General features: G+C 44.7%; 1 pseudogene; it reads left to right on the plus strand.

The window, feature by feature from the left end:
• The first annotated feature begins 15,353 nt into the window (after positions 1-15,353).
• LOC137383267 (cytochrome P450 3A30-like) lies at positions 15,354-80,218 on the plus strand (annotated as a pseudogene).
• Positions 80,219-144,179: the final 63,961 nt, after the last annotated feature.

A 144,179-nucleotide genomic window follows, 5' to 3' on the forward strand; every position in this document is an offset into this window, starting at 1 on the left:
CACCACTGTTCACTTAAAAGTGCCTAATTAGCAAATAATGTGGCAGGCCTTCCCCAGAGGAAGCAACACGGGGCTCTCATCAGTCCAACAGCCAGTGGCGGAGATCCCTGGTACCCACATAAAATCCCCCCCACTAAGTTTGACACCAAGCCATTTAAGGAGCTGTCACAGCAGGTGAGCAAAGGTTTGGTCGAAGTGATATGTTTTAATGAGCTTTTTAAAGGAAGAGAAAGAGACAGAGAGGCAAAGAGTTTTAGGGTTGGATTTCCAGAGCTCAGGATCCAGACAGCTGAAGACACTCTCATTTTCAGGAGCTTTGTCAACAAAGACAAATAAACAGTTGGATTTTCCTCCCTTGGTTGCTCATTGTTGGACATATTCCAGGCACACAATGGAGGAAAATGTCCCAGAAACATCCTGACAAATTTTCGTTAGACGCCACTGAGGGTGAGGGGAGGGGGAGTCAGAGATCTTCAGCTGCTGCATCCTCACCTCACCATATGCCAGTTGCATTGGGTGGTCTCCAAGACATGTCTCCAAGACATGTTGGGATCTACTTGTGGACGTCCTGAGGAACTCAAACCCACAGGCCACTGGAATCCAGTAAATATGTTTTTCTAGTGGTCTACATTTTTAATTATTTTAAGTACCTGAATTTTTTTTTAAATTACTAAAGCTTCTTTAAATTTTTGAACAATATAAAGTAGATTTAAGAGTTTTGAAATTATTTGACAGTATTGTTAAAGGCTTTTTGTTTATATTTTTTGAAGATTTAAGGTTTTAGACAGGATCTTCAGGAATCAAGGGGTTTTCTGTTTGCACCACCACTCCCCTCACCCTCTACACCCGTTCCTCAGTTACCACTGACTCTCTGTTCCTCAGTTAGCCTCAGTTCCTCTGTCAGCACCAACCCCGTTCTTCTGCTTTGAGGAGAAAAATCAGAAGAACCACCACAGAGATACCAGGGTGCAGAGACACCATAGTCAACCTCTAGTCCCTGTCTGCTGCTACCCAGGCCATGCCATCTGCAGATCGAGGTGAGATGGTTCGCCCCAGCACCGTGGTGTCACTTGCGAAGATTGTGCAGCCTCCGGCAACTATTCACTGATGAGGTAAATCCAGCCCTCTGTTTCTGTCAGAAACAGCTGAGGCACTTTTACATTCAAGGAGTGCAGCCAACAGGAAATGTCTCATTCCTCCTTTGTTCCGACTCCACTAAGGAACCTGATCTGTAAGGAACGATGCCACACATCGAATGTTGGATTAATACCTCCTGTTGAGGCAATTTAAACAAGGAAACTGCTCTGGCACATTTGCACTGTGTAGGGTAGATCTTGACTTTTTGCGATAGTATAAAACAAGCAGTTCACACATCTCCTGATTTCCTCTGGAAACAAGAATCGGGATAAAGAAAGATTTGACAAACTTACATTTATATAGCGCCTTTCAACATCTCAGGATGTCCCTAAAGCACTTTATTGCCAGTGAAATACTTTTGGAGTTTAGTTCCTGTTGTAATGTAGGAAATGCAGCAGGCAATTTGTGCACGGCAAGCTCCCACAAACAACAGTGTGAAACTGACCAGGTGATCTGTTTTTTAGTGATGTTGATTGAGGGATAAATATTGGCCAAAACACTGGGGAGAACTCCCCTGCTCTTCTTCAAAACAGTGCCATGAGATATTTTACATTCATCTGAGAGGGCAGACAGAGCCTTGGTTTAATGTCTCATCCGAAAAAACAGGAGCCGACGGCCAATCCAAGATCACACATTCTACACGATCAATCACCAAGAGTTAAAATTACCCTGCCATTGTGGAACTGTCTAGGTGAGCAAGAGGCCCCACCTTTTGTAAAAAGAATGGTGGAAAGTTAAGAAAAAAGGAGAGGAAAAGTTTCAAATACAGCTCTGGAATTTAAGTTAAAGCGCTGGAAAATGGAGAATATAGCCAAGGTTTTAAGTTACCAAAGGGCAGCAGAGTGCCCAGGAGATCCTGCTCCTGACACCTACACTGAGCTTGATCAGAACAATGTGTAAAGTCAAAGGTGGAGAGATCAGAGCAGGACTGGGAGGACCAGTTAAGCTGGTGCACCACAGGGAGCAGATTGTCACACTTGCAAATTCCTAATTTATGTTCAGTCTCCCACTGTAGAGGAGGCCACAATGTGAACAGTGAATACAGTACAATGGACCAGAGGAAGTAAACATAATTTGCCGTCTCACATGGAAGGAGGGTTTGTGGCCTTGGACAATGGTGCAGAAGGAGGTGAAAGAGCAGGTGTGGGGAGAGTGGAACGAGGCCCAGTTTCTTCATCAACACAAACACAAGAAATGCTGGAATCACTCAGCAGGTCTGGCAGCATCTGTGGAAAGAGAAGCAGGGGTAACGTTTCGGGTCAGTGACCCTTCTTCGGAACTGACAAATATTAGAAAAGTCACAGATTATAAGCAAGTGAGGTGGGGGTGGGGCAAGAGATAACAAAGGAGAAGGTGCAGATTGGACCAGGCCACATAGCTGACCAAAAGGTCACGGAGCAAAGGCAAACGATATGTTAATGGTGTGTTGAAAGACAAAGCATTAGTACAGATTAGGTGTGAATACACTGAATATTGAACAGCAGCAAGTGCAAACCTGTAAAAAAAACTTTAAAAAACAGTGGGTAAGCAAACTGAACAAACTAAGATGAAATGAAATAAATGCAAAAAAAGGATTGTAAAAAATGTAAAAAAGAATGTAAAAAAAAGGAAGAAAAAATAACTAAAAATGAAAGTAAAATGGGGGGCTGTCATGCTCTGAAATTATTGAACTCAATGTTCAGTCCGGCAGGCTGTAGTGTGCCTAATCGGTAGATGAGATGCTGTTCCTCGAGCTTGCGTTGATGTTCACTGGAACACTGCAGCAATCCCAGGACAGAGATGTGAGCATGAGAGCAGGGGGGAGTGTTGAAATGGCAAGCAAGCGGAAGCTCAGGGTCCTGCTTGCGGACTGAGCGGAGATGTTCCGCAAAGCGGTCACCCAGTCTGCGCTTGGTCTCCCCAGTGTAGAGGAGACCACACTGTGAGCAGCGAATACAGTATACTACATTGAAAGAAGTACAAGTAAATCGCTGCTTCACCTGAAAGGAGTGTTTGCGGCTTGGAATAGTGAGGAGAGAGGAGGTAAATGGGCAGGTATTACACCTCCTGCGATTGCTGGGGAAGGTGCCCTGGGACGGGGACGAGGTGGTGGGGGTAATGGAGGAGTGGACCAGGGTGTCGCAGAGGGAACGATCCCTTCGGAATGCTGACAGGGGAAGGGAGGGGAAGATGCGACTGGTAGTGGCATCACGCTGGAGGTGGCGAAAATGGCGGAGGATGATCCTTTGGATATGGAGGCTGGTGGGATGAAAAGTGAGGACAAGGGGAACCCTGTCACGGTTCTGGGAGGGAGGGGAAGGGGTGAGGGTAGAGGTGCGGGGAATGGGTCGGACACGGTTGAGGGCCCTGTCAACCACAGTGGGGGGAAATCCTCGGTTGAGGAAAAAGGAGGTCATATCAGAAGCACCGTCATGGAAGGTAGCATCATCAGAGCAGATGCGTCGGAGACGGAGAAACTGGGAGAATGGAATGGAGTCCTTACAGGAGGTAGGGTGTGAAGAAGTGTAGTCGAGGTAGCTGTGGGAGTCGGTGGGCTTATAATGGATATTGGTAGACAACCTATCCCCAGAGATGGAGACAGAGAAGTCGAGGAAGGGAAGGGAAGTGTCAGAGATGGACCATGTAAAGGTGAGAGAAGGGTGGAAATTGGAAGCAAAGTTGATAAAGTTTTTTAGTTCAGGGCGGGAGCAGGAAACGGCACCGATACAGTCATCAATGTACCGGAAAAAGAGTTGAGGGAGGGGGCCTGAGTAGGACTGGAACAAAGAATGCTCGACATATCCCACAAAAAGACAGGCATAACTAGGACCCATGCGGGTACCCAGAGCGACACCTTTTACTTGAAGGAAGTGCGTGGAGTTGAAGGAGAAGTTGTTCAATGTGAGAACAAGTTCAGCCAGGCGGAGGAGGGTGGTGGTGGATGGGGACTGGTTGGGTCTCTGTTCCAGGAAGGAGCGGAGAGCCCTCAAACCATCCTGGTGGGGGATGGAGGTGTAGAGCGATTGGACGTCCATAGTGAAGAGGAGGCGGTTGGGACCAGGAAACTGGAAATTGTCAAAATGACGTAGGGCGTCAGAAGAGTCACAGATGTAGGTGGGAAGAGACTGGACCAGCGGAGAAAAGATAGAGTCCAGATAGAAAGAAATAAGTTCAGTGGGGCAGGAGCAGGCTGACACAATGGGTCTGCCGGGACAGTCCCGTTTGTGGATTTTGGGAAGGAGGTAGAAGCGGGCTGTCCGGTGTTGCGGGACTATGAGGGTGGAAGCTGTAGAGGGAAGATCTCCAGAGGAGATGAGGTCAGTGACAGTCCTTTGGACGGTGGCTTGATGTTCGGTGGTGGGGTCATGGTCCAGAGGGAGGTAGGAAGAGGTGTCTGTGAGTTGGCGTTGAGCTTCTGCAAGGTAGAGGTCGGTACGCCATACAACAACAGCACCACCCTTGTCTGCAGGTTTGACGACCATGTCGGGGTTAGACCTGAGAGAAGGGTCACTGACCCGAAACATTAACTCTGCTTCTCTTTCCACAGATGCTGCCAGACCTGCTGAGTGATTCCAGCATTTCTTGTTTTTGTTTCAGATTTCCAGCATCCGCAGTATTTTGCTTTTATTTTAGTGTTTAATTCACTGCCACTTCTCTTCCAGGAATGCCTACCTTGAAGAAGTTCTGCTCTTCTCTCCGACGGGATTTTCGTTTGTCTCTTTTACCTTGTTCACCTTCATTGCTTTCTATTTCCCTCCTGGTGTTTGATAAGGTATCCACCAAAACTCGTTTTCACAGCCACATCTCCTTCCTCAGTGACTGTCTCCGGCTCCAACTTATCCCATGTGGATTCCAACTGCAGTTTCACCCATCATGCTTTGACACCACCCAGGATCACAGGTATCTCCGAGAAATACAACGTTCCTCGGACTGCTACTCTCGCCGCATCCTGAGATCCACACTCAGTGCTATGCGCCGCCACATGCACACACTGGACCTCTCTCTCCAGCAGCACCGCCTCACCTTATCTCAAAGCTGTTCTACTCCGCAGTTTCATCTCATCTTACGTCTCATCCGACGCATTAACAAGAAACTTTTTTTCTTCCTTTCAGGTGTTAAGGAACGCAAGCTCCAGCAGCTGATGGGGACTAATGCCCCTCCAGATCCTCCTTCCGCTTCACTTCCCTCTGACCCCACCCCTTCTGATCTGACCCCTTGCCGTGTATTCACTATACCCTCTGACCTCCCCCTCTCTGATGCTGAGCGTTCTGTACTCAGCAAAGGTCTCAGTTTTATCCCCTTACGCCCCCACCTCAATGAATTTCGCGCTCGGCATGACGTTGAGCTCTTCTTCCGTCGCCTCCGCCTCCGAGCTCACTTCTTCGACCAGGAGTCCTCCCCCCGACCAGCAGACCCATTCACCCGCCTCCAGCATTCTCCCTCTACCTGGACCCCTCCCCTTGGCCTCTTACCCGCTCTTGATCTCTTCATTGAAAACTGTCGGCGAGACATTGGTCGTCTCGATTTCTCTGCCCCCCTCACTCACTCTAACCTGTCCCCCTCTGAACATGAGGCACTCCGTTCTCTCAGGTCTAACCCCGACATGGTCATCAAACCTGCAGACAAGGGTGGTGCTGTTGTTGTATGGCGTACCGACCTCTACCTTGCAGAAGCTCAACGCCAACTCACGGACACCTCTTCCTACCTCCCTCTGGACCATGACCCCACCACCGAACATCAAGCCACTGCATCATACTGCAGAACAGATTGAAATGCATCAATGAGAGACAAGCATGCAAAGTTTAAAAAAATCATCTTTTAGGTTTTTTTAAGCAAGATGTAAATTTAACTCCAAAAAGCTGAGATTCTTTAATTCCTCAGTTTCATTCTGGAAAGTTATATAGCACAGCTCCTAGAAATGGGTTTTCAGCACAGTCCATCTTGTTACGATCAGGTGAGTAGGGGTCGAAGGGCTCCCCTCTTGTCTTTCTCCTTGTTTGGTCACAATAGGTTTATTTCTTTTTGAAGTAGATATGCTTGCTACGATCATAAAAAGAACCAATCAGACAGGTTTTCTTGAATTTAACAAAGAAGTTAGTTTTATTCTGCTTCAACCGATCTAAGGGAAATATTAAAACTATACTCCAACTTTCGCACACACACACACACACACACACACAAATAGGTTACAAAGGGGGAGGATAGAATCATAGCAATCATAAAAAGTTTAAGGCACAGAAAGAGGCCACTTGGCCCATTGTGTCTGTGCCGGATAGATTGGTCAAATTAGAGTCCGGAGCAATAAATATGGTATGCAGTCTGTGGAGGTTGGTGACTCAGCTGGCTTTTGGCTGAATTTGGTGGTCCTGAGGCTTCCGGTTTGCGATGTGGACAGCTGGATTCAGTGGTTCCCCTTGAAACAGTGATGCAGATAATTACCTTCACGGGGTCTCTGTCGACAGCAATGATAGGCCTAGGTGGTTACAGCCAGCCAGCAGGGTTCAAAACTTGCAAGGTGGACTGGAGAGAGAGAGAAAGAGTGAGAGGACCCCACTTGAGTCAGTGTCTAGTTGCTTGTCCCGTCTTCAGACAGAAAAAACAGCTTAAACACACAGATGGTGGGCATGTCACATGACCGTCAGCCAGTGATTCAACAAGACATTGACCAGTGTGTATTCTCTCTTGCAACTTATTCAGCTCCTGGCTAGGAATTTTTTTCTCTCAACCAGGGTCCCATTGTTCAAGTGATTAGGTTTGAGTGGTTCATCTCCACCAGTTTAGTGTCCCAAGTGATTGCCTTAATGTCCGGTTAATAGGAGCAGGACAGGTAGTTCATTCAAAATTCCCAGGTCATTGTTTTTGCTGGGGACTGAGCAGACAACACGTCTCCACCTGGATGCATTGGAATGTAAGGTATAGTGATGCCAATTGTGGTAGCCATCATAGCTGCTAGCAGTCTCCTTTTATCTGTTCCTTTTTTCCTTTTTAAAAATTTAATTCAGGTTTCCAACCTTTGGATTAAAACATCACCATTCGGTGTAGCACGCTTTTGTGATACCTCCACACCAGGAAGAATGAAATGTGACGACAGGAGCATTTCATTATAACGTTGTAAATAATAAAAGAAACATTCATCCTCAAACACTCAGTTTTTAATCTCACCCTGCCATAGCTATGCTGTGGTTTAGTTTACATCTGGGATGACTCAGTGTTGAGTTAAACTCTGGATAAAGCATCTGTTATCACATGGTTCTTTCCTGCAATGTGGATAATGTTTAGGTGATAAGGTTTCAAAAGCGGGCTCCATCGAAAAAGGCTTGCATTCTGCGTTTTGAATTTTTCCACAAATGTCAAAGGATTGTGGTCGGTATAGACTATGGTCTCTCTATATCCATTTTGGACAAATATCTCAAAGTGCTTGAGAGCCAGCAACAGTCCCAGAGATCACTTTTCCACAGTAGAGAATCTCTTTTGATGTCTGTTTAATTTTTTGGAAAAGTACCAAACTGGTCTGTCAATGCCTGACTCATCATCTTGGAGCAGGACAGCATCTACCCCTAGGTCATGAGCATCAACTGCCACTCTCAATGGTTTATTAATGTTTGGAGCTGCTCGCACAGGTTCATTGGTTAAGATGGTTTTCAGCCTCTTGAAAGCTGTTTGACACTTCCCTGACCACACTACATTTGCTCTTTTCAGTATTAAGTCTGTCAGTGGGGTGGGTATGGTGCTGAAGTTTGGGACAAACTTGCGTTAAAAATGGCATTATTTCCCATTTGGTCATGGGGATGGGGAAATCCATCAGCGCCTGTATCTTTGCTGCTCTGGGCAGCACTCACGCTTGACCCACAACATGCTCTCGATAGGTTACCTGAGCTTTAGTGAACTCACTCTTTGCAAGATTTACCACTTGATCAGCTGACTGTAACCTTTTGGAAGAGGGCTTCTAACTGGTCTAGGTGGTCCCCCCAAGTATCACTGTAAAATAACAGATCATCCAGATACACCGCACAGTTGGGCAGGCCAGCCTCTACCTGGTTCACCAGACTTTGGAAGGTGACTGGGGCATTTTTTAATCCAAAGAGCATCACCCGGCACTGGAATAGGCATCTGGGGTGACGAAAGCCAAGATCTCTTTCGCTCGGATGGTTAAGGGAACCTGCCAGTACCCTTTTAATACATCTATCTTGGTTATGTTTGCTGGCGTTTCCTAGTCTATCTGTACAGTCTTACAGGTGGGGAATTGGGTAGGGTCAGCTCTGGTCACTGCATTAACGTTCCTGTAATCAATGCAGAGCCATGTTGAGCCATCAGGCTTGGGCATAGGCACAACTGGGGAACTCCAGCTGCTCTGACTGGGCTCAATCAGCTTGTGCTCCAGCATATATTGAAATTTCTCCCGAACCTGGGTCAGTTTCCCATGGCCTCAGCGATAGGGGTTTTGTTTTATGGGAGCAGTCTCTCCTATATCCGCATTGTGTAGGGTTATGGTTGTGCACCCTGCTTTGTCCTTGCAGATCTCTTTAAATGCTGTGAGCAGCCTTGTTAGATCTCCTCTTTGTTCTACGTTTAAATAGGGCAATACGGTGTCTAATTTCTCTAATACTTTGGTGTTAGCTAACCAGACACTAGGGGGTTCGAATTGGGAATCCTTCAGGCTGCCCTCCAACTCATCCTCACTGTCCCTTTTGCCCTCCCCTTTCCTGATTGGCTGACAGACCTGTGCTTTTTTGTCCCCTTCTCGACTGTGATACTGCTTTAACGTATTGATGTGGCACAGCCTTTGCTTTTTCCTGCGGTCTGGTGTGTCAATTAAATACTGCTCTTTATTACTCTGTATGGGCCACTGAACCGGGATTTCAGGTGTTCACCCTGTATTGATACTTGTACTAACATATGGTCTCCAGGCTGAAATGCTCTGGCCTTGGCATGTTTATCTGCCTGTCTTTTCATGGCTGTCTGGGAGGTCTTTAGATGTTCCTGAGCCACCACACAGGCTCTTGTGAGCCGTTCCCAGACATGGAGATGTAGTCTAACATGGAAGGGTCAATCCTGTGTCCCAAAAACCTCCCTTTGATTAGTTTAAGAGGACCTTTCACCTCACGTCCATGAACTAATTCAAAGAGACTAAAGCCAGTGGACTCATTGGGCTGAATGTTACGGCACCCACCTGGCCCCCCCACTCCCCGACGTCGGGGGTTGTGGCTGGCAGGCCCGGAAAATGCCTCCAGGAGAGGCCCGCCATGGGCCTTGAAACCGGGAAGGCCTGGCCCCATATTGCCGGCGGTGGCGAGGCTTCGTGTCAGCCCCCAGCCGCTCGGCGGCAGCATTAAAATTTAAATATGTAAATGTATTTAAAGTAATTAATTGAATACTTACCCGCTCCCGCTGTCGGTCCCCATGCCACATTGCTGGCGGCGGCCGTCACTCCCACGCATTCCGATTTCCGTTGGGACATACGTGGAGGAACACAGGTGGGGAGGGAGGAACAGGTAAGTTTTCAGGGTTGGGGGGGAGCAGGGTCAAACGTTCTTGCTTGGTCTCGGGGTGGTGGGAAGGGGTAAAGTTCATAGTTTATGAAATTTGCAGGGGGAGGGTCAGGAGCACAAGGTGGGATTTTTGGGGGTAGTGGGCAAGTAATAAATGTGATGATTATGGGGGGCAGTGGGAGAGGGGCGGGTTAACTGTATTGAGTTATTTACACTCATGTTTCTTTAAAAATTTTAATTAAATTGAAGGGCAGGAAGCCCTTTAAAAATGGCATTGGCGCCGGTGCAGTGATTGGCGCCGGTGCAGTGACGCCTGGCGCCATTACTGGGGACGGAACGCCCACCCCCCTCCACGTCATCGGGGGTTGGTGGGGTGGTCCGCCCAGACATTGAAATGATCTGCCACACTGAACATCGTGGCGGCTCCATGACGTCTGGTCCACTTGGGCAGACTGCCATCTTTGGATCTTGCCGCTGATCTTGGTGGCGAGCTTGTAAAATGCAGCCCATTGGGTGAGTCCCTGGTAGCAAACAGAAGAAATTCCAGCCATTTGTCCCAGTCATGGAGGTACTCATAGCAGTATACCCTGATCATTGTCTTTAGGGTCTGGTATTACTGCTCCAAAGCCCCCTGTGAATGTGGATGGTAGGCTAAGGATTTTAGCTGGCTTATGCCCATATTACCTTTTTGAAAAATGTTGGACATGAAATTCGTGCCCTGCTCCAACTGGAAGGTTATCAGGGGTAGGTGGGAATGTGGAGTAATCAGTTCAACCATGAACTTATTGAATGGTGGAGCAGGCTCGAGGGGTCCAGTGGCCTACTCCTGCTCCTAATTCCTATGCTCATATGGATCTCAGCAGGCTGCCCGATCTGGTATAGAATTGGGTTAGCCCCTCCACCACTACATTGACAGACATAGCTCTTGGGAGAATGGCCTCTGGAAATCCATAATGGTGACAGTCTTAACATCTCATTCGAAAGACAACACCTCCAACAGTGTAGCACTCCCTCAGCACTACACTGAAGAGTCAGCTGAGATTTTTCTGTTCAAGTCTCTGGAGTGGGAGCTGAATGCACATTCATTTGACTCAGAGGCAGGATTGCTACCAACTGAACCATGGCTGACACTGGACTTTTACAAATTGTTCCACCAGATGCTGCAGCCTGAATTCATTTCCCCTTTAAGAGGGGCAGACTGCCTTTAAGAAATACGGGCTAGCTGTAACTCGTGTGCTAGTCACACGCACACACCTGAGAACCCGCTGACCATGCAGCCAGTCAGCAGCGGGTTTAGTGCTGAGTTGCACGCTGCAATCATGAACAGGAAAAACAAAGTCTGCATTCTGCCTGCATCATATCAACTGGGTATTTGCACATCACAAACTCTGTGCATGCTAATGAGTTTAAGCACGGTCTGTTATGTGCTGCTAATTAGAACTGCCAGTATAAATAAACATGTTGGGATAGACATGGTTGGAGATCAATATGACTGCACTGATTCTGTGGTAATGATCTGTGCATAAACAAAAGACCTTTGAGATCATCCTTGAAAGGTCCTCTCTCCAACATGCAGATTAGATGCAGAATTTGTTCTGAGGATTAAATGAAGAGGGTATCTATCAACTTCTGAAATGCCTGGGTTATAAAGTGGTGAATTTTCACCATTCTACCCGGGTTTATTCTGCACTGCCTCCATGTAATGGATACAAGAAAGGTGACGGACTTGAATTTCGTTGACAAGGTCTGTGCAGGTTTCTGTGGAGCAGAGTACATTACTGCAGTGGTTCTCAGACTGGGATTTGTAGAGACTTTCCAGGGGGTCTGTGAAATAATGTAAATGGGATCCGTTGCTGTGATGGTGTGGGTTGGGTGTGCATTGTTGGCCATTATTTTGATTTCCTTCATCCACTCGAGCAGTATTGCTGAGAGATCATGCACCGGGGAGTTTGATGTCAGGCCTGGGCCTGGTGCACTCGCACAGATACAGCGATCACGGGGCTGGCACTGGGGCTGAGGTAGCTCTGGAAATGGACATGTAACAAGAAGCAGGTGTTCACCTGTGGGCTAATCTGTGAAGCCAACGCTGACTTCAGTCCATGGTCCTGGAGGTAGATCAGACATTGTGAGAGGATAATGAAGATTTGACATTGTAATTGCTTGACTTGGCAACATTGATTGATTTTGTGCTCTACCGTGCAGTCAATTACTGGGAACCATACCTTTTCTGATGCGGTTGTAAAGGTGAGTTCATTTTGTTTCCAGATGCTTTCTCAATCACGTTTTCCAGTTTTCTGGTTCCACAGCCTTCGTACATAATGGCAAAGCTTCATCTTGTTTTGTTTCTGCTTTGATATCAGCTAGTTTCAGCAACTTTGGCACTGCATTTATTCCTATGTAGTTGAGAAGTTGTTGAGCAATCTTTTCCTCACAACTAGTCGAACCAACTGTTGGCAACAGATGTCACAAAGGATAGTCTGCTGGATTGAGCTTGCCTGGCTGGTACTCTACATGGAGCTCGTACTCTTGTAGTTTGAGTATTCAGAGTTCTATTCGAGTGGGTGATTTTCTCTGTGGATTGTCGAACAAGTTCACTGGTGGTCTATGATTGGTTATTACTTTAAAATGCCTGCCCAGGCCCCTGAGCTTGTCCTGAGTTCGGGAGCCACTGTTCCTGCTCCGGGCACCTGTCAGCTGTGAAGCTGAAACTGACGGCTGTGAATTTAAAAAAAAAAAACTGACCAATCACAAAGCAGCTTCACTGTCAAAATCCTGGAACTCTCTTCCTAACAACACTGTGAGTATACCTACCCCAAATGGACTGCAGCGGTTCAAGAGGGCAGCTCACCACCACCTTCTCAAGGGCAATTAGGGAAGGGCAATAAATGCTTGCCTGGCCAACATTGTCCACATCCCATGAATGAATAAAAAAAAAAGAATTTTCAGCAGTTTGTCACAGTTGTAAGGAAATTTTTTTGTATTCCCTGGTTTGCAGAGAATGGGGAAATCCTGAAGTTTGTTGAACATTTTGTGTCTCACGACATCGACAGATGCTATGTCTATGAGAGCATCTACGTCTGAGCAGCCAATGGTCACTGTCACACGTGGCTCTTTGCTGTGCCTGAGACAGAACTCAGAAGTATGTTTAGGTGCATCTGCCTCTACGTTAGCTACATTCTTTCGCTTTTTTGCTGTGTTACGCATATGTGGTGCCCTTCTCTTGGTATTGGTCTTAGTAGTTGATTTTACTGATGACTGACAAACATGAGCAAGTGGTTGGGTTTTCCACAGGCTTACACTGTTTACCAGTAGCAGAACACTCTGTCGAGTATGGTAAGCATCGCCACAGTGGAAACATTCTTTGGATAAGTTGCAACTCTGTTTATGAGCTGGCTGTTGTTGCTTTGTAGGTGGTTTCCTGGCACATGAGCAATGAACAGTGTCCACAGGAGTTGAACATGTAGTGTGGCAGTTACTGTTAGCAGACTCAACTTCAGTAGCTCTGGACTTTGAGAGTGATGGTGATCTTGCTAACTCCAGCAGCTCGGACAGCTTTCTATCTTTCTCGAGAGCTTTTTTGTGTAGTTGACTGAAGAGACAGCCATTGAATATTTGTGTTTTGATTTTCTGTTTGACATGTTCAACATCACTGAAGTCACATCTGACTGCTAGTTGCCTCAATCACATGCAATAGTGGTCAATTGTCTCATTTGCTTCTTGCTTACTATGTCGGAAGACAATAGTTCGATATATTGGTATATAGTTGGTAATTATATAGCTTGGAGTGGCGCAGTGGTTAGCACCACAGCCTCACAGCTCCAGCGACCCAGGTTCAGTTCTGGGTACTGCCTGTGCGGAGTTTGCAAGTTCTCTCTGTGACCGTGTGGGTTTCTGCCAGGTGCTCTGGTTTCCTCCCACAGCCAAAGACTTGCAGGATGATAGGTAGATTGGCCATTGTAAATTGCCCCTAGTGCAGGTAGGTGGTAGGAGAATGGTGGGGATGTGGTAGGGAATATGGGGTTAATGTAGGATTACTATAAATGGGTGGTTGTTGGTTGGCACAGATTCGGTGGGCCGAAGGGCCTGTTTCAGTGCTGTATTTCTAAATAAATAAAATATTCTATTTTTAGTCATTTGGTAGTGCAGAACTTGAGTATTGCTGAAAAGGGAGACATGTTTTCAAAGCTTTTCATCTTGTACTCATCAGGACAATCCGCAAGAATACCAATATAAGGGAAAACAACAACTTTATACTGTATGAGAAGAGAGTGCTGATTGGCTGGGAAGTGAACTCTGATTGGTAGAGGTGTTGCCCTGAGAATGCACCAGTTTACGGTGACTGACAGTTAACTGCCAAGCTTTGTTTGAAATTTAAACCAGGCAGCTTGACTCTGGTCAAGGTGTTACCCTGAGGAATGAACCAGCGAATGGCTGTCACTTATTTTGTTTAGCTGAAACAGGCGCAATGTTTGAACATATTCTTTCTGTTTGCAAAGAACAGGGCCCTGTGTATTAATAGTTGTAGCTTTCAGTACGCGCAAATATGCCACACTGTGAGCCCTACTGACAATCTTAAATTGGTCGTCAGTGTAATTCTTAGCACACTGAGGATTATTTAGAAAATGTTGTCCAATTGCGGAATCGCATCTAATGTTGTCACTGTGTTTTGAGTTTTGCAAGCACGGGTTGGTTATTGTATTTTTCTTTGATGTATCGCAGGTTGTCAACGTATGTTTTGCTGAGTCAGTCATTTTGCTCAGGTGTCAGAGTCTCAATGATCTGAGATTATAATTGCTTTGATTGGATGGTTATTTTGGAGAGATCAGTTTGTGTGTATATACTGTACATGCTCCCTGTGTGTCACTTCAACACAGTCTCCGGCTTAAAATGCTGTCTGTAAAAGTGGACATGGCCAATGGGGAACTCTGTCCGCCTGCCTCTCTTCTGTAGTGTTGTCCGGGCCCAGGTAACCCTGGAGAAGGAACAAGCAGTGTCCACTAGTACGTTTGAGGCCTTCTGTGGTAAAATGTATAAAAAGTGAGATTATACAAGCATGTGACAAAGACCCAGTGGTTTTAATGAGTGATTTTAAATTGAATATAGATTAGGATAAGCAGACTAGCTCATGTCAGAAAGTTAGTGATTTTTAAAAATGTAATCAGGATAGTTTTTTTTCTGGCACATATGTCATAAAACCAACAAGGGGGCAGGCCATATTAAAGTTACTAGTGAGAAATGAACCAGGTTTAGTTAACAACCTAATGGTGCAAAAGCATCTATCTCATAGTGAACATAATGTGATTGAGTTCAATGTTGTGTTTGGAGGGGAGAAACAAAAATCACTAAGATTCTAGATTTAGGTAAGGCTGACTGCAATTAAATTGAGACAGAGACTATCCACAGTAAACTGGACAAATCTGCTTGTGGATGAAACAAAAGAAAATCCGTGGGAGGTGTTCAAAAAAGAATTTAATATGATCCAGAAGTACTGGACAGTGCAGTCAACACTGGGAATAATATTATTTACATTTTTTATGTTTCCTTTTATATAATTTCGGTTTAATTAGTTGTGCATTTCTTGAAAGGGAAAACTTTTTTTAATTTGATAAAAGTGGGGCACAGACGAGTAAATTAAAAAGACCTTGTTCACACACAATGTTTCAATATCTCATTACAAAACGCAGATACCAGGGTTTTATGTAAGAAGTGAACATCCCGCTCTCTCTCTCCCTGCTTTGTGACTGACACTCCCTTTAAATACACCAAAGGCCCAGGTTAGGCTCCCAGTCGCTCTCTGACTTCTCTCAGGATGACTGTCCTTTTCCCAGAGAGTCTGGGGCTGATCCGGGGCGCTCTGTCCGACCAGACCTGGATCCTTCTCCTCACTTTCCTGCTCCTGCTGGCTTGGTAAGTGTCTGATTGATTTCTTTAATCACTGTCCTGTTTCCAACCATGTGAGAAATAGTCACAAAGTTTAACTGCATTCACTGTTTGAATGAGGAAGGTTGACAGCATTTGTCACTAGTTTCTGTTTGTTTCTAAGTGTGTGTGTGTGGGGTGGAGGCTCCTCAGTCTCCCCCCTCCCCCAATGCCCACAGAGTGGGTGTGGGCTGAGCCGCGGACGGTGCTGGAGAATCGGTGCTGATTCCGGGGCATTTCCCCCTCCTCCTGCTCATTGCCCGCGGCTCACAGCACATCAGCCTTTTGGGGCTGGACCTCCGAGTTAATGCAAGTGATGCCAGGGTGGAGGTGGCATGGAAGCTGATCCCAGTGGGATTTTATGGGGGCGGGGGTGGGGTGGGGGGGGGGAGAGGCTGATTTTAATAGGATTTTGCGGGACAGACAGTGTTTGGGGTGGGCGGGGTCTTCAATGATATCAGTGAGTGTCTGTCCCGGAAATCCATGGAAATCTGCAGCGCCGGGAGAAGCAATTTCACCCCCTTTATTATTTTTATTGGATGGAAGCTGATCCTGGTGGGATTTTATTTTGGGGGAGGAGGATATCGATTTACATGGGATTTAAATGTAGGTGGGAATTGGTCGCATTTTACTTGTTTTTCCAGTTTCCACTTCAGGACAAAATGAACCTCAGGACTGGTGAGATTGAAATCCTGCTGCTTTATTGCTATTTACACCAAGCTGGGAAATCTTGTAATCTCAAGTCTGCTCTGTATAAAAGGGATATATTTCACTTCTGTACAAACAGGGACAATCATAATAAGAAACACTTCTACTCTGCAGGGATTTATAATACAAGACACTGTGTAAAGTGTGTCAGGACTGTTCTCTTACCTGGGTTCAAAATTACATAATACACGAGCAGGAGGTAGGTTGAATGTGACAGAGACTGATTGAGGTGAAGCTGTTTTTTTTAAAATGAAACCATTGTGCAGTACATGGTGAGAATACATAGAGGAAGTGTTAGCTGTTATGAAATGTTATCATTTGGCCTTTCGCAGTGGGTTAGATCATAGTCACAGAATTGCTACAGCACAGAATGAGGCCATTCGGCCCATTGTGTCTGTGCTGGCTCTACAAAAGAGCAGTGCATTTACCTAGTGCCACTCCCTGCCTTCTCCCTGTAGACCTGCACATTCTTCCTGTCATGCAAGGCCCCCACCTGCCAAGAATGAGGCACATCAATTTTGTCACAGACATTGATTTTTAACTGTTGCTGGAGCGAGGAAATGAGTTGCTAAACAGATCAGCCGTGGCTGGGGAAAAAAAATTACGTACTAACAGACATTAAAGGTGAGGAAATGCCTGCTCAGGAGGATACAATCCATGACGGCAAGGACTGGTTAGACCAGCTGGTCACATGACTGACTGGCTGTTTCTCTTTTGAACTGGCCACAGTGCGTTTGAAGGCAGAGTGTCTGTTTGCTCCTGAACTGAGAAGATCACTCCTGTTTGCTCCCATCTCTTTCTCACAAGCCACTGAATCCACTGAAGACACATGAACCTCAAGAGAGAAAAGTCTGCTACAGTCAATAAGGTTTCAGGAGAATACTGGGCCCAACAAAAAGCAATCAAGGACCCTACAGTGAGCCCAAAGAACCGTAACAACAACTCTTCAGATATTGCCTCAAACATTTCCACTTTATTTTTCTTCTCTTTACTGTCTCTATTTGCATGTGGGTATCGCGTATGCATGTTAGTGTGGGTGTGTTGTGTATCTGTATGCGTCAACCAAATTAGAATTTAAGTTTAATAAATTCCAACTTTTCTGCTTTAAACCTGTTTGTAAAGGTTTCTTTGCCTTATAGTTGGAAAGTGGTGAACAGGGGATTCACCAAGGGGAGCTAAAACACTGTGTCTAAAATTAAACCCTGTTACAGTAAGACAAGGTGAAGGCTGAAAGGGAACCCTCAACCTCTTTCTTATCTGGTCATAATACTTCCATTTCAGATAACAAGCCAATTCTCTTTTGAATGCCTTGATTGAATCTGCCTCTACCACACTCTTAGGCAATGCTTTCCAGATCCTAACTACTCACTGCATGAAAAAGTTTTTCCTCATGTCACTATTGCTGCTTTTACTAATTGCCTTAAATCCGTGTCCTCTTGTTCCTGATCTTTCTACCAATGGAAACAGTTTTTTTCCCTATCTACTCTGTCCAAACCCCTCTTGATTTTGGATACCTCTATCAAATCTCCTCTCAACCTTCTCTTCAGTCCCATCCTCTCCTGTTTATCTGTGTAACTGAAGTTCCTCATCCATGAACCATTCTCATGAACTTTTTCTGCATTCTTTCCAATACTTTCACATTTTTCCTCAAGTGTGGCTCCCAGAACTGGACACAATATTCCATTTGAAGCTGAATCAGTGTTCTATACAAGTTTAACATAACTTCTTGGCTTTTGTACTCTATGCCCCTATTAATGAAGCCTAGGATGCTGTATGCTCTATTAACCATGCTGTCAACCTGTCCTGTCACCTTCAATGATTTATACACATTTACACCCAGGTCCCTCTGCTCCTGCACCCCCTTTAGAATTGCACACTTTATTCTATATTGTCTCTGCATGTTCTTTCTACAAAATGAATCACTTGACATGTCTCTGCATTAAATTTGATCTGTCACTTGTCCTCCATTCCACCAATCTGTCTATGTCCTTTTGAAGTTCTACACTATCCTCACAGTTCACAATGTTTGCAAGTTTTGTACCATTCACAAATTTTGAAATTGTGTCCTGTACGCCAAGGTCTCCGTCATGAGTATATATCAGGAAAAGCAAGGGTCCCAACCCTGACTCCTGGGGAACTTCACTACAAACCTTCCTCCAGCCTGAAAAACGTTAATTAACTTTGTTTCCTGTCCCTCAGCCAATTTTGTATCTACATTGCTACTGTCCCTTTTATTCCATGAGCTATAACTTTGGTCTCAAGTCTGTTATGTGACACTTTATCAAATGCTTTTTGGAAATCCATGTACATCACATCAATAGCATTGCCCTGATCAACCTTCTCTGTTATCTCATCAAAAAACTTCAGCAATTAGTTAAACACGATATGTCCTTCACAAATCCTTGCTAGCTTTCTCTTATTAATCTGCATTTGCTGACATGAATATTAATTTTGTCCTGAATTATGATTTCTATAAGCTTCCCCATTACTGAAATTAAACTGACTGGCCTGTAGTTGCTGGGCTTATCTTTATACCCTTTTTTGAACAAGGGTGTAACATTTGCCACGCTCCAGTCCTCTGGTACCATCCCTGAATCTAAGGAAGACTGGAAAATTATGGCCAGTGCCTTTGCAATTTCCACTCCAGGTCATGACAGTGTAGTGGTGTATGGTGCATTGGAGGGAATGATCTCGATAGGCTGAATGGCCTTTTCTCAGTCCACGGTTTCGTCATGTTCATGTGAAACTTTGTCTCAATATAATAAATGTAATCTGATAAAATCTATAATTAACTGTTTTTGAGGGTGATTAACTGTAAGTGCTAAAGAACCTCCAAGGTGGCCAAAATGAGGTCTTTAAACGGAAACATTAGTTTAGTGAATGTTAGCATAAGACGCCATCTTGGTAAAGGAGTTGAAGCTTGTGACAGGAACATTCTCCTGGAGGATCACTATTGGGCCATTTGCAATTTTAACTTGCTTGCTGGTGCTCATTAAGGAAGCAGAACAGCATTTTGGTGGATAGTGCCTGACCTAACGACCTCTCCTAACAGCAACCAGCTGACTGGGAGAAAATCATTGCAGAGGATTTAGAGTGGCACTTAAAGGCTTTAATTACCTTTTTACTGTTCACTCTCTGCTGAATATTTGAAGAGGACTTTTGAAACACACCAAGAACCTTTCTGGGACACTTTGTCAACACATCCCCAACACTCTATCTATATTTATTCTGGAAATGTTTTGAGCAATTCACCAGGACTTCCCTCTTCCTCTGGACCTCCTGCACCAAGACTGCCTGGTTTTTATTATTCATTCTTGGGATGTGGGCATCACTGCTGAGACCAGCATTTATTACTCATCCCTAATTACTCTTAAGGTGGTTGTGAGCCATCTTCTTGACCCGCTGCAGTTCCTATGGTGCAGGTACACCCACAATGCTGTTAGATAGTGAGTTCCAGGATTTTGACCGTGACAAAGCAACGGTGACTATATTTCCAAGTCGGGATGGTGTGTGACTTGGAACTTGCAGGTGGCGGTGTTCCCATGCGTCTGTGTCCTTCCAATTGGTAGAGGTCGCAGGTTTGGAAGGTGCTGTCGAAGGAGCCTTGGGGCGTTGCTGCAGTGCATCTTGTATATGGTGCGCATTGCTGCCATGGTGCACCTATGGTGGAGGGAGTGAAGGTTTAAGGTGGTGGATGGGGTGCCAATCAAGCAGGCTGCTTTGTCCTGGAATGTGTCGAGCTTCTTGAGTTTTGTTGGAGCTGCACTTATCCAGGCAAATGGAGAATATTCCATCACACTCCTGACTTTTGCCCTGTAGATGGTGGACAGGCACTGGGGAGACAAGAGGTGAGATACTCACCGCAGAATTCCTAACCTCTGACCTGCTCTTGTAGCCACAGTATTTATATGGCTAGTGCAGTTAAGTTTCTGGTCAATAATAACCCCCAGAATGTTGATGTGTGTGCGTGTGACCTAATTTAGAGAAACTGGTATTTGATAAAGTACCGCATAAAAGACTTGTTAGCAAAATTGAAGCCCATGTGATTTAAAAGTGCAGTAGCTGCGCGGATACAAAATTGGCTAAAGAAAGCACCTTTCATGGCCACCGCATGTCTCAGTGTTTTAAGGCCAATGAAGTACTTTTTGAAGTGCAGTCTCCATTGTAATGCAGGAAAAGCAAAGATCAGAAAGCAGACGGTAGTAGTGAACAGCTGTTTTCCAGATAGGAGGGAAGTATAGTGCTGTTTCCCCCCCGCTTTCCCCCCCCGCCCTCGTCTGATCGGGTGGGTGGTGGGAAATGAACGGGTGGCTGAGGGAAGGCAGCGGGGAGCGAGCAGACGGGCGAGTTCGGGAATGGTGAAGAGAAGTGCGATGGCAGGAGGGAGCAGAGTATTGGTGAGGGTGGAATGGAGGCAGCAATTGAGGGGATTTGGGTTTAATTTGTTTTTGTGATAAATTCGGTAGTGCCATCTTTATTACTGGCAGCTGCCTGAGACGATGTCAGACAGTTGCGTTTCAGTGGATGAGGCTGCATTTGCATATATGCCAGTACGGTGCCACCTAGTGGTTGTGTTGTCAGCAAATGCAGCCTTTTGATATATAATAATTTGGACTTGGGTACACAGAGCATAATATCATAGTCTGTAGATGATACGAAACTTGGAAATGTAGAAAACAATGAGGAGGATAGTAATAGACGTCAGGAGGATGTAAAGCGGTGAAATGGAAAGGCACATGGGAGATGAAATTTAATGCAGAGAAGTATGAAATGATTCATTTTGGTAGCCAGAATGGGGAAAGGATTCCAACTGCAGTTTCACCCATCATGCTTTGAATCCACCCAGGATCACAGGCATCTCCGAGAAATACAACGTTCCTCAGACTGTTACTCTCCCCGTATCCTGAGATCCACACTCAGTGCTATGCGCTGCCACATGCACACACTGGACCTCTCTCTCCAGCAGCACCGCCTCACCTTATCTCAAAGCTGTTCTACTCCACAGTTTCATTTCATCTTTCGTCTCATCCGACGCATTAACAAAAAACTTTTTTTTCTCTTCCTTTTTCAGGTGTTAAGGAACGCAAGCTCCAGCAGCTGATGGGGACGAATGCTCCTCCAGATCCTCCTTCCGCTTCACTTCCCTCTGACCCCACCCCTTCTGATCTGACCTCTTGCCGTGTATTCACTATACCCTCTGACCTCCCCCTCTCTGATGCTGAATGTTCTGGACTCAGCAAAGGTCTCAGTTTTATCCCTTACGCCCCCACCTCAATGAATTTCGCGCTCGGCATGACGTTGAGCTCTTCTTCCGTCGCCTCCACCTCCGGGCTCACTTCTTCGACCAGGAGTCCTCCCCCCGACCAGCGGACCCATTCACCCGCCTCCAGCATTCTCCCTCTACCTGGACCCCTCCCCCTGGCCTCTTACCCGCTCTTGATCTCTTCATTGAAAACTGTCGGCGAGACATTGGTCATCTCAATTTCTCTGCCCTCCTCACTCACTCTAACCTGTCCCCCTCTGAACTTGAGGCACTCCGTTCTCTCAGGTCTAACCCCGACATGGTCATCAAACCTGCAGACAAGGGTGGTGCTGTTGTTGCATGGCGTACCGACCTCTACCTTGCAGAAGCTCAACGCCAACTCACGGACACTTCTTCCTACCTCCCTCTGGACCATGACCCCACCACCGAACATCAAGCCACCGTCCAAAGGACTGTCACTGACCTCATCTCCTCTGGAGATCTTCCCTCTACAGCTTCCAACCTCATAGTCCCGCAACCCCGGACAGCCCGCTTCCATCTCCTTCCCAAAATCCACAAACAGGACTGTCCCGGCAGACCCATTGTGTCAGCCTGCTCCTGCCCCACAACTTATTTCTTTCTATCTTGACTCTATCTATTCTCCGCTGTCCAGTCTCTTCCCACCTATATCCATGACTCTTCTGACGCCCTACACCATTTTGATAATTTCCAGTTTCCTGATCCCAACCGCCTCCTCTTCAATATGGACGTCCAATCGCTCTACACCTCCATGCCCCACCAGGATGGTTTGAGGGCTCTCCGCTTCTTCCTTGAACAGAGGCCCAACCAGTCCCTATCCACCACCACCCTCCTCAACCTGGCTGAACTTGTTCTCACATTGAACAACTTCTCCTTCAACTCCACGCACTTCCTTCAAGTAAAAGGTGTCGCTCTGGGTACCCGCATGGGTAGTTATGCCTGTCTTTTTGTGGGATATGTCGAGCATTCTTTGTTCCAGTCCTACTCAGGCCCCCTCCCCCAACTCTTTTTCCGGTACATTGATGACCGTATTGGTGCCGTTTCCTGCTCCCACCCCGAACTGGAAAACTTTATCAACTTTGCTTCCAATTTCCACCCTTCTCTCACCTTTTACATGGTCCATCTCTGACACTTCCCTTCCCTTCCCTTCCTCGACTTCTCTGTCTCCATCTCTGGGCATATGTTGTCTACTAATATCCATTATAAGCCCACCGACTCCCACAGCTACCTCGACGACACTTCTTCACACCCTACCTCCTGTAAGGGCTCCATTCCAATCTCCCAGTTTCTCCGTCTCCGACGCATCTGCTCTGATGATGCTACCTTCCATGACGGGTGCTTCTGATATGACCTCCTTTTTCCTCAACCGAGGATTCCCCCCCACTGTTGCTGACAGGGCCCTCAACCGTGTCTGCCCCATTTCCCACACCTCTGCCCTCAACCCTTCCCCTCCCTCCCTCCCAGAACCGTGACAGGGTTCCCCTTGTCCTCACTTTCCACCCCATCAGCCTCCATATCCAAAGAATCATTTTCCGCCATCTCCAGTGTGATGCCACGATCAAACGCATCTTCCCCTGTCAGCATTCCGAAGGGATCATTCCCTCTGCGACACCCTGGTCCACTCCTCCATTACCCCTACCACCTCCACCTCGTCCCCATCCCATGGCACCTTCCCCTGCAATTGCAGGAGGTGTAATACCTGCTCATTTACCTCCTCTCTCTTCACTATCCAAGGCCCCAAACACTCCTTTCAGGTGAAGCAGCGATTTGCTTGTACTTCTTTCAATGTAGTATACTGTATTCGCTGCTCACAATGTGGTCTCCTCTACATTGGGGAGACCAAGTGCAGACTGGGTGACCGCTTTGCGGAACGCCTCCTCTCAGTCCGCAAGCAGGACCCTGAGCTTCCGGTTGCTTGCCATTTCAACACTTCTCCCTGCTCTCATGCTCACATCTCTGTCCTGGGATTGCTGCAATGTTCCAGTGAACATCAACGCAAGCTCAAGGAACAGCATCTCATCTACCGATTAGGCACACTACAGCTTTCTGGACTGAACATTGAGTTCAGTAATTTCAGAGCATGACACCCCCCCATTTTACTTTCATTTCTAGTTATCCTTTTTTTCTTTTTTATATTTTTTACAATCTTTTTTTTTTGCATTTATTTCATTTCATCTTAGTTTGTTCAGTTTGCTTACCCACTTTTTTTTTCATGTTTGCACTTGCTGCTGTACAATATTCAGTCCGTTAACACCTTATCTGTACTAATGCTTTGTCTTTCAACACACCATTAACATATTGTTTGCCTTTGCTCCATGACCTTTTGGTCAGCTACGTGGCCTTGACCAATCCTCACCTTCTCCTTTGTTATCTCTTGCCCCACCCCCACCTCACTTGCTTATAAGCTGTGACATTTCTAATATTTGTCAGTTCCGAAGAAGGGTCACTGACCCGAAACGTTAACTCTGCTTCTCTTTCCACAGATGCTGCCAGACGTGCTGAGTTGTTCCAGCATTTCTTGTTTTTACTCCAATCTGTAGGATCTGTTCCAGAGTCTATAGAATCTTGGAAAATGACCACCAATGCATCCACTATTTCTAGGGCCACTTCCTTAAGTACTCTGGGATGCATACCATCAAGCCCTGGGGATTTATCGGCCTTCAATCCCATCATTTTCCCCTACATTTATGTCCAAATCATGAATCTATATCACAACAAGCAGGCCACCCAGTACTGAGCCCTCCAGAACACTGCTGGAAACAGCCCTCCAGTCGCAAAAACACCTGTCAACAATTACCCTTTATTTCCTGCCACTGAGCAAATTTTGTATCCACCTTGCTGTATTTCCCTGGATCCCATAGGATTTTATTTTTAACCAGTCTGCTATGTGTGACCTTGTCAAAAGCCTTGCTAAAATCCATTTAGACCCCATCAACTGCACTACCGTCCTCTGTCTTCTTTGTTACTTCCTCAAAAAACTTGATCAGGTTAGTCAAACAAGATCTTCCCTTAACAAATCCATGCTGGCTGTCCTTGATTAATCCATTGCCTTTCTAAGTGACAGTTTATCCTGTCTCTCAGAATAGATTCCAATAATTTGCCCACTACTGAGGTTAGACTGATTGGCCTGTAATTATTCAGTCTTATCCTTCACTCCCTTTTTAAACAGAGGTACAACATTAGCAGTCCTCCAATCCTCCGGCACCACACCTGTATCCAGTGAGGACTGGAAAATTATGGTCAGATCTTCTGCTATTTCCTCTCTTGCTGCTTTTAACAGCCTGCGTACATTTCTTCCGGCCCTGGTGATTTATCAACTTTCAAGGATGCTAATCCCATTAATATTTCCTCTCTCCCTATCATTCTTTGGCCTGGATTTTGTGGCAAAGCAAGGGTGCTCACTGCTGAACTCGAAGAAAACTGCAACAACTAGTTGCGGTTATTGACTTTTTTACTCGAACTAAAAGCTCATTTTCAATTCTCTGGATATTGACAATGTTTAATTGCAATTCTAAAAAGTGCCAAAAACATTCCAAAAGACAAAAGCAGCGAACATCACTTTCTAATTGCATCTGATGTGTCAGTTTATCGAGGAATGTGTTTCTTTCATTTTCTTTGCCTGTATAATTTAATTCTTGCTGATATTATTACTTAGCATTTTTTTTTTAGATGTAAATTTATAGTAGACTTTAGTTTGGTGCCTTATGGAGTCTCTCAGAAACTTCTTGTTGTAATTTTGAATTTGATGTGAGAAAGTGTGTGGAGATAATCTTCAGAGTGCCTTAGTGTGCACTAAGTATGGCGAATAAGAAATCATCTTGAATAAACACATAAATCACATGGCTGCCTGCTCTCCCATGCCATTATTTTTCAGTCTTGAGTGCCAGTGACGTAATGCACCAAATTTGTCATCAGCATTCATTTTAAGGGGTGGGCAAGGCTTTGATAATTAGTTGTTATAGTTTTGTGGTGAGGGTCCCTGGGGCATTGCAGAAAGTCCCAGCAAATCATGACTTGGCATAAGTTACTCCTGCCATAATGTGCTGGAATTCCTTTTACTGCAATAAAAGCGTACACTGTAAATAAGCCATTACCATGGTGAAAGCTTTCATCAACTTCAAGGCAGGGAGCGGAAAGCCAGTACCTGGATACATCTCCTATAGTTGGATTGGGTTTCAGACTGGCACAATGTATTCTTTATCGAACTTGCATTGTAATTGATGTTGCCCTTGGAGAGGCCAGCAACCATCAGCTTTAGTAACATTCACTGTCTGTGGTTCCACTGCACAAGGGTTTTGAGTTTATTGTCATGCTGCTGCCACCAAATTTACAATCTCCATGGGTTCCTATATGATTCTATAGCTGACTTGAATGTTGCTGGGTTTCTGCTGAAGCAGTTACTAAAGCAATGCACAATCCTGTCCTGAAGTCTCCGAAATCCTGAACCTTGTTTTTTTTTAGATTGCAATATTATTTATATTTTTAAATGGAGGTTATCTGTTAGACAAGAGATTAGTGTTTGAATAAGGACATAAGAAATAGGAGCAGGAGTAGACCATACAGCCCCACGAGCCTGATCTGCTATTCAATATGATCATGACTGATCTTCTGCATCAACTCGACTTTCCCGCCCACTCCCCCTATCCCTTGAATCCCTTAGAGACCAAAAATCTGTCAATCGCAGCCTTAAATATACTCAATGATGGAGCATCCGCAACCCTTTGGGGTAGAGAATTGCAAAGATTCACAAGCCTTTGAAGAAGTTTCTCCTCATTTCAGTCCTGATTGTTCGACCCCTTATCTTGAGACTGTGCCCCCCCCCCCCCCCCCTGCATGTTCTAGATTTCCCTAGCCAGGGGAAACAACCTCTCTGTATCTACCCTCTCGAGCCCCTTCAGAATCTTGTATGTTTCATTGAGATCACCTCTTATTCTTCTAAACTCCAGTGAATATGGGCAGAATTTACTCAGCCTCTCATCATGGAACAACCCTCTCATCCCAGCAACACCAATCTAGTGAACCTTCCCTGTACTGCCTCCTGTGCAAGTATATCCTTTTTTAAATATGGAGCCCAAAACTGCACACAATACTCCAGGTACAATTGGAGCAAGACTTCCTTTACTTGTGTCCTCCAGTCGCCTTGCAGTAAAGGTCAGCATGCCTTCCTAATTGCTTGTTGTACCTGCATGCTGACTTTGTGTTCCTGGTTCCAAGTCTCTCTGAACATCAACATTTCGTGAAAGCATTCTACAAATCCATCTTCCAGACTGCTGTTTGCCAATTTGATTTGTCTAGTCTACATGAAAATTGAAGTCCGCCACAATTATTTTCCTTTGTTACAAGCTCCAGTTATTTCTTAATGCTCTGTCCAGCGGCATAACTACTGTTAGGGGGCCAGTAAACCCTCCCACCAGCATTTCCTGGCCCTATTCTTTTATTGCAAACCTCTGCCCATACTGATTCAACTTCCTGATCTTCTGAACGATGATCCTTTTTCACTACTGTCCTTATGTCATCCTTTACTATCGGAGCTAATCCTCCTTTTCCACTCTGTCTGCCTTTGCGAAATGTTGTGTACCCAGGAATATTTATTTCCTCACCTTTATAACCATGTCTCTAATGGCAATTGGATCCAAACCAGTTATCCCTATTTGTGCCCCTCGTTCATCTATCTTCTTGTGAATGCTTTGTGCATTCAGATAAAGAGCCTTTAATTTTTTATTTTTTAATACTGTTCTTTGCGTGGACCGAACTGCATCAATGAATATCGCCATTAAACTCTCTGTTCCTTCCTGTCCCACTCTGCTTGTCTTTACCCAAATTGCTACACTACTCTGTTGCCTCAACCTTTGTTTTTAGATTTCTAAATCACCCTTCAACTGATCCCTTCTGTCAGCCTGCTTTTAGTTTAAAGCCCCATCCACAGCCCCAGTTATTCAATTCACCAGGACACTGATCCCAGCCCAGTTTAAGTGGAGCCCATCCCAACAGAACAGCTTTTCCCCAGTACTGGTGCCAATGCCCCATGAACCGAAACCCCTTCTTCCCACAGCACTGTTTGAGCCACGTGTTTAATTCTGTAATCTGCTTGACCCTATGCTAATTGGCATGTGGCTCAAGTAACAATCCAGAGATGATTACATTTTGAGGTTTTAATTTGGACCCTAACAGTCTCAGCAGAACATCATTCCTAATTCTACCCATGACGTTGGTTCCTATGTGCACCACGAAAACTCAATCCTCTTCCTCCCACTCCCACGTTTGTCTCCAGCTGCGAGGTGATGTCTTTAACCCTAGCACCGGACAGGCAACACATCCTTCGGAACTCTTTGTGTCGGCTGCAGAGAACAGTATCTATCCCCCTGACTATACTGTTCCCAAGCACTACCACATTCCTTTTCACTCCCTCCACTTGAATGGCATCCTGCACCATGGTGCTATGGTCAATTTGCTCATCCACCCTGCACTCCTTGTTCTCTTCCACACAGTTAGCAACTACGTCCTACCTGTTTGTCAAAGTCAAGGGCTGAGGCTCCTTTATCACTACATCCTGAATCCCCTATATCTGCCTGACTCACAGTCACAACCTCCTGTCCCTGACCATTGACCAACTCTAACGTTCTACTTAACCAAGCGGTGTGAGTACCTCCTGGAATAAAGTGTCCAGGTAATTCTCCTCCACCCTGATGCCCCACAACGTCTGCAGTTCAGACTGCAGCTGAGCAACACTGAGCCCAAGTTACTCAAGCTGCATACACTTATTACAGATATGGTTGTCCATGATTGTAATAAGGATTGTAATCAGTTAAATTCAATTTGCAGGTAGTGTTTCACCATATGGGTTATTTAAACGGATTGGAGTTCCAGGGCCAAGGCCACTGCCGTTCATTGGAACATTTCTACATTACAGAAAGGTATGTTTTATTTCCCTCTCTTGACCATGTCAATAACTCCAGTTAGAACTTCACTGGTTATGAAACTATTCTACCATCGCACTGCTTCTTCCTTTTAACTGAGAGCTGAGAGAGATGTCTTGAAAGCTTCTGCTTACAGTTTTCTCTGTTTGGGTGAGAGGAGACTCCATGCAGAGCAGGGGTGGTGTTAACTGAATGACTGACTCTGTCTCTCTTGATGCTGCAGTGTAAGTGTTTCATTTAATGAACCAGCTAAAATTGGAGAAGTTCTGCTGAAGGACAATCTCACTGAGTGTCTATAAAGTCTGGTTTGAACTCGTGTCCCTGTGATTGGCAATGCCAGTGTTTCATCCCTGGACTGACTGCAGTGGTACAAAAGAATTCATTTAACAGTTTGGCTAATGAATGCATTGATTGATTTAAAGAGGCAAATACACGAATTAATGGCAATCAATGTATTGGATGGAACACAATGGGCCAGAAATAGGTGAGGACCTCGATGGGGCAGCATACAGGAGAACACTGAGATGCTGGGTGCATTGGCTGGCCTGTCAACCTCCTGTGACCGTCAAGGATCATGGAGGATTCCAGCTCCAGGTTAGCAGAGGGTATCGCACAGTACTTGTCCTCTCTGCAGCCTTTGCTCCATTTCCCTGTCGTGCTGCAGACCCAGAGCCACTGTCACTGCTACCTCCCTATCTGTTGTTGCCTTTGTGTGCACAGGTACCAACTCCTCTGCCTTCCTTTTCAGGATGCAGCAACAGTCCCTGCTGAATCCAGGAACTCAACACAAGACCTCCAGAACACTTTCCAAAGTTAAAAAAATTGTCATCAACTATTTTGCCTGCAATTTGGGTGCCTGGTCTTCAAGCATGTTACAACCTGGTGCCTGGTCTTTGCAGAGTGCTGGAAGAATACATTGCCAGTACTGGTGCTGTCCAAATTCAGGATCCTGGCGTCGCATCAGCTGGTTAGTCTGTGGGACGTCAGGATAGTGCTGCTTCACAGGCTTCCTGTGCATGCTGAGGACACCTGCATGGGCGCCATTTTGAGTAGGCCTTGCCTTGCCACCAGCTGCTGCTTCCGGAAAGCTCCAGCATCACTATGCAACTGAATTATGCCTCCAGTATTTTCTCAATGTCCTATAATTGTTCAAGTTTTTATTAAGAAAGTGTTTTTTTTTTTCAAATGGTGACAAGAATACATTTTAATTTCCTTTCTCCTCAGCCCAAGTGGATTAGCAGGTGACCTACTTCCAGGCTTCTGACTATTTCTTGGACTGGTTGCTAGGAGGTTTGAGAGAGATCTTTTTTGTGCTGGTTCAAGATTCCATTTACCTTGCTCAGGCCTCACTCCCAAAATTGGCCACGCCCCCCCAGGCCAAAATGGCAGCATTTTGCTGATTGTGCTGGTTTGGGAAGGCTCTTCAAACTGTGCTCCATTATCTTGGGTGCACAGGCACTAGTTGACATGTTTTAAAATTTTTCAGATCAAAAATTTAATTTACTAAGAAATTGATTAATGTGCACCAATGAAGCTATTAAATGATTCAGTATCGTTTTAAGTCATTAAAAAATAATCATGTTGCTCACAGACTGGACGCCTTTATTAAAACTACTTATTCTTGCTGATAAAACCATCCTCCCCTGTATTAATAAAACGGCACCAGGTTATCACCCTACAATGCATCAACACTTTTTAATGAAGGGAAAAATAAAGAAACTATCTTGTCAGTTTCTGGAAGATTTTATGTTTGTAATTGTGCAAATACATTTAGCGGAAACTTGAACTGTAATGTAACCAGTTCAATTTTGAGAGAATTTTCCCGATTTATGGCCAAAGCTGAAACTCTACCCGGTGATGTTTGTTAATGAAAAGTAAAACAGGCAGTGTGGATCTTGATATAAGAGGACTGTCTGCTAAACACTGCAGGCTAAATGGCTTCTCTGTGGGAGGGAATGGAGAGAAATGATTCTTTGGTACTTCTAGCAGGCAGCTGAGATCCAGCCACTCAATGCCCAGTTATCCACAGCTGATGAATCACCAGTTAGACCAGGGTGAAGGGAAGGAGCAGGAGGTTTAGCTCGAGTCTGCCCTGCCTCATGCCACCTGCTGCTGAAACCTCATCCATACCTTCCGCACCTCCTGACCTGTCTATTCCAATGATCTCCTGGCTGCCTCCCAACTTCCACCATCCTTAAATTGAAGCTCATCAAAAATTCAACTATGACTTGTGTTCTAATTCATACTAAGTCCCATTCACCCATCACCCCTGTCCTCACCAACCGACAGTGACTCCTGGCCCTTGAACACCTCACTTGTTTGAAAACTCTCATCCTCATGTTTAAGTCCCTCCATGGCCTCACCCTTCCCTATCTGTGAAATCTCTAAACTCTCTGAGAACTCTGCGTTCCTCGATCCTTGGGCTCCTTTGCATCCAGCACTTCTTTCACCTCACCATTGGCAGCAGCGTCACCAACCATTTAGACCCTAATCTCTGGAAATACCCCTAAACCTCTCGCTTAGACCTTTTATGATCCCCTCCCCCCCTCACCCCCCTCATGTCTCTCTCTGGACCAAGCTTTTGATCCTAATGTTTCCTTCAGCTCGGTGTCAATTTCTTTTGTCTGATTTATGTTGCTGATGAATGTCGGCATTGAACGATGTTAATGGAGTGGCCTTAAAGAAAGATCTTGCATTTATATAGCGCCTTTCACAATTTCAGGATATCACAAAACACTTTACAGCCATTGAAGCACTTTTGAAGTGTAATCGCTGTTGATTGTGGGAAATGTGGCAGCCAATTTGCAAACAGCAAACTGCAATAATATAATGACCAGAGAATCTGTTTTGGTGATGTTGGTTTGAGGGATAAATCTTGTCCAGGACAGCAGGGAGAGCTCCCCTGCTCTTCAAGTTAGTGCTGTGGGATATTTTACCTCCACCCGAGAGGGCAGACAGGGCCTCGATGCAGCGTCTCATCCAAAAGACACGATTTACTCAGTCAGGCCACATCACCCTCCGATCACCTGTAATGATATATGGGATGGGGGTCCTGCATCTCCATGTCCTTATCTCACCTGCTGGCTGGGCGAGCAGCGCTCTTTCGTAGACGGACAAGGATGCATACCTGTGATCTTGTCCACATCGTGTGTGTGGGGGATGAGGGTCGGGAAGGTAGCAGGGTGGCACAGGGAGTGTAGTGGGAGCAGTTGTGGGTTTACAGTGCCTTCCATTCTCTGCTGGTTGAGTTGTTTCCATTTGCCACTGCAGAATCCAGTGGGAGAATTATACATCTAACAGCAGCTGCCCTCCTCCAGCGTGTGGGATGCACTACCACAAGGAGTGGTTGAGGCGAAACGCATTAATGTATTTAAGGGAAAGTGAGATAAACACACAAAGGAGAAAGGAGCAGAAAGTCCTGCTGATAGGATGGGAGGAGGCTCGTGTGGAGCATAAACACTGGCATTGACCAGTTGGCCAAATGGCCTGTTTCCATCTTTGAAACTGTTTTCAAACTGTCTCCTGTGATTGGTTCTTTTGAAATCACATGAATGTACACATGTAAGATTTGAGAGTGAAATGGAGGTGAAAAGATGCATTCCTTGTTCTAGACGTTTCTTGTGAAAAGAACATTTGTAAGAAATCCAACATAGGTCATTGACCTGAAACATTAACTCTCTTTCTTTCTCCACTGTTGCTGCCTGACTTGCTGTGTATTTCCAGCATTTTCTGTTTTTTATTTCAAACTTCCAGCAACCACAGTATTTTGCTTTTGTAATTTGTGTATGTCCTTTATCATCAAAACAATACAAGCAAATATATTTTCCCTCCCAGGATCCCCACACTCAGATTAAGTAATTATTGTTCCACTTTTTGTATTATGTGAATATCTTTGCTGATGATTTTGTTTTCTTCCTGGTCAGGGTATGTTTCAGTTTGATACAGAATGCTACAAGAAGTATGGAAAGATGTGGGGGTGAGTTCATTTCATCAGCCATAATGTATATGAAGATATGGACTTTTATCCTTTTCAAAAATGATTTTTACTCCAGTAATGTAAAATGTAGTCCAAGAAGTGTTGTTCAGGTCATAAACACAGTTTAAAGGCACAGATCATTCCAAGTAGTCTTGACACTGATGCATTCAATTATTCCACTTCAAAGCATGCTATATTTAGATGTACACTGTTGGCAGGACTACCTTACATTTCATCGTTGCACTGAAGGATGTTACATTTATATTGAATTGTGCAGTTTTCAGCAGTGGGGTGGGGGGTGGGGGGGGGTGGAGGGGTTGTTAAACCTTAATAGATTTGGTTCTTTTGCAAACATTCAAACATTCGCCACACTACCAGAAGGACGTGGAGGCTTTGGAGGGGTACAGAGGAGGTTTACCAGGATGTTGCCTGGTCTGGAGGGCATTAGCTATGAGGAGAGGTTGGAAAAACTCGGATTGTTTTCACTGGAACGACGGAGGTGGAGGGGCGACATGATAGAGGTTTACAAAGCTATGAGCGGCATGGACAGAGTGGATAGTCAGAAGCTTTTTCCCAGGGTGGAAGAGTCAGTTACTAGGGGACATAGGTTTAAGGTGCGAGGGGCAAAGTATAGAGGGGATGTGCGAGGCAAGTTTTTTACAGAGGGTGGTGAGTGCCTGGAGAGGGGAGGTGGTGGAAGCAGATACGATAGCGACGTTTAAGAGGCATCTTGACAAATACATGAATAGGAAGGGAATAGAGGGATACGGACCCCGGAAGTGCAGAAGGTGTTAGTTTAGGCAGGCATCAAGATCGGCGCAGGCTTGGAGGGCTGAATGGCCTGTTCCTGTGCTGTACTGTTCTTTGTTCTTTGAAGAAATGTCTCCAATGGTGCATTTACACTGAGTCTGAAATTCACTCTGTTTGGGTTTAGACACAGGTGGGGCACTTCTCCCTTCAAGGAACTGGAAAGATGGGGGTGAAGTCCCACTCTGCTGGGAATTGGCCCATTTCCTCTGTTGCCAGAAATTCTGGCAGTGGGTGGGAGGGTTGCCTGAATCTTCTGTCCGTGTTCCCTACAGCAAGGGAGCGTATCTGGGAGATCTTCCCAGGCTACCCCAGGAATTCCATCCATTGAAAACTGACAAGAATTCAGAGGAGGCCCCAGGAAATGTCCCAACATTCTCTCAAAGTTAATTGATCCTGGAGGTCATTTTTGTTAGGTTGGGAACTTTAAATTTCCCTTTGTCTTTGACCCAGGATGGACTGTGGGGGTGGGGGGGCAACAAATCCACTCTTTGGAGGGGCGGGTCATGTGGTAAAAGCTTTTTATGGAGGCTGCATGCCTCTATTTATTTTGCTTGTTTTTTATTTATAACCCATTTTGACTGGGTATCCTGGGCATCAACTATTCCAATGCTCTCGTAACAGTCTCTTTCCCCTCTCCCTCCCCAGGTTATCACTGTAGTATAAGGGTCTGAAACGGTTAACCTTGAGACCGTGTAAAGAATACCTCCTACCACGATGATGTAAGAGATCACATGAGAGAGAGACTTGAAGATAGATGCAGCGTGGCTTTGGAGGTGTAACACAGACCAGTGTGAAGCCGTACATAGTTACAATGTAATAAAGATAAATGTTCTACTTACTCCAGACTAAAGAATCTCTCTAAGATAGACTCAGTAATGTGGTGATCAGCGGTTGAGAACAATGGGGGTTCTTGCCATGCTAGAAGAAGAATTTGAAGTAATTATTTGTCAAGGGCTGACCTGGGAAAAAGCGCCAAATCTGCAGGACCTGAGAAGAGGCTATAGAATGTCTCTAGAGCTCCAGACACTGAGAGTCTGGGAATCAGCGGTAGAAATCTGGTTCGGCGAGCGCAGGCTTTGAGTCGGAGAACCAAGCAACATTTGAGGATCTGGTGAGCAACCCTGAAAGAGGGTAAATAATCTGTTCCTAGCGGTGCTAAGGACGCAGTACTGGGAAAGTCCTTGGCGAGGGCTGATCTGAGGTTGGTGCCATTACACGTGGCGTCTGGAGCAAGGAGAAAAATAAAGCAAGCAACGAGGCTGCAAATACTTGATCCTCGACAAGAAGGCAGTTAAAGGAGTATAGCAGTAATGCTATAAAACTGAATTTAATACAAGGAGGAAAGTCACCCTTTGTCTAGCAGCGAGATTCTAAAAGCAGAAACGTTGGCCATAATGGGAATCAGCACGAAGCTGAAAGAGGGAAAAGCTCAAAAGTGAAAGTAAAACAAATTGAAGCAATGGAGCTTAAATTCACAATTCCAGGGAGGCTTGGAAACATGGAAGGAACAAATCAAACCCAAAATTGGACACTCTGGCAAAAAAAAAAAGGTTTATCAGATACAGAATTGCTTCCAAATTAGAAAGCCAGTCTGATGCTAAGCAAGTTAACACATTGTTCTATTTTACTGGGGCTATAGCAGATGATATTGCAAGACAAGGTATTTGAGACATCTGCCAAATTCCATGAAGTTTTAAAGGCTTTTGATGCTCATTTCAACTTGCAGAGCAATAATATTTTAGAAAGAGCAAGATTCAACAGACGTGTTCAGAAACTGGGCAAAACAGTTGATGCTTTTATCAATGCATTACACAGACTAGCTGAAAGATGTGAATATGGAGACCTTAAAACAGAATTAATAAGAGATCGCATTATAGTAGATACTGCTGATAAAACCCCATCAGATTTATTGCAGTCTAAAGAAGACCTCGCCCTGGACAAAGCTATTAAGCTGGTGAGACAAGCGGAGGTCCGGAAGAACAACCTCTTTCAGAAGAGCAATTGAACCACTTTCTTGGTGAGATCAATGATCCTAATTGGGCATTTTGGACTGCAGATATATATGTCAACGGGCATATCACTAATTTTAAACTTGACACTGGAACAAGTGTGATGGTCTTATCAGACAAAGGTCCATGGTTTTTCTGCAACCTACTCCTGCTCCTACTTCATATGTTGTATGATAAGCAAGGGAGCGCAAGGTTATCAGGGGTAGGTGGAAATGTGGAGTAATCAGTTCAGCCATAAACTTATTGAATGGCGGAGCAGGCTCGACGGGCCGAGTGGCCTACTCCTGCTCCTAGTTCGTATGAAACAGGAACTCAGTTAGATGGCCCAGGAGGGGTTGAACTTGAAGTAAAGGGGACGACACTACAGGCAACAGTATAAGGAACAGCAAATATTCGAGACGTTGTATGTTCGAAGGTATCAGGAATTCTCAAGTGAAGGAGCTTGCATTGACCTTCATCTTATAAAGAAACTAGAAGAAGTTGAGCAACAAGAATCCGACAGTCACTTCCATGAGGAATTCCCAAAATTGTTTACTGGTCTAGGAAGACTGAAGACCGAATATAATATTACTTTGTGAAAAAATGCTAAACCAGTATGTCTTTTCACGCCTAGAAAGATTCCACACCCACAAATGAAGCAAGTACAACATCAACCAGAAGACATGACCAGAATGGGAGTCATTTCTTCTGTTACTGAACCTACAGAGTGGTGTTTGGGAATGGTTCCAGTTCTTAAAACTAACGGTGATCTTCACATTTATGTAAACTTAACTCAATAAGGCTGTGGCATGATGAGCCCATCCGATGTCCTCAGTGGACGAAAGCTTGGCAAAGTTATCCAAAAGTACCAACTTCTTGAAGCTTGACGCGAATAGTGGCTTTTGGCAAGTTCCATTGGATAAGAAGTCAAGGTTATTGACAATCTTCATTGTTCCATTTAGAAGATTTTTGTTTTAACCGTCAACCACTCGGTATCATGTCAGCACCGGAAATATTCCAGAAAACTATGTTGAATATTCTACAGGGCCTTGAAGGTGTAATATGCCATGTGGACAACATCTTGGTTCACAGAGAGTCCATTGAAGAACATAACTGAAGGGTTAGAGCAGTTTTGAATCATCTGCAGGACGAAGGCCAAACACTCAATGAGAAGTAAGAGTTTTCAAAAACGTCCATTTGTTTTTTAGGATGTCAGTAGTGGTGGCATAATGGCAGACCCGCAAAAGATGAAAGCCATTGGCGAATTTCTGCTTCCTTTTTCTGTCCAACAAATTTCAGGTGCAGGTGCAAGATGAAGAATGTATCTATGTCCACCATATTGCAAGGAAGGTCTGCTGCAATACAGTCCCAAGGGTAAGCGGTTGAATACCATCTTCGAACACAGAAGATAATTTACCATAGTGGATGATTTGCTGGTATATAAGGAGAGACTGGTGATTCCAGAGTCACTTCAGGTAGATATCTTGGAGAAAATACACCAGGGTCTTATGGGCATAACTAAATGAAGAGCGCGGGCTCAGGGGTCTGTGTAGTTGCCAAGAATATCGAAGGATATAGAAGAAATTATTTCAAATTGCCAAGTATGTGCAGTTCACAGGATCCGAGAGAACCTCTTATCTCGACCCAGTTCCCGACCAGATCATGGGAACGTTTGGCGATGGATCTATTAATCTTTTCTGGAAAATCCTATCTAATGATCTAGTTGATGCCTTTACTTTTTAAGGTGGATTGAGGTTAAATGTATGTACACAACAACAACTGAAGCAGTCATTCAAGTGTTACAAAAAATCTTCGCAATACATTATATACCTGACCAGATAATGTCTGATAATGGACCACAATTTGCAAATGATTACTTCACGCACTTTGTGGAAAACAGTGGATTTGTACATCTAACAAGTTCCCCTGGGTATCCACAATCTAATGGAGAAGCTGAGCGAGTAGTCAGAACGATTAAAGCACTGTCAAAGAAAAATCAAGAATTCCAAACAGCACATCTACTCCATTGTTCTGCAGATTAGCACCATCCAAAATGTTAATGGGAGGAAAAGCTAAGATGCAACTTCCAATTTTACCAAGAAATTACTTCCAGGGCTACAAACCCAGGATTATCAGAGTTCAAGACAGAGAAAAGTCTTGCCAAAAGAAACAAACCCATAATTATAACAGGAAATACTATAGCAGGAATCTACCAAAGTTGTCAGAAGGGCAAAAGGTATGGTCACAAGACCAAAGCAGAGAAAGAGTAATTCTCCAGAGAGAGGAGAATCAACAGTGATCTTATTTAGTAAGAACTTCAGAAGATATTATACAAAGAAACAGAAGGAACCTTATTCCTTTACATCAAAAACATCAATCACTCATACATTTGGACAAATCTGATGTTGAACCTGAAATTCAGAAAGCACCGGATACTACAAATCTCAATGAAGGCCATTCAAGTCAAGCAAGAGTTCAGAGAACGACAACCAATCTTCCGCATCTGACGACAACAAGATCAGGGAAAGTTGTGAAGCCTCCTGACAGACTGAATCTATGTAGTCAGAGACTTGGGGGTGGGGGCTGGGGTTGGAGATGAGGTCGTATGTAAAATATAAAGTGAATAAAGACATAGGGGGAGATGTAGTACAATGATCTGAAAGGGTTAATCTTGAGGGAGTGTGAAGAATACCTCCTACCATGATGTAAGAGATCACATGTGAAAGCGACTTGAAGATAGATGCAGCATGGCTTTGCAAGAGTCACACTAGCTCACTAGTGTGAAGCTGTACATAGTTATAATGTAATAAAGGGTAATGCTCTATTTACTCCAGACTAAAGAATCTCTCTCGAAGCTAGCCTAATTAAAGTGGCAGCATGCCAAACATACAACAATCGCCTTTTTTCCCTACCTGCTGTCTGCTCCCTGGCTGCGGCCTGGTACTGCAGGTGTACCCTCCTGGACAGTTAGGCAGCCTGTCAATCAGCTATGCTGGAAAACAGGTGACAGAAGTTTGAAATACATTCTGCAGTTAAATTCTGCAGGAAGTCTGTGAAATCTGTGTTTCCATGTTTTTCTAGAACTCCTCCTCCCCTTAGGTATTGCTGCTGGGGTTTCTCTGGCCTGTTCATGAGTGAATTGTGTGGTTGCTGTTGAAAAACTGTTGGCTTGCCCCAGCTATACTACTACCCTGTGCCTGCAATTTTGGACAGGATCTGCAGCTCTGGCAAGTAGTAGAGTTGCAGTTTAGACCATCATACCACCAGGGCAGGCCAATTGGAATTCAAGCTCTCCAAATTCAACCAATGCAGTTTATGGCTTTGCACTTACAGGAAACCTGTGGATTGTAAATTGGTTGTCAGGGTCTGAACTGAAGCAGAGCGAGGTTGCTCATCTTCATTCTGGTGTCAGTTGGAGTCTAACTCCTGACTCGGGCTGCACTTGTGCTGCAGCTGCAATACCAATGTGAAACAAGACTGCTTCCCATTGATCTGGTTGTAGTGTAACTGCAGCCTGGATTAAATACTGAAATTTGAGACATTGGCCACTATTATAGGAAGGACGAATCCACAAATGGCCATGTGATATCATTATAGTGATGGAGACCTGGCTGTCAAGAGCTCTCAAAGTTGTTGCAGTAAGTCTGGATTAGTGGGGTTTGCCCAGACCACTACCCCAGTCAGACAATACACTTTCTCCAATGCCCAGATTCACTTTGTCACACTTCTGCCTTTTCCTTTGAGGATTTATGATGGGCGGCAGCCCATCCTGTCCATCATGGATACAGACCTGATTAAAACCGTCTTCATAAAAGAGTTTTACACTTTGTTTACCAACAAATGGGTAAGTATTCACCTGCACTGAGGGATATTTGCTCTTTACTGCTTTTTCTCATGATTACAATAAGCCCTTGTTTTCTTTATCTATTTAGACTTACTTTGGTGGTTAAGCTACAATGTAACTTGGTTCCCATGTTTTCCTCATCTGATGTTCCGATCTCATGACATGCAGGGTAAAGGTCAAGCTTATCAAACAAAAAGCTGCATGTGTTGTGGTGTGGTGGGAGTGGGAGAAGAGTATGTTTAATAGGGGAGACCTAATGGGCTGATGCTGTGAGTTAGTGTCCTACCTCTACCTCTATCTTTGGGTTCAATCAACTTCTTAGTGATTCCCTGTTCAAGTTTGACCTTTGGAAGTTTGGACTGAACCATATAATTGAGGTAGAGTAGAAGGTGTATCTCACCCAAGCTTTATCTGACTTGTTGCTTGTAACTTGCACCCCTCACCTTGGGGAGTGGATTGCGTAATTGTCTTGAATTCTGACACAAGTTTCACAGCTTGATTTGTGTTACACAGGAGAGGGATTTATTAACAGCAAAAACAGGTACAATATCCTGCATGGTCTGTGAAGAATCCTAATCATAATTTTATGGAGCCCTGGGGCTAGACTTTTCTTCTTTTGGTGGTGGGGGAGGTAAAGCAGAGTGAAATGCCCATTTATAATTTACAACGCACTGAGTGTTGTGGGAATGTTTGGGTTTGAAATGTGTAATTTCATTAATTGTTAGTAGAAAAAATAGCACCAGTAGGAAGTGATAAATCCTATGATGTGAAACAACTTGATGCATATGGAAACACGACAGTTGATTGATTTTTAATGTGGAGATTGGAGGGATGTGTGCAACTCATGATATAGAGCATACTTATAATCATGATTTATATTTGTACTCTGTATATGGTGCATACAATGGCAATAATCTATTGAAATGGAATACTTCAGTTTGTGAATATCTAATGTCACATCTGCTCTTTGAAAGCAAAGATAACCCAATGAACTACAAGTCTTAGCAAGAGTTGAGTAGCTGTGTGTGTTGTACAACTGCCCACTCTTCATTGTACTAATTCTCCTCCTCTTCTTCCCGTGTCTTCTCTCATCCTCTTCCTACTTGTTCCTCCTCGTACTTCTGTTTCATTGATGTAGACAATTTGAGGCAAGCAGTTTTGTGTTAATTATATCTCCCAAATGAAATATTCCAGGTTTTCTGTGTGCTATCCCAATTGTAGCATGGATCTTTTTCTTATCAAAGGGAAAAATGAGATTGAAATAATTCTGTGGAAGGTGGGATTATTTGATGTGAAGTTGTGCCCTAGAATCCTCGGTGCCAAAGGGGAATAATTCACACTGTGAGGAGCAGCTGCAGAATGATCACATTTCTGGCTATTCATTAAGCTGACTGTTTAGAGGAGCATTCACTTTGTTACAGTTGACTAGAGCAGAGTAATCAGTAAACTTACAGCTTTGCAAATAATATATAAAATATGTAATGACATTCAACAGTGTTCTACATTTTGTGCAGCCACTGTCCAGAGAAACTGTGATAAGGTGTGGGAGGGGAAAGGAAGAGGAAATTGAGCATTAAGATGAAAACTGTGCATTTAACAGGTATTTATTTAGGAACAGTTGATTTGTACAGCATCCTGATGGACGAAACACACCAACCTTGAACCCCACAGTGGGAGGATATGAACATCTAACCTCACTACACAGTCAGTGACACACTCTGGCAACCCTTTGTAGAATGGTACTGAGACACAAGGGGTATAAATTGGTTTAGGAGCAAGGTAGGCCATTCAGTTCTCTGAACCTGCTTCACCATTCAATCACATCATGGCTTATCTGTCCCTCAACTCCATTTACCTGCCTTTGCTCCATAATCCCTTGATACCTTTACTTAGTTATCAATCTCCGTCTTGTAACTGTCCCAGAATCCACAGTTCCCCAAAATTCTAAGTGAAAAAGTTCCTCCCTGTCTCCTTTTTAAATCTTTTTGCAAGATTTTGATTCCATAACCTCTAGTTATTGACTCAATTTCCAGAGAATATTTTTCCATATTTACTCTTATCAAAACTTGTCTTCATCTTGAAAAGCTCTATTAGGTCACCTCTTATCCTGCTCTGTTCCAAGGAGAACAGACCTACCTTTTCCAACCTCACCTCAAACTGAAGTAGACCAGAGGTTCATCCCAAGTTGGACCTCGAGCTTCACTGGAATAATTCCAGTGAGCAGCCGTGCCAGTTTGCCGAATACCAATATGGATTGTCTGTGACTCCAGGACTGACCCTTGTGTAGTTCTGTGTGGTGAAGCAGGTGAACAGGAGGAAGGTGGACTGGCAGTGTAGCTGTGGAGCCAGAAACTTCACTCCTGCTCCTCTTGTCTCCACGTTAATGTTAAGTTGCCACAAAAAAAGTAACTTTTTAGTTGCTAGTTTCCCAACAGTCCACTTGGGGATTTCTGGTCAGTCCACATAAGAAACCAAAGAACTGAGATAAAGTACATGTGAATCAATACAGGCAAATTCCCAGAATTAGATCAGAAATGGGGATAAGGCCCCTGCTAATGTATGCACCGCCTGTTTTAGATGAACACCACCAGGGAGGCCTGAGGATAGCCTTGCCCAACAGGCATTGGACGCATTTCAGTGGCCCTTGGGGTGTGGGAATCAACACTGAGATTTTACCACATTTTGCCCTTGCCCTGTTCCCCAAATTAGGCACAGTGGGATCCAATTGCGCTCTCCCCTTCCCCACACACATTATCCCTCCCCATATAGCCAGAGCGCATTGTGCAGTTTTAGCTGAAATCAGTTTATGAATTAAGATGTCATTGTTTTTTAAAATTGCACATCGGGTTCAAAGATGTTAAGTCTTCCTTCATTTCCTATAGAACTTTGGTCTGAATGGGCCATTGGAAGAGTCTATCCTGGTCGTGGAGGGTGACCATTGGAAGAGAATCCGAAGTGTGCTTTCACCAAACTTCACCAGTGGGAGACTGAAAGAGGTAAAGACCCCCAATCCCACTCCCCAATAGATCAAATACTTTTTCTGTGCTTCTACTTGTGATGTGCAAGATTAGATATTTAGACAAGTGAGTTAGATGCAAACTCATGCAATAATAATTGACTTCTTATGATGCTGAAGAGTAGATGCTGATACACTCAGAGGAACGATAATATAAGAAGTTAAAATAGAAAGTGATTAAGATGTTGACATACAACCTGTTCACATGTACTGGAGTCGAAGGTGATCAGATTCTGTCTTACCTTTACTTGAGCATGCCCAGTTCCATTTCAAGAACATTCTGCTAATCTAGGTTTTACGTTTGCAACAGAAGTTTCTTTATGTTGAGATGCTTGGAATTCAGATTGTTGACAATCTCAAAACAGTTTTATTAAACAGCTAATTAAGATATACAATACGGAGCTAACTATTACACAACTTGCCTCTTGGTGTTCGAGCGAGACTGGTGAGCAGTCACATGACCATGTCCTGGTGCTCCGCTTATTGGAATACTAAGATCTTAAAGGTACATTACTCTTAAAGACAATCACACAACATCCCCCTTCTTTCCAAAGATAAGTCTCATATGCTAAAAGCAAAAACATATAAAATTAGATCATAAAATTATTTACACATGGGCAGAAATTATGAACTTTACAAATATAGAGGCTCAACAGTCCATATATTGTCTCGGTGTTTTGACAACTCTTGCTTGGGGACTTTGCATCTCATCTGTTGCTGTTCTTTCTGAAGTTTCTCCCTCTATGTACTCCATTTCTGTTGTTCTGCCTTCAGCCTGCTAACATACTCTGTTCCTTTTCTCAAGTTGACAACTTTTTGGGCCTTGTCATTCTTGGACAGTTCCTGCACCTCATCTCAGAGCCAATAGACAATGCTTCAACTCATTCCTCCTCTGCCTCTCCAGGGCATTGCGTGTTCTTTGCCTCTCCTCATCCTCCATGTCTGAAGGCTTGGGGCTTAATGTCGAGGACTTGTTGGGGGATGAGGACTTGGTCTCATGGAGATACCTGTCTCTTCTGGCTTGTTGTTGTGCTGGTGGTTCTCTGGATAGCAGAAGTGAAGGTGCAGCATAGTTGTAGTGTTGCTGGGTTTCCAGACTGCACCATTTAATATTGGTCAGAGTCTGCGAGTGAGTTCCAGTCCTTGGAGATTTCCCCTTGGCAATGCTTTCATGGATGGCGATGATGTTGAGGCCCTTACACGCTGGTAGTCCTGCCACTGCTGGTCCACTCGTGTCTACTAGGTAGAATGTTTGTGGTTTCCACGCCGACTTGGCATATCTGCACTGCATTTTAAATGTGCCACTGCAAGGGATGGGTGACCCCTTGTCTGCAGATAGTTTGGCATTGTCAGTTGTATCATCAATCTCCAATGACTCCGGTACATATCTTTTGAGGATTCGGACTGGTAGGGTATTTGCACTAGAGCCGGTGTCAATCTTGACCTTGCGTGTGTATTTGCCAGCTTTCTTTGGGCACGTGATGTTGATGGCGGTGAAAGTTTCCAGTTGCTGAACTTCATCAAGGTGATGTGTTGGGTTCACAATGTGGAATGCTTGCTCGTCTTCTGACTGAGTCTTGCTTCTCTCTGGGCTTGTCTCAGGTCTATTTTGCTGTGGACCTCATGTATCGGCTTGTGATTATGCAGATCTCTGGAGTTTTCCTTGATGCTGTTGCTGAATTGCTGCATCTGTCTTCTGTTGGCTTGTGTCCTGCAGTAGCTTCTGGCTGCATATTCAGAGCCAAAACTCCTGCATAGGCGAGCCTAGTGCAGATCTCTAAATGCAGGACAACTTTGCTGTGAGTGGGCCCAACCACATTTACCACACAGCTTGCTTGCCCTTTTCAACCTGGTTATGGTGCTGATATTGTTGGTTGCACCTTGTGCTTGTAGGTGCTTTTGTCCAGCTACATTGGCTTCGTACTTCCTGCCATCTTCCAGCTGTGCATCGATGCTGTGACCTTTCTTATTTCCCAAGAGGTTTTTCTGAAATGCTTCAATGGGTGTTGATAAAATCAATAGCCCCATTATTAGGTCTGACAGTTCAGCTTCTGAAAAATTGCATTCATTGCCCTTACTTTGGCATTTACTGACAAACAGGTCTGTTGAATCCTGTGGCTGTTGCCTGTAGGATATCAATTCTAGGCAGTGAATTGTGAAATTCACTCTTAATCTGAGCTGATCTTCCAGCACTTTCCATATCTTCGTGGGATCTTTCTGGTCCTCTTCAGATGTGCCTGAGGTATTGATTCTGTGCAATCTCTCATTTCCTATTGCTATCAGAATTTTTACAGCTTGTTTTTCTGGTTCTGTAATTACTTGGTCTGTAAAGCATAATTGCATTCTTTGTTGGAACAGTTTGAACGTGGATAGGATACCCAAGGCTTTCCAGTTCATGCTGGTAATATTGGTATCCATGTTCCTGCTGTTCTTTTGCTTTACTACTTGCTTTAAGACCTGGTTCTGGGACTCTGCACTTGTTTCCCCTTTAAGAAACTCTCTCTTGGCTGATCTGATTGACAACAGCAGCTTGTCTGTGTGTATAGCTTCCAGCATTAAGCCTGTTTGTTTACACAGCTGTGCAATAGGTATTTCAAGTGCTTTTTTTTGCTAGTTTATTTATGTAGTCATTCAATGGGCAATTCTTCACAGTTGAGTGGTTTCATGAGTTTTTTTTTAAACTCTGGCTGAGTGAACGAAATCTCTTCAGCCTTCCAGTGATTTAATGGTTTCTATTTTTAGCTGCAACGTCCCAATCCCGCCGCCAAATTGTGTTTCTCTGACTCTGGCCTTTTCCCCACTCCAACCCCCTCACCTCACCATTGGTGGCCATGTTTTCAGCTGCCTTGGCTCCATACAGTAATTCGCTGCCTTAGCTTCACTACCTGTCCAAATCCCCCTCCTCCTTTTTAAATACCACCTGTTTTACTGACTGTTGGCCACCCCTCCAAATATTTCCTCCTTTGGCTTGGCATCTATTTAATTTTGATAGCACCTTGGCACTTCTCCTACATTTAAAGACATAATATAAATTCAGGTAGTTTGCTTTTTTTTCTTGTAGGTGTGCCGAAAGAGTTTTTAAAAAAAAACAAAACCAAACCCAATGGGGGGAATTTTATGCTGTCCCCCGTGTCAGGTTTGGAGGTGGGGAGAGCATATGATTGGGCAGGATGATGATTGTGGGGGTGGGGGGGGGGGGGGGTGCGGGTGGTGGTAGCCCCGCAACCCAAAATAAGTCCAGGGTGGGAAGGCGTATGAATGGCCTTCCTGTCCTGCTGCCAATTGAGGCAATTAATGCCCAATTAAGGGCCTCATCCCACCGCTGCTCCCTACCCCCTCCGTGGGGGTAGGCACTTAATGCTTCAACGAGGGGCCTGGCATCGGGAAGGGGTGGGCCTGCTGCGAGCCACCCCCCTGCCCTTGCTGCCAACCCTCCTCCATTCCCCTCCCCTTTGATCCCCATCCCTCATAACCCCTTCAGCTGTGACTTACCTGTGGCCTAGTTGCAGGGCCTTGGATGAGTGCTGTACCGGCAGCAGCTGCACAGTTAAGGAGCTGCTAGCCTCTGGGGGACAGTTCTCAACAGGTAGGATATCTGTCCTTGATCACTGGGAAGGCCCAGCGTTGTCTACTTAAGTGCCTAATCGGCATTTGATTTGGTGGTCCTTCCCCAGAGGAGGCGATGTGAGGCTCTTGCCGGTGGTTGAGATCCCCATCACCAAGACAAAATCCCGGCCAATATGTCCATTCGTCGATACTCCTTTAGCCAAAGTGCTGTCACAAATGATTTGTATCCTGCGACTATCAGCTTGTTGACTTCCATTCTGCAACACGAGGATATGCAGGTGTAAATATCAATAATGTGACTGGTTTTGACGTAATTGATGTCAAATTAAGTTGATGCAGGGTATGGCTTCCATTTTCCTTCCCTGCTTTTAAAAAATATATATATTTTTCTCTTGATGTGAGCAGGTACTGAGAGTTAATAACAACAACTTGCAAATATAGAGCATCTTTCACCGAAAAATATTCCAAGGTACTTGAAAGTAGCATTGGTTGAAATTTGACACTGACACTCATGATGTGATATTAGGGCAGGCGACCAAAAGCTTGGTCACAATAGGTTTGAAGGAGCCTCTTAAAGGAGGAAAGATGGAGATGGAGAGGTTTAGGGAAGGAATTCCGGAGCATGGGGCCTGGGTGGCTGAAGGCAGGCCACCAATGGCAGGGCAAAGAAAATTAAGGATGCACTAGAGGCTAGAATTGGGGAACACAGAGATCTAGGAGGGCTGTACAGCCGGAGGAGGTTACAGAGTTAGAGAAGGGAGAGATCATGGAGGGATTTGAAGAGCAGGATGAGAATTTTAAATTTGAGAGATAAGATTGTGAGCCCATGCAGGTTGCGAGCGCAGTGATGATGAATGAATGGGACTTGATACAAGTTAGAACAAGGGCAGAGTTTTGGTGAACTCAAATTTATGGAGAGTTGAAGGTGGGAGACTGGCCAATAGAGATTTGGAATAACCAAGTCTGGAGGTAACAAATGACCCGATAGCCATTCAACCTTGCAGTTCTGCTTTGAGTAGGAACAAGAAGAAGCATGTCGAGTAGAGAACAACATCAGAGGTCTTGTATTCTAACCTGTGTAGCAGCTGAGATAATCAGCTTTGGTCGGATTCCCACTTTATGACCTGGTCACCTGCTCTCCATATTATTATAGGTCTGGTCTGCCTGCTTCTGATTTCAGAGTGAAGTCGGCCATTTTCTAAGGCAGAGGATCTACTCCTGACCAAGAATTCATTGAGGTGGCCAGTATGGATACAAACCTCAGTTTAAGCAAGAGTTTTAAGAAGGAGTTCATTAAATTTCAGTGATTCCAGATCATGTGTGTCTCAAATTGCCATTTCCCCCAGGATTACCCTGGAGTCTCCAGCAATTTGAGACTAATCTCCAGGAGCAGTGAGCGACCCAAGAGAAAAATCAGAGGGGCTTTTTTTTCAAAGGAATTCTTTGAACACTTTATTTACTCGTTATAAAAATATTAGACATGGGATAATATGCTGTATGATAGTCAAAAATCATCCAATCTGGGGATGAAGGGTCTGTTCACTTTCTGATTGGATAGGAAGGTGATGCACCACGAGATGAACATGAAAAGTGACCAATGGCCAGAGTGTGGCAGCTGGGGGGGTGGGGGGTGGCGGAGGGGGTGTTGGAGACAGGTGGTCATGTGATGAAATCTCCAGTAATGCATACAACCATATTTGGGTCTAGATTAGCTTTGTGTACATCCTGTACTTTGGTTGTGCTTTTTCTCCCTCCCCAGATGTGTTCAATAATTAGTCACTACACAGAAAATCTTGTGAAAAGTTCAGAAAAGAAAGCAAAGCTGAATGAAACTGCCGACATGAAGGAGTGAGTAATTTGGCTGTCTGATTACAGATCTGCAATCCTCCACAATAAACCCATCAAATTATTTTGACTTTGCTCCAAAAATCTGCTAATTCACACTGTTCTCGGAGTGAAATTAGTTTGACATTCGTTGATTCTTCTATGAACTTCCTGCTTGTTCTGTGTTAACCAGTTTTACTGGCTTATTGGCTGGTTTTGATGGGACCTAATAACTTCTCATTGAAGCTCATAAAAGTACAGCTTCCATACTGGAAAACCACACATCCATTTTTATCCTTTTGATGAGGAATTTAACTCCTTCTATTTATCTTCTTCCCCGCCCGCCCCCCAAAGATGGCCAAGAAGCGGATGAATTGTTCTCTAGATTTCCCCAATGTCACCTTGAGCTGTTCTGTGGGAATGAACTGTTGTGACAGTTCCTCTGGTTTTTTTTCCCACTGCAGTTGCATTTTACTCCATGTTCTAACATGTTGGGTGGAATCTTAGCTGCGAGGGGGTGAATATTTTAGAAAGGTGGGCATCGGGTCGTCGACCCAATGCGATCCCACCTCCGAGTATTCTTGCTGGAGGTGGGGTGATACTGGATACTCACCCAGCAGCAGTGGGTAGTGAATTAGTGGCAGTTAAGTGGTCACTTGGGGGCAGTTTGGTGATGTCGCTGTGATCTTGCTGCAGTGGATGGCTCCCTTCTGAGGCCAAAGCCCGGCAGATGCCTGTGAGGCCTCATTTAATTACCCCACCCCACCCTCCTCCCCAGATGCAAGGATCAGAGGGCCACAGCTGTGCCTGCACACCATCCTGAGAGGAGCTGACTTTTTTTTTCTGTTTCCATTTTCTTGGGTTTTAAAGCATAAGCCAGAGGACATGGTGTTAGATTATCTTCCCTCCTCCAAGATTCATCAGTTGATTCTGACTGTTTGGGCCTTGTTCTGGTCTAAGCTGAAATTCCTTCACAGTGGGTGACTGTTTCACTCTGTAGATTGATTTTTATTCAAATAACAGCAACATATTATGAGAAAGTTATAAAGTAACTGGTGAAGGTGCAAATAAAAGACTCTCGAGGATGATTCCAGAACTGAGGGGCTATACTAACCAGGAAAAGGTTGGGACTCTTTGTTTTTTCTCTTGAAAAGAGAAGGCTGAAGGGTAACCTAATCAGGGTCTTTAAAATGTTGAACGGGTTTGATAGGGTAAACATGGAGATGATGTTTCCATTTGCAGCAGAGAGGAACAGTGAGGGCTGTAAATATAAATCATCAACAAATCCAATTGGTAACTTGGGAGAATTTTCATTATCCAAAGAGTGTTAAGAATGTGGAACTTGCGAGCACAAGGGGTAGTTGAGGCGACTGGTATAGATGCACTTAAGAGGAAGCTGGATAAGTACATGCAGGAGACAGGAATATAATATGCTGATAAGGTTGGAAGAGAGAGGGGTGGGAGAAGGCATGTGTGGAGCAAAAATGCCAGTTTAGACCAGTTGGTCAAACAGCTGTCGACTGGCAGAAGATTTCTTTCTTTCAGCTGTTGACCAATTGTAATAAACACATTTCTCTTTTGCCAGTACCTTTGGAACATACAGCTTGGATGTGATTACCAGCACTGCATTCAGTGTGGATGTCGACTCCATCAACAACCCCGATGATCCGTTTTTCAGCAACATCAAGAAACTAATAGACTTCATCTTCTTCAACCCTATACTTATTATTGCTAGTAAATGATTCAAAATTTTTGCTTTGTTTTATTTGAGCTAGTGTAGTGATTTTTTTTTCTCCAAGTCTCTTTGGTTAAGAAGATATCCTGTTAATTGCTCTGTTCACTCGGGTTCCAGGTGCCCTGTTATCCCTTCCTCACACTTCCAGCAACTTTGTGGGAAAATTTATTTAAGCTAAAGGTGGAGGGGCAAGTCTAACGGCAGACACCATTAGACTCCCTGCTACATCTAAATCTGGTCCAAGTGAGGAGGCTTTTCTGTACAGTTTGCTCAAACTGGTTAGAGAGTTTTTCAGGTCTAATTTTAACCATCAACCCACTGGAGCATGATGAGAACAGGATATGAGAGGGAGCGGTTTGAGCAGAGACCCGGGTTCAATTCTGGGTACTGCCTGTGTGGAGTTTGCAAGTTCTCCCTGTGTCTGCGTGGGTTTTCGCCAAGTACTCCGATTTCCTCCCACCACCAAAAGACTTGCAGGTTGATAGGTAAATTGGCCATTATAAATTGTCCCTAGTATAGGTAGGTGGCAGGGGAATAGAGGGACAGGTGGGGATGTGGTAGGAATATGGGATTAGTGGTTGATGGTGGGCACAGACTCGGTGTTGTATCTCTAAATAAATAAATAAATAAATAAAATAGAAAACAAAGTAGAAAATGGATAAATATTTGTAATATTCAAGCCAGGCAATGACCATCTCCGATAAGAGAGAATCTAATCATCTCCCCTTGATATTCAACAGCGTTACAAACATACGAATTAGGAGCAGGAGTAGGCCACTGGGCCCTTCGAGCCTGCTCCACCATTCAATAAGTTCATGGCTGAACTGATTACTCCACATTTCCACCCACCCCGATAACCTTCCACCCCCTTGCTTATCAAGAATCTATCTACCTCTGCCTTAAAAATATTCAAAGACTCTGCTTCCACCGCCTTTTGAGGAAGAGAATTCCAAAGAGTCATGACCCTCCAAGAAAATTTCTCCTCATCTCTGTCTTAAATGGGCGATCCTTTATTTTTAAACAGTGACCCCTAGTTCTAGATTCTCCCTCAAGGGGAAACATCCTTTCCAAATCCACTCTGTCAAGACTCCTCAGGATCTTGTATGTTTCAATCAAGTTGCCTCTTACTCTTCTAAATTCCAGCGGATACAAGGCTCGCCTGTCCAATCTTGCCTCGTAAGACAGCCCACCCATTCCTGGTATTAGTCTGGTAAACCTCCTCTATACTGCCTCCAACGCATTTACATCCTTCTTTAAATAAGGAGACCAGTACTGTACACAGTACTCCAGATGTGGTCTCACCCATGCCCTGTATAACTGAAGCATAACCTCCCTACTTTTGTATTCAATTCCCTTTGCAATAAACAATAACATTCTATTAGCTTTCCTAATTACGCACTGTACCTGCATACTAACCTTTTGCGATTCGCGCACTAGGAACTAGAACACCCAGGTCCCTCTGCATCTCAGAGTTCTGCAATCTCTCACCATTTAGATAATATGCTTCGTTTTTTATTCTTCCAGCCAAAGTGGACAATTTCCCACTTTGTGACCTTATACTCCATTTGCCAGGTCTTTGCCCACTCACTTTATCTATATTCCTTTGTAGCTTCTTTATATCTACTCACAAGTTACTTTCCTCCCTATCTTTGTGCCATCGGCAAATTTAGCAATGACACCTTTGGTCCCTTCATCCTTTAGTTTCCAGCTTTCTGTCTCCCTCCCTTTTTGAATAAAGGAGTTACATTATCTATTTTCCAATCTAACGGAACCTTCCCCGAATCTAGGGAATTTTGGAAAATTAAAACTAACGCATCAACTATCTCACTAGCCGCTTCTTTTCGGATGAAGTCCATCAGGACCCAGGGACTTGTCAGCCCGCAGCTCCAACAATTTGTTCAGTACCACTTCCCTGGTGATTGTAATTTTCTTGAGTTCCTTCCTCCCTTCCATTTCCTGACTTGCATCTAGTACTGGGATGTTGCTTGTATCTTCAATAGTGAAGACCAATGCAAAATATCTGTTCAATTCATCTGCCATCTCCTTATTATCCATTATTAATTCCCCAGTCTCGCTTTCTATAGGACCATCGCTCACTTTGTTAACTCTCTTTTCTTTCTTAAATATCTATAGCAACTCATACTATCTCTCTTTATATTTCTTGCTTGCTTTCTCTCATACACTAATTTTAACTTCTTTATCAATCTTTTAATCATTCTTTGCTGTTTTTTACATTCTGTTCAATCTTCTGACCTGCCTCCCATCTTTGCGCAATTATATGCTTTTTCTTTAAGTCTGATACTATCTTTAACTGTTTTAGTTATCCACGGATGGCAGGTCCCACGCTTGGAATTTTTCTTTCTCGTTGAGATGTATCTATTCTGTGTTTTCTGAAATATCCCCTTAAATGTCTGCTACTGCATCTCTATTGACCTATCCCTTAACCTGATTTACCAGTTCACTTTAGCTAGCACTGCTTTCATGCCCTCATAATTGCCCTTATTTAAGTTTAAAATACTAGTCTTGGACCCACTCCTCTCCTTCAAACTGAATGTAAAATTCAATCATATTATGATTGCTGCTCCCTAGGGCTGCTTTAACTAGAGGCCATTTATTAATCCTATCTTGTTGCACAATACCAGGTCTAGTATAGCCTGCTGTCTGAATGCATTGTCCCAAGAAACTATTTCACAAACATTCTATGTACTCCTCATCTAGGCTACCTCTGCCCATCTGATTTTTCTAGTCTATATTTAGGTTAAAATCCCCCATAATTATTCCTGTACCTTTCTATCAAGCTGCCATTATTTCTTCCTTTATACCCCATCCTAAGCTGTGGTTAATGTTAGGTGGCCTGTACACCACTCCCACAGTGACTTCTTGCCTTTTATAATTTCTCATCTCTAACCAAACTGCTTCTACATCCTGGTCTCCTGAACTTGGGTCATCCCTCTCTATTGCGCTAATATCATAAATTAAGAGAGCTATCCCTCCAACCTTTCCTAGCTTCCTGTCTTTCCTAAATGTCATGTACCCTTCAATATTCAGGTCCCAATCTATGTCGTCCTGCAGCCATGTCTCTGTAATGGCTATCAGATTGTACTTATTTATTTCTATTTGCGCTCTCAATTCATCTGTTTTGTTTCGAATGCTATGTGCATTCAGATACAGAACCTTTAGTTTTGTCATTTTTATTATTTTTGTAATCTCCAGCCTTATCTGTTGATTCACTCTTAGATTTGTATGCTCTGTCCCTTCCTTTCACAGTTGGTTTATCATTTCCCATATTAATACCTTTCTCTCTTGCCTTGATTTACCATATCTTCCCAAATTTGATCCCTTGCTCCCACTACTCAGTTTAAAACCCTCTCTACTTCCCTAGTTATGCGGCTCGCTAGAACACCGGCGCCAGCACGGTTCAGGTGTAGACCGTTCCAACGATACAGCCACCACTTTGCCCAGAACTGGTGCCAGTGCCCACGAACTGGAACCCACTTCTACCACACCAGTCTTTGAGCCACGCATTAATTTCTCTAATCTTATTTGCCCTTTGACAATTTGCATGTGGCTCAGGTAATAGTCCAGAAATGATAACCTTTGAGGTCTGTTTCTTAATTTGGTGCCTAGTTCCTCATACTGACTATGCAGAACCTCTTTCCTTGTCCTGCCTATGTCGTTGGTACCTACATGGACCACAACGACTGGATCCTACTCCTCCCACTGTAAGTTCCTCTCCAGCCCTGAGCAGATGTCCCGAACCCTGGCACTGGGCAGACAACACAGCCGTCTGGATTCTCAGACTTTGCTGCAGAGAACCATGTCAATCCCCCTAACTATACTGTCCCCTACTACCACTACATTCCTTTTTTCCTCCCTCCACTTGAATGGCTTCCTGTACCATGGTGCCATTGTCAGCTTGCTCATCCACCCTGCAGCCCGCACTCTCATCCAAACAAGCTGAATGAACCTCAGACCTGTTGGACAATGGTAAAGGCTGAGGCTCCTGCACTCCTGACCTCTGGGTCCCTTTACCTGCTTCAGCTGCAGCCACACTCTCCTGTCCCTGACCACTGACCAAGTCAGAAGACCCTATCCTAAGGGGTGTGACCGCCTACTGGTACAAAATGTCCAGGTAACTTTCCTCCTCTCAGTGTCGAGTGTCTGCAGCTCGGAGTCCAGTTCAATGACTCTGAGCCGAAGCTCTTTGAGCCACAAACACTTACTGCAGCCGTGTTTGCCCTGGATCTCACTGGCATCCAGGAGCTCCCACATGCTGCAGTCATGACACATCACCTGTCAGAGTTATACAGCACAGAAACAGGCCCTTCGGCCCATCGTATCTGTGCCGGCCATCCAGCACCCAACTATTCTAATCCCATATTCCTGCACTTGGGCCGTGGCCTGGTATGCTATGGCGTTTCAAGTGCTCATCTAAATACTTCTTAAATGTTGTGAGGGTTCCTGCCTCTACCACCCCTTCAGGCAGTGGGTTCCACATTCCAACCACCTGCTGGGTGAAAAAAAATTTCCTCAAATCCCCTCTAAACCTCCTACCCCTTCCCTTAAATCTATGCCCCCTGGTTCATGACCCCTCCGCTAAGGGAAAAAGTTTCTTCCTACCTAACCTATCAATACCCCTCATAATCTTGTACACCTCAATCATGTCCCCCCTCAGCCTTCTCTGCTCCAAGGAAAACAATACTAGCCTTTTCAGTCTCTCTTCATAGCTGAAATGCTCCAGCCCAGACAACATCCTGGTGAATCCCCTCTTCACCCTCCACGTCCTTCCTATAGTGTGGTGACCAGAACTATACACAGTACTCCAGCTGTGGCCTAACTAGCGTTTTTAGACAGCTCCATCATAACCTCCCTGCTCTTATATTCTGTGCCTCGGCTAATAAAGGCAAGATTCCCATATGCCTTCCTCACCACCTTATCTACCTGTGCTGCTGCCTTCAGTGATCTATGGGCAAGTACACCAAGGACCCTCTGACCTTCTGTACTTCCTAGGATCCTACCATCCATTGTATATTCCCTTGTCTTGTTAGTCCTCTCAAAATGCATTACCTCACACTTCTCAGGATTAAATTCCATTTGCCACTGCTCCACCCATCTGACCAGCCCATCTATATCATCCTGTAATCTAAGGCTCTCCTCCTCACTGTTAACACCACCAATATTCATGCCATCTGCGAACTTACTGATCATGCTGCCTATATTCACGACTAAATCATTAATGTACACTACAAACAGCAAGGGACCCAGCACCGATCCCTGTGGTACACCACTGATCACAGGCTTCCAATCGCAAAAACAGCCCTCGACCATTACTCTCTGCCTCCTGCCACTAAGCCAATTTTGGATCCAATTTGCCAAATTGCCCCGGATCCCGTGGGCTCTTACCTTCTTAACCAATCTCCCATTCGGGACCTTATCAAAAGCCTTACTGAAATCCATGTAGACCACATCAACTGCTAGTCACCTCCTCAAAAAATTCAATCAAGTTGGTTAGACATGATCTCCCCCTGTCAAAGCAATGCTGACTATCCCTGATTAATCCTTGCCTCTCCAAGTGTAGATTAATCCTGTCCCTCAGAATTTTTTCCAATATTTTCCCAACCACTGATGTTAGACTCACCGGCCTGTAATTACCTGGTTTATCCTTGCTACCCTTCTTGAATAATGGTACCACATTCCCTGTCCTCTAGTCCTCTGGTACCTCTCCTGTGGTCAGAGAGGATTTGAAAATTTGTGTCAAAGCCCCTGCTATCTCCTCCCTGCCTCACATAACAGCCTGGGATACATCTCATCTGGGTCTGAGGATTTATCCACTTTTAAGCCTGCTAAAACAGCGAAGACCTCCTCCCTTTCAATACCATCCTTAAATGTGTTTTAATTAAACCACTTAATTATTTTATTCAGTTATTTTATTTTCCTTTTTTTGTATGTTTTATTAAGCTTACCACTAGTTCCTTTACTATTTTAAACTATTTTACTATTGCCATCACTGAATCCCTCACCATCAACATCCTAGGGGTTACCATTGACCAGAAACTTAACTGGACCAGCCATATAAATACTGTGGCAACAAGAGCAGGTCAGAGGCTGGGAATTCTGTGGCGAGTAAACCACCTCCTGACTCCCGAAAGCCTGTCCACTATCTACAAGGCACAAGTCAAGAGTGTGATGGAATACTCCCCACGTGCCTTGATGGGACAGCTCCAACAACACTCAAAAAGCTCGACACCAACCAGGACAAAACAGTCCGCTTGATTGGCATCCCATCCACCATCTTAAACATTTACTCCCTCCACCACTGGTGCACAGTGACAACAGTATGTACCATCTACAAGATGCACTGCAGCAACTCACCAAGGCTCCTTCGACAGCATCTTCCAAATCTGCCACCGACAAGGACAAGGACAACAGATGCTTGGGAACACCACTGCGTTGGCAGTGATGCTCATATCACATGAATGAATTAAAAAAAAGCCTAGGAAGATCCAGGACCATGGAAGAGACCAGGGTAGCAGGATTAGTTTTGGATTGCTTTATACAAGAGCTGGCACAGTCATGGCTGAATGGCCTCCTATGCTGTAAACTTCTATGGCTTGGTAAGAGGGGGTTGAAAGGAAACGCTGTCATGAGCAAGGTCTATAGAAGTTTAGAATCCATCTCAATGGGTAGCACTCTTACTTCTGAGTTGGAAGGTTCTGTGTAGATGTCCCACTCCAGAGACCTCAGCACATAATTCAGGCTGATACTTCAGTGCAGAACGCAGGGAGTAAGTACTACACTATCAGAGGAGCCATCTGTCAGATGAATCGTTAAAACGAGACCCAGTCTGCCCTCTCAGGTAGGTTTTAAAGATCCCCTGGGACTATTTTGAACAAAGAACAAAGAAAATTACAGCACAGGAACAGGCCCTTCGGCCCTCCAAGCCTACGCCGATCCAAATCCTCTATCTAAACCTGTCGCCTATTTTCTAAGGGTCTGTATCTCTTTACTTCCTGCCCATTCATGTATCTGTCTAGATACATCTTAAAAGACGCTATCGTGCCCGCGTCTACCACCTCCGCTGGCAATGCGTTCCATTCACCCACCACCCTCTGCGCAAAGAAATTTCCACGCATATCCCCCCTAAACTTTTCCCCTTTCACTTTGAACTCGTGTCCCCTTGTAATTGAATCCCCCACTCTGGGGAAAAAGCTTCTTGCTATCCACTCTGTCTATACCTCTCATGATTTTGTACACCTCAATCAGGTCCCCCCTCAACCTCCGTCTTTCTAATGAAAATAATCCTAATCTACTCAACCTCTCTTCATAGCTAGCACCCTCCATACCAGGCAACATCCTGGTGAACCTCCTCTGCACCCTCTCCAAAGCATCCACATCCTTTTGGTAATGTGGCGACCAGAACTGCACGCAGTATTCCAAATGTGGCCGAACCAAAGTCCTATACAACTGTAACATGACCTGCCAACTCTTGTACTCAATACCCCGTCCGATGAAGGAAAGCATGCCGTATGCCTTCTTGACCACTCTATTGACCTGCGTTGCCACCTTCAGGGAACAATGGACCTGAACACCGAAATCTCTCTGTACATCAGTTTTCCCCAGGACTTTTCCATTTAATGTATAGTTCACTCTTGAATTGGATCTTCCAAAATGCATCACCTCGCATTTGCCCTGATTGAACTCCATCTGCCATTTCTCTGCCCAACTCTCCAGTCTATCTATATTCTGCTGTATTCTCTGACAGTCCCCTTCAGTATCTGCTACTCCACCAATCTTAGTGTCGTCTGCAAACTTGCTAATCAGACCACCTATACTTTCCTCCAAATCATTTATGTATATCACAAACAACAGTGGTCCCAGCACGGATCCCTGTGGAACACCACTGGTCACACGTCTCCATTTTGAGAAACTCCCTTCCACTGCTACTCTCTGTCTCCTGTTGCCCAGCCAGTTCTTTATCCATCTAGCTAGTACACCTTGGACCCCATGCGCCTTCACTTTCTCCATCAGCCTACCATAGGGAACCTTATCAAACGCCTTACTGAAGTCCATGTATATGACATCTACAGCCCTTCCCTCATCAATCAACTTTGTCACTTCCTCAAAGAATTCTATTAAGTTGGTAAGACATGACCTTCCCTGCACAAAACCATGTTGCCTATCACTGATAAGCCCATTTTCTTCCAGATGGGAATAGATCCTATCCCTCAGTATCTTCTCCAGCAGCTTCCCTACCACTGACGTCAGGCTCACCGGTCTATAATTACCTGGATTATCCCTGCTACCCTTCTTAAACAAGGGGACAACATTAGCAATTCTCCAGTCCTCCGGGACCTCACCCGTGTTTAAGGATGTTGCAAAGATATCTGTTAAGGACCCAGCTATTTCCTCTCTCGCTTCCCTCAGCAACCTGGGATAGATTCCATCCGGACCTGGGGACTTGTCCACCTTAATGCCTTTTAGAATACCCAACACTTCCTCCCTCCTTATGCCGACTTGACCTAGAGTAATCAAACATCTGTCCCTAACCTCAACATCCATCATGTCCCTCTCCTCGGTGAATACCGATGCAAAGTACTCGTTTAGAATCTCACCCATTTTCTCTGACTCCACGCATAACTTTCCTCCTTTGTCCTTGAGTGGGCCAATCCTTTCTCTAGTTACCCTCTTGCTCCTTATATATGAATAAAAAGCTTTGGGATTTTCCTTAACCCTGTTTGCTAAAGATATTTCATGACCCCTTTTAGCCCTCTTAATTCCTCGTTTCAGATTGTGCCTACAATCCCGATATTCTTTCAAAGCTTCGTCTTTCTTCAGCCGCCTGGACCTTATGTATGCTTCCTTTTTCCTCTTAGCTAGTCTCACAATTTCACCTGTCATCCATGGTTCCCTAATCTTGCCATTTCTACCCCTCATTTTCATAGGAACATGTCTCTCCTGCACGCCAATCAACCTCTCTTTAAAAGCCTCCCACATATCAAATGTGGATTTACCTTCAAACAGCTGCTCCCAATCTACATTCCCCAGCTCCTGCCGAATTTTGGTATAGTTGGCCTTCCCCCAATTTAGCACTCTTCCTTTAGGACCACTCTCGTCTTTGTCCATGAGTATTCTAAAACTTACGGAATTGTGATCACTATTCCCAAAGTAGTCCCCTACTGAAACTTCAACAACCTGGCCGGGCTCATTTCCCAACACCAGGTCCAGTATGGCCCCTTCCCGAGTTGGACTATTTACATACTGCTCTAGAAAACCCTCCTGGATGCTCCTTACAAATTCTGCTCCATCTAGACCTCTAACACTAAGTAAATCCCAGTCAAAGTTGGGAAAATTAAAATCTCCTATCACCACCACCCTGTTGCTCCTACAGCTTTCCATAATCTGTTTACATATTTGTACCTCTATCTCACGCTCGCTGTTGGGAGGCCTGTAGTACAGCCCCAAGAAGAATGGGGAGTTCTCCAAGTTTCTTGGCAGTATCAAACAGCATCACAAACAATTTCTGTTCATTATCACATTGCTGTTTGTGGCACCTTGATGTATGTAAATTGACTGCTGCATTTCCTACATCACAACCATGACTACATTTCAGAAATATTTCATTGGTTGTAAAACACTTTGGGACCTCCTGAGGTTGTGAACAGTGGTTTTATAAAAGTGTCTGTGTCTCTCTTTCTTTCCTTGTTCTCCTTTCGAAACCTGTGTGTGCAGGGCCACTGCTGTTCATCTGTATGATTTATTTATTTTTTCTTTATTCCAGTGACTTTTCCTGTCCTTGTTCCGATCTTGGCAAAATGTGGCTTCAGCTTCTTCCCTAGAGATGTGAATATATTTTTCATGAACGCTTTGGCAGCTTTGAAGACGAAGAGACAAAAAGGAGTGCACACCGTGAGTGTTCAACTAACCATTGAAATGTTTCAGGTTCCTGCGCCTGTTGTGCACCTCTTCCTCCCTCAACACTGACCATCCTTCTCTGTCTTCTTTCGATAACTAGAAAGGAAGTGACTATAACAATATTGGTATAATTAGAAGAGACGAGTACTTGGGGAATATTGTGTTCTATTGCAGTTGCTGAAGTTTACCAGCCAGGCGTGTAGTTTAAGTGTTCAATCTGGTTGCAGATAGTTCGACAGCCACACACCTGGGATTGTTGCTGGGATTCTCCAATCTCCCAATGTAAAGTGGGACTGGCGGGTACAATGGCTGCTTTCACCCTTTCTCTTGGGCTTCTGCTGAGGTTACAGCGGGAGATCAGGAGAAGTCTGTGTAAATTCTCCCCCATGGTGTTTTAGGATGTGTATTTTCTTCAGAACTAGATGACCTGTGAATAAAAGATCTCATTAAAAAAGGAGGGGGGGTGGGGGTAAGGGAGGAGAAGAGGTAACTATAACAGTAACCTTGGTGTGAGTGAAAGCAGTCTGATCTTTTCTCTTGGTCTGTGTTAATGTTGATTAGAAATCTTGTATATTTAAGAAGGCCTCTAACTATTCCATCTCTTCCGAATTTGTTTTATGATTGACAGCTATAGTGTATAATCCGTTTGACACTTGGTGCCCTGGAGCTTCACCACCTGTTTGGACTTTGCTCCATTAAATGTCCAGAGCAAAACTGGAATTTATTTAGTTGATGGACAGTCTTGGCTGTAATGAGACAAAGATATTGTTGCAAGTAAATTGGATTAGAGGATGTCATCGAACACTGGGGCTGCCTTTACAGCAGAGTTGTTGATAATTAAAAGTTAGGAGAAGCGATTGTGCGGGAGAAACGCTGGAGTTTCTTTGTCAAGTTGAACATCTTGGATTCAAAGTAAATGTAGTTAAATTGATTGAAGATCAAGAGTCTGAATTGATTCCAACCAGCCCAATGTGGAGTAAATGTCTCCTTGACGTGTTTAACAGACACTGGTGAGGGTTTGGAGAGCTTCACTCGGATAAATCAGGGATGAGAGGTAAAATAAAGTGGGGTCCGTTCACTGGATTAGAGACAGTTCAGAGGAAATCACGTTCAAAATTTTGTCAAATCACTCACTTGTGATTTTTCCCCTGGGCGGCCTGGAGACAGGTTCACCGTCCAATTAAGTAAAGTGGGCCGGCTCTTGGAGCTGGAGAGCAAATCAGAGGCCTTCTAGCTTGAGAGAAACAGCAGGCTGTAATGGAAGATAAGTCAGAGAGAGGATGCTTCAAGATGTAGGCGCCCTCTCTCTATCCTCTTTGAAATCTTTAATTAAAAAATAGATTCAGCAGCCAGGCCACCACTCTGAAGAGGGGAGTGCACCCTCTACAGGGCAATCTGTGGCTCCTTCTACCTCCAGGCACCTAAACTGGCCCCTGCTGCCTATGGGAAGCTCTTAATGAGCCTGATCAGTAACCCGCTGTTTAGGGGCGGGTAGCCCTGCCGACTCTTGATCCTGTCTCCACAAAAAATGGCCTGGAACCAGGAAACTGGCACGTAGCCAGCCGGGCTGTTTTTAGCTCCCACCCACCTCCAATCTCTGCTGAAAGTCCAGCCCAATGTAACTGTGATGAGCTGAGTGATCTTCTGTGAAAAGCTATAGCCTTGGAATTCCATGACTCCTGCTCTGCCACCAGCAGATTGGAGTAGTGGGGATTCCCACTGGTCACCCAAGGCCATCAGTGTTGATCCTGTTCCAATTGTACAGGATGGAGTAATTTAAAGAGATGCTGTGAGTGACCTTGCCTGACTGCAGGATGTAAAATTGGAGCTGACCCCTGCTGCTCCAGTCAGGGGAGCAGGGAAACCTTGAAGGCCAAACTTCAAACTTGTTAGATTTTTGTCTTCTCCCCGCAGGGAAAGAATGATGATCCCTCTGGGATTGATCACCTTTCTCTCAGGCAGTCTTGGGGGCCCTTCACTAGGCCCATAATCAGCTGACACGAGTTCCATTGGACTTCGGGAAAATGTAATGGACAGAATACCCAGTGTAGATCAGGAAGTCCCTCCCACACACCCTGGAGGAGTCTTTGGGTATATATGGGTGAGTGGAAGGCTTGACTGCTCTTCTCTGACTAGAATTCAGGGTGGATTCTGATTCCCGTCCCTCTGGAGGCAATATGTTCTCCTTCCTACGTTGCAGCCCTCTGGAATTTCAGGATTGATGACTTTAATCCTGTTTCTGTGCCATCATAGCTGAGTTCTCACATTGTTTTTTTTTTTAACTCTCAGGGTCGAGTGGATTTTCTGCAGTTAATGGTTGATTCTCAAATGACTGATAACCAGCTCCGGGAAGCAGAATGGTGACGGCAAGTTGACGGACAAAGGTACCATCAGTGGAAATCTTCTCATTCCCTTCATCCTTGTTTCTTTCTGCTCCTGAAGTTATTGCTCCCTGTTCAGTTATTTCTGTTCCTTTTTCATCATTGTGGTCTTCCCATACCCTACCTTGCTGGTAGTTCAGACATGTGACCTGCTCCCAGCCCCTTAAACCCCAGTCAAAAGTTATTTGAGAACAGTCTGGGGAAGCATAACTCTGCTGGAATTTGTTGCCTGTATTGCCCGATTGGGAATTATCTGGTTTCTGGTCAGTGTTTCTGCACAATCATGGGCAATGATAGGCATCGACGTGTTACACCATGGACATTTGACAAATTTATTTACTCCTCCATAAACATGGGGGCAATTGATCTGTTGGCAGGTGGGGACCTGCATGACAAGAGTGAGGCCATATTTTGCCACATGAACATTAAAACTTAAAATTGTTGCTGGGAAGAAGAGGGCCTATCACAACTAATTGCCAGGCCCTACGCCGGAAAGACCATTTTGCAGAGTAACAGACAGTACTTGGAAAGGACAAAGGGGCCACTCCCTGCTCCACTTTTATCCACGATGGCCTTTTGATTACCAAACGTTGAAGGGGGAGAGGATAGCATTCCAGGCTAACTGCTAAGATGGCCGAATACACAAACCAACGTGGTCAGACCAGTTTAGTCACATGACTAACTGGCCTTTGGAATTTTTTGAATTTGAACTTGCCCCAGAAAGTTTGAACTCAAAGCTGTTTGCTCCTGGACTGAAAAGACCTCTCTCTTGTCTGCTCCCATCTCTTTTTCACGGAATTGAAGACACATGAGAGAAAAGAGAAAAGTCTCCTAAAGTGAACAAGATTTAAGAAGAATACTGGGCCCCAACAAAAAGAAAGACTACCTACAATCGAGGGATTCTACAGCGAGCTCGAAGCACAGTAACAAACCCCCTTCAGAGATTGCCTCAAACTTTTTCACTTTACTTCTTTTCTGCTCTTTTCTGTTCCTATTTGCATATGTGTATCGCATGTGCATGCTAGTGTGGGGCGTGGTGTTTATCCATAGGCGTTAACCGAATTAGAGCTTGAGTTTGACGTTTCATGAATTTCACTTTTTTGTTCTTTAAACCTAAGAACCTAAGAAAGCAAGTTTGTGCTAATTTCTTTGCCTTATAATTGGAAAGTGGTGAACAAGGATTCACCAAGGGGGAGCTCAAAACGCTGTGTTTAAAAATTAAATTCTGTTCCAGTAAGACCAGGTGAAGGCTGAAAGAGACTCCTTAGGAACCTTTCTCACCTGGTCGTAACACTGTATGTAAAGTATATAGCCAATCTCATGCTATCGAAACGCAGTCCGATTTAAAACACATTTCTCCCTATAAATGAAGTAGCTAAGCATACGAACCTCAATGGAGAGCTGCGCAACTGTACTAGCTAGCTAGTAAGCAAAATAGTATGCAATATCAATGTGAATTACTTTTGTTGACAGACTAGAGCTAGCTGCACCATGTCACAGGGTGGTAGATGGACCTCTGTGGATTCACACTGTGTCAGGAGTGCAAATTCATCCAATAAACCATAAAACTCGAGGAGAGGATTGTTAATGTGGTCATTGAGGTGAGGCAGTAGAAAAATCAGCAATAGAAAGATGGAATGTTTCACACACTGCTGTTGTCAGAGGACAATTTAACCTTTATCAGCTTTGCTTCTAATATCCACCCTTCTCTCACCTTTACATGGTCCATCTCTGACATTTCGCATCCCTTCCTCTACTTCTCTATCTCCATCTCTGGGGATAGGCTGTCTACTAATATTCATTATGAGCCCACTGACTCCCACAGCTACCTCGACTACACTTCTTCACACCCTGCCTCCTGTAAGGGCTCCATTCTATTCTCCCAGTTTCTCTGTCTCCGACGCATCTGCTCTGATGATGCTACCTTCCATGACAGCGCTTATGATATGTCTTCCTTTTTCCTCAACCTAGGATTTCCCCCCCACTGTGGTTGACTGGACCCTCAATCGTGTCCGGCCCATTTTCCGCACCTCTACCCTCACCCCTTCCCTTTCCTCCCAGAACCCGTGACAGGGTTCCCCTTGTCCTCACTTTCCACCCCACCAGCCTCCACATCCAAAGGATCATCCTCTGCCATTTCTGCCACATCCAGCGTGATGCCACTACCAAACGCATCTTCCCCTCCCTTCCCCTGTCAGCATTCCGAAGGGATCGTTCCCTCTGCAACACCCTCGTCCACTCCTCCATTATCCCCACCACCTCGTCCCCTTCCCACAGCATCCTCCCCTACAATCGCAGGAGGTGCAATACCTGCCCATTTACCTCCTCTCTCCTCACTATCCAAGGTCCCAAGCATTCCTCGCCATTTCAACACCCCCCATCCCGCTGCTCTCATGCTCATATCTCTGTCCTGGGATTGCTGCAGTGTTCCAGCGAACATCAACGTAAGCTCGAGGAACAGCACCTCTTTTACTGATTAGGCACATACAGCCTGCCGGACTGAACATTGAGTTCAATAATTTCAGAGCATGACGGGCCCCTCTTTTTATGTTTAGTTATTTTTTCTTTGTTTTATTTTAGTTTGTTTCTACTGTGCCTACCCACTGTTTTCTTAATGTTTGTGCTTTGGGCCAGGGCTGTTCATTTTACAGTTAATTGACACCCTCTCTGTTACTAACGCTTTGTCTTTCACCACACCATTAACATATTGTTTGCCTTTGTTCTATGACCTTCTGGTTAGTTATTCTCTGTGACCTTGTCCTATCAACACCTCTTTTGTTATCTCTTTACCCCCGCTTTACTTGCTTAAAACCTTTTACATTTCTAATATTAGTCAGTTCTGATGAAGGGTCACTGACCTGAAATGTTAGCTCTACTTCTCTCTCCACAGATGCTGCCAGACCTGCTGAGAATTTCCAGCATTTCTTTTTTTATTTCAGATTTCCAGCATCTGCAGTATTTTGCTTCAGTTTAACCTGTGATGGTCAATGTTAGTGCAACTTCTCCATCTACTTGTAATATGTATCTGAAAACAGGGCATCCAACAAAACAGCAGTGATCTCCAAATCACGAGAATTTTATAGGATGGAACAGACAGTACTTCATGTAAACAGTCATGTAAAACAGGAAAGCAGAGTGGGACATGAAGGGACAGAGAGACTAACGGTAGGTAGTCAAGACTAGTTTATTCATCTTGACAGGCTGTTAAACTAGGTCCTGGATTCTAAAATACAGAAACAACAATCTCTCATGGACAAAATGTCATTTGCGCACCAAAGCTCATGACAAAATTAGATAAACACAATTACTAGTAAAGAGCGCCCTTAAGTTCCTCCAATAAAGTGATTCTCTTAAATTCACTTATGTCTATATCTGAGTCTATCACTGTCAATTCTGATTCAGCTCTGACAAGATAATTAGTAACAAAAATCTTTTCTGCAAAACGTTGAGTGGCAGTTACTATCTGTATTATTCAGTTACAAAATGTTTAGTCACTATCTGTGAGATTGTACTCCAGACTAACCAATGTATGTCCAAGCCAAATCTCTTGCTTCTTATCGAAGGTACACTTGTAATGTAATTATATGATACAGACAACATTCAAATGACATTGACCACTCAGGTTGTCTGTTACTGATCTTTGACATACTTGTAAAACTTGTGCTTTCATCCAATTTGCAGCAAAAAAAAAAATCAGTTAATGACTGTTTCTAACATGGTCATTGAAGCCTAATAAATTGTTACAATATGTCTTCCCGGACAACTTTTAAACCTGCAAATGCAGCATAAATTTTGTTAAATAATCATAGAGTTCATTATAAGTTATTGTTTATTAAAGCAATCCATTTACTATGTATTTACTAACTATTGTATACAGGTCAGCAGCATCCTATTTTTGCTAATATCATTTCAGCCCCAATATACCACATTCTTGTATTCATGAGGAACCTACAGTGCTGACCTCTGGAGATTCCTTGGATTTTCTTGCCTGCTTTTCCCTCAACGTAAGTTCTCGAACAATGTGATTCCAAATGGATAGCAGTGGAATTGTGGCATTTATATAGAAATAAACATGCAGTAACTTTCAATGTCACTGAGCTTGTGTCCCAAGTGAATGTAATATGTGCTGGAGCATTGAAATTGCAACATTTCCTCTAATTTTTGCCATTTTAAAATGAGTTTTACATAACACAATCCTTTAAACTTGTGTTTTAAAATAACCTAGCTGCTAAGTTATTTTAAAACATAAGGTTAAAGGCTTGGAGCAGGGGTATCCAACCTTTTTTGGGTGAGGGGCCACATTACAAATTTTGTCTTGCATAGGGGGCCAGTGAGACAATTTCAGAAAGATAAAGGCATTAAAAATGTATCTTACTATTAATCACAACAACAACAAATGTGCATTTTTGTGAAGAAGCTTTAAATGAGAAGACAAATTTATTGAGTTACTTTCTTGGCACTATGATGGACACTGATTTAGTGAGATACCTATTATTTTTTGCTTGCAGAAGTAGTCAATGTCTACTTGTCTACTTGTGTCGCGATGCGGAGTATTCCAGGCAGATGTCCATCTGTCAGGAGTGAACTTGCTTTCTGTCTCCCTCCTGTCTCTCTGCCTCCCCCATCCCCCACCCCTGTCTACCCCCCTCCTCCCCCCCAGCTCGATCTCTGTCCGTATTTCTGCTGCCCACCCTGTGCCTCGTGAAACCTGTCAGCTGTGAAACTGACACTTGCAATTTTTTTTTCAAAAGCTGGTCTGAAGCCAATGGGAAATTTCTCATCTGTGAAATTACCAGCCATGGGCTGCAAAATTGTTTACCACAAATACTGATTTCTGTGTATGGACACATTGCCATGCGTCATGCATCTGAGATTGGGAACTGGGGATAGTGAGGGAAATTGCAAGCACACATTAATCATTATTACACTTTTGTGTGGCTGGGCAGTAGAGTTTGTGTGCATTACCTGCACATTAACCCAGTCAATACTGATTATCCTACAAAGGCATAAACATGGTGATATACCCAAGGATTAGATTTCAACTGCCATTTTTCTTGGTGTCCTCTCATTAAACTGTACCTTGTCATCTATTCCACCTAATGGTGCTGGGTATATATTCAATGATTTGCATACAAACGCTTAGTTTAATGTTTCCAGCACAGTTTTTGGAAACATTTAATTACCTGTGGCGTAGCACTTTTAAGCGGCTGGAAAGAATAAAAGTTTTTAGAAGTACTTGCATTTTAAGCCTTTGTGTTGCAAAGTGAAGTTTATGGTACAAATTCTGATTTCTTCCAATTCTCTGCAGCTTTGACTGACACAGAGATTCTGGCGCAGGCCATGACCTTTATCTTTGCCGGGTATGAGACCACCAGCAGTACGTTGGCATTTGTCGCATACAATCTGGCTAGGCACCCGGACGTACAGAAGAAGCTGCAGCAGGAAATAGATGAGGCTTTTCCCAACAATGTGAGTCCATGAGAAAGAACGTGAAATAACTTGCATTTCTATAGTGCCTTTCATGATCTCAGGATGTCCTAAAGCCCTTTACAACTAATTTTTGCAGTGTAGTCACTGGTGTAATGTAAAATGTGGCAGCCAATTTGCATGCAGCAATGGGACAATATTTATACGAACATACAAGTTAGGAGCAGGAGTAGGCCACTCGGCCCTTCGAGCCTGCTCCGACATTCAATAAGTTCATGGTTGAACTGATTACTCCACATTTCCACCTATCCCCAATAACCTTACACCCCCTTGCTTATCAAGAATCTATCTACCTTTGCCTTAAAAATATTCAAAAACTCTGCTTCCACCGTCTCTTGAGAAAGAGAATTCCAAAGACTCATGACCCTCTGAGTAAAAATTTCTCCTCATCTCTGACTTAAATGGGTGACCCCGTATTTTTAAACAGTGACACCTGGTTCTAGATTCTCCCACAAGGGGAAACATCCTTTCCACATCCAACCTGTCAAGACCCCTCAGGATCTTGTATGTTTCAATCAAGTCACCTCTTACTCTTCTAAATTCCAGCGGATACAAGCCTAGCCTGTCCAATCTTTCCCCGTAAGGCAGCCCGCCCATTCCAGGTATTAGTTTAGTAAACCTTCTCTGTGCTACCTCCAACGTATTTACATCCTTCCATAAATAAGGAGACCAGTACTGTGCATAGTACTCCAGATGTGGTCTCACCAATGCCCTGTATAGCTGAAGCATAACTGCCCTACTTTTGTATTCAATTCCACTTGTGATAAACGATAACATTCTATTAGCTTTCCTAATTACGTGCTGTTACTGCATACTACCCTTTTGCGATTCATGCACTAGGATACCCAGATCCCTTTGCACTTCAGAGCTCTGCAATATCTCACCATTTAGATAATGTGCTTCTTTTTTATTCTTCCTGCCGAAGTGGACAATTTCCCACTTTCCCACATTATACTCCATTTGCCAGGTCTTTGCCCACTCACTTAACCTATCTATATCTCTTTGTAGCCCCCTTATGTCCTCTTCACAAGTTACTTTCCTACCTATCTTTGTGTCATCAGCAAATTTAGCAACCATACCTTCGGTCCCTTCATCTATGTCATTTATATAAATTGTAAAAAGTTGAGGCCCCAGAACAGATCCCTATGGCACACTACTCGTTACATTTTGCCAACCAGAAAATGATGTATTTATGCCTACTCTGTTTTCTGTTAGCCAGACGTTCTTCTGTCCATGCCAATATGTTACCCCCTACACCATGAACTTTTATTTTCTGCAATAACCTTTTGATGTGGCACCTTATCAAATGCCTTCTGGATCCCCTTTATCCATAGGACATTTAACTCCCTCAAAGAATTCCAATAAATTGGTTAAACATGATTTCCCTTTCACAGAACCATGTTGACTCTGCCTGATTACCTTGAATTTTTCTAAATGCCCTGCTATAACATCTTTAGTAATGGCTTCTAACATTTTCCCTACGGCAGTTGTTCAGCAAACTGGCCTGTAGTTTCCTGCTTTCTGTCTTTTTTTTTTCTTTTTGTAAAAAGGAGTTAAAGTTGCTATTTTCCAATCTAACGGAACCTTCCCCGAATCTAGAGAATTTTGGAAAATTAAAACTAACGCATCATCTATCTCACTGGCCATTTCTTTTAACACCCTAGGATGAAGTCCATTAGGACCCGGGGACTTGTCAGCCCGCAGCTCCAACAATTTATTCAGTACCACTTCCCTGCTGATTGTAATTTTCTTGAGTTCCTCCCTCCCTTCCATTTCCTGACTTACAACTAATACTGGGATGTTACTTGTATCCTCAATAGTGAAGACCGATGCAAAATATCTGTTCAATTCATCTGCCATCTCCTTTATTATCCATTATTGATTCCCCAGACTCACTTTCTGTAGGACCAACGCTCAGTTTAATTTTCTTTTTTAAATATCTATAGAAACTCTTACTATCTGTCTTTATTTTTCTAGAAGCTTTCTCTCGTACTATAATTAATTTTACCTTCCTTTATCAATCTTTTAGTCATTCTTTTTTTTATATTCTGTCCAATCTACTGACCTGCATGCCATCTTTGCACAATTATATGCCTTTTCTTTAAGTTTGATACTATCTTTAACTGCTTTAGTTAATCACGGATGGTCATTGTCACGAGAACTCTTCAAAATCTTGCTATGGGATGTTTTACATCCACCTTAGTAGGGCCTCGGTTTAATGTCTCATCTGAAAGACGACCTCTCCGACAGTTCAGCAGTCCCCTAGGATCCATCCACGCATTGTGGGGATTGGAGTGAAGATCTGAGGCAGCGTCAAATGGCGGAGGCTGAAGGAGTCATTAGCAATTGCTAGGAAAACCAGTGCACAGATGGAGGAAGCTCTTGCAGACCTGTTGGATGTTGAGGGAGTGGAAGCCCTTCCTGTTGATGGATCTCACTGGGTGTCTTGATGCTTCATTGATGCAATCGATTGATGCCCTGCACCTGGGGGAATCCAGCAATGGAGGCGAAACCCAATTCCCTCTGTTCCTGCGAGGCTGTATCTGTTGTTAAATGAATATGCTGTCCATCACTGGCAAAGAGGGCATCAGTGACAAGTGAGATGCCATGGTGTGCAGCCATATCTGAGACACCACTAAGGTCTGCAGCTGATCCTTGGAAGGAGCCAGAAGTGAAGAAGTTCAAGGCCACAGTCCTTTTGGCGACCAGTGCTGTGAGGTGCAAGGTCTTCAGCAACAAGAGCAAAAATATCTGTGACCATCTGCCTGGAGAGTCGCAGTCTCCTGCGGCACTGGTTCTCTGTCATCTCCAGGTAGCTCCAACTTTGGCGGTAGGTCCTGTGTTGAAGGTTTGGCTTCCATTGCTTTCCCTCACGTGCCCTCTGGATGCCCAGGGTTCTGCCCTTCCTGCGGAGGGTGTTGCCCCTCATGCCACTGGGCCCAAAATCTGTCTGTTTTGACCTCATTGCCAGCTGGACCCTTCCTTCTTGGCAGATGACTGCCCAATTGTGATTCATAGCCTTGCCGCCTGCTCTTATGTCTCTGCAATGCCAGGGAGGTGCTGACTCTGTTCAAAGCCTGGGCGCTGAGTGTCCACTCTCCCTGCCAAGGGCACCCCCTCACCAAGTACCAAGTCCCCCTTTGCCCAGCTGTCCCTCTTATCGAGCCAAGGTGATGTCCTGGGGCAGCTATGACTGGCTCTCCATTCTTTTACCCACCTGCTTTCAGCTGATCTGTTTCTGAAAGTGCAGGTTACCCATTTGTAATGTTAAAAGTCTAAACCTCAAACCTTGACAAACTCTTAACAAGCTTTTAATTGGTCTCAAGTGAGAGGACAGTCGGATTCCTATCCTGCCAGCCCCGCCACCCAGGTGATTATTGCTGGCGCCAGGAACAGCATCATTAAATTGACATGCCGCCTGGCCCCGATTATTTTTCAAGGGTTCCCTGCCTCCGTTCCTGACTTCAGGGAAGCTTGAAAATTCAGCCCCATGTCTTTTTTATTTTCAACTTTGAAACTTTAAAATAATTGGTCTTGGCTATTGGAGAAATTTCTGTTTGTCACCTTTTCCAATTATTATTATTGTCTTAATCCTGCGTCTTAAAAATAAAATGTATTTCTGTATCTTTCCTATTTTGTTCACCTCATCTGCTGTCTGGCTCTAACTTACTCCATCCCATCCTCTTGAATAGTCTGAGGTTCCTGACCCACAATTCCTTAGTGTCCACCTCTTTGGGTAACATTACATCACTGATGGCAATCTGTGAGAAGAGGTAAGTATGGAGAAGCCTGGATTTTATTAGTATGCATACTGTCTATTAATCAGCTAGTCTCAGTTCTTGGTGTTTTGTCTGAAATGAATTGAATGTGATTGAGTAACACGCTGGCATCAACAGTTCTAACCCAAATAAATGCAGCTGAAGTCCATTTACAGATGTGCTGAGCCTCCTAATCTACACAGTGCCCACAATGTCAAGCTCTGCCCTCTGCCTTTTATTGATTGTCATTATGAATATAAAGCACTTAGTGGTCTTTTGTTCTCATGACGTATTACACAATCTTTACATCACAGAAACAGGCCATTGAGCCCAACTGGTCCATTCCAGTGTTTATGCTTCACCTGAGTCTCCTCCCATCCTTCATCTAATCTCATTAACATATCTATCTGTGCTATCTGTCTCAACCACTCCTTGTGGTAGCGAGTTCCACATTCTAACCTGTCTCTGTAAAGAAGTTTCTCCTGAATTCTCTTTTAGATTTATTAGTGACTATTTTATATTTATGGCCTCTAGTTCTGGTCTTCCCCACAAGTGGAATTATCTTCTCTACCAATACACAATAACAGAGAATGTTTGTTTCTCCTGCCCTGTGACAAAATATTTTAACTTTCTGGATTGCCTCCCACCCACATTTTCACTAATGTCCTGTTCAGTAGTTAAAGTGTTTTTCTGTGTGAAGGCTCCTCCCACATATGATGGGGTGATGCAGTTGGAGTATATGGAAATGGTGATATCTGAAACCCTGCGACTGTACCCTCCTGCAACCCGTATTGACAGAGTGTGCAAGAAAGATGTCCAGCTCAATGGGATATCCGTTCCAAAAGGGACTGTAGTCATGGTGCCCGTCTACGTCCTGCACCATGATCCAGCATACTGGCCAGAACCTGAGGAGTTCAGACCTGAAAGGTACGTAATAATGATTTGTGTTCCCCCACCCCCATGTCCCTGCCACTGTTCATGGCTCCTGTTGCTGCAAATTGGGCTTTTCTGCTTTCCTTTATTTGCATGGAAACTTCCTACCTGTGGGGATTTTCAACTAGCTCAGCATGGTTCTCAGACCTGCATCAGTTCCATAATTTACTGGAGTGCTGTTTTCATCATCACTCTGCACAGGCCTTGACTTCTTACCAGGCTCCTTCCACTTCTGCTGCTTTGTCTTTCTTTTAAGTATAAGCCTGGGTTTTGGTGGGTTATTCTACTGCTGGGACATTACTCAGAGCTGGCTTGCACAGCCTTCCCTAGATAAAGAACAGAAAGTGCAGAAACGGTTTTTGACTTTTGGTGGTCAAGTAGCTTGAGGGTTTGTTTATTTGTCATTTCATTGTGAAGCTAGCAGAAAATGGAAGGCAGGTTACTGGCTTGTCCTGGTCTGTATCCCGAGGTATAAGTGCTTGAGTGAAGGCCCTGTTACTATGGTTAAACACCCAGATGGTTAGGCAGGCATAGTGTATGCCACACCTGTCAAAGATTCAACAGCACTGGGCAGAACAAGGTCTTCTTTGAATACCAACATACACACCTACTTTCTAGCAAATACAATTGTCAGGAGCCAACGCCAGTGAAGTTTCTGTTGATTGTATTCAACTGACCTTGGGCTACTGGGGATCAATACAGCAGTGTTATCACTGCTCTGACTGAGGCCAACTAACTCAGCACTGAGCAGACTTTGCTGTTTACCAACTGAAACATCAGGAACCTTTTGGTCTGTTTTTAAAATGAACCTCTGCCATATGTTTTCTTACTTAACTGCACATGTGCAAAAGCACTTTGGCGATGTTGGAAGTTGTGTATTTCTCCGTTTTGGAAGGTCAGCTGAAGATCACTGAAGTTCAATGCAGAGAAATGTGAAGTGATGCATTTTGGTAGGAAGAATGAGGAAAGACAATATAAAATAAAGGTACAATTCTAAAGGGGGTGCAGGGACAGAGGATCCTGGGTCTGTATATACATAAGTCATTGAAGATGGCAGGACAGGTTGAGAGAACAGTTAAATAAAGCATACAGTATCCTGGGCTTTATTAATAGGGGCATAGAGTACAAGAGCAAGGAGGTTATGTTGAATTTGTATAAGACACTAGTTCACCCTCAGCTGGAGTATTGTCTAGTTTTGGGCACCATGCTTTAGGAAGGATGTGAAGGTGTTCGAGAGGGTGCAGAAAACATTCTGGAGAATGGTTTCAGGGATGAAGAACTTCAGTTATGAAGATAGATTGGAGAAGTTGGGACTGTTTTCCTTAAAGAGAAGGCTGAGGAGTGATTTGATAAAGGTATTCAAAATCATGTGGGGTCTGGACAAAGTAGATGGAGAGAAACTGTTGCCATTCTTTAGGGCGGCATAGTGGCGCAGTGGTTAGCACTGCAGCCTCACAGCTCCAGATACCCAGGTTTGGTTCTGGGTACTGCCTGTGTGGAGTTTGCAAGTTCTCCCTGTGACTGCGTGGGTTTCCGCCGGTTGCTCCGGTTTCCTCCCGCAGCCAAAGACTTGCAGGTTGATAGGTAAATTAGCCATTGTAAAATTGCCCCTAGTGTAGGTAAGTGGTAGGAGAATTGTGGGGATGTGGTAGGGAATGTGGGATTGATGTAGGATTAGTATAAATGGGTGGTTGATGGTAAGCACAGACTAGGTGGGCTGAAGGGCCTGTTTCAGTGCTGTATCTCTCTATGACTCATGAAAGGATTGGGAACTAAATGGCAGATTTGAAGTAATTGGCAAAAGAAGCAAAAGCAACATAAGGAAAAACTTTTTCACGCAACAAGTGGTTAAGGCCTGGAATGCACTGCCTGAGATTGTGGTGCAGGCAGGTTCAATCGAGGCATTCAAAAAGGAATTAAACAATTATATGGAAAAAGAAGAATGTTCAGGGTTATGGGGAGAAGGCGCGGGAGTGGCACTAAGTGAAATGCTCATTAGGAGAGCCAGTGCAGACACGGTGGGACGAATGGCCTCCTTCTGTGCTGTAACCATTCTGTGATTCGAACAACACAGAACTGACCAACCACCTACCAGTTCTATCACATTTTGTGTGGCAGTATAGCTTGTGTTATATGCATACTGCCCATGTGTGAATGGGTTACACACTGGAGTCATGACAACAAAGGATAGTCCTTGCTGCCCAGTTTTTTCATGGTGGCGTAAATGCAGATGGCACAGCAAACTGCTGCAGAATAAAGATATTGTGACTGCTACCAGGATACCGGGCATTGACCTGCACAATATGCTGCAGTGTCGCACACCAGCTGGACATTGAGGGAATGAATGAATGCCAGTTGAGATAGCTTCAGGTGGCTTGAGAAGCTATTATCCTGTAATGACAGTAATGATACAAATAATGGCTAAAACTGATCAACTTCCTCAAAGTTTTGAAGCCAGATATGTTTTGTACTTAAACCTCTGAAAGGAATCTGACAAACATCGGCATAAAAAGGTTGTTGGTTCAACTGAAGGTGTTAGGAATTCAAAATAATCTGGTGAACAATCTAAAGGATAGAAAACAATTCATACTTATTGGTGGAATGGCAGATGTACTGCACAGTGTGCCCCAAGGCTCAATGTTGGGATCATTACTGTTTCTAATTTACATAAATGGACTTGACTCAGAAATGCAGTGCAAATTGTCAAACCTACGGATGATACCAAATTAGAAGGGGCATTGGAACGTTAGGATGCAGCTGAAATGACAATGATTTGGACAAAATATGCAGGTAAGCCAATAAAATGGCAGATGAAATTTGGTGCAGACAGATGTGAGGTGTTGCCCATAGGAGAGAAACATGAGCTTGCCACTGAGCTAGAAGAAAGCTGCTCACAAAATTCTAGCAATCTGTGTAGATTTCCCCTTTCCTGACATCAGTTTGAATGTGGCACCAAGTCGAGGGGATTTCCAGGTGTCCAGCAACAGTGATGTCATAAAGCAAGGTAAGCAGCCAATCACATTGATGTATTCTCACAGACAGCAAATCAGGAAGTAAAATGCGTGAATTTTTTCAGTTTTAATTAATTTTTCAGAGGGCAATAAATAATTGGGGCATATTCAAAGGATTAGGGTAAAAACTGAAATATCATAAACTGACCTATTAAAATATTTTAAAGATATGTTTATCGTAATGGAGAAATTTCACATTCCGCAAATATATAGTTTTTCAGAATGAGTGAGGCTGTTCAGCATTAATTATGAAGTTAGTATGCTGCTTAATATCCCAGTTACACCTCATTCAACAAGGTGTAATTTTTCCAAGGGTTTTTTAAAACCAAACCTGATGTAAAAAGGGTAATTTTCATCAGTTCATTGATTTCTCTTGATTGCAATCTGTGGTGATTTCACCTTCTGGAGAAGCATAGCATTACTGGCAGCAACTTCTGGATTTCCACTTTTAACTGCACATGTGCGGACTCCAGAAGATACTGTCCATTTCAGAGGAGTAATGGTGATGAACATGAATGGTTTCACTTACTACTACCGCAAAATGCGGGTCAATGACTCCATGAATAGCTAATGATGAAGCTGGAGGAGACCGAGCTCACTTTGCTGCTCTGCAATGGTTGGACATTTTGAGCTTACAATCAGCTGAGACGCAAGGGAAACCATGTACTGTGGTTTAAGCGGAGCAGAGTCATTTGGCTGATTCTAATGTCTGAGTTATGATGAAAAACTGGAGAAAGCTGACCACTTCAGCCTAGATTAGAGGTGATCTTTTTGAGGTACATAGATAGTTAAAGGAATGAAAAAAGTAAATCTCAAATGTTAATTAATTAGTGAGAATAGAGCATGATTCAACTGAGTAAAAGGTAAATTTAGGATCAATATTAGGAAATGCTTTCTGAAACAAAGTGATCAATATATGGGATAGAATTCTTGGAAGAGTAGGGCAGACAAAATCCCTGGGCCCTTTAAGAAACAATTGGAATCTGAAATAGGAGTTAGTTTAGGATCTTTTTGAGTAGATGGATTGGGATGGGCCAAATGGCCTTCTCATCCTTAACTATCTTGGGGTCTTTGCAAAACCAAATTTCTGATGACCAAAGCTGAGATTTGAATTCCTGCAATCTTCCTTCCAGATTCACTTTTGCAAGTGTCCTATACAATCTAGTTTTTGCATTGAACCAAAGATTGAAAATTGATACTGTGAACCAGATAGAGACGGAGAGATATTTTGATTGGAAATTAATATGATTAGTTATTATCCTGGAAATCAGTGCAATTTTCAAAAGTGAAAAGCTTAATTTGGACTTGTTATTTCAACACATTTGCTCTGTTGTTCAGAGTTACAGGAAGTGGAATTGATTGGTTTCACACAAGGCATGAGGATAGGTTAACTGGCAGGATCCTAGTATCATAGAATGGTCACAGCACAGGAGGAGGTCATTCAGCCTGTTGTGTCCGTGCCGCTCTCTGCAAGAGCAACTCGCCTAGTCCCACTCCCCTACCTTTTCCCCTGCAATTTCTTTCTCTTCAGGTAATTATCCAGTTCTCTTTTGAATGGCTCAATTGAATGTACCTCCACCACACTGTCAGGCAGTACATTCCAGTTCCTAAGCATTCACTGCATAAAACAGTTTTCCCTCATGTCGCTGTTGCTTCTTTTGCCAATCACTTTAAATTGTTATCCTCTGGTTCTGGATCGTTCAGCCAATGGGAACGAGTTTCTCCCTCTCTACTTTGTCCAGACACTGCATAATTTTGAACGCCTCTATCAAATCTTGTCTTAATCTCTTCTCCAAGGAGAACAGACGAAGCTTCTCCAGTCTATCCACATAACTAAAGTTCCACATCTATGGAACCATTCTTGTGAATCCTTTCTGCACCCTCTCTAAATGCCTTATCCTTCCAAAAGTGTAGTTCCCAGAATTGGCACAACACTCCAGTTGAGGTGGAACTAGTGTTTTTTACAGGTTTAGCACAAGTTCCTAGTTTTTGTACTCTCTGCCCTTTATTTAGAAAGCAAGTGTCCCATCCGTTTTTTGAACTGCTTTCTCAACTTGCCCTGCAACCTTCAGTGATTTGTGCACATATACCTTCATGTCCCTCTGCTCCTGCACCCCTTTTAGAACTGTACCCTTTAATTTATATTGCCTCTCCTTGTTCTTCCTACCAAAATGAATCACTTCACACTTTTCTGCATTATATTTCCTCTGCTATGTGTCCTCCCATTCCAACAGCCTGTTTATTTTCCCTTGAAGTTTATCACCATCCTCCTCACATTTCTCAATATTTCCAAGTTTTGTGTCATCTGCAAATTTTGAAATTGTGCCCTGTACACCCAAGTCTAGGTCATTCATGTATATCAAAAAAAGCAGAGGTAATAATATAATGATAAAAAACCGTTCAGAACTACTTTGTTTCCTGTCAGTCAGCCAGTTTTGTATCCAAGCTGTTACTGTCCCGTTTATTCCATGGACTCTAACTTTGCTGACAAGCCTGTTATGTCGCACTTTATCAAGTGCCTTTTGGAAGTCCATGTACATCACTTCAACCTCATCAACCATCTGTTACCTCACCAAAAAACTCAACCAAGTTAGTTAAACATGATTTGCCCTTAACAAATCTCTGCTGGCTTTCCTTTAGTTAATCCACATTTGTCTAAGTAACTATTAATTTTGTTCCGAATTTTCATTTCTGAAAGCTTCCCCATCACTGAGGTTAAACTGACTGGCCTGTAGTTGCTGGGCTTTTCCTGCACCCTTTTTGAACAAGGGTATAACGTTTGCAATTCTCCAGTACTCTGGCACCACACCTGTATCTAAGGAGGGTTGGAAGATTATGGCGATGCCTCTTCAATTTCCACCCTTACTTCCCTCCGCATCCTTAGATGCATCTCATCCGGTCCTAGTGACTTAAGTACATATTTAATACCTACTCTTTACCAATTTTTAGCCCATCCAGGGTCTCAACTACCGCCTCTTTCACCAAGAGTTAGGAAGCATCCTCTTCCTTGGTAAAGACATCATCAATGATCATCAAAAACAGCAATCGATCATTCAGTTTTTAAAAAATTCATTCTTGGGATGTGAGCATCACTGGCTATGACAGCATTTATTGCCCATCCCTAATTGCCCTTGAGAAGGTGGTGGTGAGCTGCCTTCTTGAACCGCTGCTGTCCATGTGGGGTAGGTACACCCACTGTGCTGTTAGGAAAGGAGTTCCAGGATTTTGATCCAGTGACAGTGAAGGACCGGCAATATAGTTCCAAGTCAGGATGGTGTGTGACTTGGAGGGGAACTTGCAGGTGGTGATGTTCCCATGCATCTGCTGCCCTTGTCCTTCTAGGTGGTAGAGGTCGCAGGTTTGGAAGGTGCTGTCTAAGGAGCCTTGCTGCAGTGCATCTTGTAGATGGGACATACTGCTGCCACTGTGTTTCGGCAGTGGAGGGAGTGAATGTTTGTAGATGGGGTGCCAATCAAGCGGGCTGCATTGTCCTGGATGGTGTCGAGCTTCTTGAGTGTTGTTGGAGCTGCACCCATCCAGGCAAGTGGGGAGTATTCCATCACACTCCTGACTTTTGCCTTGTAGAAGGTGGACAGGCTTTGGGGAACCAGGTGGTGAGTTACTTGCCGCAGGATTCCTAACCTCTGACCTGCTCTTGTAGCCAGGGTATTTATATGGCTACTCCAGTTCAGTTTCTGGTCAATGGTACCCCCCAGGATGTTGATAGTGGGGGATTCAGCAACTGTAGTGCCATTGAATGTCAAGGAGAGATGGTTAGATTCTCTCTTGTTGGAGATGGTCATTGCTTGGCACTTTTGAGGCGCGAATGTTACTTGCCACTTATCAGCCCAAATCTGGATATTGTCCAGGTCTTGCTGCATTTCTACACGGACTGCTTCAGTATCCGAGGAGTCGCGAATGGTGCTGAACATTGTGCAATCGTCAGCGATCATCTCCACTTCTGACCTTATGACTGAAGGAAGGTCATTGATGAAGCAGCTGAAGATGGTTGGACCTAGGATCAGTCCCCAAACCTAAATATTATAGGGATCCAGTTTACTGTCTTCCATTATTTGCTGAATAGGAGTCTAATCTGTAACGTGATATCATGCCTGTGTTCCCAAATCTTCTCCATTATCTTGAAGACATGTTGTCACCTTTCTGAATTCGACTTGATCTTGAAAAGAGGCTGGTTTCCCTGATGGCTCAGTAAGTAAATACAATGATGCTTTTTCTCAAATAAATCTGAAATCAACATGAATGAGATTCAGTAACTTGGCACCCCATTATAATAATCAGGCTGCTGCCACTTTCAAAGGGTTCCGCTGCTGGGCGGCTGAACTACCTTCCTGCTCGGGTCCCTTTTTAATGTACAAATTTGGAGTGCTGTCACATGCAGACCACTCTGATTTACCATTTTGGATGTCAGGTGAGAATAGGATCAACCTTGCCTGATGCTGTTCTCCACAGTTGACTAGTCTGCGAACACTCCTCAACCTGGGCTCATATCAAGATTGGCACCCAGTGCCTGTGCAACAGCAACTCCAGAAACTTCAGTAAGTGAAGGATTGGCTGGGACAAAATCATGGTTACACTTTCAAGCTGTAGTATTCTCCATCCATTTCTCTGATAAATCCAAACTATCTCTTAAGCAAATTTGACTAACCGATTTCACTTGTTTTGCCTTTGCCAATATCACTAGGTTCAGTAAAGAGAATAGGGAGTCTCAGGATCCTTATATCTTCCTGTCATTTGGGATGGGCCCTCGGAACTGCATCGGAATGCGATTTGCTCGACTCATGATGAAGATGGCTCTGGCTTCATTCTTGGAACGCATGACCTTTGTGCCCTGCAAGGAGACACCGGTGAGAATTCTAGAATATAGAAATTATCTGAAGGTGTGAATGAATGAATGAATATTGTGAAGCTACATTTAAATCTTTGGTGTTTTTTGAAGTGAATACTGTGGGAAGGGGAGGGAATTTATGGAATGATAGCTGATGGATAGCTATGGGGTTGGAATAGAACCAACCATTGCTGTCGTCGAGCCTTTCTGTTGACTTCCAATCACCATTGTTCGTTCCATTCCAGATCCCATTAGAACTGGTTCTGAAAGGACCCATGCATCCTGAAGAACCCATAATATTGAAATTTGTGCCACGAGTGAATGCTGATTCAAAGGAATAAAGCACACAGAGCATGTGAAACTGAAAATGTGTAAGAGTATACACAACTCAAACTAATGATGAGCATCTTGCATTACTAAAGAAATAAAAATACATGGAAACTTGCACAACTCAAAAATATATCGGATGGGAGGAAACAATATTTAGGCAGCAATGTGCATCCATGATCTATCTCCCAGTTGTTAACACTGAATGTTGACAGAGTCACCATTCCACAGAAATACAATAATAGTGATTATTCAATAGGAAAACATCTGTCAACTGATCGATAAAATGTTGAAAATGGAATATTGAAATGAATCATTTGTGATTACAAAACTATTTGACAATGTACGAAACTATTTGTCTACAATTCCAATGTACTAAATATTTTGTAGAGAAAATGTATCTGTAAAAGATTTCTTAAACTAATTACATCTATTTACACAGCTTTTTAAATAACTTTCATGTCTAACAAAATTCAAATAAATTTAAAATCATTCAGTACAATATCCTGTTTCGACTACTTGTGTCTGAACCAACTGAATTATAAATTTGGGCAATGCAAGTTTGGGTTGGCTGTTATACTTGTGGACAACTGGCTAATAACTTTGCACTCTCACACTCTCACGCTCTTTCTCTGTCACACTCTCTCTCTCACACTCTCACTCAAAATTTGGGCAGAGCATAAAATGGGCTGCTAATTTGCTATTACCTGTTTCATGCTACTATCCAAGACTAATTAGTCACATCTCTACCACCCCAATTAAGTTCTTGCTCTTGACTGTGGATGCAGCCCAGCACTGAACATGTTGACCAGCTGCACACCCAGCAGCATTGATGCCTAGCAGGGTAGACCGCAAGCCTGTACCTCTTAGAGGTAGCCTGACCCTCTCAAAGGGGAGCAGCACTCAGGCTACAGTAGCTGTTGGATCAGAGCCTGGAAGGCTTTGCTGGAAGAAAGAGGACAATAAAGGGAACAAGTCAGGGCAAAGGTTCCCAGGTTTTCGAATGTGGTACTAGAGGCCTTAGTGATGGAGGTGGAAAGGAGGAGATGTGATATTTTATGAAGGAACCAGGAGGCTCTTGTGGCCATGGACATCAAGGACCTGGCTGCTGTACTGGGAAAAAATTCAGTGAGCTCACAGAGGTCAAGGCCAGTGACTAGATCTTCACATGACAACTCCTACCCGCCACATCGCTAACTCACTTCACTACTCGCTGCTCAACCCCATCACTCACACATCAGCAATTGTAGTATAAAGTTGTAAAGAGTTAATACCGACAACAATGAGAGACCCCTTGCACTGTATGAGCGATGATGCAATAGTCACATGAGATAGGCTTGAGGAGAAGGTGTAGCAGCACAAAGGATGCCAGTTTAGGTGGCTTGCTGAGAGTGTATATCGTAACTGTAAATAATGGAGTTGTTAGTTAACCTTTACCGGAGTCTAAGACTCGAGAATGCTCTAAAATGCTACTAATACAACAATACATGACAGCTCCCCATTTTACTTTCATTTTTAGTTGTTTTTTCTTCTTTTTTTCTTTTTTACATTTTTTACAACCTTTTTTTGCATTTATTGCATTTCATCTTAGTTTGTTCAGTTTGCTTACCCACTGTTTTTTTTCATGTTTGCACTTGTTGCTGTTCAATATTCAGTCCGTTAACATCTTTTCTGTACTAATGCTTTGTCTTTCAACACACCATTAACATATTGTTTGCCTTTGCTCCGTGACCTTTTGGTCAGCTATGTGGCCTTGTCCAATCTACACATTCTCCTTTGTTATCTCTTGCCCCCACCCCCACCTCACTTGCTTATAACCTGTGACATTTCTAATATTTGTCAGTTCCGAAGAAGGGTCACTGACCCGAAACGTTAACTCTGCTTCTCTTTCCACAGATGCTGCCAGACCTGCTGAGTGGTTCCAGCATTTCTTGTTTTTATTAAGAAAGCAATATGGATCCAAAATTGGGAATGGCTGAGAATTTCCAGAATCAAGACGGACCCAATCAGATTCACAATTGGCTATCATGGAGAAAAAGGTTCCTAAGGTTTAGAATCGCTTCACGACTCCATACAAAATCATGTGGAACAAGTGAACACCCTTCTATATTTAGTAGAGTTGATTGCGGACGATATAATTGTCAGACAATGGATCAATGAGGCTACCGATAAATTTGAAGAGGTACTCCAATCCTTTGATAAGTATTTTAATTTCCAAACCAATAAAATCTTGGAAAGATTTAATAAGTGGGCACAGATGATTGGCGAATCTGTAGACTCCTGTGTTAATGACTTGTATAAATTGACAGAAGGTTGCGAATACGGCGAAGTAAAGGCAGAATTAATCAGAGACAGGATAGTTAGCGGCAGAGCGGATAAATCCTTGTCAGACCTGTTGCAACCCAAGAAAGACCTTACACTGGAAAAGGTCATTCAAATTGTAAGACAGGCTGAAGTTTGCAAACAGAATAGGGACATCCTACGAGCTGAAGACAAGCTGTGGATGGGAAGGAGTCGACTGCCCGACCAACTGGTTAAGCCAAAGCCAGGGAAACACTTTGAGGAAAAGAAAAAACATACAGATGAGAAGGCGCATGAAATAGGAAAACCTTGCCAACGTTGTGGAGCCAAGAAGACCCACAGATGAGAGCAGTGCCCAGCAAGTAAAGCTGAGTGTTTTAAGTGTGGAAAAACTGGACACTATGGGAAGATGTACCACAGCAAAATCTCTTAGCTTAAAGGAACAAAGCAGCAGGCCTTCACACAAAGAGCAGTGAATCAAGTACAGCAGTACTCACAGGAGAAAGAAACAGGAGCGTTTTTGGGAGAAATCAGTAATCCAGACCAAGATTTCTGGACAGCAGACATCTACGTGATGTCTCACGAATTTTAAGCTCGACACAGGGGTTAGGGTCACGATATTGTCGAAGAGACATTACCTGCAACTGACAGATATACAGTTGCATGGTCCAGGCAGGACACAACTGCGCGTTAACAGGCAAACTCCAAGTAACTCTCAGCGTAGAGGTAGACAACTGGTGGAATCAGACCTTATACATTTTCCACAATCAAGAATTTTCTTTACTGAGCAGGAATACATGCTTACAATTGCAGTTGATTGAAAAGGTAGAAAACAAAGGTAAACAATTCCTTTCAAACAGAATTCCTGAAGCTGTTCACAGAGCTCGGAAGATGGAGTACAGGATCACTCTGAAGGAAGGGCCAGACCAATGTGTATCTTCACACCAAGAAGAATACCTCATTCCCTTATTAACCAAAGTCCAAGAACAATTGGAGGAGACGACAAGAATGGACTAGTGTTCAGCCATGGTTCTGTCCCAAAGCCAAATGGAACTCTGCGAATATTCATGGAATTAACGCAGCTCAACAAAGCAGTAGCACATGAGATTCACCCAATGTCTACGGTGGATGATAGTTTATCGAAACTCTCTCAGAGCAGCATGTTTACAAAACTCAATGCCAATAGTGGGTTTTGACAGGTACCCCTGGATGAGACCTTAAGGTTATTGAGTACATTCATAACACCTTTTGGGTGCTTTTGTTTTAACAGGTTACCGTTCGGGAAAACCTCTGCACCAGAGATTTTTCAGCAATGTCCAATAGCTGAGAAGGGCTCGATATTCTGATACACGGAATGTCAGTGGAGGAACATGACCACAAAGTCGGAGATTCTACAGAGATGTCAAGAAGCAGGACTGAGTTTAAATGAGAAGTATGAATTTTCCAAGACTTCAATTCTTTTCTCGAGCCACATTGTGAGCAGAGAAGGAATAATAGCAGATTCTCAGAAAACAAGGGCCATTAACAAATTTCGTATCCCTACTATAGCAACTCCGGAGATTTCTTGGAATGGTAAATCAACTAGCAATAAGATGTTTAGCACAACATCTTATGTTATATGAATGAATGAAGGGAACATACGAAGGAATCGGAGGAATATCATTCCTATTCTGCAAAAGCAACAGCTAGTAATCCATCTGCAAGATCCAGCTGAAGAGGAACAAATCCAAACTGAACAGAATACTGCACCCCTTAGAAACAAAAAACCAGGTCAGTAATCCAGAGTTCCTACAGAGACGGCTGATCGTTCCAGACAGATTACAACCAGATCAGGGAGAGTTATCAAACATCCGATGAGACTGAATCTGTAAAATCAGAGACTTGGGGGGGCGGCGGGGGTGGGGAGAGAGAGTAGTAGAGAAGTCATAAATGTATATATGTTTGCAAAACTGTTGGATAAGGTCTTGAGGGGAGCTGTAGTATCCGGTTGTAAAGGGTTAATACCGAAAACAGTGCGAGAGACCCTCTCCCACTGTACGAGCAATGATGTAACAGTCACATGAGATAGGCTTGAGAAGAAGAAAGTCTAGCAGCACGAAGGATGCTAGCTTAGGTGGCTTGCAGAGAGTGTATATAGTAACTGTAAATAATCAAGAGTTGTTAGTCTGAGACTCCATAAAGATTAACATTCTTTGGAACATCCTACAACACTACTAATACAAAAACATGCAACAGCAATCAGGACTCATACCTAACATTCAGGGACTCCACTTCACTCTCGCATGCTTACCAATGCTGCCAGCCTTACACCCAACTTTTGCTGTTTCCACAGATGTCCAGCTATTCAGCTGTGGCAGGCACATCACCCAAATACATTGCAACACATTCACTGACATTCTTTCCTTTCTCTTGTAGGACAAAACTGCACATAACCACAGGCAGCAGCAGAGAACTGCCAGTGGGAACAGGCCCACCTGCATCTCCTGAGCCCTGTGGAGGAGACAGTGTGTCAGTTTATTGGGAAAGCTGTGGCTGAGGCCTTTGCTTTCCATGCCACCTCACTCCCCTCACCCCAATCTTCCCCTTTTGAATTTCTGCTTTCCAATACCCAAGATTTGCCACCTGGTAAATTGGTACAGCTGCATCATGAACAGCATGAGCATGAGCAGTCCTCAGATGACAAAGCGCCATCATTTGACCTGACACTCGCAGTCACCAGCTCAGCTCCTGGCACCGTGTACTTTAGAGGGTAATTATAGAGTCAGGATTTTCACGTAATGAGACATCGGGCACGAGTGGACTGCAACCAGGTCAGGGGAACAGGAAAATCTGTGTGCTGGTTCACTGCAAGGCGAGATCGCAGACACGTTCTGCTGCAAGGGACTTAGATAAGGATTTCAAAGGGCCAGCGTACAGAAAAACGCTGATGGACATGCAGACAGCAATGCTTAGTGCATTGGTAGACCTGCCCCTTTGCCTCTTGTCGAGGCGAATGGGGGAGTCTGACTCCAACCTGGCACAGGGCTTTTGTCAAGATCTTGTATCTTTTTTCTCCTTGGATTAAAACAGTGTGTGCCTTTAAGATTCTGTTTACAACAGTGCACCTTTAAGGGAGAGAAAGTTCTGGAATTTCTAAGGCAGAGTGTCCCAGCAGCTGCATTTTGGTTACCTGGGCAATAGCAGGCGAGGGAGAAGTCACAAGGTATAAATTTTCCATTTAACTGTGTGTAAAACTGGCAAAAACTAGGTAGATGGTAGGAGAATGGTGGGGATGTGGTAGGGAATATGGGATTCGTATAAATGGGTGGTTGTTGGTTGGCACAGACTCGGTGGGCTGAAGGGTCTGTTTCAGTGCTGTATCGCTGAATAAATACTGTCATGAATATCTGCATGACAGGGGTAAAGGACTAGACTTTCCTTTATTTGGCACCAGAGACTCACTGAATCTACAGGCTTCAGTCCTTTCGAATTGGCTTACGGACATGAAGTAAGAGGTCCTCTAAAACTCATAAAAGACAGATTCTTGGAACAAAAGAATGAATCTTTAATCCTGGACTATATATCTGTGTTCCAGGAAAGGCTCACAAAAGCTTGTGGTCTGGCATTGGAACACCTTAAAGCATCCCAAGCCAATATGAAAAAATGGGCAGACAAGAATGCAAAAGCCCGCGATTTTCAACCAGGGGATGAAGTATTAGCATTGTTACCATTACAGGGAGAACCATTGAAAGCATAGTTCAGTGGCCCATACAGAGTGATCGAAAGAGTGGGTAAGGTAGATGACTTGATTGACACCCCTGATCACCGGAAGAGCCAGTTGTGTCACATCAATATGTTCAAGCAATATTATCGCAGTGAGGAGGATAACCCAGTACAGCTATGTCAGGTAATCGGGACTGTTGAGAAGGAAAATGATAGTGAGGATGAGGCAGAAGGAGGCCTAGACAATTTTCAGATTGAATCTCCAACCATCAGATTAGTGAATACAGAATGGAGAGGAAAATTGGACAACATGCTTTTGCACTTAGAGGCAAAACAAGGTGAAGACCTAACCAGGCTTTTCACAACCTTTGAAAGAGTCTGTAGGGATAAGCCGGAATGTACAAACTTAGCCACACAAAATGTGGATATAAGGGGAACTGTTCCTTTAAAATAACATCCTTACCGCTTAAGTCCGGACAAACAGTCTCAAGTAAAAGCAGAGATCAAGTACATGCTGGAAAACAATTTGATCAAACCTAGTCAAAGCAGCTGGAGTTCACCAATAGTTCTAGTAACTAAACCTGATGGGTCAACCCGGTTTTGTATGGACTACAAAAAAGTCAATGCAGTAATGAAGGCAGACTCCTACCCAACTCCGTGTTTAGAAGACTGTATCGACAGAGTGGGCAGTGCTAGGTTTATTACCAAGATTGACTTGTTACAGGGATACTGGCGAGTTCCTTTAACTCAAAAAGGTATCAGCTTTTGTAACACCTGATGGTCTTTATCAGTGTCGGGTGATGCCATTCAGGCTAAAAAATGCCCCAGCCAATTTTCAAAGATTAATGAGTCAGGTGGTAGCCAGTGCTCCCAATTGTGTAGTGTATCTCGATGATGTACTAATATTCAGTAACACTTGGCAAGAACACTTAAACCAGATAAAAATTCTGTGTAAAATGTTACAAGCAGTAGACTTAGTGATAAATCTGGCAAAAAGCGAATTCGAAAAAGCAAGACTAAATTACCCCAGACACATATTGGAGCAAAGACAGGTATTGCCAAAAATGGCAAAGGTACAAACCTGAGTAGCATTCTCTATCCCTAAATCTAAATGGGAAATAATGAGGTTTTTAGGGATGTGTGATTTTTACAGGAAATTTGTACGCAAGTTTATTACTGTGGCTGTTCCATTAACCGATTTGCTAAATAAAAACAAATATGGCCAGATGAATGCCAGGCAGCTTTTGAAAAGCTAAAGGCAATCTTAACTAATGAACCAGTGTTGGCTGCCCCAAATTTTGCTAAACCCTTTAAAATAGCAATCGATGCCAGTGACCTGGGGGTTGCTGCAGTCCTATTACAGGATAACAAATCGGGCATAGAGAAGACAGTCGGGTACTTTTCAAGAAAATTAAATTACCATCAAGAAAAGTATTCTACTGCAGAAAACGAAACATTAGGACATTCGCTGGCTGTCAAACATTTCAAAGTATATGTCTGCCAAGACTATAGAGAATTACTAATATTTTCTTTCTTTTTTTCTTTTGGGCCTCCTTATCTCGAGAGACAATGGATACGCGCCTGGAGGTGGTCAGTGGTTTGTGAAGCAGCGCCTGGAGTGGCTATAAAGGCCAATTCTGGAGTGACAGGCTCTTCCACAGGTGCTGCAGAGAAATTTGTTTGTTGGGGCTGTTGCACAGTTGGCTCTCCCCTTGCGCCTCTGTCTTTTTTCCTGCCAACTACTAAGTCTCTTCGACTCGCCACAATTTAGCCCTGTCTTTATGGCTGCCCGCCAGCTCTGGCGAATGCTGGCAACTGACTCCCACGACTTGTGATCAATGTCACACGATTTCATGTCGCGTTTGCAGACGTCTTTATAACGGAGACATGGACGGCCGGTGGGTCTGATACCAGTGGCGAGCTCGCTGTACAATGTGTCTTTGGGGATCCTGCCATCTTCCATGCGGCTCACATGGCCAAGCCATCTCAAGCGCCGCTGACTCAGTAGTGTGTATAAGCTGGGGGTGTTGGCCGCTTCAAGGACTTCTGTGTTGGAGATATAGTCCTGCCACCTGATGCCAAGTATTCTCCGAAGGCAGCGAAGATGGAATGAATTGAGACGTCGCTCTTGGCTGGCATACGTTGTCCAGGCCTCGCTGCCGTAGAGCAAGGTACTGAGGACACAGGCCTGATACACTCGGACTTTTGTGTTCCGTGTCAGTGCGCCATTTTCCCACACTCTCTTGGCCAGTCTGGACATAGCAGTGGAAGCCTTACCCATGCGCTTGTTGATTTCTGCATCTAGAGACAGGTTACTGGTGATAGTTGAGCCTAGGTAGGTGAACTCTTGAACCATTTCCAGAGCGTGGTCGCCAATATTGATGGATGGAGCATTTCTGACATCCTGCCCCATGATGTTCGTTTTCTTGAGGCTGATGGTTAGGCCAAATTCATTGCAGGCAGACGCAAACCTGTCGATGAGACTCTGCAGGCATTCTTCAGTGTGAGATGTTAAAGCAGCATCGTCAGCAAAGAGGAGTTCTCTGATGAGGACTTTCCGTACTTTGGACTTCGCTCTTAGACGGGCAAGGTTGAACAACCTGCCCCCTGATCTTGTGTGGAGGAAAATTCCTTCTTCAGAGGATTTGAACGCATGTGAAAGCAGCAGGGAGAAGAAAATCCCAAAAAGTGTGGGTGCGAGAACACAGCCCTGTTTCACACCACTCAGGATAGGAAAGGGCTCTGATGAGGAGCCACCATGTTGAATTGTGCCTTTCATATTGTCATGGAATGAGGTGATGATACTTAGTAGCTTTGGTGGACATCCGATCTTTTCTAGTAGTCTGAAGAGACCACGTCTGCTGACGAGGTCAAAGGCTTTGGTGAGATCAATGAAAGCAATGTAGAGGGGCATCTGTTGTTCACGGCATTTCTGCTGTATCTGACGAAGGGAGAACAGCATGTCAATAGTCGATCTCTCTGCACGAAAGCCACACTGTGCCTCAGGGTAGACGCGCTCGGCCAGCTTCTGGAGCCTGTTCAGAGCGACTCGAGCAAAGACTTTCCCCACTATGCTGAGCAGGGAGATTCCACGGTAGTTGTTGCAGTCACCGCGGTCACCTTTGTTTTTATAGAGGGTGATGATGTTGGCATCGCGCATGTTTTGGGGTACTGCTCCCTCGTCCCAGCGCAGGCATAGCAGTTCATGTAGTGCTGAGAGTATAGCAGGCTTGGCACTCTTGATTATTTCAGGGGTAATGCTGTCCTTCCCAGGGGCTTTTCCGCTGGCTAGGGAATCAATGGCATCACTGAGTTCCGATTTGGTTGGCTGTATGTCCAGCTCATCCATGACTGGTAGAGGCTGGGCTGCATTGAGGGCAGTCTCAGTGACAGCATTCTCCCTGGAGTACAGTTCTAGGTAGTGCTCAACCCAGCGGTCCATCTGTTTGCGTTGGTCAGTGATTATGTCCCCCGATTTAGATTTGAGGGGGGTGATCTTCTTGATGGTTGGCCCAAGAGCTCTCTTCATGCCATCATACATTCCTCTGATGTTTCCGGTGTCTGAGGCCAGCTGAGTATGACTGCATAGGTGTTGCCAGTAGTCGTTTGCGCAACGCCTAGCTGTTCTTTGTGCAGTACTTCTGGCTGCTTTAAGTGCTGCGGATGTTAAATCGCTGGGGGCTTTCTTGTAGTTCAAAAGTGCAATGCGCTTAGCGGCTATGACAGGTTCCAGCTCTTCATTATGAGATTGAAACCAGTCTGCATTTCTCTTCGCACTTTTGCCGTAGGTGGTCAAAGCTGACTCATAGATGGCGTCTCTGATGTGGGCCCACTTGGTCTCAGCATCCCCTGTGGGAGTGTTTTGAAGGGCTGTTACAAGTGAATTTAGAAATTTTTGTAACAGCTGTGGGTGAGAAATTCTGCTCGTGTTGATGCGCGGGCGGCCCTTCTGCTTGGAATGATGCAACTTCTTTGGTCTGAGTCTAACCTTGCTGCACACCAGGGAGTGGTCGGTGTCGCAGTCCGCACTGTGGAAGCTGCGTGTGATTTGAACACTGTTTAAGGCAGCTCGCCTTGTGACAATGAGGTCTAGCTGGTGCCAACGACGTGATCTTGGGTGCCTCCATGAAACCTGGTGACAGGGTTTAGTGTGAAAGAACGAGTTGGTGATGCAGAGGTTATGATAGGTACACAACTCAAGCAGTCTCTGCCCGTTCTCATTCATCCTTCCAACGCCATAGCGCCCAAGGCAGGAGGGCCATGAGTCATGGTCGGCCCCAACCCTGGCATTAAAGTCCCCCAGCAGGAATAGGTGTTCGGTGTTGGGGATGCTGCTAATGATGTTATGGAGTTGTTCATAGAACTGGTCTTTAGCTTCAGGTGCGGAACAGAGTGTTGGAGCATAGATGCTGAGTAGGTGTACTGGACCAGAGGTGGTGAGCAGTCGGATGGACAGTATGCGTTCCGAGCCATTTGAGGGAGGCTCTATCATGCTGAGCAAGGAGTTTCTGATGGCGAAGCCCACTCCATGCTGTCTTGGTTCTTCAGGATCCCTGCCCTGCCAGAGGAAGGTGTAGTCTTGCTCTGCTAGAGAGCCACTCGCGGGGAGGCGAGTCTCCTGAAGTGCTGCAATGTCCACATTGAGTCTACTGAGCTCGTTGTTAATGATGATAGCCTTGGTCTCTCCCGAGACGCCCACAAGGCAGTGGAATTAGTATTACTAATATACATTGACCATAATCCATTAACGTTTGTAGAAAAATTTAAGAACCGAAATGCTGGAATATTTAGATGGAGTTTGTTGTTACAGACTTATCATTTGAAAATTTTACATATTTTGGGGAAAAATAATGTTATCACCGATGCTTTGTCATGAATTTAAATATGTTAGCTTATAAGGATGGCGATGGTATAACGAAAATGCTGTAAATTATCAGTAGAATGAATGGGTGTGAATGTGAGAAAAATGTTAGTGTTTTTTCTCAGGTTTTTTTTTGCATTATAATTAAACGCATTTCAGGAATGGTGTTTCATTTCGTCAAGGGCGGAGGTGTCACGGACATGCATCTTTTTTCTTCTCGGATTAAAAACAATGTGTGTGCTGTTACAGTACAGCTTTAAGGGAGAGAAAGTTCTGGAATTTCGAAGGCACAGTGTGCCAGCAGATGCATTTTAGTTACCTGGACAACAGCAGGCGAGAGAGAGGTCACATGGTATAAATTTTCCACATAACTGTGTGTAAAACTGGCAAAAACCGTTCTGAATGAGTTAGTTTTAAGAGACTCTCCAAGGAGACGTACTACTGAAGAGAAGAAAGCGATCTAATTTCTCTCAGCAAAAATTCTGCAGGGGGCTACGGTCCTAGTTAATTGCCTGAAGAAGAAAAGTCTCTTTTTCAAAAAACCATTTGTATGTGCTGAAGGAACTGTTGATGCCTACTGCAGCCGAAGAGTTGAATGCCTATGAAGAATAGACTACTTTTTTTTTATTCATTCACGGGATGTGGACGTCCCTGGCCAGGCCAGCAGTTATTGCCCATCCCTAATTGCCCTTGAGAAGGTGGTGGTGAGCTGCCTTCTTGAACCGCTGCAGTCCATTTGGGGTAGATATACCCACAGTGCTGTTGAGAAGGGAGTTCCAGGATTTTGACCCAGCGACAGTGAAGGAACGGCGATATAGTTCCAAGTCAGGATGGTGTGTGACTTGGAGGGGAACTTGCAGATGGTGGTGTTCCGATGTATTTGCTGCCCTTGTCCTTCTAGTTGGTAAAGGTCGTGGGTTTGGAAGGTGCTGTCTAAGGAGCCTTGGTGCATTGCTGCAGTGCATCTTGTAGATAGTACACACTGCTGCCACTGTGCGTCGGTGGTGGAGGGAGTGAATGTTTGTAGATGGGGTGCCAATCAAGCGGGCCGCTTTGTCCTTGATGGTGTCGAGCTTCTTGAGTGTTGTTGGAGCTGCACCCATCCAGGCAAGTGGAGAGTATTCCATCACACTCCTGACTTGTGCCTTGTAGATTGTGGACAGGCTTTGGGGAGTCAGGAGGTGAGTTACTCGCCTCAGGATTCCTAGCCTCTGACCTGCTCTTGTAGCCAGGGTATTTATATGGCTGCACCAGTTCAGTTTTCGGTCAATGGTAGCACCTAGGATGTTGATAGTGGGGATTCAGCGATGGTAATGCCGTTGAATGTCAAGGGGAGATGGTTAGATTCTCTCTTGTTGGAGATGGTCATTGCCTGGCACCTGTGTGGCGCGAATGTTACTTGCCACTTATCAGCCCAAGCCTGGATATTGTCCAGGTCTTGCTGCATTTCTACACAGACTGCTTCAGTGTCTGAGGAGTCACGAATTGTGCTGAACATTGTGCAATCATCCGCGAACATCCCCACTTCTGACCTTATGATTGAAGGAAGGTCATCGATGAAGCAGCTGAAGATGGTTGGGCCGAGGACACTACCCTGAGGTATTCCTGCAGCAATGTCCTGGAGCTCAGATGTTTGACCTCCAACAACCACAACCATCTTCCTTTGCGCTAGGTATGACTCCAGCCAGCGGAGGGTTTTCCCCCTGATTCCCATTGACCTCAGTTTTGCTATGGCTCCTTGATGCCATACTCGGTCAAATGCTGCCTTGATGTCAAGGGCAGTCACTCTCACCTCACCTCTTGAGTTCAGCTCTTTCGTCCATGTTTGAACCAAGGCTGTAATGAGTTCAGGAGCTGAGTGGCCCAGGCGGAACCCAAACTGAGCATCACTGAGCAGGTTGTTGCTAAGCAAGTGCCGCTTGATGGCACTGTTGATGACACCTTCCATCACTTTACTGATGATTGAGAGTAGGCTAATGGGGCGGTAGTTGGCCGGGTTGGATTTTTCCTGCTTTTTGTGTACAGGACATACCTGGGCAATTTTCCACATTGCCGGGTAGATGCCAGTGTTGTAGCTGTACTGGAACTGCTTGGCTTGGGGCGCGGCAAGTTCTGGAGCACAGGTCTTCAGTACTATTGCCGGAATGTTGTCAGGCCCCATAGCTTTTGCAGTATCCAGTGCCTTCAGTCATTTCTTGGTATCACGTGGAGTTTGGCATCTGTGATGCTGGGGACTTGAGGAGGAGGCCGAGATGGATCATCAACTCGGCACTTCTGGCTGAAGATTGTTGCAAATGCTTCAGCCTTATCTTTCGCACTGATGTGCTGGGCTCCCCCATCATTGAGGATGGGGATAGTTGTGGAGCCACCTCCTCCAGTTAGTTGTTTAATTGTCCACTACCATTTACGGCTGGATGTGGCAGGACTGCAGAGCTTAGATCTGATCCGTTGGTTATGGGATCGCTTAGCTCTGTCTATTGCATGCTGCTTACGCAGTTTGGCATGCAAGAAGTCCTGGGTTGTAGCTTCACCAGGTTGACACCTCATTTTGAGGTATGCCTGGTGCTGCTCCTGGCATGCCCTCCTGCACTCTCCATTGAACCAGGGTTGGTCTCCTGGCTTGATGGTAATGGTAGAGTGGGGGATATGCCGGGCCATGAGGTTACAGATTGTGGTTGAGTACAATTCTGCTGCTGCTGATGGCCCACAGCGCCTCATGGATGCCCAGTTTTGCATTGCTAGATCCATTCGAAATCTATCCCATTTAGCACGGTGATACTGCCACACAACACGATGGACGGTATCCTCAATGTGAAGGAGGGAACTCGTCTCCACAAGGACTGTGCGGTGGTCACTCCTACCAATACTGTCATGGACAGATGCATCTGCGGCAGGCAGATTGGTGAGGACGAGGTCGAGTATGTTCTTCCCTCGTGTTCGTTCCCCCACCACCTGCCGCAGACCCAGTCTAGCAGCCATGTCGGCCAGCTCGGTCAGTAGTGGTGCTACCGAGCCACTCATGGTGATGGACATTGAAGTCCCCCCACCCAGAGTACATTTTGTGCCCTTGCCACCCTCATTGCTTCCTCCAAGTGCTGTTCAACATGGAGGAGTACTGAGTCATCAGCTGAGGGAGGGCGGTAGGTGGTAATCAGTAGGAGGTTACCTTGCCCATATTTGACCTGATGCCATGAGACTTCATGGGGTCCAGAGTCGATGTTGAGGACTCCCAGGGCGACTCCCTCCCTACTGTATACCATTGTACCACCACCTCTGGTGGGTTTGTCCTGCCAGTGGGACAGGACATACCCGGGGATGGTGATGGCAGTGTCTGGGACATTGTCTGTAAGGTATGATTCTGTGAGTACGACTATGTCAGGCTGTTGCTTGACTACTCTGTGGGACAGCTCTCCCAACCTTGGCACAAGCCCCCAGATGTTAGTAAGGAGGACTTTGCAGGGTTGACAGGGCTGGGTTTGCCGTTGTCGTTTCCGGTGCCTAGGTCGATGCCGGGTGGTCTGTCTGGTTTCATTCCTTTTCATAGACTTTGTCGCGGTTAATCACAACTGAGTGGCTTGCTAGGCCATTTCAGAGGGCATGTAAGAGTTAACCACATTGCTGTGGGTCTGGAGTCACATGTAGGCCAGACCAGGTGAGGACAGCAGATTTCCTTCCCTAAAGGACATTAGTGAACCAGATGGGTTTTTACAACAATCGACAATGGTTTCATGGCCATCATTAGACCAGTTTTAATTCCAGATTTTTTTTTATTAAGTTCAAATTCCACCTTCTGCTGTGGTGGGATTCGAACCCATGTTCCCAGAGGAATACCCTGGGTCTCTGGGTTACTAGTCCAGTGATAATACCACTATGCCACCGCCTACTGCATCAAATCCACATGAAGACTTCGAGTGGCCTTTGACTATTTCCACATTAGAATACCTCATTCATCAGGAACATTACTTACAAAGACTTATTTATTTATTTATTCTTAAGAAGCAGCTAATTTTCGAAAACACCACTTTTTAAAACCGGTTAACTACTGTTATTTTTGCGTGTATGTGTATGAATGGGGGAATTAGATTAAAATAAGAAGTTATAAGGTCTTTAGACATAGGTTTATCTTAATAGTGTTTAAGATTTCGTTTTAATATATAGTTAATTTGTTGTTGTCTAAAGATACCTGTTTTGATTTGTTTTATTCAGGGGGTTACTGGAGTGTTTATTTTGGCTGATTTCTGGTTGATGGAAAGCTTTAAATAATATGCTGTGACCTGTGGAGTGACGGGACTGAATTGACAGTGTGTTGCTCCTGCCACGGCCATAACACTTTGCACTGAGCTTGGAGCCCATGCTTTCCAGCATGGAAGTGGTCGCCAACTCCATGTGGCACTTGTGGACCCACCCATGTTGGCCGATGTCTCAGCTTCCATTGCAGCACAGGAAGAAGTCAGCCAACATCTCAGTGCTGCAGTGGACGCTCAGACTGAGATTATGAGATCTATGCTTGTTGTCATGCAGGCTCAGACTGCTTTTATCATTCTGCAGATGCCAATGTTCAAAGTGGGGCTTGCAGTGTGTCATAGCAGTGCAGCAACCTATCCTCCAACAGATTGCTCGGATTACTGAGGCTCTGTCCCAGGAAATTGGCAGTGGCTCCAAGAAGCATGAGCCAGTTGTCATCTCTCAGGATGACAGAATTTGTCCTCCCACGACTGCTACTCTGTCAGTGCCCTTGCCGTTGCCTGTCAGCCAGCCAGCCGAGACTGTTTCCATCATGCCAAAGTTCTGCAGTTTGAAATCGGGCCCTTAAGGTCCAGAGCTGCTTGAGGTTATCTTACAAGGTTATTTGCAGTTTTCCCCAATGAAAGTCAGCAGCCTTCCACCATCCATGCTGCAGCCACTCAGGTAGCACTGCGTAAGAGCAGTAGGACATGCAAAGAGACCCACAAGGCAGGCACGAAGGGAGTGCACAAGGCTGAATTGTTCAGTTTTGTTCATGTTATTGGAACTGTTGTTAGATAAAGTTGTTATGGATAGTTTTCAATTTGTGGCTTTGATTGCAGGATTGTAACAGATGGATTGAAAGGTGGAGAATTGTGGAGCGACTGTGATGTGAGAACGAGCTTTTAGGAGAACCAGAACCTGATTATCTGACGATACAAAACTAGGTGGGAATGTGAGTTGTGAGGATGATGTGAAGAGGCATCAAGAGGATTTAGACAGGCTAAGTGAGACAGGCAAGAACATAGCAGATGGAATATAATGTGGAAAAATATGTAAGTTATCCACTTTGGTAGGAAAAACAGAAATCCAGAGTATTTCTTAAATGGTGAGAGATTGGGAAGTGTTGATGTCCAAAGGGAGCTGGGTGTCCTTGTTCATAAGTCACTGAAAGCTAACATGCAGGTACAGCAAGCAATTAGGAAGGCAAATGGTACGTTGGCCTTTATTACAAGAGGATTTGAGTACAGGAGTAAAGAAGTCTTGCTGCAATAGAGCCTTGGTGAGACTGCACCTAGAGTATTGTGTACAGTTTTGGTCTTCTTACCTAAGGAAGGATATAATTGCCACAGAGGGAGTGCAACGAAGGTTCATCAGACTGATTCCTGGTGGGATTGTCCTATGAGGAGGGATTGAGGAGACTGAGCCTGTATTCTCTGGAGTTTAGAAGAATGAGAGCTGATCTCACTGAAGCGTACAAAATTCATACAAAACTTGACAGAGTGGATGCAGGAAGGATGTTTCCCCTGGCTGAGGGGTCCAGAACCAGGGTACACAGTCTCATAATAAAGAGGCAGACCATTTAGGATGGAGGTGATGAGGGATTCCTTCATTCAGAAGATGGTGAATCTGTAGAATTCTCTATCCCAGAGGGCTGGGGAGGCTCAGTCATTGAGTATATTAAAGACAGAAATCAATAATTTCTAGATATGACAGATATCAAGGGATATGTGGATAGTGTGGGAAAATAGCATTGAGGTAGAGGATCAGCCATGATCTAATTGAATGGCAGGCAGGCTCAAGGGGCCAAATGGCCTAATCCTGCTGTGGATTGATATGTTTCTATCTGCTTGTGGTCTGGACCAGTTCCAGATGCCTCCTCCCTTCCTTTTCTTCCTCCTCTTCCTTCTGCTCCCTATGTTCCCTCCAAATGCCTGGTGGCAATGGCTGTGCTCTCATGACAGCAAAGTTGTGAAAGATGCAGCAGATCACCATAAACTTGGAGACACACCCTGATGAGTACTGGCGGGCTCCCCCTGACTGGTCCAGGTAGCAGAACCATGCTGATGGTTTGCTCCACCACGTTCCTGGTAACAGCGTGGCTCTGATTGTAGACACACTGTTCCTGCATGGTCAGGTGGCGGAGAGGCATCAAGAGCCCTTGTTACCCAACAGCCAGCCTCTGGATCTGTGTGGTTGGCCAGAGACGTTGGGGATGCCTGACTAGTGTAGGATGAATGCATCATGGCTGCTGCCAACATAGCAGGCATTCACTGGCAGATACATGGCCGTACGTCAACTGCACATTAATGGAGTGGTGCCCCTTGGGGTTGTGAACATCTCCCCCTTTACACATGCGATCTGCAGAACCACATGCATGCAGTCAATGGCTCCCTACATCATTGGAAATCCAGCTAGCCATGTGCTCATTCCTCCTGCTTCTCTCTGGTTCAAGAGTATTCTATGAAGTCCCCTCTCCTTTTGTCTGGACCTCTATCACTTCCATGATGCAGCAATCAACAACAAACTGTGAAATGTTGCTAATGTTACCTGCTTCCTCCTGGAAGAATCCATAGGTGTTGAAATTGAGGGTGACAGTGATTTTGACAGCCATTGGCAGTGCTGTCCTCACCCTGCTGTGGGGCTATAGGTTGGGTTGTAAGACGTGGCACAATTCGATCAATATCTCCATGCTGAGACGTGGCCATGACAGACACTGCTCCTTGCTGAGCTTACTGTTGGATAAGTGCTCTCGAGAGACCCTTGGTAGGACAACCTTTTATTGAGAGCTGCCCTCCTCCTTCCGCTGCACACAACATCCCCACTCTGTTGCATGTGCTCCATTTCCAAGTCATGTTGCAGCACAAGAGGGACTGGAACCATAGCCACCATGACTGAAAACAACCTTTATTCCTGACAGGCCCTCCAACTCCTCTGATCGCCTTGTCAAAATACAGCACCATTTCCTTGTAATTCCAAAATGGTTGCAAAGCTCCTCCAGTAACACTCAACACAGTACTTCCACTAACTGTGTACCAGCAAAAGAAAGTCAAATGCACCTCACCTGAAGGTTGTATGGTCAGCAGTTTAAAAAGCTGCCGTTTGTGGGTTACGTGTGCAGCTGAATATATATTCATCTGGGAGTGATTAAGAGAGCGCATTAACAAGATGGTCCAAAGTGACAGATTTTGCACCAAATCAGTGTTAGAGGCTGTTTGATGTCACAATCTGCCTACTCTGTGTGCTTCTGGATTATAGTCAGGCTGTGCTGTGCCAGAAGTGGCCGGAAGCTTTCAGACCAACATTTTTTGAGCATTGGGCTTCTATAGCGCTGACACCAGTGGCACTATGGAGCTGAATTTCGCAGCCATCAAGTATGGCATAGGGTGGGCGGGCTCATTCCAGAATGCTCGTATCTACCTCCTAACAGCCATGTCGAGTGATTTTTCAAGAGCTGGAAAAGGTCATGTGATTTTTGGAGAATTTAAACTCTCTGGATACAAAGAAGAAATGTTTACAGAGGCTCGTTCCATTATTCTAGTTTCACAATGTGATATTACCCCACTGGAGATCTTTGAACATAGAAATTCAAGAGTTTGAGAGTGAAACCATTCAAACTCAATTACAAAACAAAGATTAGCATTCGCTGTCATGGCAACCAACACAAAACATTGCATTCTCAGCAGTGAACTCAGTTTAACTTCCTCATAACAATTTAATGAATTAAGAACAGGAAATGCTGGAAACACTGGAGCTGCAGTGTATTGCTGGCCCTCGCAATAGACTAAGTAACTGTCTGAATCTGCTGGGCTCACCACAATGCATTATTGTAGTTCATCAAAATGAACATAACACTTTCTGACAATTTGTTCAAGAAAGCCTCTTTCTCTCTCTAATAGCTACATACATCACCTCACAAAACTAACCCAAGAATTTTGTAAACTGTTAACTCTTCTGAATGCTTGGGCTGCCTACAAAACAATCAGCAGGCTGGATGTTATCTAGTCTCACATTTTGCTGTCGTGTTCCCTTTGCACCCAATGTGGGAGAACAGTGAAAAGGGGAATATATTCTGCTCGTGAACATCACAGTATGTTACTACAACAGAAAAATTCTCAGGAATTTCTGTGGCTGTTGATGATACCCAGCAATTTTCCCTCATCACTATCACAAACCCTGAGAAACAAATCTGACTTTTGCGATAACCTTTAAGCTTTTTCCTTTACTTCTGTCCTTATGCAGCCTAGACTCTATGCTATTCTATCCTACATTCAGTGGAAAATTGGCTAAAAGTCAAGTGTAAACACATTCTTGGCTCTTCTTTAGTATTTCAGAATTGTTTGCAGTTTAGTGGATCAGCATTCTGTGGGTGGTCCAAAGTAAAGGCATTTTGCACAAAGGGCAGATAATTATTTCTGATGAAAGGTCACAGACCTGAAATGTTAACTGTTTCTCTCTCCACAGATGTTGCCAGACCTGCTTAGTATTTCCAGTGCTTTCTGTTTTTATTTCAGCTAATTAATCAAGTTCATTCATTTAACCCTTCCCTTGATATTTTGTTATCTGAACCAAAACTGTACCAGTGAGCATTCCTCCCAGGAAAGGGCAATGATCCTGATAGCTTGTCCTACTGTCCAGTCAACTGCAGTAAAACCCCATGTTCTGCTAGTCTGAGTATGAAGCAAAGTAGATCAGAGATTCTCTGTATGTTGTTATTATCCTGTAGTTTTTTTTCTTTTCCAGGATGTATGTGATGTGCCTTTAAGGCTGTAAAAGGATCAGTGCTGCTTTAAGGCAACAGGCTCTAGGGACTGTGAGCAAGGAAAGTGCATCTTGGTTGCCCCGGGATACAGCTACTCAGAGTGGAAGTACCAGCTGGTTTCAAATGTGCATTCTGGTTGCCCTTGGATACAGCCACTCAGAGACTGAGGATCGAGAGATACAATGTTACAATTTAATTTTGAACTGGCTTATAGTGGAAACAGACTGTTCTAACCCACAGACACAGTCAGACAGCTGGACCAGCATGAGCCTAACAGAGTTCTCTGATAGTTTAAACTGAAGGAAAGTGAATTTTAGACTGATCACTTTTTCACCCCTCAAAATTCTAAAGCCAAATTGATTCTTTGACTGTGAGTTGTTGATCGGCTGAGGTCATCGCTGGATGAAAGAGGAGCTTCCGTTTTGGATGTTGGACATTTTCTTTTCCCCATTAAATGGCTGTGAGGACTACAAGCAATCTTAGACTGTTCGGCAAGAGGGTAAATCTGCAAGGACACTATTTTTTTCTATTTTAAATGTTGTTTGTAGCTTAGTAGTGTTTAAGAATTTAGTTTTTCTAATTAAACATTTAATGTGTTGCTCTAAAGACACCTAGTTTGGTTAGCCTCATTCGGGCATTGGTGGATAGTCAATTTGGCTGTGGCTTTCTTTAATTTGGAAGTTTAAAGTGATATGTTAGGCGATCTGTGGTGGGGCAGAACTGAATCCACAGTGCGTTTCTCCCACCACAATCAGAATAATATATTTTGATTGGGGGATTTGTCTTGAGCGGTCGGTCATAACAGTGTTTAAGGAGAAAGCATTGTGCCTGTTTTAACCATAACACAATCATGGAAGTCTATTTGACAGCTGATGTTTTTCCATACAAAATAGTGTCCGCTGGGACTGGGGTTGTTAGTATTCCTATCAACCAACAACAAACTTCACTTTTTAATGAAAGGTTTGACTGGGCCAGAACATTGGCTGATTAATATCTGAGTGCGGATGCCAAGTCCTCTGATGTTCTGTAAAATGCTAGAAAGTCTTTGAATAACCTGTTCTTGTGTTTAACAAACAGCAACGAGTTCGTAAAAAGCAAAGTTACTGCCGATGCTGGAAATCAGAAGCAAAAAACAGAAAATTCTAGAAACACACAACAGTCCATAATCAGTGGAGATACCGACAGACAACTTTTTTCGGCATGTCTCCTTCTTCAAAACTGAAAAATAAGAGGTGCCCGGGCATATTAATACAATTAGGAAAAGGGAGGACGGGAAAGTATGTGGTGAAAATATCAGATAAACCCAGAGATAGGATCGTGGATGGAATGACATCTGAGCCAAATAATGGACAGAAATATTAAGTCATTAAAGGGTCAAAGGGCATGTTTTGACCTCGTTCCTAAACACATATTTGATAGCTGGGCCCATGGTGATGGCCTCTTGTTCCCCTGCCCTCCTTTTTTCCAATTTGTTTGATATATTTTTCATTCCTTTAATTTCAGTGTTGAAGATGGACACAAGCCTGAATGTCCGTTCTCTCCACTGATGCTGGCTGACCTGCTGTGTGTTTGGACTTTTTCCCGTTTGCTTCAAGTTGCCAATATTTGCAGTGCTTTGCTTTTTTCAAATTTGTGATCTCATTCTATTTGGATTCCAGTGTGTTGATCCAAATTCAGAAACATTCTCTCTATTTCAAGAGTGTTTTCTCAGTGAGCCACAGAGCCATTTCATAATGATATTCCAAGAAAGATCCTGCAATGTTCTTTTGTTATAACCAGATGAGAAAGGTGTCTCGGGGTCTTTTACTGTCTTGACCTGAAACTATTGTAACGGGGTTTAATTTTTCAACACACTGGGCTGAATTTTACCAGCCCCTTGATGCCATGGGTCACGGCGGGGGGGCTGATAAAATTCTGTGGAGAGAGGCACGTCTCGACTCGCGATGCCAAGAAGGGCCTGCTGTAAATTACCGGCAGCGGGGGAACCTTGGTGCAGCTTCCCTGCCGCACGGCTGTGGCACCACAATTAGCAGATGGTAAACAGTACGTACCTTTACTGATTATGCAGCCCGCCGCCTCTCCACTGACACTTCCAGATTTTTCACTGGACGGCCATCACGTACCGTCCCGTTCATGATTGGAAAAGCCGGTGGGTCCACAGAGGCAGAAGGTTTCACGGCAGAAGGTAAGTTTCTTTTCAGGGGTCGCACTCTGCATTCCTAAAGGGAGGAGTTAGGTGGGCATTACAGGGGTCTCACGCTGCATACTGGAAGGGAGGAGGAAGTGGGGGGGATACACAGGGATCTCACTCTGCATTTTTAAAGGGAGGGGTTCTGGGATTACTGGAGGGAAAGCTTTGCTGGTGTGAATGTAGGTACTGTGTACCATCCCTCCATTAACAGTGTACGCTTTGTGTTTGTTCGTGTTTGTGAGGGGGCGATGGCACATCAGGCACCCTGTGTGTGGGGAGGGTGCCAGTAAGGGCAGGAGCATTAAGGTTATATGGATGGTGAGGGCAATTGATTCGGCTGGTAGGATCTTGATGTGGTCATGCTGTGCCACTCTGAGTGTTGGCCAAGATGAACAATGTCATGGCACGCCACATAATTGATCCAGGAAAGCAGCTGATGTACTCGTCCCTGCCCTGTTAGGAGCCTTCAAATACATGAAGGGTTCAACTTTATTTATCACATGGAAATAGGTATGGCTGATCCTACATTGTGTGATCCTCTGCTCGTGAGGATCGGTATGCTCCAGAGGCAATATAACGGGCAGGTGCAATCCACGTAGAGGCCGTCAGTCATGAGCAGCAACCCCCAAGGAGAGCTCGTCATTATGATTGCTGTGCATCTACAGGCCCCACATGACATGCCATTGGATGTCAGAGCACCAGTGTCAGAGGCGATAGCGCATGTAGATAGGGTGGTGACACGTCTCTGTGCCCTGCTCAAGGATGACCTGCAGGTCCGGTGGTCACCCCATGCTTTTGTTCCTCATAGTGGTAGCGGTTCTCAAGCCTGACACCTCTGCAGCTTTTTAGAGGGCCAACAGAGACCTTTGTGGGTCACAATCAGCACTGCATCGCTGCATCAGGGAGGTAACCAATGCCCTGCACCAGAGGGCCAGTGAGTTAAAACCCTTCTTCACGCTCAGTGCAGCCTCACCATTGGTGGCCTGTCTTCAGTCACCCAGGCCCCAAGCTCTGGAATTCCTTCCCTAAACCTCTCCATCTCCCTCTCTCCTCCTTTAAGATGCTCTTTAAAACCTATCGTGACCAAGATTTTGTTCAACTGACCTAATATCACATCATGAGGGTCAGTGTCAAATTTTATCTAACAATGCTACTTTGAAACTCGTTGGGGCATTTTTCAGATTTAACGACACTATATAAATGCAAATTGTTGTTAAATCCCAGTACCTGCTCTCCTCATCAAGAGCAAAATATATATTTTTTAAGAAGCAGAAAAGGAAAATGGAAGCCACACCCTGAATCAACTTAATCTGACATCAATTATGTCAAAATCAGTCACATTATTAGATATTTTACATCCTGCATAACCTTGTGTTGCAGAATAGAGGTCAACATGCTGATAGTCACAGGATACAAATCATTTGTGAGAGCACGATGGCTAAAGGAATATGGATGAATTGACATAACTTGCATTTATATTGTGCCTTTAAATGTAGGAAAAGTCCCAAGGTGCTATAAAAAATAAATGGATGCCAAACCAAAGGAGGAAATATTCAGAGGGGCGGCCAAAGGCTCAGTCGAACAGGTGGGATTTAAAAGGAGGAGGGGGATGTGGAGAGGCAGTGAAGCTAAGGCAGTGAATTCCAGTGTGGAGCCAAGGCAGCTGAAAACATGGCCACCAACGGTGAGGTGAGGGGGTGGTGGTGTTGCAGAGATGGGGAGGAATGAGACCACGATGAGAATTAAGTCCAGGGGCAAAAATTTACATTGAAGGCACTGGGAGGGATGGGAAGAGCAGTGGTACTTGGTGCAGGATATGGATAGCGGAATTCTGGATGAACTGAAGTTTACAGAGTGTGGCAGGGACTGAAGATGATAGTTTACCTACAGAGGACTCCAGAAGTAATGTTGCATTTGATGGGCAGACAAGCCATTGCTAGAAGTGCTCTGTCTACCATCGGATTGGTTAAGAGTCGAACTGCATGAGTGTAGTGCCACTCAACTGGACAACAGGGGAGAGGTGGGGACGACACCTGATTGAGGAAATGCAAACACCAAGTTGCGGAAAAAAAGAGTAACACAGGTGAGGAGAAAAATCCATATTGGAGGACTTGGAATGCTGGGCATGGGGTGATAGTTAGCATGGACAGAGGGAGTTTGGGTTTTTTGGGGGGAAGGTGCATGATGACAGCAGTTTTAAAACAGATTTGGGAATAAAAGCATTGCTCGAAAAGGAGTGAATTACAATCCCAATGAGTATGGGGGGCAGGATAGGAAGTTGGGTGGTCGGCAAGTGGTGGGTCGAGGGAGCAGGAGGTGGGTCTCATGGATGAGATGAACTTGGAGAGGACATGAGGAGAGATCGGAGGGAAACTAGTCTGGGCTGAGGGTTAGTATATGGAAAGTGGCGGGGTGGGGAGGTGAAGCAGAGGCAGTTGAATGGATGGTCTGAATCTTAGTGATAACGAATGCCATGAGCACCTCAGACCTGGAGATGAGGATGGAGAGGCAGGGGAAGGGGTTTAAGGAGAAGGTTGACATTGCAGATCGAATCCAGGGGCTGGATTTTAAATGATTGGCGGCGAGCTTCAAAGGGCGGACCGCTCGTTGTGGAGCTGCCCCGATATTAAACGCAGCGGCTCATTTAAATGGCCGGGGCAAAACATCCCCCCCCCCCCACTCCCGATGATGTGGAAGGAGTGGGCGGTCTATCCCCGGCAATGTTGCCAGGCACCATTGCGCAGGCGCCAACGCCATCTTAAAGGGCTTTGAGCCCTTCAGTTTAGCTTAAACACTAAAAGTTATTGGCCTTTTAAATTTTATGAAAAAAATTTATTAACGTTTCTATCCCCTCTCCCTCTGCGCCCCCCAATAACCATACAGTTTATTCCTTGCCTTCTCTCCCCGCAAAATACTTACCCTGTCTACCTGACCCACCCCCCGCAAAGTTTATAAACTTTTCACTTTAACCCCTTCCCACCGTCTCCTACACCAATCAGATTGCTTTGATCCTGCACCCCAAACCCCATCCCCCTCCGCCCCCACAGAAATCCTTACCTGCTCCCCCCTCCCCACCAATGTCCTGCGGGAGTGCTGGTCACTGACACCAATATCGGAGCTGGATGGATGGTGGGAGCGGGTAAGTGATTAATTCTTTAATTTGCATGGTTTTAAATACTTAAATTCTGCTGACGTCTCCGTGCGGCGGGGAGGGGCCGTCATGAGACCTCGCCTCCACCAGCAGTATGGGACCGGACCTTCCTGGTGTCGAGGCCAGTGGTGGGCCTCTCCTAAAGGCATTTTCTGGCCTCCCACTGCCACAAACCCGACATTGGGAGGTCTGTAAAATTTGGCCCCAGGAGTTATCTTTGTTCTCCAGAATGATTCTGGAGAGTGAAACACTTTATGCTCTAATCTTCTTCACACTCCTCAGCTGTAGTCTTCCCATCACTTCAAGATTACCTTGTCAGGCAGAAGCAATCCATGGTTCCTTCATCTCCAAATAGAAACTGCTTACTCACACAGTTTTCCCAGTCCTCTGAGATACACCTAGCGTGAAGAACTCATGTACTTCATTTGTGAGTCCACCTGCACACTCCTTCAAAAATCAACCATGCATATCCCATCTGGTGGCAAATCCCACACCCATCACCTGGTCTCGCTCATCGACATTGGCTGCATCTCCTGTTACAGCCCGGTGAGGAGGGGATCTCAGGCAGTCCTTGCGCCCCCTTCTCTGGTTTGACCACAACAGGGTTTATCCTTTACTAACACAGTGAATGAATTTACCACCTCAGTGAGCGCTTGCTCCTGTTCCACTAATGGAATTGCAAAAGAACCAATCAGACAGGTTTTCTTGAGTTTAAACAAGATGTAAGTTTATTCCTCTTACCACTCTAAACCGGTTAAAATTACAAAATAGGCTACGCACTCACGCACACATTCATACGAGAGTCACACACACAAATAGATTACAGAGGGAAAACAGATATGGTGATTGGAGTAAAGTCAGAATAAATGAAATTTAGATAGAGTTTTAAATCTCAAGTCCTCAGCTGAAGTTGTATTCCTGAAATCCTCGCTGGGCCACGTGCACGTTTGTGGGCTTGCTTCTCCCAGAACTCCTGAAGGCAGAAGAGGGGCTTGTCCCCTGGTTATTGGTTGTGGTGGTCTGCAGGCTTGAGGGGCTTTACCAGTTGCAGCCAGATCTTCTCTTGATATTTACTGAAGAGAGGGAGAGAGAGAGAGAAAGAGAGAGTGACTTGCTTCGTTAATGACTTTTCAGTTACTCCTGTCTGCTTGTGTGTGACAAAGCTTACAGTCTTTCCAGAGTTGTGCAGTCACATGACATTGTCAATCCCCTTTTTTGTTTTAATGAGGTCTTTCTGGAATCTTCTCTGATATTCAAGGCACTGCACCTAAAGCTGTTCAGTCACGCTTGGTGGGGGTTGGCTCTTTCAAAGTCAGTGAGTGTAGATGACCCCTGATGACTGTGCTGCTAAGGCTATTCCAGGTAATTTAATCAGAGAGCACCCCATTGTTCTGACTAGTTTGAGTCAATTGTGTTGTCTCCAGTCTGATCTTTTGATGTTTCAAATGTAAATTGCAGTGGCCATCTTGGCTGCCAGTTTACTTTTTAAAAAAAATTACTTTAGGAATTTCCAGTAAAAGTCTAATGTAAGGTTCCAAGTGATGAAAGTAATATTTTCCATTTAGCGTGACACTTCCGTACCATGCAGAGTAAAATGTGATGATGGGAGCATTTCATTACAGGAGTGGAAAAGAAAACAAAGGAAAACACACATTCATTTTTCTGTCACTCTCATTCACTTATGAATCTTAGAATTGGTGCAGTTTGTCCTTTTTTCCTCTGCAGCAGCAATGCTGATTTAATTGCCCAGTTTCCCTTGAAGTTTGTCTGGGATGGATATGTGTTTTCCAATGGGTTTACAGTTTCTTACTATCAATTTGTAATAAGGTGGGCATGTGCATCTCAATGAACATATGGTTGTTGGGGAAGCTTGGGGTTTGCAAATTTCCATGATTGTCTAGGGCACGTTCTCCTGTATGCACAAGCTTTAACCCCTCAGCTGCTGTTTCTGCAACATGTGGTTCTAACCCTTCAGGTTCCAGTATCTTGATAATTTCTCTCCCCATGATGGCATTAGATAATAAATTGGTTTTAAGCCCCTGTGATGTGTCTGAGATTTCCTCTGCACCCTTGTTCTTTCTGTAGTCTGAAGTGAAATTGTGGGATTTGATTAGCTTTGGGCTTGAGCCCTGATCATTGGATACTGCAGTGGGTAGATCCACCATGACCTCACTTTAAGTGTACTGGTGAGTCATACAGGTGCTGCTCACTTTGGGACATTTTTGTTTCCCTTTTCTCTTTACTGTGGGGAGGGTCTCTTTTCTAATCTCCCCCATGCCCTCTGGGACATTCCTGCTCGCAGGTATCTGTCCAGATTCCATTGCATTTCGCTGCGGAACTTCGACTAGGTGAGGCATTGCCCTCGCTGTTGGTTTTCTTTTTTGGGAACTTTACTTGTCCCTGCAGGTTTCTGTAAAGGGTGCTAGCAGCCTTTGTAAGGTGCTTCTCTGTCCTGCATTAACGTAGGAGGATGCGGGGTCTACTTTTTCCAACATTTCTGGGTTGGCTGACCGGACAGTAGGGGAGTTCCATTTGGGAATCCTCCTTTAACGTTTCCTACCAACCCTTTTCGTCCCCTTCCTCCCTAACTGTCTGCCAGACCTGTGCTTGTCTGTCCCTTTTGTTTTCAGCAGAGGTCCCTCACAATTCACCAGCCCTCTGCTGGAGGGTTCCCCAAAAGCCGGTACAGGAATTAGGGGGTGCAGATTTTACTGCAGGTTGGGGCTTCCTCACAACCTGGCACATGTGGCAAGTTTTACAGAACATGTTCGTACACCGACATGTACAGCCATTGAAAGCTCATGGGCCATTCTTAATATTACTCTACAGTACCCCGGCAGCACCACTATCTGGTGAACCACTGTCCACTCTTTGTCCTCAGGTCCGTGAGGAGACCTCCACTTCCTCATCAGCACCTCATTCTTTACATAGTAGCAATTAGGGACTCCCTCTGCTTCAATTTCAGTTTGGGCAGCCTGTGCTAACTTCCTCAATACTGGATTGGCTTGCTGAGCCTCAACTAGGGAAGATTTGTTTAACCCATTCCTTTGGTCCTCTAACTTCCCAGAGAAAGTTTCAGAAAACCAGACAGCAGGATCATCTGTCTGCAGCACCAGTTCAGCCTCCTCTGGGAGAGCTGGTTTGGTCATGACCCGAGTCACTGCAGGATCAGGGAAATGCACGGGACCGTCTCCTCCAACTGCCCTTTCTCTCTGACCTCCTTCAGTTTCTCTACTACTACTGGGGGAGTTACCACCTTCGCCCCCACCAGATCATTACTCAGGAGCAGGTCAACCCCCTCCACAGGATAAACTAGGGACAATCCCCACGATCACCAGTCCCGAAACTAGGTCACACTCCAAGTGCACCCAATATAAAGGTACCACCCTCCGTTAACATCCACTAACACTCTCGCATTCACTGCACTCTCTGGGGGAAAGGTCATGCCTTTTCCCAGCAGAAGGGATCAGGTGACCCCTGTATTCCTGAGTATGACAATGGGCTTGCTTGTCCTCATTTGGGGGAATGGGGTTACTCTCCCATTGGATACAAAATCCTGATAACATTCATAAATCTTGTTATATTTTCCAGTACCCACAACGGTACGCTTCCTGGGTCTTACTGCTGTTGCAGTTAAAGCCACAGCCTGCTCTGCTGTGCTTCCCATCAGGGCCTTTCTTCTGCACCAGTCAGCTGTGGCCTGATTAATCCTATTGGCTTTCCTCGCAGTTTCCAGCAGTCAGCTCGGAGGTGACATGCCTTGTTACAGTAGAAACACACAGGTCTCTGAGTCTCACTCCTGCTCTTAGCACTGTCTTTTTGGCTTGAGAAGGGCCCTCTGTGTGTCCAACTTTCCTCTCTCACCCAGGACCTTTTGGGCTCCTAGCACCCTCCCACCTTTTATCCTTTTGAAGGTTGTGGGGGTGACCAGGGAAGGGTTTCTCTTGGGGTACGGACTTATATATGAGAGCAAATTCATCAGCCGGCACTGTGGTCTGCCTGGCTCTTTGAATCTTTTGTTCCTCTACATGGGTATTTATAGAAAGGGTATTAAAATTCCTTGAGAAGTATCACCTCTCTGAGGTTTTCATATGTGGGATGTACTTTAAGGGCCTTAACCATGGGTCAAAAGCCAGTTGTTTACTTCTTTCAAACCTGAGCTAAGTTTGATCAGGCTGCTTCCAGAGGGTTCGGAATTTCTGGAGGTATGCTTTTGGTACGAGCTCATATGCCCTGAGGATAGCATTTTTAATCAATTCATAATCTGATGAACTTTCACCTGGCAACAGTAAATAAACCTCATGGGCTTTTCCTTTAGCTTGCTTTGTAGCAGTAAGATCCAGCTCTCGGCCGGCCATTTCAACTGTCTTGCAAGCTTTTCAAACGTGCCAAAAAATGCTTCCACATCTCCGTCCTTGAACTTTGGAATCAATTGGGTGAACTTTAAGAGCTCAGCACACAGCCCTGAGCTAAGGGTAGCTTCCACACTGGCCATGCTTTCACTGGGGTTACCATGTTGCCCCCTAGTTAATTCATGCTGCCTTAGCTCCCTTTCCTCCTTCTCCTTCTGGAAAATCTCTCTCTTTCCCTCTTCTCTCTCTCTTTCCCTCTCTTCTCACTCTTTTTCCATCTCTTCTTACTCTTTTCCATCTCTTCTTACTCTTTTTCCTTCTTTTCTCACCGTTTCCTTCTTTTCTCACTCTTTCTCTCACCTTTTTCCTTGCCTTCCAATTCAAATTTCCTCTGTTCTAACTGTATTTTCATTAACATTACCCTGTCTGAGTCTGACTCCAACCCTGTTTCTGAATTTTCAGGTTCAAGTGAAAAATGATTAGTCACAAGTCTTACGGTTTCAGATTTCTGAGTTTTCCTATGGAAAGTGATCCCAAACTGGCCAGTTAAATACCTCAACTCTTCCATAGATAGGGCCTTTAACTTATCCCAAGTTACTTCACTCTGGCTTGGGAAGGTACTGGCCTCGGATGCAGACATGTTTATATTCAAGCAGCAAAAACCTCAAAAAATCCTGTATTGAAGTTTTTTTTTGATAGGGATCAATTTGGTTTCCCACTTCCAATTAAAGGCCTGCTCGGGTCTGCAAATGAAACCAGACCCGAGCCCGACAGAACCACATCCGACCTGAACCCAACCCACCCGAGTCCTTTCATTTTTTCCCGCGCCTGACCCCCCGAATGTTCAGTTAACCTAGCTTCCGTTTTTCACTTTTTAAGCTTGTGCAAATAAGCAACAAAAACTAACTGGACTTGAAAAGTTGTTTAAAAAGTACATTAAGGTTGGAGCCATGTATTGAAGGTGGTGAGCCGAAGATTGTTACCATAGGAATTAGTGATTGTTTGGTCACCAGTTAAACAGAAACCCATGCAATTGTGCACAGACTGGTTGTCCCACACTGTACCAGTATCTGTATTGCTTAAAATAAACACAGCAATTGCCTGAAGGCTCAGAAAATATCATTATACATTACCTTGACTCCTGCTTTACAGGTTGCTGAAAGTTTATCCAGTGAGCAGCTGAGATGCAGAGACCAGGAAGGTCCTGAATGTATATTATATAAATTATATATTCCTATATTAATGAGGTTGTGCTCTACCTTCGATGGAATCGCTCACTGTAGACTAGTGCAGAGTGTTTCCCGCCTTGACGTCCTGGCTGTCACTGGATCATGAGTCCAGGCCTCTGGATTACTTGTCCTGTAATCTCTGAAATGTCTTTCCTTGATTTAATATTTTAATCCGGTAGCTCAGATTTTACAAACAAAAATATTAACAGATTTCAGACTGCTTCATATTTAGTGGTGTCACATGAGTTAAGAAACTTAAATATATTCAAAATTATATATCAACTATTAAGTACTAATGCCCAGCTTTGTATATAAAACATGCCTCTTAATTTTGTGAATTGTCCATAAACATTGAGGCCACATTAAACTAAAAGCAGCGATTTATCAGGTCTGACACTTATTTAATGAAATATATTCCAAATTCAGAGCATAATTCGTTATCTTTCCCCTTTAAATCTCTTAATTTACCGTACAAGCCTCCTTTACTTTACATTCTTTATTCAATACAATACGTTTTGAGGCAGGCACGAGAAGTCTTGCCAACCCCAGGATACAGTCAATTCATTTGAAAACTGTGCAATTAAAGAAAAGGGCCAAGTTCCTATTAATGCAGATTGAAGCTGTTAAACTGCTTTTGTCGCCAAGAATGCAAAGCACGAAGGAAAACCAAGAGATAAACCAAAACACTAAAAGGTTAAATTTGTGTCATTGAAAAATAGAACGCATTAAAAACATCTTATTACATAACAGTGCAGAAACTGATTACATTGTAAATATTTCATTAAGATTAAAATGGCAAAGACCTTCAACACCCCTAGAATCAAGAAAGGGCAAGAAAGGGCAAACCGGATAATTATGAACCTGGGGCTGAATTCTGCTACAATGTACACAAGAACCGTTAATTGATTAGTATACAGTAAGTTGAAATAACAAGCAGAGTAGGAAGCGCACTTCAAAAGATCTGCGGTTTCCAGTGTTTCACTAAAACACAATTGTAACGCAAGGCTGTTAGAGTGTTAGAGCGTTTCCGACCCGGCCCGACCCAAGCCCAAATGCTGGACCTAAAAGAGTAACCCAACCCGAAACCGACACATGTCGTCGGGTCCCATCAGGTTTGGGTCAGGTAGCCATGCTCTACTTCCAATTTCTCGTTTGTCAGTGGGTTACAATCATTGGCAAATTCCCCCAAATTTCTGTTACAGCCGCGTGGGGGGGAGGTCTCAGGCAGACATTGCGTCCCCTTCTCGGGTTTGACCACAGCAGGGTTTATCCTTTTCTAACACAGTGAATGAATTTACCACCTCAGTGAGCGCTTGCTCCTGTTCCCCTAATGGAATTGCAAAAGAACCAATCAGACAGGTTTTCTTGAGTTTAAACAAGAAAGATGTGAGTTTATTCCTCTTAACACTCTAAACCAGTTAAACTTACAAAATAGGTTATGCACTCACGCACACATTCATACGAGAGTCACACACACACAAATAGATTACAGAGGGAAAACAGATTTGGTGGCTGGAGTAAAGTCAGAATAAATGGAATTTAGATAGAGTTTAAAATCTCAAATCCTCAGCTTAAGTTGTATTGCTGACATCCTCGCTGAGCTATGTGCGCGGTTGTGGGATTGCTTCTCTCAGGGCTCCTGAAGGCAGAAGAGGGGCTTGTCCCCTGGTTGTTGGCTGTGGTGGTCTGTAGGCTTGAGAGGCCTTACCAGCTGCAGCTGGGTCTTCTCTTGATATTTACTGGTGAGAGGGAGAGAGAGAGAAAGAGAGAGAGAGACCTGCTTTGTTGATGGCTTTTCAGTTACTCCTGTCTGCGACAAAGCTTACAGGCTTTCCAGAGCTGCTCAGACAGCACAGGACATTGTCAAGCCCCTTTGGTGTTTTAAAGAGGTCTTTCCGGAATCTTCTCTGAGATTCAAGGGACTACGCCTCCAGTTGTCCAGTCACACTTGGTGGGGATGGCTCTTTCAAAGTCAATGAGTGTAGATGCCCCCTGACGACTGTGCTGATAAGGCCATTCCAAGTGATTTATTCAGAGAGCACCCCATTGTTCTGGCTAGGTTGAGTCAATTGTGTCGTCTCCAGTCTGATCTTTTGGTGTTTCAAATGTAAATTGCAGTGACCATCTTGGCTGCCAGTTTACTTTTGTCCAGTAAAAGTCTAATGTAAGGTTCCAACCGATGAAATTGATATTTCCCATTTAGCATATAGAGTTTTTGTGACATTCCCAACTTATAAACCTAAAATCTTATCTACACCTTCAAATCCCTCTATGGCCTCACCCTACACTACTTTGTTACCTCAGCCTACCTTACAACCCCTTCAAGGGGTCACCTCTGGCCTTCTATCTCTCCCTCCCTTCACCAATCCATTGGGCAAGACCTTTTAGCCAATCTCAGTCCTACACTCTGGAAGTTTCTGCCTTTAAATTCTTTCTTGAAGACTGTCCTTCTGGTCAATCTTTCAGGTACATCTCCCATTAAGGATTGGCAGCTGATCCTTTTTAAATTTTCCCTCTCTAAAACATCTTAAACACATGATACAATTGCAAGTCTCAGTAACAGTCATCAGACCATGCGATCAGCTCAGACTATTGGGATTCTGTGACTAGATAATCTGATAACTAGCTGCTCCAGCTGAACCTCTGCATGCAAGAGGAAGGCTTCAATTTTATAATAAGGCTTTCCATGTATACTTAACAAATGGCCAGCTAAAGATTGAAACCATGTCTAGTCAAGCCTGTCTTTGCAGCAGGAGGCAGTCATGTTACCATATGTTTTATAGAATGGTTTTATAGAGACCAGGAGAAACAGGTATTTCTGATGAGGTAGTAAAACAGATGGCTGTTAGGCTAAGACAAAGACCACGATTGATGGGAGGCCTTTCAAGGAAACAATCTGGACATGCTCAGGTGAAGGCAAGACAGTGTCTGATCACCTTGGACCCTTGTCGATGTGAACAGGTTGTCTGTCAATGTCTTAATCACTTTCTATTTTAACGTCATATATTATTGTTCCTCTGAGTGTATCAGCAGCTACTCCTTCAACATCATAAGAAGTCACTTATTATTGGATGATTTTGAATCTGACTCACTTGGCTAATCTTACACATCACAAGTACAAGAACAGAAAAAGGATTCGATCTATTGGGGAGTGGGATTGGGAGTCTTTACCTCGTTCAATCTCCCACTGGTGAAGTTTGGTGAAAGCACACTTCAGATTCTCTTCCAATGGTCATCTTTGATGATCAGCATAGACTCCTCCAGTGGCCCATCTATACCAATGTTCTACAGAAAAAATAAGAAGATTAAATATCTTTTTTACATTACATATCAATGACATATTAATTCATAAACTAATTTCTGCTTAAACTGCACAGTGTACTCGGGAGGGATAGTGTGTGTGGGGGAGGGAGAACAACTGGATCCCACTGTGCCTTTTTTGGAGCACAGGACAAGGGCAACATGTAGCAAAATCTCAGTGTTGTTTCCCGCATCCCAAGGGCCCCTGAAATGCATCCAACGCCATATTGGACAAGGCAATCCTCAAGCCTCCCCGGTGGTCACTTAAAACAGGTGGTGCATAAATTAGCAGGGGCCTAATGCCCATTTTGGACAAATTATGGAAATTTGCCAGTACTGATTCACGTAGACTAGGCCTCAGTTCTTTGATTCCATATGTGGACGAAGCAGAGACTCTGAACTGGACTGTCCTGAGGCTGGCAACAATAGGTACTTTGTTTTGTTGCAACTTACGTTAATGTAGAGCCAGGGGGAGCAGGAGTGCATCTTCTGGCTCCACAGCAACACTGCCTGCCCACCTTCCCCCTGTTCACCCGCTTCCCCACTCCAAACTACCCAAATCGCAGGCAACCCATATTGGTGTTCGGCAAACCAACATCAGCAGCTCGGTGGAATTATTCCGATGAAGTCTGGGGTTCAACTTGGGACAATTCTCTGGCCTCTATTTACATTGTCTATTTCAGATCCTAAACAAACCAAGCAGAAATCTGGAATTCCCTCCCCTAAAATACCGTGGAAGCTGGGACAATTACAAGACGGAGATCGATAGTTAAGTAAAGGTATCAAGGAATCATGGAGCCAAGGTAGATAAATTGATTTGAGGTACAGATGAGCCATGATATGACTGAATGGTGGAGAAGGCTCGAGAACATAAGAAATAGGAGCTTTTTTTTATTCATTCATGGGCTGTGAGCATCACTGGACAGCATTTATTGCCAATCCCGAATTGCCCTTGAGAAGGTAGTTGTGAGCTGCCTTCTTGAACCGCTGGTGATAGTGACCACAATTCGGTTAGGTTTACCTTAGCGATGGGCAGGGATAGGTATATACCGCAGGGCAAAAATTATAGCTGGGGGAAAGGAAATTATGCTGCGATTAGGCAAGATTTAGGATGCGTAGGATGGGGAAGGAAACTGCAGGGGATGGGAACAATCGAAATGTGGAGCTTATTCAAGGAGCAGCTACTGCGTGTCCTTGATAAGTATGTACCTGTGAGGCAGGGAGGAAGTTGTCGAGCGAGGGAGTCGTGGTTTACTAAAGAAGTTGAAGCGCTTGTCAAGAGGAAGAAGAAGGCTTATGTTAGGATGAGACGTGAAGGCTCAGTTAGGGCGCTTGAGAGTTACAAGCTAGCCAGGAAGGATCTAAAGGGAGAGCTAAGAAGAGCAAGGAGAGGACACGAGAAGTCATTGGCGGATAGGATCAGGGAAAACCCTAAGGCTTTCTATAGGTATATCAGGAATAAAAGAATGACTAGAGTTAGATTAGGGCCAATCAAGGATAGTAGTGGGAAGTTGTGTGTGGAATCAGAGGAGGTAGGGGAAGTGTTAAATGAATATTTTGCGTCAGTATTTACAGTGGAGAAAGAAAATGTTGTCGAGGAGAATACTGAGATTCAGGCTACTAGGCTAAATGGGATTGAGGTTCACAAGGAGGAGGTGTTATCAATTTTGGAAAGTGTGAAAATAGATAAGTCCCCTGGGCCAGATGGGATTTATCCTAGGATTCTCTGGGAAGCTAGGGAGGAGATTGCAGAGCCTTTGTCCTTGATCTTTATGTCGTCATTGTCGACAGGAATAGTGCCGGAAGACTGGAGGATAGCAAATGTTGTCCCCTTGTTCAAGAAGGGGAGTAGAGACAGCCCTGGTAATTATAGACCTGTGAACCTTACTTCGGTTGTGGGTAAAATGTTGGAAAAGGTTATAAGAGACAGGATTTATAATCATCTTGAAAAGAATAAGTTCATTAGCGATAGTCAGCACGGTTTTGTGACGGGTAGGTCGTGCCTCACAAACCTTATTGAGTTTTTCGAGAAGGTGACCAAACAGGTGGATGAGGGTAAAGCCGTGGATGTGGTGTATATGGATTTCAGTAAGGCGTTTGATAAGGTTCCCCATGGTAGGCTATTACAGAAAATACGGAAGTATGGGGTTGAAGGTGATTTAGAGCTTTGGATCAGAAATTGGCTAGCTGAAAGAAGACAGAGGGTGATGGTTGATGGCAAATGTTCATCCTGGAGTTTAGTTACTAGTGGTGTACCGCAAGGATCTGTTTTGGGGCCACTGCTGTTTGTCATTTTTATAAATGACCTGGATGAGGGTGTAGAAGGGTGGGTTAGTAAATTTGTGGATGACACGAAGGTCGGTGGAGTTGTGGATAGTGCCGAAGGATGTTGTAGGGTACAGAGGGACATAGATAGGCTGCAGAGCTGGGCTGAGAGATGGCAAATGGAGTTTAATGCGGAAAAGTGCGAGGTGATTCACTTTGGAAGGAGTAACAGGAATGCAGAGTACTGGGCTAATGGGAAGATTCTTGGTAGTGTAGATGAACAGAGAGATCTTGGTGTCCAGGTGCATAAATCCCTGAAGGTTGCTACCCAGGTTAATAGGGCTGTTAAGAAGGCATATGGTGTGTTAGCTTTTATTAGTAGGGGGATCGAGTTTCGGAGCCATGAGGTCATGCTGCAGCTGTACAAAACTCTGGTGAGACCGCACCTGGAGTATTGCGTGCAGTTCTGGTCACCGCATTATAGGAAGGATGTGGAAGCTATGGAAAGGGTGCAGAGGGGATTTACTAGGATGTTGCCTGGTATGGAGGGAAGGTCTTACGAGGAAAGGCTGAGGGACTTGAGGTTGTTTTCGTTGGAGAGAAGGAGGAGGAGAGGTGACTTAATAGAGACATATAAGATAATCAGAGGGTTGGATAAGGTGGATAGTGAGAGTCTTTTTCCTCGGATGGTGATGGCAAACACGAGGGGACAAAGCTTTAAGTTGAGGGGTGATAGATATAGGACAGATGTCAGAGGTAGTTTCTTTACTCAGAGAGTAGTAGTGGCGTGGAACGCCCTGCCTGCAACAGTAGTAGACTCGCCAACTTTAAGGGCATTTAAGTGGTCATTGGATAGACATATGGATGAAAATGGAATAGTGTAGGTCAGATGGTTTCACAGGTCGGCGCAACATCGAGGGCCGAAGGGCCTGTACTGCGCTGTAATGTTCTAGTTCTAATTCTAATTCATGTGGGGTAGATTTTGATCCAGCGACAGTGAAGGAATGGCAATATAGTTCCAAGTCAGGATGGTGTGTGACTTGGAGGGGAACTTGCAGGTGGTGGTGTTCCCATGCAATTTCTGCCCTTGTCCTTCAAGGTGGAAGAGGTCACAGGTTTGGAAGGTGCTGTCTAAGGAGCCTTGGTGCATTGCTGCAGTGCATCTTTTAGATGGTACACACTGCTGCCACTGTGCGTCGGTGATGGAGGGAGTGAATGTTTGTAGATGGGGTGCCAATCAAGTGGGCTGCTTTGTCCTGGATGGTGTTGAGTTTCTTGAATATTGTTGGAGCTGCACCCATCCAGGCAAGTGGAGAATATTCCATCAGACTCCTGACTTGTGCCTTGTAGATGGTGGACAGGCTTTGGGGAGTCAGGTGGTGAGTTACTCACAGCATGATTCCCAGCCTCTGACCTGCTCTTGTAGCTATGGTATTTATACGGCTACTCCAGTTCAGTTTCTGGTCAATGGTAGCCCCTAGGATGTTGATAGGAGCTGGAGAAGCTCATTTGGTCTTTCGAGTGTGTTCCACCATTCAACAAGATCATGAATGATCTTCTACCTCAATTCCACCTTCCTGCACTATCCCTATATTCCTTAATTCCCAAAAATCTATCGATCTGTCTTGAATATATTTAACGATAGAGCATCCACCGCACTCTGAGGTAGAGAATTCCAAAGATTCCCAAGCCTTTGAGTGAAGGGATTTCTCTCCTTATCTCAGGTCTGAATGGGTCGACTCCTTATTCTGAGACGGTGACCCCGTGTTCTAGATTCCCCCGCCAGGGGAAACATTTTCTCAGCATCTACCTTGTTAAGCGCCTTAAGAATTTTTTATGTTTCAATTAGATCACCTATCATTCTTCTAAACTCCAGGGAATATAGGCCTAGTCTCTCCATAGAGGACAATACTACAAAGTCAATAAAACAGAATGAAACCAGACGGACCACCCGGCATCGACCTAGGCACCAGAAACGACAACGGCAAACCCAGCCCTGTCAACCCTGCAAAGTCTTCTTGACTAACATCTGGGACTGGGCCAAAGTAGGGAGAACTGTCCCACAGACTAGTCAAGCAACAGCCTGACGTAGTCATACTGAATCATACCTTACAGACAATGTCCCAGACACTGCCATCACCATCTCTGGGTACGTCATGTCCCACCAGCAGGACAGACCCAGCAGAGGGGGCGGCACAGTGGTATATAGTCGGGAGGGCGTTGCCCTGGGAGTCCCCAACATCAACTCCGGACCCCATGAAGTCTCACAGCATCAGGTCAAACATGGGCAAGGAAACCTCCTGCTGATTACCACCTATCGCCCTCCCTTAGCTGATGAATCAGTACTCCTCCATATTGATCAGCAATTGGAGGAAACACTGAAGGTGGCAAGGGACTTCAATGCCCATCACCAAGAGTGGCTCAGTGGCACCACGACTGACCGAGCTGTCCGAGTCCTAAAGGGCATAGCTGCTAGATTGGGTATGCGGCAGGTGGTGAGGGAACCAACAAGAGGGAAAAACATACGTGATCTCGTCCTCACCAATCTGCCTGCCTCCGATGCATCTGTTCATGACAGCATTGGTAGGAGTCCTTGTGAAGACGAAGTCCCGTCTTCACATTGAGGAAACCCTCCATCATGTTGTGTGGCACTACCACCGTGCTAAATGGGATAGATTTCGAACAGGTCTTGCAACTCAAAACTGTGCATCCATGAGGCCATCAGCAACAGCAGAATTGCACTCAACTGCGATCTTTAACCCCATTGCCCGGCATATTCCCCACTCTACCATTACCATCAAGCCAGGAGACCAATCCTGGTTCAATTGAAGAGTGCAGGAGGGCATGCCAGGAGCAGGCATACCTAAAAATGAGGTCTCAACTTGGTGAAGCTACAACACAGGACTATCTGTGTGCCAAACTGTGTAAGCAGCATGCGATAGACAGAGCTAAGTGATCCCATAACCAACGGATCAGATCTAAGCTCTGCAGTCCTACCATTATCAGTGGTGAATGGTGGTGGACAATTAAACAACTAACTGGAGGAGGTGGCTCCACAAATATCCCCATCCTCAATGATGGGGGAAGCACAGCACATCAGTGCGAAAGATAAGGCTGAAGCATTTGCAACAGTCTTCAGCCGGAAGTGCCAAATTGATGATGCATCTTGGCCTCCTCCTGAAGTCCCCAGCAACACAGATGCCAGTTTCAGCCAATTTGATTCACTTCAAGTGATATCAAGAAATGACTGAAGGTACTGGATACTGCAAAGGCTATGGGCCCTGACAATATTCCGGCAATAGTACTGAAGACCTGTGCTCCTGAACTTGCCGCGCCCCTAGCCAATCTATTCCAGTACAGCTACAACACTGGCATCTACCCGGCAATGTGGAAAATTGCCCAGGTATGTCCTGGACACAAAAAGCAGGACAAGTCCAACCCAGCCAATTACTGCCCCATCAGTCTGCTCCCAATCATCAGTTAAGTGATGGAAGGCGTCATCAACAGTGCTATCAAGCAGCACTTGCTTAGCAATAACCTGCTCACTGACACTCAGTTTGGGTTCCGCCAGGGCCACCCAGCGCCAGACCTCATTACAGCCTTGGTTCAAACATGGACAAAAGAGCTGAACTCAAGATGTGAGGTGAGAGTGACTTCCCTTGACATCAAGGCAGCATTTGACCGAGTATGACATCAAGGAGCCCTAGCAAAACTGGAGTCAATGGGAATTAGGGGGAAAACTCTCCGCTGGTTGGAGTCATATCTAGTACAAAGGAAGATGGTTCTGGTTGTTGGAGGTCAATCATCTCAGCTCCAGGACCTCACTGCAGGAGTTCCTCAGAGGGGTGTCCTTGACCCAGCCATTTTCAGCTGCTTCATCAATGTGCTTCCTTCAATCATAAGGTCAGAAGTGGGGATGTTCGCTGATGATTGCACAATGTTCAGCACCAAACGCGACTCCTCAGATACTGAAGCAGTCCGTGTAGAAATGCAGCAAGACAGGGACAATTTCCAGGCTCGGGCTGATAAGTGGCAAGTAACATTTGCGCCACAGATGTGTCAGGCAATGACCATCTCCAACAAGAGAGAATCTTACCATCTCTCCTTGATATTCGATGGAATTACGATCACTGAGTCCCCAGCTATCAACATCCAGAAACTGAACTGGAGCAGCCATTTAAATACCATGGCTACAAGAGCAAGTCAGAGGCTAGGAATCCTGTGACAAGTAACTCACCTCCTGACTCCCCAAAGCCTGTCCTCCATCTACAAAGGCACAAGTCAGGAGTGTGATGGAATACTCTCCACTTGCCTGGATGAGTGCAGGTCCAACAACACTCAAAAAGCTTGACACCAGCCAGGACAAAGCAACCCGCTTGATTGGCACCCCATCCACAAACATTCACTCCCTCCAGCACCGACGCACAGTGGCAGCAGTGTGTACCATCTACGAGATGTACTGCAGCAATGCAGCAGGGCTCCTTAGACAGCACCTTCCAAACCCATGACCTCTACCAACCAGAAGGAAAAGGGCAACAAATGCATGGGAACACTACCAAATGCAAGTTCCCTCCAAGTCACACAGCATCCTGACTTGGAACTATATTGCCATTCCTTCACTGTCGTTGGGTCAAAATCCTGACAGTCCCTTCCTAATAGCACTGTGGGGGTACCTACCTCACATGGACTGCAGCGGTTCAACAAGGCAGCTTACTGCCACCTTATCGGGGGCAATTAGGGATGGGCAATAAATGCTGGCCTGCCCAGCGACGCCCACATCCCATGAATGAAAAAAAGCCCTCATAGAGTCATAGAGTTACACAGCACTGAAACAGGCCCTTCGGCCCACCGAATCTGTGCCGACCATCAACCACCCATTTATACTAATCGTACATTAATCCCATATTCCCTACCACATCCCCACAATTCTCCTATCACCTACCTACACTGGGGGCAATTTACAATGGCCAATTTACCTATCAACCCGCAAGTCTTTGGCATCTGGGAGGAAACCGGAGCACCCGGCAGAAACCCACGCGGTCACAGCGAGAACTGTCGCTGGAGCTGTGAGGCTGCGGTGCTAACCACTGCCTTTTCCTTTAGTATTTATGATGGGCGGCAGCCCATTCTCTCCATCAAGGATACCGATCTGATTAAAACCGTCTTCATAAAAGAGTTTTACACTTCGTTTACCAACAAACGGTTAAGTATTGACCTGCAGTAACGGATATTTGCTCTTTACTGCTTTTTCTCACAACTACAATAATCTCTTGTTTTCTTTATCCATTTAGACTTACTTTGGTGATTCAGCTGGAATGTAACTTGGTTCCCATGTTTTCCCCATCGGATGTTCTGATCTCATGACATGCACGGCAAAGGTCAAGTTTACCAAACAAAAAGCTGCATGTGTGGGGGGAGAAGAGTACGTTTGATAGAGAAGACCTAATGGGCCAATGCTGTGAGTTGGTGTCCTACCTCTAGCTCTATCTCTAACATGCTGGGCTGCTGCCCATCATAAATCCTAAAGGAAAGGGCAGAAGTGTGACAAAGTGAATCTGGGCATTGGAAAAAGTGTATCGTCTGACTGGGGGGGTGGCCTGGGCAAACTCCACTAATCCAGACTTACTGCAACAACTTTGGGAGCTCTTGACAGCCAGGTCTCCATCACTATAATGACATCACATGAGCATTTGTAGATATATCCTTACTATAATAGTGGCCAATGTCTCAAATTTCAGTATTTAATCCAGGCTGCAGTTACACTACAACCAGATCGATGGGAAGCAGTCTTGTTTCACATTGGTATTGCAACTGCAGCACAAGTGCAGCCCGAGTCAGGTGTTAGACTCCAACTGACACCAGAATGAAGATGAGCAACCTCGCTCTGCTTCAGTTCAGACCCTGACAACCAATTTACAATCCACAGGTTTCCTGTAAGTGCAAAGCCAAAACTGCACTTGTTCAATTTATAGGGGTTAAAATTCCAATTGTTCTGCCCTGCTAATTGCCAGAGTCACAGATCCTGTGTGAAATTGCAGGGACAGGGTATTCACATAATTGGGACATGCCACCAGAAATTAACTGCAGAATGTATCTAAAACATTTGTCACCAGTTTTCCCTCCCAACAGCGAGCCTGACTGACAGGCCGCAGCCAAGGAGCAGACAGCAGGTAGGGAAAAAAGGACATAGTGTGGGGAGGGAGGGGGGAGAGACAGACAGTATAGCATTGGAACAGTTGATGTCCAGGATACCCAGTCAAAAATGGGCATAAATAAAATGCATGTAAATAAATGAAGGTACGCAGCCTCCTTAAAAGCTTTTACCACATGACTCACCCCTCCTGAGAGTGGATTTGTTGACCCCACCTGCCCCAAACACCCCCACAGCCCATCCTGGGTCAAAGACAAAGGGAAATTTAAAAGTTCCCAGCCTAAAAAAAAAGTCATCTCCAGGATCAATTAACTTTGAGAGAATGTTGGGACATTTCCCGGGGCCTCCTCTGAATTCTTGTCAGTTCTCAATGGATGGAATTCCTGGGGTGGCCTGGGAAGATCTCCCAGACATGCTCGCTTGCTGTAGGGAGTACGGACAGAAGATTCAGGCAACCCTCCCACCCACTGCCAGAATTTCTGGCAATAGTGGAAACGGGACAATTCCCAGCAAAGTGGGGCTTCACCCCCATCTTTCCAGTTCCTTGAAGGGAGAAGTGCCCCACCTGTGTCTAAACCCAAACAGAGTGAATTTCAGACTCAGTGTAAATGCACCATTGGAGACATTTCTTCAGTTTGAATGTTTGCAAAGGAATCAAATCTATTCAGGTTTAACAACCCCTCCCTGCTGAAAACTGCACAACTCAATATAAATGTAACATCCTTCAGTGCAATGATAAAAGTGAAGGTCGTCCTGCCAACAGTGTACATCAATGTAAATACAGCATCCTTTGAAGTGCTAGAATTGAATGCATCAGTACCAAGACTACTTGGAATGATCTGTGCCTTTAAACTGTGATTATGACCTGTACAACACTTCTTGGACTACATTTTACATTACTGGAGTAAAATGTATTTTTGAAAAGGATAAAAGTCCATATCTTCATATACATTATGGCTGATGAAATGAACTCACCCCCACATCTTTCCATACTTCTTGTAGCATTCTGTATCAAACTGAAACATACCCTGACCAGGAAGAAAACAAAATCATCAGCAAAGATGCTCACATAATACAAAAAGTGGATCAATCGTTACTTAATCTGAGTGTGGGGACACTGTGTTGTGGTGGTGGGGGTGCGGTAAGAAGATATTAGCTTGTATTGTTGTGAAGGTAAGGAACAAGGGTCATAAATACTTAACCTGTTTTATTGCTCTAAAAAAGGAAGTTTGGTTCCCTTCCCCTGTCCCAACAATCATATTTCAAGATAAACCACATCTTACATGTGTACATTCATGTGACCTCAAAAGAACCAATCACAGGAGACAGTTTGAAAATCCTTTCAATGATGGAAACAGGCCATTTGGCCAACTGGTCAATGCCAGTGTTTATGCTCCACACGAGCCTCCTCCCATCCTATCAGCAGGACTTTCTGCTCCTTTCTCCTTCGTGTGTTTATCTCACTTCCCCTTAAATACATTAATGCGTTTCGCCTCAGCCACTCCTTGTGGTAGCGCATCCCACACGCTGGAGGAGGGCAGCTGCTGTTAGATGTACAATTCTCCCACTGGATTCTGCAGTGGCAAATGGAAACAACTCAACCAGCAGAGAATGGAGGGCACTGTAAACCCACAACTGCTCCCACTACACTACCTGTGTCACCCTGCTACCTTCCCAACCCTCACCCCTCACACACACAATGTGGACAAGATCACAGGTATGCATCTTTGTCCATCTTCGAAAGAGCCCTGCTCACCCAGCCAGCAGGTGAGATAAGGACATGGAGATGCAGGATCCCCATCCCATATATAATTACAGGTGATTGAATGGAGGTGTGGCCTGACTGAGTAAATTGTGTCTTTTGGATGAGACGCTGCATCGAGGCCCCGTCTGCCCTCGCGGGTGAAGGTAAAATATCCCACAGCACTATCTCGAAGAGCAGGAGGGCTCTCCCTGCTGTCCTGGACAAGATTTATCCCTCAAACCAACATCACTAAAACAGATTCTCTGGTCATTATTATATTGTTGTTTGCTGTTTGCAAATTGGCTGCCACATTTCCCACAATCAACAGCGATTACACTTCAAAAGTGCTTCAATGGCTGTAAAGTGTTTTGTGATATCCTGAGGTTGTGAAAGGCTCTATATAAATGCAAGATCTTTCTTTAAGTCCACTTCATTAACATCGTTCAATGCCGACATTCATTAGCAGCATAAATCAGACAGAAAAAATTGACACCGAGCTGAAGGAGACATCAGGATCAAAAACTTGGTCCAGAGAGAGTCATTACGGGGGTCTTAAAGTTCGAGTTTCACATGTACAAGAACTGTGGCGATGCAAAAATATGGTCAAAAACTGAAGAGTTATAAAAACTGGTTTTGTCTTTAAAAAAATAGTCCTTTCTTTCAAAAAGTGAAAAAGTGCTCGAAAATGGCCACCAAAGGAAAAGGACTCTGTATATTAAAACTGTCTGACAGGGACAAAGGAAAATCTTCAAAGCCAAGAGGTTTCAATTGCACCCATCCTACACCCCTCCTGAAATATTCCTGAATTGAATGGTTTCTTCTGAAACAAAGAAGACACGAAGTGGAAACATCATAACTGGATTACTCTCATTCTGAACCTATCAAGGGACCTTTTTGCATTGAATGGGTTCTTCTGAAACAAAGGTGTGAAGTAGCCACATCCGAGGCCATTGTCGATCACCGCAGGATAGAAAATATCTGTCTTTTCAGCAGAGGTGAGATGTAACACATATTTATCTGAAAAAGTATCAGGGAGAGAGAGAGAGATGCAGAAAGCAGCATTCAAGAAGTTTACTTCCAGCAAACCAAAAGGAACACACCCTGATGTAGGATTCTACACCTGCACTTTATGAAGCAGTGAATTCGAAGTGATCCACTATCTTCAGTGAACTTTCAACTGAGAGAAATCTACAAACACCTCAGGCCTGCAACCAACGAGAACTTGACTTCCAAGAGAATTCAACAGGTTTATTGTGACCACTGTAAACCTACCCCCTGCTTATAATCGTTTACCCCTTTTTCCTCCCTATCTGTCTCTTCTTGTGCGTGTGTGCGCGCAAACGAATGCGTGAGTGGATGCATTTGCAACAATTTCGGCTTAAGGCATATTGATCAATAAATAGCTGTTTTTCTGTTTTAAACCTACAAGGAAACCTGTTGCTGCCTGTTTTTCTGACATATAAAACACCAAAGGGGTTAAACTCTAATAACAAAAAACACTTGCTGCGGTCAAGTGGGAGTTGAATGGTGGGAGCCACCCAAATGTCATATGTGACCATAACGCTAGGCAGAAAGGTTTAAGAAGGGAATTCTGGAGCTTAGGGCCAAGATGGCTGATGAGGCTACTGCCATTAGTGAGGTGAAAGAAGTGGTGGATGCACAGGAGCCCAAGGATCGAGAGTAATCCAGTTATGATGTGGCCAAAATGGAGTGCAGACCGCAAGCTGAGTGTGGAGATTCAAGTTTGGTGAGTGGAGATTTTAAGTGTTGTTATCTTTATAAATGTTTAGTCTTCAGTTGGCATTTAACTGGGATTTACTTTCGATAAAGTAGGGTTAAGAAAGTAAAGTAAGTTTCTTACAGTCTTAGTCAGGATTAACAGGCTCTGCTGCAGAGTAGCTGATTAGTTAAGTAGCTGACCAGTCAAATCTGGTTGCTGCAGTTTCAGCTTCAAAAGGGATAAATACAGAGGCCAGGTGCAGCCTGAAAACAGTCTGCAGACTGCAAGCTGAGTGTGGGGATTCGAGCTTGGTCAGAGCCGAGTTTGGTAAAGTGGGGAGGAGATACTCCATTTTTCTACTTTTTTCACCTTCCAGTATTTGGTTCCTGCTTCGGTGCAGTGGAAGGAGCTGTTTGGTGAGTAACTGTTAAGCTATTCTACTTATAATAAATAGTCTGTAAAGTTAAGGTATGGCAGGGCAGCTCTGCCGAATGGAGTGTACAGCCTGTGGCAAGTGGGAAGTCATGGATGCACCATGTGTGCTCGGGAAACACATCTGCAGGAAGTGTCACCGGCTGCAGAACTTGAGCTCTGGGTTTCGGAACCTGAGTGGCGGCTGGAGTCACAGTTGTGCATCTGTGAGGCGGAGGACTAAATGGATAGCTCATTTAGGGAGGTGGTCACACCACAGGTTAGAAGCATTCATGCAGATAGGGAATGGGTGACCAGCAGACGGTCTAAGAGAACCAGGCAGGTAGTGCAGGAGTCCCCTGCTATGATCTCACTCGCTAATTAGTTTTCCATTTTGGATACTGGTGAGGGTGATTGTTCCTCCGAGGGGTGCAGTCAGAGCCATGTTTGTGGCACCACAGGTGGCTCAGCTGCACAGGAGGGGAGGAAGAGGAGTGGAAGAGCAGTAGTGATAGGGGATTCGTTAGAATAGGTGAATTGAGCGATTGAGCATGTGACTGAAGAACTGGTGTAGGAGGGAGGGCATTAGATTTCTGAGACATTGGGACTGGTTCTGGGGCAGGTGGGACCTGTACAAGATGGACAAGTTGCATCTTAGTAGGACTGGAACGAATATCCACACAGGGAGATTTGTTTGTGCTGTTGGGGAAGGTTTAAACTAAATTATGAGGGGGATGAAAACCTGAGAGGGAGCTAACATTGGAGGGAAGCAAAACTGGTAATTTGTCAGGAGTGTGGGAACCAGGAGCAAGTATTAGAGAGGAATACCAAGATGCACAGGAACTGGGGGAGATAGAGAGCATGACAGTAGGGAATAGTAAGTTATTAGGTGGGGTCAGAGTAAGGGAGAAAGTAATAAAGTCTGAATCAGGGTTAATGTGCATGTATGTGAATGCATGGAGTGTGGGTAATAAGACTGGTGAGGTACAGGTGCAGATTGCCATGTGGAAATATGATGTGGCTGTAACAGAGACCTGGCTCAAAGAAGGGCAGGACTGGGTGTTAAATATTCCTGGATACAAGGTGTTCAGGAAAGACAGGAAAGAGAAAAAAGGGGGAGGGGTGGTGGTATTGATTAAGGAGAGCCCTGCCCTACTGGAGAAAAAGGATGTACCAGATGGGTCGAGGACAGAATCAATTTGGCTGGAGCTAAGGAACAAAAAAGGTGCAGTTACATTGCTCGGTGTTATCTATAGGACACCAAGCAGTGGGAAGGACATGGAGGAACAAATTTGCAAGGAAATTACAGAAAGGTGCAAAAATTATAGGGTTGTTATATGGGGGACTTTAATTATCCAAACATAGACTGTGAAAACAGTAGTGTAAAGGGCAGTGAGGGACAGAGTTCCTAGAGTGTGTTCAGGAAAATTTTCTACAACAGTATGTTGCTAGTCCAATGAGAAAGGAGGTACTGTGAGACCTGGTTCTTGGGAATGAGGTGGGCCAAGTGGATCAAGTATCAGTAGGACAACATTTAAGGGATAGTGATCATTGTATAATAAGGTTTAGACTGACTATGGAAAAGGACAAAGAGCAATCCAGGGCAAGAATAATTAACTGGAGGAAGGCCTTCTTCAATGAGGTAATAATGAAGCTGGGGTGAATAAATTGTAGTCAAAAGCTGGCAGAAAAACTGGTAGACAATGGGCTACCTTCAAAGAGGAGATAGTTCGGGCACAGTCAAGGTATGTTCCCTCAAAGGGGAAAAGTTTAGCAAACAAATCCAGAGCTCCCTGGATGACAAAAGGTGGGGCCTTGTTTACAAAAGGTGGGGCCTCTTACTCACCTAGCCAGTTATACAATGGCAGGGTAATTTTAACTCTTGGTGATTGATCGAGTAGAATGTGTGATCTTGGATTGGCCGTTGATTATCTACACCTCTCCCGTTTTTTTCAGATGAGATGTTAAACCAGGGCCCCTTCTGTCCTGTCAGATGAATGTAAAATATCTCATGGCACTGTTTTGAAGAAGAGCAGGGGAGTTCTCCCCAGTGTTTTGGCCAATATTGATCCCTCAATCAACATCACTAAAAAACAGATCACCTGGTCAGTTTCACACTGAAGTTTGTGGGAGCTTGCTGTGCACAAATTGCCTGCTGCATTTCCTACATTACAACAGGAACTAAACTCCAAAAGTACCTCACTGGTGATAAAGTGCTTTTGGGACATCCTAAGATGATGAAAGGCGCTATATAAATGTAAGTTTGTCAAATCTTTCTTTATCCCGATTCTTGTTTCCATTGAAAATCAGGAGATGTGTAAACTGCCTCTTTTATACTATCACACAAAGTCAAAATCTACCCTACACAGTGCAAATGTGCCAGAGCAGTTTCCTTGTTTAAATTGCCTCAACAGAAGGTTATAATCCAACATTCGATGTGTGGCATCGTTCCTTAAAGATCAGGCTCCTTAGTGGAGTCGGAACAAAGGAAGAATGAGACATTTCCTGTTGGCTGCACTCCTTCAATGAAAAGGTGCCTCAGCTCATTCTGACAGAAACAGAGGGCTGGATTTACCTCATCAGTGAATGGCTGCCGGAGGCTGCGCAACCTTTGCAAGTGACACCACGGTGCTGGGGTGAACCATCTCACCTCGATCTGCAGATGGGATGGCCTGAGTAGCAGCAGACAGGGACTAGAGGTTGACTATGGTGTCTCTTCACCCTTGTATCTCTGTGGTGGGTCTTCTGATTTTTCTCCTCAAAGCAGAGGAATGGGGCTGGTGCTGACAGAGGAACTGAGGCTAACTGAGGAACAGAGAGTCAGTGCTAACAGAGAAACAGATGTGGAAGGTGAGGGGAGTGTGTGGTGCAAACAGAAACCCCCTTGATTCCTGAAGGTTCAGTCTGTAACCTTTGTTACGACCAGGTGAGAAAGATGTCTAGGGTTCTCTCTCAGCCTTCACTTGGTCTTACCTAACAGGGTTTGATTTAAAACACACCATGTTTTTAGCTCCCCCTTGGTGAATGCTTGTTCACTGCTTTCTAATTATGGCAAAGAAACAAGTGCAAACAGGTTTCTTAGGTTTAAAGAAGAAAGGTTGAAATTTATTAAACTCTAATTCAATTAACGCCTATGGATACACAACGCACCCACGCTAGCATGCATACGCGATACACACATGCAGATAGAGACAGAAGAAATAAAGTGGAAAAGTTTGAGGCAATCTCTGAAGAGGGTTTTTGTTACGGATCGTCAAGCTCACCGTAGATTCCTTGATTGTAGGTAGATCTTACTTTTCATTGGGGCCCAGTATTCTTCTTAAATCTTGTTTTCTGTAGGAGACTTTTCTCTCTTGGAGTTCATATGTCTTCAGTGGATTTGGAGTTCCGTGAGAAAGAGATGGGAGCAGACAGACAGGAGGCTGTGGCAAGTCAGCCAGGATAGGTCTTTTCCGTCCAGAAGCAAACAAACACTCTGAGTTCAAACTGTTTGTACAATTCAGAAAAACCCAGGTTGCCAAGCAGGTTAGTCATGTGACTAGCTGGTCTGACCACATCTGCTGGTGGATTCTCTGGTCTTAGCCGACCCTGGAATGTCTCTTCTTTCACACAATACCTGGTGCTCAAAGTCCATTGTGGATTAAATTGGAGCAGGGAATAGCTCCTTTGTCCTTCCAAGCACTGGCTGTTGGTATGCAAAAATGTTTTTCCAGTCAAGGGCCTGTTGATTTTTTTTAAGCAAGTCCTTTCTTCACTTCAGCAACAGTATGAAATTTAATGTCCATATGGCAAAATTAATATGCCTCATTCTTGGCAAGTGGGGGTCTAGCAAGAAATCTTAAAACTTCAAAAAATGTAAAACAAAAAGCGTGCATTCAAATACTGTTAAATAATTACAAAATTCTTAAATCTACTTGATATTGTTCAAAAATTTAAAGAAGTTTTAGTAATTTGTTAAAAAAAATTCAGGCACTTAAAAATAATTAAAAATGTAGACCACTAGAGAAACATATTTACTGGATTCCAGTGGCCTGTGGGTTTGAGTTCCTCAGGACGTCCACAAGTAGATCCCAACATGTCTTGGAAACATGTCTTGGAGACAATGCAACTGGCATATGGTGAGGTGAGGATATAGCAGCTGAAGATCTCTGACTCCCCCTCCCCTCATCCTCAGTGGGGTCTGAGGACAATCAGCCAGGATGTTTCTGGGACATTTTCCTCCATTGTGTGCCTGGAATATGTCCAACAATGGGCAACCAAGAGGAGGAAAATCCAACTGTTTAATTGTCTTTGTTGACAAAGCTCCTGGAAATGAGAGTGTCTTCAGCTGTCTGGATCCTAAGCTCTGGAAATTCAATCCTAAAACTCTTTGCCTCTCTGTCTCCTTCTCTTCCTTTAAAAAGCTCATTAAAACATATCACTTTGACCCAGCTTATAGTCACCTGTTGTAAAAGCTCCTCATATGACTTGGTGTTAAATTTAGTGGGGAGGATTTTATGGGAGCGCCAGGGATCTCGGCCGAGAACCTGGCGCGCCCATAAAATCCTTCAATTAGGCACGTCAGTGGACATTGGCTGGCTTTCCCCTGAATTAAGGACCCCGGCAATGGAAGTCCCGCCTGCTGAGAGCTGCAGGCCAATCAGAGGCCAACAGCGCTTTGACTGAGAAGCGCCAATGCAGAAGCGGTGACTACTGCCAATAATGGACTCACTGGAGGCGCTGGAACCAGGCCACAGGAGAGTCAGGATGGGAAGATTTGCACAAAGTCGTGTTCGCTGGGGAGGGGGTCAGCAGCAAGTTGACTCTCAGTGAGTCTCCCCGTTCCCGATACCAGGGTCCTCAGGCACTAAGTGCCTTTGAAGGAGGGACAGCCCCCCCACCTGAGCCAGCAAGCAACCCACACGGGTTTGCTTGGTGTGTTCCTCGTATGGCGGCTGGTCTGGCCGCCGCTGGATTAATACCAGCAGGGGCAGGATGAGGCCCTTTAATTGGGTACTAGTTGCCCACTTCAGGGCCTCAATTGGCAGCGGGGCAGGTAGGCGGTCCAAGGGCCTTCCGGCCCTGGACTTACTTGGGGTGGAGACTGGAATTTGGTGGGGTCACCCCCATCAACATCCCGCCCGATTAAATGCTCGCTCATTCTCCAAACTCTTACCAGGGGAAGAGCATAAAATTCCCCCCCACCCCCACCCCTACCCCCACCCCCACCCCAGTCTGATTACGCTCCGGTGAAGTGTCGTGAGATGTTTTACTAATTTTATAGGTGCCACATAAACGCAAGCTGGTGTTAGAGGGGGACTTGGTGTTTAACAAGCTAACGTTTTATATTTGACACTTCAGTAGTTCAGTTTTCAGGCCAGCACAAGAGCAAAGTCTACAATCTCACCAGTGGACGAGTGCCAGTTGTTGCAGTTTGTACACAAGGGTGCTGGCACACACTAACACTGTTGTGCAACACAGGCTACACAAGTGCCAAATGGGAAAGCACCGTATGGTGCAAACATGCCTGCTTGGCTGGAGAAGTTGTCTTCTTCCTCCATCCTTGGGAGAGCTCAACTCACTGCAACCCCTCAGATCTTGCAGCAGGATCTCCAGACAGGGATAAGGGAGCCATACTTGTTTACATCATGGAATGCAGTTTGCAGAAAACCTGCACTGATGTAGCATAAAGCAACTTTAATCGAAAATCTGCCAGATTCCTACATGATTCATTACATACCCTTACCAGGATGAATAGTAATTGTTTAATGGCTGCAAATTAAGTTTCATTATCCACACCTCTGCCAGTGAGGTTGAGTTTGGAGTTTGCCAATAAAAACACACAAAATAAAGCTTTATGTATGAACTGCTCCAAACTAGTTTCCAGCCCTGCCACAGCACTGGTAAGGCTCTTACTAAATTCACAAATTATATCCTGTGACATTGATGCTGGAGTTATACAGTTATACAGCACAGAAACAGGCCCTTCGACCCATCATGTCTGTACCGGCCATTAAGCACCTATCTATTCTAATCCCATTTTCCAACACTTGGCCCATAGCCTTGTATGCTATGGCATTTCAAGTGCTCACCTTAATACTTCTCAAATGTTGTGAGGGTTCCTGCCTCTACCACTCCTTCAGGCAGTGTGTTCCAGATTCCAAACACCCACTTGGTGAATTTTTTTTTCCTCAAATCCACTCTAAACCTCCTACCCCTTACCTTAAATCTATGCCCTCTGGTTATTGACACCTTCGCTAAGGGAAAAAAGTTTCTTCCTATATACCCTATCTGTGCCCCTCATCATTTTGTATACCTCAATCAGGTCTCCCCTCAGCCTTCTCTTCTCTAAGGAAAACAACCCTAGCCTATCCAGTCTCTCTTCATATCTGAAATGCTCCAGCCCAGGCAACATCCTGGTGAATCCCCTCTGCACTGTCTCCAGTACAATCACATCCTTTTTATAGTGTGGCGACCAGAACTGTACACAGTACTCCAGCTGTGGCCTAACTAGCATTTTACACAGCTCCATCATAACCTCTTGCTCTTATATTCTATGCCTCGGCTAATAAAGCCAAATATCTCATATGCCTTCCTAACCACCTTATCTACCTGTGCTGCTGCTTTCAGTGATCTATGGACAAGTACACCAAGGTCCCTCTGACTCTCTGTACTTCCTAAGGTGCTACCATCCATTGTATATTCCCTTGCCTTGTTAGTCCTTCCAAAATGCATCACCTCACACTTCTCATGATTGTTGTAAACTATCCGTCCTCAACATTCTCAAGCTGCCTGCAATCTTTGACAGCACCATTCTCCAGCTGAGTAGAATCGTCCTTGCCTGGCTCCTCTCTTTCCTGTCCAGTTGTAGCCAGAACATCTCCAGTAATGGTTTCTCTTCCCACTTCTGCACCATTATTTTTGGAGTTTCCCCCAAGGATCTATCCACCTCCTTCCAGGAAAGTCCTGAAACTGAAAGTCCTGAAACTGATGTTGGGTTGGGATTCTGACATCATCCATCCCCCTTCCAGCTTTGCCCAGGGTGGAGTTTAAGGCAAGCAAGGAATCCCCTTAAATCTGTTGGGTAAGTTATTAAGTGTAGCTGAGGTAGTTAAAAAGGCAATTCAGAACAGTTTTAACCCTGAATTTAGGCATTCCCAGCCAGGGGACTTGTTTCCCGATCCAGCAGCAACTCACTAGGGTCACCAAGGCGAGTGCACAGTGGGAAGAGCTTCTTCAGTGAAACTGACAAACTGGATAAATCTTTAATCAGTCACATAAATACAAGCTCTTGTTAAGAGGAGGACATTTTGTTTAACAAACTAACTTTTTATATTTGACACTTCAGTAGTTCAGTTTTCAGGCCAGCACAAGAGCGAAGTCTACAATCTCATCAGTGGACGAGTGCCAGTTGTTGCAGTTTGTACACAAGGGTGCTGGCACACACTAACACTGTTGTGCAACTCAGGCTACACAAGTGCCAAATGGAAAAGTATGGTGCAAACATGCCTGCTTGGCTGGAGAGGTTGTCTTCTTCCTCCATCCTTGGGAGAGCTCAACTCACTGCAGCCCCTCAGATCTTGCAGCAAGACCTCCAGGTAAGAGTGACAGACCTAGGGGCCAGCCTTCCCAGGTCTCCTCTCCATTCCTGTGATTACTGCAGCCTCAAAAATCTAAGTGCTGGTAAGCCATTCGAACCCACGTTGTGGTCCCTTAACTAGAAATCTTTCCTTTGACAAATGGACACATCATCCCATCTACCCTGCTTAATTAGTCTGGGAGTCTGGTGGTGGAATAATAATTAATTTGCTCCGGAAAAAAAAACAACGGCTGAGTGCACAAATCAGTCAGTCGGGTTCCCGATCCGGAGATGATCTCATCATTCTGGCAGGTTTTAAGGTGAGAAGCTTCCCCCATTATCTTCCATAAACTCAATTTTCTAGCCCCTGAATCAATTGTCTTCCCTGGTTACTGTCACAGGTTAAACCAGACTGTGTCCTACTTGATCCTGAGCACCATCACCTATAATGGTGATATTTTCAATTGTCAATGAAAATTAGGAAATGGCAGTCATTTGGATAATTACATTGCATCAGTATTTACAGTAGAGGAAGAGGTAAGCATGTCAGGCATCCCAAGGAAACTAATATTGAATTGGGGGTCAGAGACTCACCAGAAATAACATAAACAAAATAACAGTAATGAAGAAAATAGTGGCACAAAAGAGTGACAAATCTCCAGGACCAGATGGTTTCCATCCCAAGGTTTTAAAGGAAGTAAGTGAGGACATCGCAGATGCTCTAACTATATTCATCTAAAGTTCTTTTGATTTGGGAACTGTTCCTTTTAGATTGGATATTTGCAGGTCACTCCGCTATTCAAGAAAGGTCCAAGAGGGAAACCGAGGAATTATAGATCAGTTAACCTAATATCTGTTAAGGAACTAGCTATGCTTTGGGGAGTCCAGGACTAGGGGGCATAGTCTAAAATTAGAGCCAGACTTTTCAGGAGTGAAATTAGGCAAAAATTCCACACGCAAAGGGTGGTAGAAGTTTGGGATACTCTTCCACAAATGGCAACTGATGCTGGATCAACTGTTAACTTTCAAATTGAGATTGATAGATTTTTGTTAACCAGAAGTATTAAGGGATGTGGGGCAAAGGTGGGTATATGTAGTTAGGTTCAGATCAGACACAATCTCATTGAATGGCAGAACAGGCTGGAGGGGCTAAATGGCCTACTCCTGTTCCTATGAACTGAACTTCCTATCCCATGTCATCTGCATCACAAAGACTGACTACTTGCACCATTTTAATATTGCCTGTCTCCAGCCTGTCTCAGACCATCTGATCCTGAAACCCCTCACTCCATACATTCGCTGCATCTAGACTTAACCATTCCAATGCTCTTCTGGCTGGCTTCCCATCTTCAATAAACACATCCAAACCTCTACTCTACTATCCATATCCAAACTCATACCAAGACCAAGGCATTTTATAAGTATATTAAAGGCAAGAGGATACCAGGGAAAGAGTAGGGCCCATTGGGGACAAAAGTGGCAATCTGTGTGTGGAGCTGGAGGATGTAGGTGAGATTTTAAATGATTACTTTTCATCTGTGTTTACTATGGAGAAGGGCGATGTAGGTGTAGAGATCAAGGAGGAGGATATGATATACTCGAACAAATTAGCATTGAAAGGGAGGAAGTATTAGCCGGCAGGCTTAAAAGTGAATAAATCCCTAGGCCCAGATGAAATGTATCCCAGGCTGTTATATGAGGCAAGGGAGGAGATAGCAGGGGCTGTGACACAAATTTTCAAATCCTCTCTGGCCACAGGAGAGGTGTCAGAGGACAGGAGGACAGCAAATGTGATACCATTATTCAAGAAGGGTAGCAGGGATAAACCAGGTAATTACAGGCCGATGAGTCTAACATCAGTGGTCGGGAAATATTGGAAAAAATTCTGAGGGGCAGGATTAATCTCCACTTGGAGAGGCAGGGATTAATCAGGGATAGTCAGCATGGCTTTGTCAGTGGGAGATCATTTCTAACAAACTTGATTGAATTTTTCGAGGAGGTGACTAGATGTGCAGATGAGGGTAAAGCAGTTGATGTAGTCTACATGGACTTCAGTAAGGCTTTTGATAAGGCCCCGCATGGAGATTGGTTAAGAAAGAAAGAGCCCATGGGATCCAGGGCAATTTGGCAAATTGGATCTAATGGATTGTTTTTGCAGTTGGAAGCCTGTGACCAGTGGTGTACCACAGGCATCGGTGCTGGGACCCTTGCTGTTTGTAGTGTACGTTAGTGATTTAGACGTGAATATAGGAGGTATGATCAGCAAGTTCGCAGATGACATGAAAATTGGTGGTGTTGTAAATAGTGAGAAGGAAAGCCTTAGATTACAGGATGATATAGATGGGCTGGTAAGATGGGCAGAGCAGGGGCAAATGGAATTTAATCCTGAGAAGTGTGAGGTGATGCATTTTGGGAGGACTAATAAGGCAAGGCAAGGGAATATACAATGGCTGGTAGGACCCTAGGAAGTACAGAGGGTCAGAGGGACCTTGGTGTACTTGTCCATAGATCACTGAAGGCAGCAGCACAGGTAGATAAGATGGTTAGGAAGGCTTAGGGATACTTACCTTTATTAGCCGAGGCATAGAATATAAGAGCAGGGAGGCTATGATGGAGCTGTGTAAAACGTTAGTTAGGCCACAGCTGGAGTACTGTGTACAGTTCTGGTCCCAGCGACCGTGAAGTAACAGCGATATATTTCCAAGTCAGGATGGTGTGTGACTTGGAGGGGGAACTTGCAGGTGGTGGTGTTCCCAAGCATTTGTTGCCCTTGTCCTTCAAGGTGGAAGAGGTCGCAGGTTTGGAAGGTGCTGTCTAAGGAGTTTTGGTGCATTGCTGCAGTGCATCTTGTAGATGGTGCACACTGCTGCCACTGTGCGTCGGTGGTGGTGGGGGTTAATGTTTGTAGATGGGGTTCCAATTCAAGCGGGCTGCTTTGTCCTGGATGGTATCGGGTTTCTTGAGTGTTGTTGGAGCTGCACCCATCCAGGCAAGTGGAGAGTATTCCATCACACTCCTGACTTGTGCCTTGTAAATGGAGGACAAGCTTTGGGGAGTCAGGAGATGAGTTACACATCGCAGGATTCCTAGCCTCTAACCTGTTGTAGCCACGGTATTTATATGGCTACTCCAGTTCAGTTTCTGGTCAATGGTAGCCCCTAGGATGTTGATAGTGAGGGATTCAGTGATCGTAATGCCATTGAATGTCAAGGGGAGATGGTTAGATTCTCTCTTGTTGGAGATGGTCATTGCCTGGCACTTGTGTGGCGTGAATGTTACTTGCCACTTATCAGCCCAAGCCTGGATATTGTCCAGGTCTTGCTGCATTTCTACACGGACTGCTTCAGTATCTGAGGAGTCATGAATGGTGCTGAGCATTGTGCAATCATTAGCAAACATTCCCACTTCTGATCTTATGATTGAAGGAAGGTCATTGATGAAGCAGCTGAAGATGATTGGGCCTCGGACACTACCCTTCGGAATTCCTGCAGTGATGCCTGGAGCTGAGATGATTGACCTCCAACAACCACACTCATCGTATTATAAAAGCTAAATACTGCGAAGAAGGGTCACTGACCCGAAACGTTAACTCTGCTTCTCTTTCCACAGATGCTGCCAGACCTGCTGAGTGGTTCCAGCATTTCTTGTTTTTATAACCACAACCAACTTCCTTTGTGTTAGGTATGACTCCAACCAGTGGAGAGTTTTCCCCCTGATTCCCATTGACTTCAGTTTTGCTAGGGCTCCTTGATACCATACTCGGTCAAATGCTGTCTTGATGTCATGGGCAGTCAGTCTCACCTCGCCTCTTGAGTTCAGCTCTTTTGTCCATATTTGAACCAAGGCTGTAATGAGGTCAGGAGCTGAGTGGCCCTGGTGGAACCCAAACTGAGTGTTAGTGAGTAGGTTATTGCTAAGCAAGAGCTGCTTGATGGCACTGTTGATGACACCTTCCATCACTTAACTGATGATTGAGAGTTGACTGATGGGGCAGTAATTGGCCGGGTTGGACTTGTCCTGCTTTTTGTGTACAGGACATACCTGGGCAATTTTTCACATTGCCAGGTACATGCCAGTGTTGTAACTGTACTGGAACAGCTTGGCTAGGGGTGCGGCAAGTTCTGGAGCACAGTTCTTCAGTACTATTGCAGAAATATTGTCTGGGCCCATAGCCTTTGCAGTATCCAGTGCCTTCAGTCATTTCTTGATATCACGTGGAGTGAATCAAATTGCCTGAAGTCTGACATCTGTGATGCTGGGGACTTCAGGAGGAGGCCGAGATGGATCATCAACTTGGCACTTCCGGCTGAAGATTGTTGCAAATGCTTCAGCCTTATCTTTCGCACTGATGTGCTGTGCTCCCCCATCATTGAGGATGGGGATATTTGTGGAGCCACCTCCTCCAGTTAGTTGTTTAATTGTCCACCACCATTCACGACTGGATGTGGCAGGACTGCAGAGCTTAGATCTGATCTGTTGGTTATGGGATTGCTTAGCTCTGTCTATCGAATGCTGCTTACACAGTTTGGCACGCAAGTAGTCCTGTGTTGTAGCTTTACCAGGTTGACACCTCATTTTGAGGTATGCCTGGCTGCTCCTGGCATGCCCTCCTGCACTTTTCATTGAACCAGGGTTGGTCTCCTGGCTTGATGGTAATGGTAGAGTGGGGAATATGCCAGACAATGAGGTTACAGATTGTGACTGAGTACAATTCTGCTGTTGCTGATGGCCCACAGCACCTCATGGATGCCCAGTTTTGAGTTGCTTGATCTGTTCGAAATCTATCCCATTTCGCACAATGGTGGTAGCGCCACACAGCACGATGGAGGGTATCCTCAATGTGAAGATGGGACTTCCTCTCCACAAGGACTACTACCAATACTGTCATGGACAGATGCGGCAGGCAGAATGGTGAGGATGAGGTCAAGTATGTTTTTCCCTCTTGTTGGTTCCCTCACCACCTGGCACATACCCAGTCTAGCAGATATGTCCTTTAGGACTCTGACAGCTTGGTCAGTAGTGGTGCTATTGAGCCATCTTGGTGATGGACATTGAAGTACTCCACCCAGAGCACATTCTGTGCCCTTGCTACCCTCAGTGCTTCCTCCAATTGGTGATCAACATGGCGGAGTACTGATTCATCAGCTGAAGGAGAGTGGTAGGTGGTAATCAGTAGGAGGTTTCCTTGCCCATGTTTGACCTGATGCTGTGAGACTTCAAGGGATCTGGAGTCGATGTTGTGGACTCCCAGGGCAACTCCCTCCCAACTGTATACCGCTGTGCCGCCCCCTCTGCTGGGTTGGTCATGCTGCTGGGACAGGACATACCCGGGGATGGTGATGACATTGTCTGGGACATTGTCTGTAAGGTATGATTCCGTGAGTATGACTATGTCAGGCTGTTGCTTGACTCGTCTGTGGGACAGCTCTCCCAACTTTGGCACAAGCCCCCAGATGTTAGTAAAGAGGACTTTGCAGGGTCGACAGGGCTGCGTTTGCCGTTGTCGATTCCGGTGCCTAGGTCGTTGCCGGGTGGTCCGTCTGGTTTCATTCTGTTTTACTGACTTCGTAGCATTGTCCTCTGAAGAGAGACTAGGCCTATATTTCCTGGAGTTTAGAAGAATGAGAGATGATCTAATTGAAATGTAAAAAATTCTTAAGGGGCTTAACAGGGTAGATGCTGAGAAAATATTTCCCCTGTCTGGGGAATCTAGAGCACGGGGTCACCGTCTCGGAATAAGGGGTCGACCTATTCAGGCCTGAGATGAGGAGAAATCTTTTCACTCAAAGACTTGGGAATCTTTGGAATTCTCTGCCCCAGAATGCTGTGGATGCTCTGTTGTTGAGTATATTCAAGACAGATTTTTTGAATTAAGGAATATACGGATTGTGCAGGAAGGTGGAATTGAGGTAGAAGATCAGTCATGATCTTGTTGAATGGTGGAACACACTCGAAAGACCAAATGAGTTTCACCAGCTCCTATTTCTTATGTTCCTGAGCCTGCTCCACCATTCAATCACATCATGGCTCATCTGTATCTCAAATCAATTTATCTGCCTTGGCTCCATGATTCTTTGATACCTTTACTTAAATATCATTCTCTGTCTTGTAATTGTCCCAGCTTCCACAGTATTTTAGGAGAGGGAATTCCAGATTTCTGCTCGGCTCGTTTAGGATCTGAAATAGACAGTGTAATTAGAGGCCAGATACTTGTCCCAAGTTAGGCCTCAGGCTACATTGGAATAATTCCGCCAAGCTGCTGATGCTGGTTTGCTGAATACTGACCAGGGTTGCCTGCGATTCCAACAGTGACACTTGGGTAGTTTGGAGGGAGGAAGCGAGTGAACAGGGGGAAAGTGGGCAGGCGGTGTTGCTGTGGAGCCAGAAGGTGTGCTCCTGCTCCCCCTGGCTCTACATTAACGTAAGCTGCAACAAAGAAAAATACCTTTTGTTGCCAGTCTCTGGACAGTCCAGTTCAGGATCTCCGCTTCATCCACATATGGAACCAAAGAACTGAGGCCTAGTGTCCGTGAATCAGTACAACCATGCACGTGGCCCAGCGAGGACGTCAGGAATACAACTTCAGCTGAGGATTTGAGATTAAAAACTCTATCTAAATTCTATCTGTTACAACCACTGAATCTGTTTCCCTCTGTAATCTATAAGTGTATTAGTGTGTGTGTGACTCTCGTATGAATGTGTGCATGGGTGCATAACTTATTTTGTAATTTTAACTGGTTTAGACTGTTAAGAGGAATAAACTTACATCTTTTTTGTTTAAACTCTAGAAAACCTGTCTGATTGGGTCTTTTGCAATTCCATTAGAGGAACAGGAGCAAGCACTCACTGAGGTGGTAAATTCATTCACTCTGTTAGAAAAGGATAAACCCTGCTGTTGTCCAACCAGAGAAGGGGGTGCAAGGTCCGCCTGAGATCCCCTCCTCACCTGGCTGTAACAGAAGATGCAGCCAATGTCGATGAGCGAGACCAGGTGATGGGTGTGGGATTTGCCACCAGATGGGATATGCATGGTTGATTTTTGAAGGAGTGTGCAGATGGACTCACAAATAAAGTACATGAGTTCTTCACGCTAGGTGTATCTGAGGGGACTGGGAAAGGGGTGTGAGTAAGCAGTTTCTGTTTATAGATGAAGGAGCCATGGATTGCTTCTGCCTGTCAAGATAATCTTGAAGTGATGGGAAGACTATAGCTGAAGAGTATGAAGAAGATTAGAGTATAAAGTGTTTCACTGCTCCAGAATCATTCTGGAGAACAAAGATAACTCCTGGGGGAAAATTTTACAGACCCCCTCCCGATGTTGGGTTTGTGGCAGTGGGAGGCCAAAAAATTGCCTTTTAGGCCCACCACAGGCGTCGACACCAGGAAGGCCCGGCCCCATACTGCTGGTGGAGGCGAGGCCTCATGACGGCCCCTCCCTGCTGCATGGAGACGTCAGCAGAATTTAAATATTTAAAACCATGCAAATTAAAGAATTAATCACTTACCCGCTCCCACCATCCATCCAGCTCCGATATTGGTGTCAGTGACCAGCACTCCCGCAGGACATTGGTGGGGAGGGGGGAGCAGGTAAGGATTTCTGTGGGGGAGGAGGGGGATGGGGTTTGGGGTGCAGGATCAAAGCAATCTGATTGGTGTAGGAGATGGTGGGAAGGAGTTGAAGTGAAAAGTTTATAAACTTTGCGGGGGGTAGGTCAGGTAGACAAGGTAAATATTTTGCGGGGAGAGAAGGCAAGGAATAAACTGTATGGTTATTGGGGGGGGGGGGCGCAGAGGGAGAGGGGATAGAAACGTTAATAAATTTTTTTCATAAAATTTAAAAGGCCGATACCTTTTAGTGTTTAAGCTAAACTGAAGGGCTCGAAGCCCTTTAAAAATGGCGTTGGCGCCTGCGCAATGGTGCCTGACAACATTGCCGGGGATGGACCGCCCACTCCTTCCACATCATCGGGGGTGGGGTTTGCCCCGGCTATTTAAATGAGCCGCTGCGTTTAATATCGGAGCAGCTCCACAACGAGCAGTCTCCCCTTGAAGCTCGCCGCCAATCATTTAAAATCCAGCCCCTGGATTCGATCTGCAATGTCAACCTTCTCCTTAAACCCCTTCCCCTGCCTCTCCATCCTCATCTCCAAGTCGAGGTGCTCATGGCATTCGTTATCACTAAGATTCAGACCATCCATTCAACTGCCTCTGCTTCACCTCCCCACCCCGCCACTTTCCATATACTAACCCTCAGCCCAGACTGTTTCTAGTTTCCCTCCGATCTCTCCTCATGTCCTCTCCAAGTTCATCTCATCCATGAGACCCACCTCCTGCTCCTTCGACCCACCACTTGCCGACCACCCAACTTCCTATCCTGGCCCCCATACTCATTGGGATTGTAATTCACTCCTTTTCGAGCAATGCTTTTATTCCCAAACCTGTTTTAAAACTGCTTTCTTCATGCACCTCCCCCTAAAAAAACACAGACCTCTCTGTCCATGCAAACTATCACTCCATGCCCAACATTCCAAGTCCTCCAATATGGATTTTTCTCCTAACCTGTGTTACTCTTTTTTTCCGCAACTTGATGTTTGCATTTCCTCAATCAGGTGTAGTCCCCACCTCTCCCCTGTTGTCCTGCTGAGTGGTACTCCACTCATGCAGTTCCACTCTTAACCAATCCAATGGTAGACAGAGCACTTCCAGCAATGGCTTGTCTGCCCATCAAATGCAACATTACCTCTGGAGTCCTCTGTAGGTAAACCATCATCTTCAGTCCCTGCCACACTCTGTAAACTTCAGTTCATCCAGAATTCCGCTATCCATATCCTGCACCAAGTACCACTGCTCTTCCCATCCCTCCCAGTGCCTTCAATGTACATTTTTTCCCTTGGGCTTAATTCTCATCGTGGTCTCATTCCTCTCCATCTCTGCAACGTCCTGCAACACCACAACCCCACACCCCCCCCCCCACCACAGCAACCCCTCTGTTTCTCTGACTCTGGCCTTTTGTACACCTTCCCCATTCCATCCCCCTCACCGCACCGTTGGCGGCCATCTTTTCAGCTGCCTTGGCTCCACACTGGAATTCACTGCCTTAGCTTCACTGCCTCTCCACATCCCCCTCCTCCTTTTAAATCTCATCAGTTTGACTGAGCCTTTGGCCTCCCCTCTGAATATTTCCTCCTGTGGTTTGGCATCCATTTATTTTTTATAGCACCTTGTCATTTTTCCTACATTTAAAGACGCAATATAAATGCAAGTTATTTGCTTTCTTTTTCTTGTATTTGTACCAAAGGAAGGTTTTAAACAAAATCAAACCCAATATCTCCATTCATCCATATACCAATAGCCATAGTGCTCTCACAAATGATTTGTATCTTGTTGACTTACATTCTGCAACACGAGATTATGCAGGTGTAAAATATCTAATTGATGTCAGATTAAGTTGATTCAGGGTGTGGCTTCCATTTTCCTTTTCTGCTTCTTAAAAAATATATATTTTTCTCTTGATGAGGAGAGCAGGTACTTGGATTTAACAACAACTTGCATTTATATAGTGTTGTTAAATCTGAAAAATATCCCAAAGGGTTTCAAAGTAGCATTGTTAGATAAAATTTGACACTGACCCTCATGACGTGATATTAGGTCAGGTGACCAAAATCTTGGTCACGATAGGTTTTAAAGAGCATCTTAAAGGAGGAGAGAGGGAGGTGGAGAGGTTTAGGGAAGGAATTCCAGAGCTTGGGGCCAGAGTGACTGAAGGCAGGCCACCAATGGTGAGGCTGCACTGAGCGTGAAGAAGGGAGTGGATTTTAAGGGTTAATCTCTTAAGACTAGTTTTTGTTTTGTTTGCATCTAGCTATTAATTGAAATTCCTATTTCAGTTAAGAGGCAAGTTAGGTTTCTTGCAGTTTTATACAGGGTGTATAAACACTCTGAGAGTAGCTGTACCTTGTTATTTAGGCAGCTAGTTTAAACTGGTTTCTGCAATTTAGCAGAGCTGACACAGCATTGTTTTCAGAGTATAAATTCAGGGGACTCTTTGTGCTGCTTGTCTGCACTGAGTGCTGCTGGAGGGCACAAAGTGAGAAGAGAGTTTGGTGCGTGAGGGAGGGGCTCCTTTCTTTCTTCTACCTTTTTCAGCCTCCAGTAGCTGCCTCTCTCTTTGGTACAGGGGAAGAAGTGGATTGTGAGTAACTGGTAAGTTATTTTACTTCTCAGTATAATAAAATATTTTAAAGTTACATTATGGCAGGTCAGCTCGGTCAAGTAGAATGTACGTCCTGTGGCATGTGGGAAGTCATGGACGCACCACGTGGCCTAGACGAACACATCTGTAGGAAGTGTCACCGGCTGCAGAAGCTTGAGCTCCAGGTTTTGGAACTCGAGCAGCGGCTGGAGTCACTGTT

Source organism: Heterodontus francisci, chromosome 24 (assembly GCF_036365525.1).
Source record: "Heterodontus francisci isolate sHetFra1 chromosome 24, sHetFra1.hap1, whole genome shotgun sequence".
NCBI lineage: Eukaryota > Metazoa > Chordata > Chondrichthyes > Heterodontiformes > Heterodontidae > Heterodontus > Heterodontus francisci.